This window comes from Maylandia zebra, linkage group LG20, assembly GCF_041146795.1.
Source record: "Maylandia zebra isolate NMK-2024a linkage group LG20, Mzebra_GT3a, whole genome shotgun sequence".
NCBI classification, from domain to species: domain Eukaryota; kingdom Metazoa; phylum Chordata; class Actinopteri; order Cichliformes; family Cichlidae; genus Maylandia; species Maylandia zebra.
Window position 1 is genome coordinate 11722344 of NC_135186.1, and position 124044 is coordinate 11846387.

General features: G+C 41.4%; 7 protein-coding genes across 17 annotated transcripts; 3 read left to right on the forward strand and 4 right to left on the reverse strand.

Annotated features, from left to right (window-relative positions):
• The first annotated feature begins 12906 nt into the window (after positions 1–12906).
• mapk13 (mitogen-activated protein kinase 13) lies at positions 12907–31566 on the forward strand. Its single transcript, XM_076878462.1, has 12 exons — positions 12907–13129; positions 14994–15123; positions 15274–15332; positions 17350–17455; positions 26392–26421; positions 27479–27526; positions 27837–27951; positions 28565–28636; positions 29160–29239; positions 30070–30148; positions 30393–30566; positions 31119–31566. Exons 1-12 carry the CDS (start codon positions 13017–13019, stop codon positions 31202–31204), a joined length of 1092 nt encoding a protein of 363 aa, XP_076734577.1. The 5' UTR covers positions 12907–13016; the 3' UTR covers positions 31205–31566.
• Positions 31552–43284, forward strand: brpf3b (bromodomain and PHD finger containing, 3b). 3 transcript variants are annotated; one of them, XM_076878460.1, is made up of 13 exons: positions 31552–31642; positions 33726–35281; positions 35526–35682; positions 35818–35949; positions 36469–36597; positions 36865–37177; positions 39044–39337; positions 40021–40623; positions 40970–41051; positions 41138–41226; positions 41336–41430; positions 41523–41677; positions 41955–43284. In XM_076878460.1, the coding sequence occupies exons 2-13, from the start codon at positions 33750–33752 to the stop codon at positions 42136–42138; spliced, it is 3765 nt and encodes a 1254-aa protein (XP_076734575.1). In that variant the 5' UTR covers positions 31552–31642; positions 33726–33749; the 3' UTR covers positions 42139–43284. The 3 variants fall into 3 exon arrangements, with proteins under 3 accessions (XP_076734575.1, XP_004575450.1, XP_012771548.1); XM_004575393.3 differs by lacking the exon at positions 31552–31642 and adding an exon at positions 32344–32703; XM_012916094.3 differs by lacking the exon at positions 31552–31642 and adding an exon at positions 32344–32583.
• Positions 43285–43851: 567 nt separating this feature from the next.
• Positions 43852–69008, reverse strand: nr1h5 (nuclear receptor subfamily 1, group H, member 5). 3 transcript variants are annotated; one of them, XM_076878461.1, is made up of 12 exons: positions 68925–68979; positions 65691–65891; positions 60039–60135; positions 52676–53077; positions 52455–52595; positions 52198–52322; positions 49212–49310; positions 49037–49133; positions 45384–45500; positions 45201–45290; positions 44933–45046; positions 43852–44829 (listed from the first exon to the last, which is right to left on the reverse strand). In XM_076878461.1, the coding sequence occupies exons 3-12, from the start codon at positions 60133–60135 to the stop codon at positions 44627–44629; spliced, it is 1485 nt and encodes a 494-aa protein (XP_076734576.1). In that variant the 5' UTR covers positions 65691–65891; positions 68925–68979; the 3' UTR covers positions 43852–44626. The 3 variants fall into 3 exon arrangements, with proteins under 3 accessions (XP_076734576.1, XP_004575451.3, XP_004575452.3); XM_004575394.6 differs by lacking the exon at positions 65691–65891 and having other exon boundaries at positions 68925–69008; XM_004575395.6 differs by lacking the exons at positions 65691–65891; positions 68925–68979 and adding an exon at positions 60229–61327.
• Positions 69009–69980: 972 nt separating this feature from the next.
• slc66a1 (solute carrier family 66 member 1) lies at positions 69981–75887 on the reverse strand. Of its 2 annotated transcripts, none has more exons than XM_004575398.5 (8): positions 75763–75887; positions 74548–74762; positions 74286–74415; positions 73389–73476; positions 73033–73187; positions 72851–72943; positions 72018–72203; positions 69981–71275 (listed from the first exon to the last, which is right to left on the reverse strand). In XM_004575398.5, the coding sequence occupies exons 2-8, from the start codon at positions 74736–74738 to the stop codon at positions 71189–71191; spliced, it is 930 nt and encodes a 309-aa protein (XP_004575455.1). In that variant the 5' UTR covers positions 74739–74762; positions 75763–75887; the 3' UTR covers positions 69981–71188. The 2 variants fall into 2 exon arrangements, with proteins under 2 accessions (XP_004575455.1, XP_004575453.1); XM_004575396.4 differs by lacking the exon at positions 75763–75887 and adding an exon at positions 75111–75265.
• A 637-nt stretch (positions 75888–76524) lies between these two features.
• On the reverse strand, positions 76525–110915 carry trim33 (tripartite motif containing 33). 4 transcript variants are annotated; one of them, XM_004575399.5, is made up of 21 exons: positions 110252–110915; positions 100317–100435; positions 96135–96288; positions 95638–95770; positions 94325–94441; positions 94095–94209; positions 93392–93538; positions 92706–92823; positions 92228–92499; positions 91641–91835; positions 88630–88686; positions 88232–88432; positions 85785–85914; positions 85449–85512; positions 83875–84028; positions 83262–83692; positions 82807–82918; positions 82655–82729; positions 80172–80324; positions 78035–78085; positions 76525–77291 (listed from the first exon to the last, which is right to left on the reverse strand). In XM_004575399.5, the coding sequence occupies exons 1-21, from the start codon at positions 110898–110900 to the stop codon at positions 77070–77072; spliced, it is 3669 nt and encodes a 1222-aa protein (XP_004575456.1). In that variant the 5' UTR covers positions 110901–110915; the 3' UTR covers positions 76525–77069. The 4 variants fall into 4 exon arrangements, with proteins under 4 accessions (XP_004575456.1, XP_004575458.1, XP_004575457.1 ...); XM_004575401.5 differs by lacking the exon at positions 88630–88686; XM_004575400.5 differs by lacking the exon at positions 78035–78085.
• LOC112429801 (uncharacterized) lies at positions 110768–114456 on the forward strand. Of its 2 annotated transcripts, XM_024800918.2 has the most exons (5): positions 110768–111326; positions 111595–111691; positions 112065–112175; positions 112625–112791; positions 113124–114456. In XM_024800918.2, exons 1-5 carry the CDS (start codon positions 110935–110937, stop codon positions 114169–114171), a joined length of 1815 nt encoding a protein of 604 aa, XP_024656686.2. In that variant the 5' UTR covers positions 110768–110934; the 3' UTR covers positions 114172–114456. The 2 variants fall into 2 exon arrangements, with proteins under 2 accessions (XP_024656686.2, XP_024656687.2); XM_024800919.2 differs by having other exon boundaries at positions 110807–111691.
• Positions 114457–115583: 1127 nt separating this feature from the next.
• LOC106675023 (uncharacterized) lies at positions 115584–119052 on the reverse strand. 2 transcript variants are annotated; one of them, XM_076878511.1, is made up of 8 exons: positions 118549–119050; positions 118352–118440; positions 118137–118239; positions 117685–117787; positions 117553–117605; positions 117365–117443; positions 116278–116471; positions 115584–116169 (listed from the first exon to the last, which is right to left on the reverse strand). In XM_076878511.1, the coding sequence occupies exons 1-7, from the start codon at positions 118603–118605 to the stop codon at positions 116464–116466; spliced, it is 492 nt and encodes a 163-aa protein (XP_076734626.1). In that variant the 5' UTR covers positions 118606–119050; the 3' UTR covers positions 115584–116169; positions 116278–116463. The 2 variants fall into 2 exon arrangements, with proteins under 2 accessions (XP_076734626.1, XP_076734627.1); XM_076878512.1 differs by lacking the exons at positions 118137–118239; positions 118352–118440 and having other exon boundaries at positions 118549–119052.
• Positions 119053–124044: the final 4992 nt, after the last annotated feature.

Below are 124044 nucleotides of genomic sequence, written 5' to 3' on the forward strand. Positions count from 1 at the left end.
CAAGTTTCTGAACTCTGCGTGAGGGTTTCTCCGGCGAAGTGAGGGCCGTGAGGCACAGCTCCCCGTCCCCCGGTGACCCTGCTAGGTCCACCTTCTTAGGGAAACCCTCTGCAGAGGAGCTGACAGAGCCAGGAACTTGTGAGTTGCGTGTGTCCACTCAGGCATCATTCATGCTTGTTCTGTAGGCAGTTCCTGTCAGAAGGAGGAGGCGCAGCAGGAGCGTCGGGGGGCGGAAGACGGTGCCTCAGTGCCTCTCTCCTTCTGACATTGTTAAAGAAAACACAACAAATTTATAATTATGTAGATAATTACATGTAGATAATGTCCTCAAGTTCTGTATAACCACTTTGTCCTCTCTCTGTGTTTGTTTCTCGTTCGTTGTTGTGTGTGTTTGTGTGCATTTGTCTCTTTCAAACAGGTGCCGGTCCTCACCTCTGCAGTGCTGCCGTCTCCTGTAGCGCTGCATGGTTCTAAGCTAAGTTTCCTTTCCTTTTTCTGTTCTCTCAGATTTGTCCTCAGGTTTGAAGTGTCTGTGTTGTGCAGCTGGTCTGGTCTGTCTCTAGACAGTTCAGGCTTCACCCACTAGTTAAATGGTGGAGGCTCACAGCGACATACTCAACACACAAGTTTCTGAACTCTGCGTGAGGGTTTCTCCGGCGAAGTGAGGGCCGTGAGGCACAGCTCCCCGTCCCCCGGTGACCCTGCTAGGTCCACCTTCTTAGGGAAACCCTCTGCAGAGGAGCTGACAGAGCCAGGAACTTGTGAGTTGCGTGTGTCCACTCAGGCATCATTCATGCTTGTTCTGTAGGCAGTTCCTGTCAGAAGGAGGAGGCGCAGCAGGAGAGTCGGGGGGCGGAAGACGGTGCCTCAGTGCCTCTCTCCTTCTGACATTGTTAAAGAAAACACAACAAATTTATAATTATGTAGATAATTACATGTAGATAATGTCCTCAAGTTCTGTATAACCACTTTGTCCTCTCTCTGTGTTTGTTTCTCGTTCGTTGTTGTGTGTGTTTGTGTGCATTTGTCTCTTTCAAACAGGTGCCGGTCCTCACCTCTGCAGTGCTGCCGTCTCCTGTAGCGCTGCATGGTTCTAAGCTAAGTTTCCTTTCCTTTTTCTGTTCTCTCAGATTTGTCCTCAGGTTTGAAGTGTCTGTGTTGTGCAGCTGGTCTGGTCTGTCTCTAGACAGTTCAGGCTTCACCCACTAGTTAAATGGTGGAGGCTCACAGCGACATACTCAACACACAAGTTTCTGAACTCTGCATGAGGGTTTCTCCGGCGAAGTGAGGGCCGTGAGGCACAGCTCCCCGTCCCCCGGTGACCCTGCTAGGTCCACCTTCTTAGGGAAACCCTCTGCAGAGGAGCTGACAGAGCCAGGAACTTGTGAGTTGCGTGTGTCCACTCAGGCATCATTCATGCTTGTTCTGTAGGCAGTTCCTGTCAGAAGGAGGCGGCGCAGCAGGAGCGTCGGGGGGCGGAAGACGGTGCCTCAGTGCTTCTCTCCTTCTGACATTGTTAAAGAAAACACAACAAATTTATAATTATGTAGATAATTACATGTAGATAATGTCCTCAAGTTCTGTATAACCACTTTGTCCTCTCTCTGTGTTTGTTTCTCGTTCGTTGTTGTGTGTGTTTGTGTGCATTTGTCTCTTTCAAACAGGTGCCGGTCCTCACCTCTGCAGTGCTGCCGTCTCCTGTAGCGCTGCATGGTTCTAAGCTAAGTTTCCTTTCCTTTTTCTGTTCTCTCAGATTTGTCCTCAGGTTTGAAGTGTCTGTGTTGTGCAGCTGGTCTGGTCTGTCTCTAGACAGTTCAGGCTTCACCCACTAGTTAAATGGTGGAGGCTCACAGCGACATACTCAACACACAAGTTTCTGAACTCTGCGTGAGGGTTTCTCCGGCGAAGTGAGGGCCGTGAGGCACAGCTCCCCGTCCCCCGGTGACCCTGCTAGGTCCACCTTCTTAGGGAAACCCTCTGCAGAGGAGCTGACAGAGCCAGGAACTTGTGAGTTGCGTGTGTCCACTCAGGCATCATTCATGCTTGTTCTGTAGGCAGTTCCTGTCAGAAGGAGGAGGCGCAGCAGGAGAGTCGGGGGGCGGAAGACGGTGCCTCAGTGCCTCTCTCCTTCTGACATTGTTAAAGAAAACACAACAAATTTATAATTATGTAGATAATTACATGTAGATAATGTCCTCAAGTTCTGTATAACCACTTTGTCCTCTCTCTGTGTTTGTTTCTCGTTCGTTGTTGTGTGTGTTTGTGTGCATTTGTCTCTTTCAAACAGGTGCCGGTCCTCACCTCTGCAGTGCTGCCGTCTCCTGTAGCGCTGCATGGTTCTAAGCTAAGTTTCCTTTCCTTTTTCTGTTCTCTCAGATTTGTCCTCAGGTTTGAAGTGTCTGTGTTGTGCAGCTGGTCTGGTCTGTCTCTAGACAGTTCAGGCTTCACCCACTAGTTAAATGGTGGAGGCTCACAGCGACATACTCAACACACAAGTTTCTGAACTCTGCATGAGGGTTTCTCCGGCGAAGTGAGGGCCGTGAGGCACAGCTCCCCGTCCCCCGGTGACCCTGCTAGGTCCACCTTCTTAGGGAAACCCTCTGCAGAGGAGCTGACAGAGCCAGGAACTTGTGAGTTGCGTGTGTCCACTCAGGCATCATTCATGCTTGTTCTGTAGGCAGTTCCTGTCAGAAGGAGGCGGCGCAGCAGGAGCGTCGGGGGGCGGAAGACGGTGCCTCAGTGCTTCTCTCCTTCTGACATTGTTAAAGAAAACACAACAAATTTATAATTATGTAGATAATTACATGTAGATAATGTCCTCAAGTTCTGTATAACCACTTTGTCCTCTCTCTGTGTTTGTTTCTCGTTCGTTGTTGTGTGTGTTTGTGTGCATTTGTCTCTTTCAAACAGGTGCCGGTCCTCACCTCTGCAGTGCTGCCGTCTCCTGTAGCGCTGCATGGTTCTAAGCTAAGTTTCCTTTCCTTTTTCTGTTCTCTCAGATTTGTCCTCAGGTTTGAAGTGTCTGTGTTGTGCAGCTGGTCTGGTCTGTCTCTAGACAGTTCAGGCTTCACCCACTAGTTAAATGGTGGAGGCTCACAGCGACATACTCAACACACAAGTTTCTGAACTCTGCATGAGGGTTTCTCCGGCGAAGTGAGGGCCGTGAGGCACAGCTCCCCGTCCCCCGGTGACCCTGCTAGGTCCACCTTCTTAGGGAAACCCTCTGCAGAGGAGCTGACAGAGCCAGGAACTTGTGAGTTGCGTGTGTCCACTCAGGCATCATTCATGCTTGTTCTGTAGGCAGTTCCTGTCAGAAGGAGGAGGCGCAGCAGGAGCGTCGGGGGGCGGAAGACGGTGCCTCAGTGCCTCTCTCCTTCTGACATTGTTAAAGAAAACACAACAAATTTATAATTATGTAGATAATTACATGTAGATAATGTCCTCAAGTTCTGTATAACCACTTTGTCCTCTCTCTGTGTTTGTTTCTCGTTCGTTGTTGTGTGTGTTTGTGTGCATTTGTCTCTTTCAAACAGGTGCCGGTCCTCACCTCTGCAGTGCTGCCGTCTCCTGTAGCGCTGCATGGTTCTAAGCTAAGTTTCCTTTCCTTTTTCTGTTCTCTCAGATTTGTCCTCAGGTTTGAAGTGTCTGTGTTGTGCAGCTGGTCTGGTCTGTCTCTAGACAGTTCAGGCTTCACCCACTAGTTAAATGGTGGAGGCTCACAGCGACATACTCAACACACAAGTTTCTGAACTCTGCATGAGGGTTTCTCCGGCGAAGTGAGGGCCGTGAGGCACAGCTCCCCGTCCCCCGGTGACCCTGCTAGGTCCACCTTCTTAGGGAAACCCTCTGCAGAGGAGCTGACAGAGCCAGGAACTTGTGAGTTGCGTGTGTCCACTCAGGCATCATTCATGCTTGTTCTGTAGGCAGTTCCTGTCAGAAGGAGGAGGCGCAGCAGGAGCGTCGGGGGGCGGAAGACGGTGCCTCAGTGCCTCTCTCCTTCTGACATTGTTAAAGAAAACACAACAAATTTATAATTATGTAGATAATTACATGTAGATAATGTCCTCAAGTTCTGTATAACCACTTTGTCCTCTCTCTGTGTTTGTTTCTCGTTCGTTGTTGTGTGTGTTTGTGTGCATTTGTCTCTTTCAAACAGGTGCCGGTCCTCACCTCTGCAGTGCTGCCGTCTCCTGTAGCGCTGCATGGTTCTAAGCTAAGTTTCCTTTCCTTTTTCTGTTCTCTCAGATTTGTCCTCAGGTTTGAAGTGTCTGTGTTGTGCAGCTGGTCTGGTCTGTCTCTAGACAGTTCAGGCTTCACCCACTAGTTAAATGGTGGAGGCTCACAGCGACATACTCAACACACAAGTTTCTGAACTCTGCGTGAGGGTTTCTCCGGCGAAGTGAGGGCCGTGAGGCACAGCTCCCCGTCCCCCGGTGACCCTGCTAGGTCCACCTTCTTAGGGAAACCCTCTGCAGAGGAGCTGACAGAGCCAGGAACTTGTGAGTTGCGTGTGTCCACTCAGGCATCATTCATGCTTGTTCTGTAGGCAGTTCCTGTCAGAAGGAGGAGGCGCAGCAGGAGCGTCGGGGGGCGGAAGACGGTGCCTCAGTGCCTCTCTCCTTCTGACATTGTTAAAGAAAACACAACAAATTTATAATTATGTAGATAATTACATGTAGATAATGTCCTCAAGTTCTGTATAACCACTTTGTCCTCTCTCTGTGTTTGTTTCTCGTTCGTTGTTGTGTGTGTTTGTGTGCATTTGTCTCTTTCAAACAGGTGCCGGTCCTCACCTCTGCAGTGCTGCCGTCTCCTGTAGCGCTGCATGGTTCTAAGCTAAGTTTCCTTTCCTTTTTCTGTTCTCTCAGATTTGTCCTCAGGTTTGAAGTGTCTGTGTTGTGCAGCTGGTCTGGTCTGTCTCTAGACAGTTCAGGCTTCACCCACTAGTTAAATGGTGGAGGCTCACAGCGACATACTCAACACACAAGTTTCTGAACTCTGCATGAGGGTTTCTCCGGCGAAGTGAGGGCCGTGAGGCACAGCTCCCCGTCCCCCGGTGACCCTGCTAGGTCCACCTTCTTAGGGAAACCCTCTGCAGAGGAGCTGACAGAGCCAGGAACTTGTGAGTTGCGTGTGTCCACTCAGGCATCATTCATGCTTGTTCTGTAGGCAGTTCCTGTCAGAAGGAGGAGGCGCAGCAGGAGCGTCGGGGGGCGGAAGACGGTGCCTCAGTGCCTCTCTCCTTCTGACATTGTTAAAGAAAACACAACAAATTTATAATTATGTAGATAATTACATGTAGATAATGTCCTCAAGTTCTGTATAACCACTTTGTCCTCTCTCTGTGTTTGTTTCTCGTTCGTTGTTGTGTGTGTTTGTGTGCATTTGTCTCTTTCAAACAGGTGCCGGTCCTCACCTCTGCAGTGCTGCCGTCTCCTGTAGCGCTGCATGGTTCTAAGCTAAGTTTCCTTTCCTTTTTCTGTTCTCTCAGATTTGTCCTCAGGTTTGAAGTGTCTGTGTTGTGCAGCTGGTCTGGTCTGTCTCTAGACAGTTCAGGCTTCACCCACTAGTTAAATGGTGGAGGCTCACAGCGACATACTCAACACACAAGTTTCTGAACTCTGCGTGAGGGTTTCTCCGGCGAAGTGAGGGCCGTGAGGCACAGCTCCCCGTCCCCCGGTGACCCTGCTAGGTCCACCTTCTTAGGGAAACCCTCTGCAGAGGAGCTGACAGAGCCAGGAACTTGTGAGTTGCGTGTGTCCACTCAGGCATCATTCATGCTTGTTCTGTAGGCAGTTCCTGTCAGAAGGAGGAGGCGCAGCAGGAGCGTCGGGGGGCGGAAGACGGTGCCTCAGTGCCTCTCTCCTTCTGACATTGTTAAAGAAAACACAACAAATTTATAATTATGTAGATAATTACATGTAGATAATGTCCTCAAGTTCTGTATAACCACTTTGTCCTCTCTCTGTGTTTGTTTCTCGTTCGTTGTTGTGTGTGTTTGTGTGCATTTGTCTCTTTCAAACAGGTGCCGGTCCTCACCTCTGCAGTGCTGCCGTCTCCTGTAGCGCTGCATGGTTCTAAGCTAAGTTTCCTTTCCTTTTTCTGTTCTCTCAGATTTGTCCTCAGGTTTGAAGTGTCTGTGTTGTGCAGCTGGTCTGGTCTGTCTCTAGACAGTTCAGGCTTCACCCACTAGTTAAATGGTGGAGGCTCACAGCGACATACTCAACACACAAGTTTCTGAACTCTGCATGAGGGTTTCTCCGACGAAGTGAGGGCCGTGAGGCACAGCTCCCCGTCCCCCGGTGACCCTGCTAGGTCCACCTTCTTAGGGAAACCCTCTGCAGAGGAGCTGACAGAGCCAGGAACTTGTGAGTTGCGTGTGTCCACTCAGGCATCATTCATGCTTGTTCTGTAGGCAGTTCCTGTCAGAAGGAGGAGGCGCAGCAGGAGAGTCGGGGGGCGGAAGACGGTGCCTCAGTGCCTCTCTCCTTCTGACATTGTTAAAGAAAACACAACAAATTTATAATTATGTAGATAATTACATGTAGATAATGTCCTCAAGTTCTGTATAACCACTTTGTCCTCTCTCTGTGTTTGTTTCTCGTTCGTTGTTGTGTGTGTTTGTGTGCATTTGTCTCTTTCAAACAGGTGCCGGTCCTCACCTCTGCAGTGCTGCCGTCTCCTGTAGCGCTGCATGGTTCTAAGCTAAGTTTCCTTTCCTTTTTCTGTTCTCTCAGATTTGTCCTCAGGTTTGAAGTGTCTGTGTTGTGCAGCTGGTCTGGTCTGTCTCTAGACAGTTCAGGCTTCACCCACTAGTTAAATGGTGGAGGCTCACAGCGACATACTCAACACACAAGTTTCTGAACTCTGCGTGAGGGTTTCTCCGGCGAAGTGAGGGCCGTGAGGCACAGCTCCCCGTCCCCCGGTGACCCTGCTAGGTCCACCTTCTTAGGGAAACCCTCTGCAGAGGAGCTGACAGAGCCAGGAACTTGTGAGTTGCGTGTGTCCACTCAGGCATCATTCATGCTTGTTCTGTAGGCAGTTCCTGTCAGAAGGAGGAGGCGCAGCAGGAGCGTCGGGGGGCGGAAGACGGTGCCTCAGTGCCTCTCTCCTTCTGACATTGTTAAAGAAAACACAACAAATTTATAATTATGTAGATAATTACATGTAGATAATGTCCTCAAGTTCTGTATAACCACTTTGTCCTCTCTCTGTGTTTGTTTCTCGTTCGTTGTTGTGTGTGTTTGTGTGCATTTGTCTCTTTCAAACAGGTGCCGGTCCTCACCTCTGCAGTGCTGCCGTCTCCTGTAGCGCTGCATGGTTCTAAGCTAAGTTTCCTTTCCTTTTTCTGTTCTCTCAGATTTGTCCTCAGGTTTGAAGTGTCTGTGTTGTGCAGCTGGTCTGGTCTGTCTCTAGACAGTTCAGGCTTCACCCACTAGTTAAATGGTGGAGGCTCACAGCGACATACTCAACACACAAGTTTCTGAACTCTGCATGAGGGTTTCTCCGGCGAAGTGAGGGCCGTGAGGCACAGCTCCCCGTCCCCCGGTGACCCTGCTAGGTCCACCTTCTTAGGGAAACCCTCTGCAGAGGAGCTGACAGAGCCAGGAACTTGTGAGTTGCGTGTGTCCACTCAGGCATCATTCATGCTTGTTCTGTAGGCAGTTCCTGTCAGAAGGAGGAGGCGCAGCAGGAGCGTCGGGGGGCGGAAGACGGTGCCTCAGTGCCTCTCTCCTTCTGACATTGTTAAAGAAAACACAACAAATTTATAATTATGTAGATAATTACATGTAGATAATGTCCTCAAGTTCTGTATAACCACTTTGTCCTCTCTCTGTGTTTGTTTCTCGTTCGCTGTTGTGTGTGTTTGTGTGCATTTGTCTCTTTCAAACAGGTGCCGGTCCTCACCTCTGCAGTGCTGCCGTCTCCTGTAGCGCTGCATGGTTCTAAGCTAAGTTTCCTTTCCTTTTTCTGTTCTCTCAGATTTGTCCTCAGGTTTGAAGTGTCTGTGTTGTGCAGCTGGTCTGGTCTGTCTCTAGACAGTTCAGGCTTCACCCACTAGTTAAATGGTGGAGGCTCACAGCGACATACTCAACACACAAGTTTCTGAACTCTGCATGAGGGTTTCTCCGGCGAAGTGAGGGCCGTGAGGCACAGCTCCCCGTCCCCCGGTGACCCTGCTAGGTCCACCTTCTTAGGGAAACCCTCTGCAGAGGAGCTGACAGAGCCAGGAACTTGTGAGTTGTGTGTGTCCACTCAGGCATCATTCATGCTTGTTCTGTAGGCAGTTCCTGTCAGAAGGAGGAGGCGCAGCAGGAGCGTCGGGGGGCGGAAGACGGTGCCTCAGTGCCTCTCTCCTTCTGACATTGTTAAAGAAAACACAACAAATTTATAATTATGTAGATAATTACATGTAGATAATGTCCTCAAGTTCTGTATAACCACTTTGTCCTCTCTCTGTGTTTGTTTCTCGTTCGTTGTTGTGTGTGTTTGTGTGCATTTGTCTCTTTCAAACAGGTGCCGGTCCTCACCTCTGCAGTGCTGCCGTCTCCTGTAGCGCTGCATGGTTCTAAGCTAAGTTTCCTTTCCTTTTTCTGTTCTCTCAGATTTGTCCTCAGGTTTGAAGTGTCTGTGTTGTGCAGCTGGTCTGGTCTGTCTCTAGACAGTTCAGGCTTCACCCACTAGTTAAATGGTGGAGGCTCACAGCGACATACTCAACACACAAGTTTCTGAACTCTGCATGAGGGTTTCTCCGGCGAAGTGAGGGCCGTGAGGCACAGCTCCCCGTCCCCCGGTGACCCTGCTAGGTCCACCTTCTTAGGGAAACCCTCTGCAGAGGAGCTGACAGAGCCAGGAACTTGTGAGTTGTGTGTGTCCACTCAGGCATCATTCATGCTTGTTCTGTAGGCAGTTCCTGTCAGAAGGAGGCGGCGCAGCAGGAGCGTCGGGGGGCGGAAGACGGTGCCTCAGTGCCTCTCTCCTTCTGACATTGTTAAAGAAAACACAACAAATTTATAATTATGTAGATAATTACATGTAGATAATGTCCTCAAGTTCTGTATAACCACTTTTTCCTCTCTCTGTGTTTGTTTCTCGTTCGCTGTTGTGTGTGTTTGTGTGCATTTGTCTCTTTCAAACAGGTGCCGGTCCTCACCTCTGCAGTGCTGCCGTCTCCTGTAGCGCTGCATGGTTCTAAGCTAAGTTTCCTTTCCTTTTTCTGTTCTCTCAGATTTGTCCTCAGGTTTGAAGTGTCTGTGTTGTGCAGCTGGTCTGGTCTGTCTCTAGACAGTTCAGGCTTCACCCACTTGTTAAATGGTGGAGGCTCACAGCGACATACTCAACACACAAGTTTCTGAACTCTGCATGAGGGTTTCTCCGGCGAAGTGAGGGCCGTGAGGCACAGCTCCCCGTCCCCCGGTGACCCTGCTAGGTCCACCTTCTTAGGGAAACCCTCTGCAGAGGAGCTGACAGAGCCAGGAACTTGTGAGTTGCGTGTGTCCACTCAGGCATCATTCATGCTTGTTCTGTAGGCAGTTCCTGTCAGAAGGAGGCGGCGCAGCAGGAGCGTCGGGGGGCGGAAGACGGTGCCTCAGTGCCTCTCTCCTTCTGACATTGTTAAAGAAAACACAACAAATTTATAATTATGTAGATAATTACATGTAGATAATGTCCTCAAGTTCTGTATAACCACTTTGTCCTCTCTCTGTGTTTGTTTCTCGTTCGTTGTTGTGTGTGTTTGTGTGCATTTGTCTCTTTCAAACAGGTGCCGGTCCTCACCTCTGCAGTGCTGCCGTCTCCTGTAGCGCTGCATGGTTCTAAGCTAAGTTTCCTTTCCTTTTTCTGTTCTCTCAGATTTGTCCTCAGGTTTGAAGTGTCTGTGTTGTGCAGCTGGTCTGGTCTGTCTCTAGACAGTTCAGGCTTCACCCACTAGTTAAATGGTGGAGGCTCACAGCGACATACTCAACACACAAGTTTCTGAACTCTGCATGAGGGTTTCTCCGGCGAAGTGAGGGCCGTGAGGCACAGCTCCCCGTCCCCCGGTGACCCTGCTAGGTCCACCTTCTTAGGGAAACCCTCTGCAGAGGAGCTGACAGAGCCAGGAACTTGTGAGTTGTGTGTGTCCACTCAGGCATCATTCATGCTTGTTCTGTAGGCAGTTCCTGTCAGAAGGAGGAGGCGCAGCAGGAGCGTCGGGGGGCGGAAGACGGTGCCTCAGTGCCTCTCTCCTTCTGACATTGTTAAAGAAAACACAACAAATTTATAATTATGTAGATAATTACATGTAGATAATGTCCTCAAGTTCTGTATAACCACTTTGTCCTCTCTCTGTGTTTGTTTCTCGTTCGTTGTTGTGTGTGTTTGTGTGCATTTGTCTCTTTCAAACAGGTGCCGGTCCTCACCTCTGCAGTGCTGCCATCTCCTGTAGCGCTGCATGGTTCTAAGCTAAGTTTCCTTTCCTTTTTCTGTTCTCTTAGATTTGTCCTCAGGTTTGAAATACAAGGCAAAAAAAAAGGCTGCAGGGTAGCTTTTGAAAGCAAGAAAGTTTAACAGCTGGCCAAATGGCTGAGTCATCGGCATTGATTCATGACCCTTTCAGCACTCACAGGTACATTATGATCAATTTGTGCTCTGCAGCAGAAACACTTAAAAACAGTCACATCATCCCTTTTGACTAGCCAAAACAGAAGGGCTTCACTGACTCATCCTGAACAGGTAATACAGGTCAAAAAATAAATAAATAATAATAATTATATATATATGTCACACAGTGGAAATTTGTATTTATCTTGTATATTGTTTTTATTCTGATTTTTAGTGTTTATTTATGAGTGTCGTTTTATTTGCATGGTTTTATTCTGTTTCTATTGCATGGTTTTTAGTGTTTTATGTGACATGGTTTTTATCCACTGTGGACTGGCTGCACATGGGACAAATTAGCTGATAGGGACCACCTGCTGAGGCAGGGGTGTGTCCAGAGGTGCCCTATCAGCTGTGTAAAGATCTTTTAAAAACAGGCTAGCTGAGCACTGAAGGAGAGAGGCCCCAGACTGGAAGGTTAATGCGAGATGGCCAGCGTGATGCGGCGGCCTAGTCCTGACCTCATGGAATGGCAACAGTAAGAGAACGTGTGTGATTGGCAGCAGGGCAGAGGTTGTGAGTAGGGTCTGTACTGTTGTTTACTGGGTGCAGCTGGATTGGGAGAGGGTCGCCATGGCCATGAGCCAGGGCCGCTTCTGGGACCATTGTTCTGGCCCCTATTTGTTATTTTACAGGACACCGATGCAATGGGAGCTGTGGCGGTGGTCGCATGATGGATTTGGGAGCAGAACGCAAGCCGGGCTGGGAAGTGATGGGCCAGCGGAAGGACAAGAAGATGGGAGGCTCTTTCTTGTCTGCCGAAGACGAGGCTGGCGTGGACTCTGCTCTAAAGAAGGAATTCCTGGCCTGCTGATGGACCCATAATGAACATGTGGCATAATTATAGCAGGGTGGGTTTTAGTGAATGTAGAAAATGGTAGTTTTATGGGTTTTAGAATTGTTTTATTTAGTTTTAGTAGATTGACAACCTTTTATTACTTACACTTTAAGGGTGTTTTTATTTGTGCTCCCTGACCTAGTAATAAACTGTTTCTGATCAGACCTGCTTCCTCTCTGTGCCCGTGGTATCTGACTCGCTTGCTCCCCCTTGTATTTTATAGAATCTTTCTTTTTAGCGTGACATTCTGGCGCGACCGCTTTAGTGTTGCCGTGTTATATCTATCTATCTCACTCATTTGGTTATTCCTGCGATTGTAAAACTGTAGTTTTAATAACACTTTATTAATAATTTTTTATTAATACTTTGTCTCTCAGTATATCTTTCCCTCATCAGTTCTTTTAAAAAAATTTGATTTATTGAAATTTTCTTTATTGATTTAGAGGTCAAATGCTGATAGTAATATGCAATCAATACTTAAGGAAACTCTAATTTTGTTGGCTAAGTTGTGAAAACTAACACATGTCACTGTAACACATAATTCCCACTCAGAAAGGGAAAACACAGCAGATCCAGGGGTGTAGGGTGCTTTGATGACACCCTACATTTGCAGACTTTAACAGCTCTAATACACAGGTGCTGAAAATCGGGCACAAAGATTTTTATTTTTTAAGTTAAAATGTACATATAGCAGTAACAGGTTATGAATTTTTAAAGCTACAAAACCAACATATTGTATAGAAAGTCAAAATCTCCAGGCTTCGTGTTTTCGTCGATTCCTGTATGTGTGAATGGGGCCTGCTGTAGGCTGTCATGATTCACAAACTTCTGGCAACGTACAGTAATTATTCATGACAAATGACACCTACTGTGCGTGGGTGAGAGTACATCGAGTCATGTCGACATGTTTCAGCACGCAAGCCGTCCGCTCGTCTGATTCTTTACACTGCTAATTTCGTGGTTTTTTAGCAGGTTTTTCAGTTATGTTTCCACACATGGATGGAGGTTTCATTTTTTTCTGATCAAACAGTCTTCTACAAAGCAACGCCTACATCAGGTTATGCTTGTACAGATTAACTAGTTGCTTGCAAACAGATGCCTCATACTGGTACTGAGGGCGCAGTGTAAAGGGCGTCAGAGGATTACACCGGAAGTTGGTTTTTGCTTTCAAAGTAAAGCTTCATTATAAACTATGATCAGATATAATAGTGTAAGATAAAAGTTGAGTCTTAAAAAGAACATTTAACAGTCTGGTTTATCGAGTAGATTGCTTGTATCACAATTAGCAGCCCTGCTGAATTCTTTCTGTTTTTTTTAATGAGCTCTATATAATATATTCAGTCCAGCTGCCTGTTTTATTCTTGCATCCCTCCCACGCAGCGACGGTTGGAAATTATTTTGAAAACTGTTAACGGAAGTGGGATGTGAGGCGTAATAGCTGGTACTTGAACAGTGAGTGTTTTGCTTTACCTTCTGAGCAAGTGACAGGCATACGGGAGGAGGGAGAAGTTTTTTGTAGCTTCGCTTGCTCCTCTTCATCATGGAGACTCGGGCACATTTCACCCGTGAGGAAATTAACAGCACGGTGTGGGAAGTCCAGGAGAAATACACGCACCTGAAACAGATAGGGACCGGGGCTTACGGCTCGGTATGGTGAGTGATTTATCATTTACTGTGCACTGCAAGAAGTGTGTGTCGCATTTGGGGCTCATTCACGTTAGCTACACTGGCTGCACACAGTGTGTAGTGGGCCTGCGTTATATCCTGTACAGTCTAACATAGAGTGGTCGCACAATCAGTCAACTCATGTAGCAAGTAAGCACCTAGTGTCATATTATAGCACGACGACCACACAGCCCGTTATGTGGACCTTACAGTCTTATGTTTACCTGCAGTAGGAGTAGGAGTTATGATTGAAAGTCTGTATTAAAGATGGCCACTTTCCATTTTCATGGCATAATACAGTTACATACAGGACACAGTTAAACACCAGAATAACTGTTTACGTAAAAACGTGCAGCAATTTAAATGTTTTGTTTTCTCTTTTTTTGTTTTGGGTTCTTTTTTTGTTGTTGTTGATTTTTTTTTAGCAATACAATTATTTTTTCAGGCTTACATAAAAATGGGGGATCGGGTGTCAAACCATTAAGGAAACTAGATACAGCCAACATCACTTATCATTGCATTTTTACAACCTCCCTGGTTTTTATTTGGCTAACTGGATACATACAATCCCTGATTAGGGTTTCTAAAATAATTTCTGTTTGCACAGTTAGAATGCTTCAAGTTTAGTCATGTAGCTGCCTTCATAAAATGTTAATAACTGTAAAGAACCATTTGAGAAGAGCTATTCAGAAAGCTCTAAAGCCTATTATTATATTAATATGTCATGAGGGATAAAATGGCAAATGCTGGAACAGTGGCAGCTGTCAAACACACAAGGCCATTGCTACGTTTCATATTGCTGTCACGTAAGTGCTCTTAAGAATAACCAAAGGTCAATATATTTGAAGAAAAAAGCCAGCCTTTTGCCTTTTATCCATTATTGTGTACATTAACCCTTACATTATTGTTGAAATCACTGATTTTCTTCACTGTCAAATGTGCCTTCCTAATGAACTTTACCACACAGTTGTTCTAACTTATTTTGACTAAAAATATAAACTCATAAATTATGACAGCACTTAGTTTAAATTAGACTAAATTTAAAGGGCCTTGAGGTGACAGTTGTTGTGATTTGGCACTATATACATACAATTGAAATGAACTGAATTAACGGATAAAGCTTAGTAGGTAAAATTTTGAGAACCTAGATAAACGGCGAAAAAACTCTTTACTGACCTCAAAGCTCCTGTTGTCACAGCAGCAGTGTTCAGGCATGCTGACTAGGCTTTAAGCATAATAGTGTGGGAGTTATGATCTGTTAAAAAGCTCAGACTGGTCGACCTTTAAAAGAAGCAGCATCTCATGAACACCGTGAACATTATCTGAACCTACCTGTAAATGGAGGAGGGAAAGGAAATAACAAACAGAAGCACAGCCTGCAGTTTCGTGTTTTTTTTATTTTTTTTTATTGTAGCTATTTGCTTGGCATGCATTAGCTGTTTCATGTAAAGCCGGCTGCAATATTTGACATTACTGCATCAGTGTTGTTCACAGCACACAGTGAAGTGTGCAGTGTGTGTTGGTGGATGCGGCTCCAAATAGCCTAACAAGCCTGTCCTCCTACGATTTGGTGCCCTGTAAACATGCACGTCAAGAGCTGCCAAACATTCACATATTGATAACTCTGTAAACCACAGACCACCACACATTTAGAGAACGAGTCCCACATACAGTATCTCTGTCTCACATCATCTATGCTTTTGCTTTGTGTTTCATGCACAGCCTCTAAGTGTGACTGAAACCCCAAAAATAGACTATTCAGTCGTTTTCAAATGGTGAACATTATAGTGAGACTAAAAGGTCCAAGCAACAGCAGCCAGCTAATGACTTGTTACATTATCATTCCCAACAGCTCAGCACTAAATGAGAAGAATAAAGAAAAGGTGGCCATTAAAAAGCTCCACAGGCCTTTCCAGTCAGAGATCTTTGCTAAGAGGGCCTACCGAGAGCTCCGACTGCTCAAACACATGAAACATGAAAATGTGAGTAGACTATACACTATGCATACTCAGTCGCTTTTAGGAAGTTGTGTTTTTTGCATTGTAACAGCACTGTGATGCAGTAATATTCTGTAAATGAGCCATTGCTTGTATGTTTTAGTATTTGTCACCTGCTTCTTTCATTCCAACTAGGTGATAGGACTTATCGATGTGTTTACACCTGCCCTAAGCCTGGATGACTTCCAGGACTTGTGAGTATTCTTCATCTTATTAGCAAACCGCTCGGGGAAAGGCAGACAACACTTTAAATGATCTGCAGGTTCAAATGGTCTGGTGCTTATACAGCACTTTTCTAGTCTAATTAAGAATTCAAAGCACTTTTTACTACTAAAGCCTCAGTCACACACACACACACACACACACACACACACACACACACACACACACACACACACACACACACACATTTATAAAAGCACTTTTTTCTATCCCTGAGCTCTTTTCTTTTTTATCATCAACAATTTTTATTTATTTCATTTTAAACTTCAATAACAGAACTTAAGGATAAATACATAAATAAATAGTTTAAACAACAACAACAACAACAACAAAAACCAAAACAAAGGGAAGTTATCCTATTCTTTCTTCACACACCAATCCCCACACCACCACTCTGTCATTACTCCTCTGTTCTTCAAGTTACAGAAAGCCAGCTTGTAAAGGGGGACCAAATACAATCATATTGATGCAATTTGTCTAATAAACCATAAGTCACTTTTTCGTAAGACGCCAACTTAGCCATTGTCATTAGCCACTCTTCATAGGGAGGGGGGGTTCTTTTTCCGCCAATGCCTTAGCAGGACCCGTTTGGCCGTAGTAAGAGCCAAAATAATCCATCTTTTTGTATAACTGCGAAAATCTCCATCAGAAAGTTCTGTGGTTATACCAAGTATGGACAGTTTTGGTGAGATACCAAATCTCCTTACCCTACCAAATTAGTTGTATTAAGATGATAACTGCACCCATGATATTTTATATTTTATCTAATATTCCATTACACATTCCAGATAAGTATTTCAAAGATCTAGACTTTTTGATCTGGCAGTTTCTTTGGGGTAGCTCACTGCATCGTTTAAGTATTAAGAAACTTCAAGCGAGTGCAAAACAAGGAGGTTTTTCATTGCCTAATTTCCAATGGTAATATTGGGTGATGAACGTGAAACAACTTAGAGCTTGGTTACCTACTGCACCAGTTAAACCCATCTGGTCCCACATAGAGACGGAAGTTGATGGCGGTATTTCTCCTTGGATGGAGCTGTTTGATACCAGTCATATCCCTAAGCTCTTTTCTAACATTTCCGCACACACTCAAATTGCAGTGGCTCCATCAGGGGTAATTGGGGGTTCAGTATCTTGCCCAAGGATACATCAACATACAGACTGGAGAAGGCGGGAATCAAAACACCAACCTTCTAATTGGTGGATGCTCTACTCTGCCTCCTGCCACAGTCGCCACATTAACATGGTGCACATGCTGTCAGAGATCTGTTTTTTCTCTTTAAGCACTCGACACTAAAACTCTTGGAGGAATGCAGTACTTGCAGAAAAAATCTGTGGGGTTTTCTAGTTTAGAGTGATTAGGGAAAGATTTTATAGTCAGGATCATATAAGATTACTCTGTGAGACATGTTGCGACATCTACTTGTAACGTTAAAGAAAAATATGACAACTTAATTTTTCTTTCACTTTCCAGGAAACATGTGAGCATGCCTGTGAAAGAGCCTTTCCCACACTGAAAGCACACTTTCTGTCTACCTTAAAGAGGACATATTGTCCTTTAATTGTCATGTATTATTCAGTGGGGGGTAATAATCATTTGATTCCCTGCTGAATTTGTAAGTTTGCTCATTTACCAAGAAATGAACAACCTATAATTGTTATGGTAGTTTAATTTTAATGGAGACATTTGCTTTCTCACATGCACAGCTAAGATTTAAGCTGCTGCTGCATCACATGAGGAGACTCTAAAAAAGGTGGAAGAATATTTTATTTGGAAGTTATGTAAACATACGCAAGTCCACCAAGCTCCTTGGTCAAAGGGAGACAGGACAGATTACAGCACAGACAGGGTGTGGAAGTTAAGAGTAGGATGACTTGCTAAGGCAGTGTCGTATATCATGTTTGGACTGTTAGGCTGAGGTAATTACTTTACTCTCTGCCTCAGGGTTGTCTCACTGCACCTCTCTTCCTCTTTTTTCCCCCCCCCAGCTACCTGGTAATGCCTTACATGTTTACTGACCTGTCAAAGGTGCGGGGTCAACTCTCAGAAGACAAAGTCCAGTTTCTTGTCTACCAGATGCTTTGTGGACTCAGGGTGAGCCAAAGATGATCTCTACCAAACTTCAGAAATGAACTATATTTATATTCCAATGTAACTGTTTAACAGAGTCATGTCAGAATAATACTGTTGTATATGTTGTTCCAAAATTTATTGGACAAAGACGCGTTTTTTTGTAGTTAGCCTATGTACAACACCACTATGGCACCACCACCTCACCTTCATCTTCAGTTGCTAATTGGTTTATGGGGTCTTCCTATTTATATTCAATAACTTTAAAAAAAGCCTGCTGTGTTGGGTTGATATTAGGTGACTGAGTTAGATGTCTACATTCTTTGCCTTAAGAAACTCCCATTTGTCTGATTAGTTCAGCAGAGTTTGGCTGAATCAGAGCAGAGAACATAGCCCTGTACACTTCAGAATTCATCCTGTTGTTTCTATAAACAGCCACATCATCAATAATCACTAATGGTCCAGTTTCAGTGGCAGACAGACAGAAGGACAGACAGATTGATGCATACTCTGTCAATTTCACAAGGGAAATTGCTATGATACAGCTGCAGGATGAAGACTAAAAATATTATATTCTACAATTAAAAAAAACAACATTGTTAAAAATAAAAGTACCACAGGCCCAGAGTGAATACCCTATAATTTGAGGTAGTGCCAAAAATATATATTTACAACAGTAATTTAAAAAAGGGAAATAAAAAGTTAAGATAAAGCAAAGTTAAATGACAAAAGATTGGGATTGTGCAAAAGTGGAAATGGCATTAATAATTCAGTTCAGTTCATTTTTATTTCAAACATTTCAAACATGTGCCTTCACAATCATTACAAAATATCATTCCATTATTGTTTGAAAAGGAGTAGGCAGAAGTATTTACTTATTTGTCCCTACCCCCTCAAGTTTTACCTCTCATTCATTTAATTTTTTTAAATTTTTTTTATTTTAGTCTTAAATTAAACAGACAACATGTGAAACAAAAGTAAAGCAAAACAAAACAAAACATACATAAATCAAAAACAAGAAAATTAGCAAGCCCCACCACAGTATAGTTTCTTTCATATGAAAAATACAGAATGTGTATATTTGCAGATACACAAGTTATGGAAAAACAAAAAAACCAAAACTAAAAAACTAAAAAACAACCACAACACCATTTACCAGCAACATTACCGTCCTGGGTTAACCCCGTTTTCTTCATTCTTATACTTATTTAAAATTAGGTTTTTATATTTTACTTTAAACTGTTTTATGTTTTTACTGTCTTTTATTTCTTCTGTTAGACTGTTCCATAATTTAACTCCTGCAATTGAGATAGACATAGTTCTTAAAGTTGTTCTAGCACTTTGTATTTTTAAATTCCATTTCCCTCTTAAGTTATACCCACCTTCTCTTTCTATGAACAATTTGCAGATTTCTTTTGGAAGCAATTTATTTCTTACTTTATACATTATTTGCGCTGTTTTAAGCTTCACCAAGTCTTGGAATTTAATAGCTTGCATTTTGACAAAGAGTGCATTTGTATGGTCCCTGTACCCCACATTATTTATTAATCTAATGGCCCTTTTCTGTATTATAGTTATTGTTTGTGTGTTACTTTTGTATGTGTTTCCCCAGACCTCTACACAGTAGCTCATATATGGCAGTAGTAAAGCACAGTATAAAATGTGCAGTGCTTTTTGATCCAACATATGCTTTGCTTTCCCCAGGACGGCAATGCCCCATGCCAATTTCCCCCGAACATAAGTAATGTGTGGCTTCCAACAGAGCTTGTGGTCAATGATCACCCCAAGAAATTTTATTTCATTTAATCTTTCTAAATATACATTGTCAACACATATTTCTACTTTGATGTTTTTCTTTTGGTTTCCAAACAACATAAATTTGGATTTATCTAGATTCAATGATAATTTATTTATATCAAACCACTTCTTTAATATCGTTAATTCCTGTGTGATCATCTCCAAAACCTGTGGCAATTCCACACCTGAACACAGTATATTTGTGTCATCTGCAAATATTACAAACTTTAAAATCTCCGATACTCTGCAGTTCCCTTTCAGTCGATTCACTCGGTACAACACATAAGTATGGGATATCACGCCCTCGCGTGTCCTGGCTGAAGAAACCTTTATTCACGCCTTTACGGCAGATGACGTGTGATGACACGCGCAAGGCCCCGCCCGCACATATAGCCGCTGCCATCACCGTCATCCCTCAGTTCTTACGCTCTTCACCTCGCTGAGAACACCTCTGCTGAGTTGGGCTAGCTAGCTACTGCTAGTTAGCTCCGTTGTCTGCCAACTTGAACCTAGCTTAACTGCCCCTGTTGGTGTTAGCCTCCACCGCCCAGCTGGTGCGTAGGCTGCCCGCGGAGCGCTATTTTCAAGTTTTTCTTGTGCAGCGTTTCGCTTTGCGTTTTGGGAATGGACTCCAAACCGAAGCGAGCAAAGCAGAAATCTTCTGTTCGCCCCTGTCCTCAGGGATGTGGTTTCTCTTTGCACGACAGCGACCAGCACGATGCCTGCCCTGTCTGCCTGGGGATCGTCCACGCTAGGAGAGCGTTGACGGAGCCCGAAGCTTGTGCGTTTTGTCGCCAGCTCCGACGCTCGACCCTGGAAAGACGGGTGACGTTTGTGGAAAGAGTGCTGGGACGCTCGGCTGTCGCACGGCATGACCCTCTTCTTTCCGAGTCTGGAGCCCCGGCTTCGTCCGAGTCCGAAGACGAAAATTTTCAGGTCGATGTCCCCGCGATTAGCTGGGCTGACCACATGGAATACGTTGACGGGTTAGCCGATGACGGACCGGAACCATGCAGGAGCGCTGACGGGCTTCAGCCTGGGTTGAAGCCCGCCAGCGCTCCCCAGGAAGACGATGACGTGCTGGACATCGGCCTGGACATCCATGGTTTGTCGGAGGATGAGCAGGAGAGCTCATTGTCGACCCAATATGCCGCCGCTGCTGCGCCGGTCGGCCACGATGACACCTCTCTTTTCTCCCTGTTTCGCCGTGCCGCTGAGAAGCTGCAGGTGGACTGGCCCTCTCCTCCACCAGCTCGGAAGCCGTCGCGGTTTGCGGGTTTTTTCCTTCCACCGGAGCCCGCAACGGCCAAAAACTGCCTCCCCATGTTCCCAGACTTTCTCTGCGAGCTAACAGCGTCATGGGACAAACCTCTGTCTACCCGCGTCACTGTGCCCGGCTATGGACAGTACATGGAATTGGACGGCGCCGAGGGAGCTGGTTTAGCTAACCCACCCCCTATGGAGCCGTCTCTGGCTGCTTATCTGGCCCCGTCCCATAACCATGGTGTCGGTGGCCCCGCAACTCTGCCGTCCAAGCACTGCAGATTCTCGGCCTCGCAGCTGGAGAAGATTTATCGGGCTCAGGCCGGCACCGCTCGAGCCATGAGCTCCGTCACCATGCTCCAGACGTACCAAGCAATGTGCCTGGCGGAGCTTGGATCGCTGGTTCCGGAGGACAGCCCGCTGTCACCTCTTCTTAACGAGGTTAGAGTCACCACGGATTACATCCTCCGTGCGTCTCGCTGTGCAGCGCTCTCCCTGGGCAGAGGGATGGCTTCGACAGTGGTGGCGCAGAGGCACCTGTGGCTGACCCTCTCCGACGTCCCTGATAGAGACAGAGCTGTGTATCTGGACGCACCAGTGTCTGCGGCTGGGTTATTCGGACATTCACTTGAAGCCATTCAGGCTAGATTCGATCTGAGGAAGAAGCAGACGGAAGCTCTGCGCGACATCATCCCCAGACGCCAGCCCCAGCCCACTGCTAGCTCTCACAGGCCCGCCGCTCCTCTGACAGCTGGCAAGAGACCGGCGCCCACTGCTGGAGTGGGAGGGCCGCCGGCGAGAGCACGTACTCCGGCCCGAGCTCCACGCCAGTCGGCCTGGGGCAAAGGCCCTCCCCCGGGCCCCCGACGGGACCCGACGCCCAGGAGGAAGAAGCCTCAGCCCTCCTAGCTGTGATTGCGAGTGGGGAAGGGATCCGGCAGCAGGGAGACGCTGCTCTTACCCCTCTGTTGCCGCACAAGAGGTGCCGCTTAAGTTCTGTTCAGGTTGTCAGCCCCAGAAGGCGCTGCACTTCCCTATCGCGGTCTCCCAAGCACATAACCCCTGCACACGGTTCGGATGTGTTGAATGTTCAAGCGACCACATCGAGTGTTCCCGCTGTTTTTCATTGTTATGCCCCGGAAAAGGTGCACCCAACAAAATGTATAAATGTACATGTTCCCATGTTGCAATCAATAAAGAGTGTTGTTTACTCTCAAACAATCTCAAATGCTCAACCTGCAGGCGAAATGAGCCAGGTCAGGCAGGGGATGCAGTCCCCTGCAGACACACTGGGGGGCGACGGCGCCCCGCCGTCAGTGCTGCAGGCCAGCCGGCTGGCTGCTCACTTCCCTCAGTGGCGCGCTTGCGCCCCCTCTCCGTGGGTGCTGCAAACCGTTGCCATGGGTTACCGGTTGCAGTTCCGGGTCAAGCCGCCTCGTTTCCAAAGAGTCGTGGACACGATTGTCAACCCCGAGGCAGCCTTGGTACTCAGAGAGGAAATACAGGCGCTATTACAGAAGAGAGCAATACGGGTGGTCCCCGCTTCGGAGACGGACAAAGGTTGGTACAGCCGTTATTTTGTCATTCCGAAGAAAGGGGGAGGGCTTCGTCCCATCCTCGACCTGCGAGTCTTGAACACGTACCTGCGAACGTACAGGTTCAAGATGCTAACACTCAGACAGCTCCTGAGTGCAGTCGGCCCGGGAGATTGGTTTGCGACAATCGATCTAACAGATGCTTATTTTCATGTCGCTATACACCCGAAACACAGGCAGTTTCTGAGGTTTGCATTCGAGGGCGTAGCCTACGAATACCTAGTGCTGCCGTTCGGGCTGTCGCTCGCTCCCCGCACCTTTACGAAATGTGCCGAGGCAGCGCTAGCGCCCCTCAGGAAGAGGGGCATCCGCATCTTGGCCTACCTGGACGACTGGGCTCTCGTGGCTTGCTCCAGAGAACAGGCGGAGACGCAGCTGTCGCGGGTTCTGTCACACATTCAGACACTGGGGTTCTCTGTGAACTTTCAGAAGAGCTCGCTAATCCCAGGTCAACAGATCGCTTTTCTCGGTCTGGAAATATGCTCTCTTTCCAGCCGCGCACGGTTGTCAGAGCACAGAGTGGCCGCGTTTCATCGCTGCCTCGCTCAATTTCAGCTGGGACGCAGACTGCGTTTCCAGACGATATTGCGCTTGTTGGGCATGATGGCATCTATGATCGCCGTAGTGCCGCTTGGGCTGTTGAAAATGAGAGCGTTTCAACGCTGGACTCTCTCTCACCGTTTGTGTGCTTCGCGTCACCTCCGGAGGAGGCTGCCGGTAACTGCGTCTTGCATGCTAGCTCTCCGTCCTTGGAGGGAGCCCGGACTACTGCACCAGGGCTCTCGGATTGGGAGGGTGTTGTTTCGCAAGGTGGTGTCCACAGATGCTTCCCTAAGTGGGTGGGGAGCGCTGTGCGAGGGTGCGTCAGTGAGAGGGATCTGGTCCGCAGCTCAGCGCCAGCTGCACATCAACCACTTAGAGCTGTTAGCAGTGTTCTTAGCTCTAAAGCGTTTCCGTCCAGTCCTGCAGGGCCAGCATGTCTTAGTCAGGACGGACAATTCAACAGTGGTGTCTTATATAAACAGGCAGGGAGGAACACGCTCTCTTCCCCTGTTGCAGCTGTCTCGCTCTCTGCTGTTATGGTGCAGTGTTCATTTTCTGACTCTAAGAGCCACCCATGTCCCGGGCCACCTGAACCTGGGGCCGGACCTTCTCTCCAGGGGGGGTCCTCTGGTGAGAGAATGGAGGTTACACCCTTCAATAGTGGCTCAGATTTGGGATCTATTTGGCGAGGCGCAAATAGATCTTTTTGCTTCCAGGGTGAATGCTCACTGCCCCCTGTACTTCTCCATAATCGACCACGATGCACCCTTGGGCTTGGACGCGCTAGCGCACCAATGGCCAGACGTGCTCCTGTATGCATTTCCCCCAGTGGAAATGATATCTCCAATTCTGGAGAGGGTGCGTCGGCATTCCCTCTCTCTGATCCTGGTGGCCCCTTGGTGGCCCGCGAAGTCGTGGTATGCAGAAATAATCAGCCTGCTTGCAGCAAGTCCTTGGCAGCTTCCTCTCCGCAGGGATCTCCTCTCTCAGGCGGGGGGGGAAGTGTTTCATCCGCGCCCGGATCTGTGGCACCTTCATGCTTACCTGCTGAGAGGTTAAACTTGGTTGCTAAGGGTCTGCCACCTAGTGTGGTAGCGACGATTCAGAGCGCCAGGGCCTCGTCTACTAGAGGCTTGTACGCTTACAAATGGCGAGCCTTCGAGCGATGGTGCCGGGACCGCCACACTCTCCCATTTCAGTGCTCTATTGTGGATGTTTTGACATTCCTGCAGGAGCTGTTGGATAAAGGCCTTTCGTTTTCGACGATCAAGGTTTATTTAGCGGCTATATCTGCTTGTCATATCGGTTTTGACGGGGTGACACCAGGTGCGCATCCCCTCGCCGTGCGTTTTCTGAAAGGGGTTCGCCGGCTGAGGCCCGTGCTTAAGTCCAGTGTCCCTGCTTGGGACTTGTCTTTGGTGCTGGAGGCCCTTTGTGGCCCTCCGTTTGAACCCGTTGAGTCGGTAGATATGAAACTTCTTTCGTATAAGACCGCATTACTTCTCGCTTTGGCCTCGGCGAAGCGAGTGGGGGACCTTCATGCGCTGTCTGTGCATCCTGCCTGCACACAGTTTTCTCCTGATGGCCGCAAGGTCGTATTGCGTCCGAATGCCGCCTATCTTCCCAAGGTCATGCCTGCATCTTATAGTTCAATGGAGTTTGAGTTGCTGAGCTTTTGCTCCCCTCCTTTTGAATCTGAGGAGCAGAGGAGGGTGCATTCTCTTTGTCCGGTGCGTGCGCTACGCACCTACATTGAGCGCACTCGGGATGTGCGTTTGTGTGACCAGTTGTTTGTCTGCTTCGCTAATCCGAATAGAGGTAGAGCTCTGTCCAGACGGAGGCTGTCCCACTGGATTGTAGAAGCTATCTCGCTGGCATACAGCACCGGAGGTTTTGCGTTGCCCCACGGGGTGGGAGCTCATTCCACCAGGGGGATGGCGACCTCATGGGCTCTTTTTAGAGGGGTGCCTGTGGCTGATATTTGTGCAGCGGCTAATTGGGCGTCGCCGCACACTTTTGTGCGGTTTTATCGGTTGGACGTTACAGCCCCTTCGGTGGCTCATGCTGTCCTTTCTGCTGGGTCTACCACTCACTAAGGATGTGGTGGTCCCGTTCCGGTTCGGTGGCTGCTCTGCGGGGCGTGTATATAGGTCCCATACTTATGTGTTGTACCGAGTGAATCGACTGAAAGGGAACGGTTAGTTATGTCTATAACTTCTGTTCCCTGAAGGAGAGGAACGAGGTACAACACAGGGTGGCCCCACTGAGCGGTTGGCTCGGTGAAGAGCGGCTATCGAACTGAGGGATGACGGTGATGGCAGCGGCTATATGTGCGGGCGGGGCCTTGCGCGTGTCATCACACGTCATCTGCCGTAAAGGCGTGAATAAAGGTTTCTTCAGCCAGGACACGCGAGGGCGTGATATCCCATACTTATGTGTTGTACCTCGTTCCTCTCCTTCAGGGAACAGAAGTTATAGACATAACTAACCGATATCATTTAAGTACATAATAAACATTTTTGGACCCAGTACTGAACCTTGAGGTACTCCACAAGCTATATCCATCAAATTAGATTTATATTCATTTATTTGTACATATTGTTGCCTATTCCCTACATAGCTTTTTAACCAGTCCAAAACCACTCCCCTAAACCCGTACTTTTCCATTTTTTTTTAATAGAATTTCATGATTAACAGTATCAAATGCCTCTTATTATCCATACATTCCGTTATCTTTTCCATTAAATCTATCAGTGCCAAAGCTGTTGATCGGTTGCTTCTGAACCCATACTGACTATCTGTCATTAATTCATATTTTTCCACAAAACTGTCAAATCTTTTTATGAAGAGTTTTTCCAGTATCTTAGAGAACTGTAGTGTATACAATACAGAAATGTATGAGTGGAATCTGTCCTGATAGGTGTGTCATTCTGACCCAAAAAATGTTTGTCCAGAATTTTTACAGGCTCTAGATGTTTTCTGGCAAAGTCTAACCTGACACACATGTTCTTAAGTCTAGTGGCGTACAATTTGTTGCAAAATCTCTGTATTTCCAATCATGAGGGATTTTCTTGATTATCCACTTTTAAAAAATGATACAGCTGATTTCTCACAAGTTTTCTTGACTTGGCTCAATGTTGTGAAGCTGTTTTCAGCCTCATGTTGGCCTCTGTCACTTGGGCTATCGTGTTTAAAATGAGAGTGAAAAGCTGTGAAATACAAATTCAACTAAATCAATGTCACATGTTATTTCAAGCCTCACCTGGGATAAAGTTGCTTATGATTCAACTGTCAATTTGGTTTGAGCCTCAGAATATGGAGGACTGTGTATAAACAATGCTTTAATTCCTAAACAGTTAATGCAACACTTCTTTCAAACCCTTTGGATTAAAGCTGAAAGACTGCAATCACATGTTTTGCTATTTATTAATAATAAAAGATATAATAACAGATTATTAATAATTATCATAAATATTTCATGATTAGGATTTACATGACTGTATGTATCATGTAGCACACAACTTACAGAGAAATTACAGGAGAGTTAGCCTTTTTTGCTTTAAATGAGTCAATGAAACACACAATGCAATGGATATAATTATTAACAAGCCTAGTTATTATTTAAAAGGTATTTGCTGTGTGGCCAAACAGTTATTCATCAAACTCCTCTAATAAAACTTTACTTTGAATTTAGCCTAACTAGGCCTGGTAAAAACTGACAACGTAAACTAAAGTGTTCCTGCTCTGTTTATTCCTTTGCAGTACATTCATAAGGCTGGGATTATCCACAGGGTAAGTACAACTCATTGTCCCATTACAGGAAGCTGAGCTGTTTTGGGAGTACCTTTTTTCCTGTTTTATGATAAGTTGACTTTTTCAGGTTATTATCAATAATAATAATGATAACTTTATCTATATAGCACTTTTAAAAATCTGTATCACAATGTGCTTCACCAGTGTAACACAATAAACAAAGCACTGCACAAAATAAAAAAATGAAAAATTTCCGATCAATAATCTGTAGCGAGAAATAGGCGACTTCCTCAGGTCGGAGGAAGTGACTCACTTCTCCGACCTGATTTCCTCAGACTCAGACTGTAATCTGTGCAGGATTTTGTACCGCACAATGTTGTGACTCAGATTGCAGATTTGGTATTCCTCATGTTCTTTGGAAATATATTTTGTAATTCATTTGTTAAGCAGTCAGATGAAAGCGTGCCCAAACAAGTAGGATGACTTAACTCCTCTAATGCGTGTGCATGTCTGGAGCTGTTAGGTCACACCCTTTAACTCCAGTTCCAAGACGTCAAAGACCTGTCGGTAAAGTAAGAGCCACTTTTGGCTTCCTTATTCAGACTGGGTTGCTACAGTAAGTAGCTCCCCATGTTTGGTGCGGCAGATTTTTATGTTCTTCGTGACACAGCCCCAGAGGGATGTGTGTCCACTCCTGAGTTCAAACCAGGGATCTTTGGCTTGTTAGACAAATGTGCAAATCACTACACTGTGAAGTGTTACCCTGCTGTTACTCCTATAACGCTTAAAGCAGATAAATTTTTATCAACACCTACTGACAGTGATACACTTCTCACACCTTATGTTGCAGCACTAACTGCAGAGTTGAGGCAGTGTGTCTTATAGTCATCTTGTAGTTGAGTCACGATATTGAAGTCCTTGTTTTAAGTCCCCACAACATTCTTGTGTTTGAGTTCAGCTGAGCCATGTGAGACCACAGGAAGCACGTGCACTAAAGCTCTTACTGGCTCTAAGCGCCTGTGGTCCAATCACTGTAATTTCTTCTTAATTACCATTTGGACTAAGTAACCGTCATTCGACTCATTTTCTCTAACAGGATCTTAAGCCTGGAAACTTGGCTGTTAATCAAGACTGTGAACTAAAGGTATGTACTTTCTGCATTACTGCATATGAGAAGCAGTGAGATGATAGGGCAGCACAGGCAGCAGACACAGTAGGACTCAGCAGTCGATGTAATTAACAATATACAGGAGGTAGAAGAAGAAGTTCATTTACATACAGTTGTGCAAACCTACTTGAAATAATCCTGAAACGATAGAATCATTTGTTATTGTTTATATGAGATTGCCATATATATGTATGCAATATTTTATGTGTTTCATTAAAAGTAAACAGCCTGTGAGACACTAAGTACATGTTTGAGATTGTCATCCGTTTCATTGCTGCTGATACAGATCCTGGACTTTGGGCTGGCTCGCAGTACTGATGCTGAAATGACAGGCTACGTGGTGACCCGTTGGTACCGGGCGCCTGAGGTCATTCTGAACTGGATGCACTACACTCAGACTGGCAAGACAATTGTAGCTGTTACATATTCTTTCCCACCGTTCTCTCTGTCGTCTAGAGTTGGCCTCTTGGTGCTGTGACCATTTGTTGTTTGTTACGTGAAAACGTCTCGACACTCCAGCTTTCATTGTTGCATGTATGGTTCTTCAAGGGTCAGCAACTTTTGTAATCCTGTTCCTAGTTCCTGACAAATATTTGAAGTTGCATGGATGTCATCTTGAGAAAAGAAATGTTTGGGGGTTTTTTTTCTCCTCTTAATCTGTTGACACAGATGGTCTGACAGTGCTGAGACTCAATGACAGAACTGTCACTGCAAACCCAGGATTTATGTTCCTTTAGGAGATAGTGGTTTTTCATTTTGTACATAGCATCCACAGAGTGGAGTGTAGCTGCGAAAGCAGCTCTGACAAGTTTAGGATAGTATTACTCACTGAATATTCCCCCTTTCAAAGCACACAACATATTCAGCTCTCTGCTGTGAATAGGAACTGTGCTCTGGCATATAAATGCCACCTTCCTCATTCCTGCTGCACTCAGCTAAACTTATAACCCTCTTGGTGTTATGTATTCTTCATGATTTCTCACTAATGTTACTTTCCTTTGGTGTTTCTTGTAGTGGACATCTGGTCTGTGGGCTGCATAATGGCAGAAATGATCAATGGAAAGACCCTCTTCAAAGGAAAAGATTGTATCTTTTCTTCAGCTTGGTCCATTTACTAAACTTTACCAGCCTGTGTGATAAATAATAAGTTGAATAATGAATGTCAGTATGCAAAGAGAAAGGTATCAAGCACACTTTGTGAAATCCCTTTAAAGCTTTAATATCGCTTTATTAAACCACTGTAATAATATAGGAGATGGAAAGGTGCTTGATGACAAGCTCTATAAAGACACAAAATCAAGCACAAGAGGCAGTTACAGTATATTAATACAGAGCAAAAGCGGCATATTTCCCGAGTCAATTTTTTTCCCCCTACCTTGTTATAAATGCTCCTGCGTTTGTTATATTTCTCTTTTATGTTCTTATTTTGCTTCTGATGCAGCGAACTGATTTATAGCTCTGCTAGGAAATAAAGACATCACAGGTCTTTCTGTGATGTCTTTTTCCTTTATTATTCTGTTTTGCATGCCTGCTTCATATCTCTATGTTCTGCTCACTGAACCACGAATGTAAGAGTAAAAATCCTTGATTCTAATCTGTTTGCTATAAGACATGGACCAGCTGACTCAGATCATGAAAGTAACTGGTGTGCCCGGGCCAGAGTTCATCCAAAAGCTGGACACTCCAGAGGTAGGAAGAACAGTCATAAATATGCAGTTATGCACTAGGAGTACTATCTGCACAGAAAATTTTTACAAATGTCCATTGCCTTTAATGTTAAACATTTTTTTATAAGTGATTTCTCTCAGAGTGAGCATTAAAAAAGCATCATATCTCAGAAAGCATTTGAGCTGTGGTGCACTAGATCCTAAACTGAAACCCATGAAATTAGCATACAAAGTGAAAGTTCCACCGACAGCCCTCTGAGGTAGAAATGTACAGCATACTGCAACCTACAGTGACATACGGGAAATTTTGCCAGACTCTCATGTCCTTTTTTTCTTTACCAGATGTGAGTAGTTAAAATCTAGAAATTGTCCTGAGGGTGGCACTAGAGGAACAGTCAGGGCATTAATAAAAGCCTGTAGTAGGATGCATTAATAGGAAGGAAGTTAAGGCTTTTGGAAAGTCCTGTTTTGCAACTCTATAGGATTTTATAAATGGCCTTAGACTTGTTTCAGCACAATGCTAACAAGATGGCTCACATGCACAAGTGACGAATTGAATATACAGTTCCATCTTTGGAAGTCATATTTGCACAAGGACTATGTAGCTGTATATGAGTATGAAATCAAATATAGTTCTATCTTTGGATTTATTTCATTTTTGCAAGGTGAATAACAAACTATTCAGTTTTACAAAATAACAACATGAAACAATCAGCCTGTCTTTGATAAATGAAGACCTTTTTTATTATTTCATTTTGTAATCACAGTTAAACTAAATCATTGTTGCCATACTTAAAGATTGAATAAAAAATATTCTGTGTCTGGGTATTTGTGTTTGATATCTTAAAACAGGCCAGAAATTATGTCAAGGGCCTTCCTCGATATCCCCGAAAAGACTTCTCAATGTTGTTTCCCAGAGCTAGTGCACATGGTGAGATGCACCTTTTTTTCCCCACATTTTTATTCTTTTTTTAAATCACACTTTTTGTTTCTTTCTTTGGTGTTTTTCTTCTTTGTATGGCTATAATTCGAAAAGTCATTCATGATACCCTGTTAATGAAAGCTTTTCCATTTTCTGGCCTGCTAAGTGATAAATATTCACTCACTTTTTCAGTTTCATGGTTTTTGTATCGTAGTAAACTGGTGCATTATTCCACACTGCTGACCTTTTGTAGGCGTTGATCTGCTGGAGAAGATGCTTGTTCTGGATGGAGATGAGAGGCCCACAGCGGAACTAGCTCTAGAGCACCCATATTTTGACAACTTGCGGGACCCCGATGATTTCCCCAAACCACTGCCATATGATGACAGTCATGACAACGACACATTGTCCCTAGATGAATGGAAGCGTAAGTGGAAATCTTACTATGATAATCATGTCTCTATGTCTTCTCCCTAACTCCTCCTACATGTGTTAAACAATCTGAATGAAACTTACTGTGTAGACTGCCTTGGGTACCAGGATTATCAACATCTATATAAAACTTTTGGGAATTATTTTCATAACACTCAAATCTTTACAAATCCGTGTGCTGATCTCAAAACGAATGGTGATATTACGTCTATGTTACGTATGTGTTTTTGTTTGTAACTCATTTTTGCTAACCAATTTTTAATGCAGTGGCTCTTGGGGGCCACAGGAATATAGTGCCTGGCAAAATAGTGCCTGTTGTTGGTTTTTGTCTTATACAATGAATACATGGCTTGCAAAGAATAATAATAATAAATATATGTATACATTATGGATTGGGGTTTTTTTGTTTTCTAACTATACGCGGTGATAATAAAGATAAAAAGATTAATATTAATAAATGAACATAATGCCATCATATATTTTAAATAATGTACTTGATTTAAGTTGACACCCCGTTCCCTCTTTTTATTTTTCTATTTTTACACAGGATTGTGTTTCAGGGAGGTGAAAAGCTTTGTGCCATTCCCACGGCGGGACTCCAAGAGGAAAAACACTCTGACCATGTCTCCATGATCTGATGAATGTCATGTAATTACTGATGCCCCAAACAACAAGCATACAACCAATTGTGCCCTTGTATATTCTAAGCCTGGATTCATCATATATCTTTTACTCAGTTATATAAATATAAAGCGCTATATAAATCCAATCCATTATTATTATTAGTTAATATCCTGAATCAGTGTTCAAAAGAGTAAAACTGTATCATCCCCTTTTTTTACGTAATGTGCAACTGTTTCCTAAATGTAGCTTGTTCATAGTGTTACACATTTCCTGTCAGTGGATTTTGGTGTGGATTTATTGTAACTAAATGCTACAAGGTTTCTTGTAAGATTTACTGCAATGTTGTTTTCCAATTAAAAAATTCAACATGATGTGGCCTTTCTCATTTGCACAGGAGGCAGCTGAGTTGAATCATCTGTGACATTGCTTGAATATACACTGGACAGGGTTGGTACATTAAGAGACTGTATGTGTATTCATGTATTATGAATATTGTTTCACAATGCAAGATAAATATGTATTTTAATACACGTTCTTGACAGTAATTAATGATGGTGCACCTCTGTGCACATGCTTTGTATATCCAAAGTGACTGGACACATGTACGTTAGTAAATCGTCCAAATATTGTTGATACTCGGGTTTAAATGAAAAACTACACTTTTCACTGACCCTGTGATCTCGCGCGCGAAAATCGTGGTCTAGTGACGTCAGGGGGGATGGCTAAACTTGTCTCGTTTGACTGTTGTCAAGGTAGCCCACAGGTTGCTCGAAAAAGGAAGTGAGACAGTTCTCTCTCAAAATAAATGAATGTAATCGCGTTGGAATGCGATATTCCGACTTTTATATCAGACAAGCTCTACAAATGGCATGTGGTACATCTAAATCAGATAACACATAAATAAAGCAATAAGCATTGTAAGTACAAGCATGAGAAAGAGTATCCCAACCCCAGATACTACTATTTTTCCTTAGATTGCAATGCAGTGAAATACTCTTAAAAGGACATGTTAGATGGGGAAAAGGGTAGATGACATAAGTAGGTGTTATTCAGAGTCGTGTTTGTGGCAGAAGAAAATGCACTCGTTCAATCTTGGACATTATTTTGAAATCTAACCGGAAGTCTTATTATGTTGGGTGATGTCGTTTAGCTTACTCTGGGCTCCAAATTGCTAGCCAACTAGCCGAAGGAGGCTAGTATTCCTCCTTCTCTTAAAATTGGGCCGACAGTAGGGCTTTCTCATATTTTAATGTAGATATATTACTTTTGTTCTCAGTGAGCCGTTGGGATTGACTGCGTGCCTTCCAAGTGCCGTGCTGTGAAGAAACGGAAGCGCTGAAAAATAGCGAAATATACCGGCTATACCAGCAAACTGTGGATTGCTAACGGTAGCTATTAGCTTGGAGAGTATAGCAAGTAAGCCGCCTGGCTAGGCAACCATTACAGCAAAAGCGGCTTCAACCCACCGGGGCTGTCGAGTTACTCCTGTCAGTCAGTTGCCATAATTGGTAAGATGGCATACATTTGCCATTTTACTACCCTTTTGTGATCATTGACAGGCTTAAAAGTTTTAGCTAGTAAGGATTTTTTGTGTCATGCACCTTGTCAATGTTTAAAAATATCAGACAAGCTAACGTTAGTACTACCCAGCTTATAAAGTTAGCAGGCTAGCCTGCTTATAGACTCTCGGCACTTTCATGTTAGTGCCGTTACACTGTTGTTCTTATACCGACACGATGAAATGAAACCCACTGCATCAATCGTACAAAATCAACAACTGTTAAAAATTAAACAGTAGAAAATCTTTGGACAGTGTTTTTAAAACTGTAAATATGGCTGACATTTTTACTCCTGAAATAAGGACACCGCTCTGTTGAGGCTCTAGGATCCTTGAATCTGATTGGCTCTGAGTCGGATCATTTAAGCTTTCCCGAAAGCTGATTGGATTTGACCGCTGTGTTGGGTCAAGCCGTGATAGCAGATGCCAGCAGTTATTAACATATAGTCGAGAATAATCTACACAAGATTTTACTGGCCATGTGTGTTTTGTCAGTAAAGTCTGCTGCTCGGCAGCTAACGTAGTCATTACAGTGGTTTGTTCTGTTAGCTTTTGTTAGCTTTTGTAGGTGACTAAGAGTTTTGAGTTTAGATATGACGGACTGTTTTTACCACAGGTGCTACAGCCTAATATCACCACAGTATTATGTAATGTACGTCGAAGGACTATTTCAATGAGTTAATATGGAAAGAACTTTAGCCACTTGGGCATTAGTGAAGTATTGAGACAGCAGAACAGAAGTATAGGTAGAAAATAAATGGGTAATGACAGCTAGTACAGCATAGACTCATAATAATAAGAAATGTTATGATTGGGATTGGCATTGGGAATTGAGCTTATGATATATATTTCTTCTGAGTGAGAACGCTGGTGTCGTATTTGAATGTTGCATCCCTAAATGCTAATAGAAATTTGTTTTTATGTTTATTATATTATTAATATTTTTATTTTATTTCCTTTTCTAACCAACAGGAGGAAAAGTGTGATTGGTGGCCTATGAGGAAGCCACGTCGAAAAGGCCAAGTGGCCGGAGGAGGTGGAGATGTGAGAAAGTCAAATGGGACATTTGGCGGGCGTGGGGGGGCCCGTCAACGATCACCATCCCCCTACAGCCTAAAAGCTTCTCCAAGCAGAGAAACGTTGACATATGCCCAGGCCCAGAAGGTGGTTGAAGTGGAACTAGAAGGTAGGCTTCACCGAATTTCTATTCTGGAGCCTTTGGAAGTCATTACTGAAGATGAGATGATGGCTCAGGACATTAGTGAGTGTAACAGCAACAAGGAGAACAGTGAGCAGTCATCGCCTCCCACCAGCAGTGCCCAAACAGCCCGCAAACCTGTCACACCACGAAGCCGCAGGAAAGACCCCAAATGTTCCTCTAATAAGTCGCCACCATCCTCCAAGAACAGTTGCCCCAATTCTCATCCGCCATCACCGGAAAAGCTAAACAAATCACAGTATCATCACATGACCCTTCCTGAACCTAAGTTTCGAGTGCTGGAAACCTTTACGCCAGTTGAGGCCCCTCCTCTGCCAGCAGCATATTATCGTTATATTGAAACCTCAGCTGAGGAGGAAACTGAGGCAGAATATGACATGGACGAAGAGGACACTGCCTGGCTGGAGATGGTCAACGCTGATCGGACATCAGAGGGTTGCTCAACTGTCTCAGCAGAAACGTTTGAGCGGCTGGTGGACCGATTGGAGGAGGAGGCATATCTGGAAGCCCGAAGCCGAGCGCCTTCTCAAAGCACTATTGATGATGATGCCTTCTGCTGCGTGTGCCTGGATGACGAGTGCCTCAACAGCAACGTCATCCTCTTCTGTGACTCCTGCAACCTGGCTGTGCACCAGGAATGTTACGGAGTGCCCTACATCCCTGAGGGTCAGTGGCTATGCCGCTGCTGCCTTCAGTCCCCTCAGAAACCTGTTGACTGTGTTCTGTGTCCAAACCGTGGCGGCGCATTCAAGCAAACGAGTGATGGCCGCTGGGCACATGTAGTCTGTGCTATATGGATCCCCGAGGTCTGCTTTGCTAACACAGTATTTCTGGAACCAGTGGAAGGAGTTAATAACATTCCCCCAGCACGATGGAAACTGACTTGCTGCCTGTGTAAGCAGAAGGGTCGTGGTGCATCTATTCAGTGTCATAAAGCCAACTGTTACACTGCATTTCATGTTACATGCGCTCAGCGTGCTGGGCTCTTTATGAAGATAGAACCTGTGCGAGAAACAAACATTAACGGGACTATGTTCTCGGTTAAGAAGACTGCTTTCTGTGAGGCCCATTCTCCGCCAGGACAAGAGACTGGGTCAGATGATGAGAGTGAGGGACGAGTGGTGGGCAGCAGAGGGAGGGCGAGCAGAGGACGGAGTGCCTACACTGAGGGTCCGACAACACCGAAAAAAGGCAGAAAGTCTGACGATGATGCCAAGACAGATAAAAAGAAGGGGAAAAAGAATTCAGACTCAACATCCCAACACACAGCATCACCACAAGTGACAGTGCCTCAGATACCCACGAGCAGGTTAGGTTGTTTGTTTTTTTTGTTGTTGTTTTTTTTCCTTTTTTCCCCAAAATAAGATTGTCTTCTGCAGTTAGCTTGAACATCTGATAAAACAAAGTTTATCAAAAGCAGCAAATTGTTGGAGATTTTTTGATCTAGTTGATATTTCAAATAACCATAATTCACACGTTCTACAGTGAGAAGCCTGAATTGATGTTTGCCATATTGATAGTAACATAATACTGCATTTCCTTCTGTTATATAGGCTGAATATCATCTGTAAAGGAATTATTCTGCAGAAGAAAAATCAGTTCATGCAGAGGCTTTATAAATACTGGTTATTAAAGCGACAGTCGAGGAACGGTGTGCCGCTGGTTCGGCGTTTGCACTCTAACATCCAGTCCCAAAGGAATACTGAACAGGTAAGAGCACAGAAATGAAGCCTTAACACTCTGTAGCTGTTTTTCTAAAATCATTGTTTGCCTTTAAATATGTTTTGATGTTTAATATGTTTAACTATAGTTTGTAGAAGCTTTAAAATGAATTGTACTTTATAGCCTGAAGTGGATGAGAAGATTTCTGCAGCAAGAGACGCACTGAGATATTGGCAGAAGCTTCGCCACGACCTTGAAAAAGCCAGACTTCTAGTGGAGCTCATCCGCAAGAGAGAGAAACTCAAACGAGAGCAGGTAACTTACAAAGATGAACCACCCTCACTGGTTTACATGCTTCATATTTAACGCTGTGAGTTCATCGTGTAAATTTTGAATTAAAAAAAAAAATGTTGGCAAAATGAAGATCTGAAGTACCTTCAAAATGCAGTTACCTAAATAGTTCTCCAGTGTAATCTTTAGTTCTGTTATGTTTGGGTAATCTGCTTTTTCTTGGCCTGTCCTATAGCGTGTATATTGTATGTTGGCATGTCTTTGCCACATGATAATAAACAGGTGGCTGCTATAAACTGATAGGGAGGCAGAGCCGAAAGGAAAGCTATTCATATGAGATACTGGTCACCCAGTTTTGTATGGATCATGAATTGATTGTTGGAAGATTTCTGTTTTGAAAAAAGGTTTATAATGTTTTTATATATAAAAACATTTTCTTGGTTGGTTAACATTAAATCAGATCACTCTGTTTGTCTAGCCTAACCTTTTTTAGATTTGCAATTTCTGCGTAAATATCACATACATGTCTTCTGTCAACTGCAGGTCAAAGTTCACCAGGCAGCTCTGGAAATGCAGTTGACCCCAGTGTTGGCTCTGCTACGCTCCACTCTGGACCAACTACAGGAGAAGGACACAGCCCAGATTTTTACACAGCCTGTGGACATCAAGGAGGTCAGACATTAATTATAACAGATGCGCATGCACACAGTTTACATTGTGTCAGAAAGTGAGAGGAAGTGTGTTCCTCATTCCCCATATAGTTCAATTCCTTGTATCATATTGTCTGAGAATTTAGTAGAATTATACAAAACAGTAACAGTACAGTTTACAAGAATTTACATGTTTTTGTTTGTTTGTTTTTTTGCACAGTGCAGATGTTGTTGTAGTTTAAAACATGCATCCATTCTGATGATAACGTTCGTGCTGTCTTGTCCTCAGGTCCCCGATTACCTTGAGTTTATTAGCCACCCTATGGACTTTTCCACTATGCGCTCTAAACTAGAAAGTCATTCCTACCGCTCAGTGGCTGACCTGGAGGCCGACTTCAACCTGATGGTGTCAAACTGCCTTCTTTACAATGCCAAGGACACTGTCTTTCACCGAGCAGCACTACGTCTTCGAGACCTTGGAGGGGCCATACTACGACATGCACAGCGACAAGCCACCAACACTGGGCTAGACCTAGATACTGGCATGCACTTTCCAGAGTCACCCCAGAAAAGAAACTTTTACAGTTGCACCTGGGAGGATGGTGAGTCAGAGGATCATACTGTGTCTGTCTCTAGTGATTTGGAAGCTGTTGTGTGTGTTCAGTCTGTTATTTCTTCTGTGCCAAAGGATTAGGTTGTTTTTTTGTCAGTATATTCAGATTTTCTAGTTTTGTAACATGTTAATGCTTAAATACCAGTAACACCTTACTAAGAGAACACTGTGTAGAGAGTACACACTATTCTGTGTATACAGTGTACACACTGTGGCTGTTAACCATTATATAACAGTAAATGCTACTGCTACAACAGCAATATTAATACGTACTGCATCTAAGTAATGAAGGTGTAGTTGACAACAGAAATGAGGAGTTATCAGGGTTTTAACCAAAGATTTTGTAATGCCCGAGAGCTGAAAACATCCCGGGTACAAATATATCTTTAGAGTCCGTTAGTTGTTGTTTTTTCTCCTGCATTTTATAATAGGAAAATAAGTTAGTCAGAAAAGTATCCAATCAAAGTCGACTTTGATCACGTTGAAGATATGAATGGTTCAATCTACTTTAATACATGAAAAGTGGACAGATAACTGGCTAAACAACTGAAAGCAAAAAGGTTCGGTAATTGTTTTTTGTTTATTTTTTTTGTAAACATCTTTATAGTGTTATTAAATCTTGAACTGTTTTTATGTGCTAACTGGAATAGTAGGCTAATAAGATTCATTTGCTAAACTTATTGACTGAACTTTATTTCTTCCTAGGCTTAGTAAGTTGCTGGGCTTAAAATACATTTGCTGAAAACCTGGAAATATATTCGCAAAGCTTCATAGTACTTATAATTGCTGAGTAGTTGATGAAGTTCCAGGAAAATAGAGAGCTCTTGGGTTGAGTTTCTTAGAGAGAAAATGGCAGAAAGATGATTTTTTTATTTTTTATTTTTTATTCCTATTTATTCTATTTATCCCCTTTGTATATTTTATTTATATTTGTTTCTGTATTTATATATGTGTGTGTGTGTGTGTGTGTGTGTGTGTGTGTGTGTGTGTGTGTATGTATGTGTGTGTGTGTATATATATATATATATATATATATATATATATATATATATATATATATATATATATATATATATATATATATATATATATATATATATATAAAAACAATTCTGTAACTGTAACTTCGGTCGTTGCTGTGCTTTTTTTGGAAATCGAATTTCCCAGAGGAACCCACCCGAGGGATTAATAAAGTTCTATCTTATCTTATCTCTTATCTTAAGTGTAGTGCTGGCAGTGGAAACTGAAACAACTCTTCATAGTAGGATATTTTGTATTTTTTACATTCTGGTTAGTTGGTCTGATTTTTAAGCTTTTGGACGTTTAATAATCCAGTCAATACTAAAATATATGACATGCAAGTGAGCCAAACACAAACTAAATGGTGTGTTTATTAATTTACATTATCAAATAATGGGTTTAGTAACATGCAGGAAAATATTTTCCTTTAAAAGCTGCCGGTACAGTCAGTTTATTCATTTTTTTCAACAGTTTATACATTGACTGATAGAGATGGATATGAGTTTGGAGGAAGAGATGGTTTAATTAGTATTTCTCACATTTTATACTCAGTTGTAGTTGACTCATGTTTAAGCAAATCATAGACCAGGGACTACAGATGAAAAGGAGTTTTGTATTCATTCTATCATGTACAATATATGTGGTGTCCATGCTATATAATTATTCAGAATAAAATAGAAATAGCACTGCAAAGAGGGGAAATTTTTAACCTTTGAGATCTCTGAGAAAACAAGCCTGGCTGGTCATCTTTGTGAAATGTCAGCATTGAAGTATTATTATCATGTTGTACCTAAGTGTCTGTTTGGGCGCTAACCAAACTCCCTGCTGTGTTCAGTTGACAGCGTGTTGGATCCAGAGAACCGGCTGCATATGACAGTGGAAGAACAACTGAAGGAGCTGCTGGAAAAGCTGGACTTTGTCACATCGATGCGATGCAGCGGTGCTCGAACTCGACGAATCCGCCTGCTTCGTCGCGAAATCAACAGCATCAGGACGGGCAGGCAGGGCCAGTCCCACCGCCACATCCTACACAATGGACATCTCAAAGAAGAGGATGATGATGAGCAAGATGAGGAGGACAACGACAAAGACGCCAAGGCAGATAACGGCCTCACATCTTCAGACAAAGGTGGGCACTGAGAGAGACTTACAGCAATATTAAATTGCCAATTCATGAACCTTTAAAAAGCCACTTTTTTTCAATGAGACCAGTTGTGAACATGAGCTAACGGAACATTGTCCTCAGGTAATTGAGCCAGGGTCCCCCCCACGCACCAACCCCAACCACCCCACTGTCTCCAGTCTAGTAAGTAGGGGCCCACAGAGTCTCGTTAGCCATGGTTGCCTCACAAATCCTCTCTCCCAGTGAACTCTATGTCTGCACCTCTTCTATACATCACTCTCATGGACTCACCACTCTCCATGGCCACATGCAGTCATGCCATATCATCCCACTTTTGACTAAAGGCTAGTCTAGTCAAACAGTCTTGTGTCACCATAGAAGATGGCAGGAGAACTCCTGCTATTTGAGTAAAGAACGAAAGATACTACCATGTTACCATGTTGATGGTGTACAGTTGTGAGAGCAAAGTACTTTTTCACTTGTCTTGATAAGGTCCTCCATATCTAGAGAATCTGTCAATTCCCTCTGGACTGTGGTTAGAGTGTTGGAATGAAGTGTAAATCATTACAGAGTGACACCATTTTCCTGTGTGAATACTGCACCACCGCATCACACTACATACTAAATGGAGATTCATTTAAAACCAATGCTGAGTGAATTGGAATATCATTCGTTTCCTCTCCTTTCAGAGGACCTCAAACCCGCTTCGCCCCCGACACTGGAACCTACAGGGCCGGCTCCTCCTCCACGTCAGGGGGACACACCTCTTGAGCCTCCCACTCTGCGGCCAATCACAGGGGAGCCCCAGTCCCCCAGCTACTCCTGCAAACGCCTTAAGATGGACGGTGACCTCTCAAACGGCACCACAGAGAACATTCATTGCATTAGCGCACAAGAGCGGTCAACTTTGCCACGTCCCAGTTTGCACAGTGAAGGACAGACAGTGACCAACGGTCTGGCAGAGCTAGGCATCACCTCACGGCCCCCGACGGGGGGAGTCGGGCGACGGACCTCCGTGCTGTTTAAGAAGGCAAAAAATGGAGCTAAGTTGTTCAAAGTGCGAGACAATCCTGTGCTGAATGGGAATGGACCACAAGACGAGAATACAAGTAACAACTCTTCAGCACTCAATTCCATAGCCAGCACCCCATCTTCCACACCTTTGACCACTCCAAGCAGAACCCCACAGAAGAGCCCAGGACCCCCCAACCTTAATGAACTATGGACCTCCAGTCGAGACATGTGTTCAGATAGTGAGCCAGAGAAGACACCAAATCACACGCTGGAAAGTGGTGAGAAACTTTGCTTGATTACTGACGTTAAGTTTAAAGTGTTCTGCTCAGAGAGGAGAAGTGACACCTAAAGACTCGCTTGGAAGGGATCACATTTTCTGGATTGGGCTGACTGTACATTTGTTATTAGCTACTAATGCACTGATCACAGCATAGGAATATGTTTTTTTTTCCTAGGTCTACCTGATTGATCAGACAGTTAGCCCTGTATTGTCTAATGGATTTCAATATAACTGAGACAAGAGCAGACATAAGTGCTCCTTATATGTCATCTTTTCTGACTTCCCCTCCTGCTCCTTTGGCTCTTATCTGCTGCTGTTCTGATTGCTCTCGCTCTTACTTTCAGGATTGACCAACGGCTTTAACACGCACAAAGATAGCAGATCCGACTTGGAGTTTAGGTCTTGCCCAGTTCTCCACAAAGAAATGTAAGACATTGTGTGTCTGGTGTTCTTTGTGGTTTGTTTTGCTAACAACTGATAATAAAATTACAATATAATGTATTGTATTACAGCAACTCACCACCCAAACGCAGCCTTGGGAAACCGGCTCTTTCTAAAGTCCCCTTTCTGGAGATCATCAACGGAGACTCGGATTACACCGGTACTTTTTTCCCTCCTGTATCCCAAGTTCTCTTGAAGCTAAGTTGCATTTATGTCCTGATTATTTATTTAGTCGCTGAACTAATTTGAGTGTCACTGTTGTTTGACAGGCAATAGTAGTCAAACATCAGAGGATGAGATGGAGCTGGAACCACTGGACCTGGTTTGGGCCAAGTGTCGGGGATATCCCTCATATCCTGCTCTGGTAATTGCTGATCTGACTTAATATCACTATTTAATATGAGCGTTCAGCTCAGGGTGTAGCTTAAATTCCCTGTTGGGCTGTGTTTGTTTCAGATCATTGACCCCGAGATGCCTGAGGAGGGCCTGCTGCACAATGGGGTGCCGATCCCCGTCCCACCCAAAGATGTCCTGTGTCTGGGGGAGCAGCGGCAGGAGGAGATGAATGAGAAACTTTACCTGGTGCTTTTTTTTGACAACAAGCGGACATGGTGAGTTTAACATAAACATTGCTGTTATGCAATGCTCCATTTATCACATGGAGGTCAGAAGTGTTTGGTTAGTGAAACCTGATACATTTTCCACAGGTGTATCATGTGATGAAAAGACAAATGGTGGAAAGTTTGTTTGTCTTTACAAATAATTTGAAAATTGTTTGTAGATAATTCTTTAGATTTGAATTTTATTTTTAAGATTAAGATTTAAGATTTTATCACTCTTGATAAAAGGCTGTAATAATAATCCTAACCTCTGTCATGGGTGTTGTAGGCAGTGGCTTCCGCGTGACAAGGTGACACCCTTGGGCGTAGATGACACAGCTGACAAGCTGCGCATTATGGAAGGTCGCAAGTCCAGCATCCGCAAATCTGTCCAAGTGGCATACGACCGCGCCATGATTCACCAGAGCCGGGTGAGCCACAGCCACGGCTTTGTGGCTTCCGGGTACCTGTAGGGGGCCTCTGTGAGCACTGTGTACACCCACAGTTGGCCGATATGCATTTTCTCTTTGGTCTTAAAGCAGCAGGTGGAGCTGTTCCTGTTGCCGGTCGAATTCATATTCACACTGTGGTCCGAAAAGAGGTTGCCGTGGCACCGAGTCCTGGACTGTAGTTTATTACCAAACCACTAGTGTCTGACACACAGAGGACTGGTGTTTGCCTCTGTGTCATTGTTGAGGAGGTGGAACTCCTGACGTGAATGAAGTTACCTTTAGGTCCCGTGTTGCTGCAGTAAATTCCCCATTCAGGGTTGTATTGAGGTGTTGCTTACTCCTCCTGGATGTGCTGATGTAAAAGAATTCCCGTCTATTTTGTATAATGCTACTGCTGCCAAGGAATCAAGTAGTCAGAAGAGATTTGATATATTTATATGAGCTGCAGAAGACTAATGAATGCATCACTGCCATCTTTTATACAATAGCTTTTTACATTTAAATCTTTTACAGAGACAATTGTATATTATAAAGGCACACTTTGTGTACATATGTAAGTGTATTATCAAACTGAATTTAATTTAATGTTGCCGTTTTAAAATGCGTATTTCAATCAACCCACAAGGGACAAAGCCAGGCTGTGTATATTTGTGGAGATTTAATAATTCCTGACTTGCTGCAGTTTATTTAGCTTGTCTTTGATGTAATTTCAACTGTGTTGTGTGCGTGTATGTGTGCGTACGTTCTGGGCATACAACACAATGAGCCGTTGTTCTTTATACTTGTATTCTCTTTTTGATACAGAGAGAAATAATTTATTTATGGAAGACAGAACTATAGAAATAAAGCTATATTGGTTAAAGTTGACAAAAATCTTATTTAATGGCGTGAGGATTTAAAACCATGCAGCCAACATTTTTAAATGGATGACATCACATGTTTAGTTTCAGGATTTTACTTTAGACCAACATTTGCTGTCCCCACCTCCCAGAGGATTCTATTTATTACAGAGTTCCCTATTTTATCAAATGGACAAATACACCTTCATAAGCTTGTACTACCTGCATATTTTACCTGCTCACCAAATATTTTGTCTGTAACCAGTATTTCCTTATTTGGGGAAATAAATTCTATATTAAAAAAAGAAAAAAGCTTTTGGGATACTTACCTGGAGTTTTGTGTTCTTCTTATTTAATACTGATCGATAAAGCATTCATTGTTATGTACACCTGTTCAACTGCTTGTTATTGACACTATCTCATTGACCAATCACATGGCAGCCTGCTGAAGTTCAACCATCTCTAGGGTTTACAAAGAATGGCCCTCCAAAAAAAAGAAATCCTCTAGTTCTCTGCAAAAGAACTATAAATCAGAGGAGAAGGGTCAGATTGCTTCGTGCTGATTAGAAGGCAGCAGTTACTCAGATAACCACTTCTAGTGACCTGATATGCAAAAGAGCATCTCTGAACACACAACACGCCAAACTTTGAAGCCGTACAGCAGTAGAAGACCATACTTGGTCCCACTTGTGTCAGTTAAGTACAGAAAACAGAGGCTACAGTTCTCGCCCGGTGGCGCCAGTGTCCGGCAGCCTCGCCTCTGTCAGTGCGCCCCAGGGCGGCTGTGGCTACACTGTAGCTTGCCATCACCAGTGTGTGGATGTGTGTGTGAATGGGTGGATGATTGTGTATAGTGTAAAGCACTTTGGGGTCCTTAGGGCCAAGTAAAGCGCTATACAAATACAGACCATTTTATTTACCATTTACACAGGCTCACCAAAATTAAGAAAAGACCTGAAAAGCACCCCTTCTGATTTGGTGTAAACCCCACAAAAGCATGGATCCATCCTTTCTCCTCAACATGACAGTGAGGTCACTGTACTCGAATAATCTCCAGAGTCACCAGATCTCAGTCCAATAAGGCACCTTTGGGATGTGGTGGAACAGAAGATTCACATCATGGATGTATAGATAAGAAATCTACATGTATGCTGCTTATCATGTTAATACAGACAAGAAATCTCTGAGGAATGTTTCCAGCACCTTCCTAAATCTTTGATACAAGAAATTAAGGCCGTTCTGAAAGTTGCAGCCTAGTACTAGTAATGTGTGCCTAATAAAGTGACCAGTGAGTGTACGTTCATTACAACTGCATTATCATTACAGCTTTCCTTTTATGCTTTATTTTAACATTGTTCAGCAAAGTGAAAAGTACTGTAAGTGTGAATGTTAAATGTATACAAATATAAAAAAACACCTATAAAAGTTTCTTTGATGAAACAAACTGCAGCAGCTCACAAGTGCATCTCAGTCCTGTTATAGAGGCTAAAATTCCTAAATGACTCAGGACTGGGGAGAAAACAAAGACAGCTGAGTAACTGTCTCCTACACTGTCCCATTTATACCCAATTAGAACCATTCTAAGACAGTGTTTGTACAAATAAGTCTTTGAATTGAAGTGAAGACATAAAAGACTGAAGATTTTCAGAATTTCTTGCACATCTTCACTGTCAGTGTCCAGACTGCTGTCTTGTCAGGAGGAGGTAGTTGTGGCGGAGGGTTCGCAGCTCCGTCAGTCTGCCCAGCAGGCGGCCAAACCTCTGAGCTCCTCCTCGCGCTGCTCCAGCTTGGGCCCCGCACAACCTGGACAGCAGGTCCAGGATCAGTTCCTGCATTTTCTCAACACAGCTGGCTGCCTGCAGGGATGCGCGGTCTGCAGACAGGGACAGAAAGACAGAGACAGCTTTACAACAGCATCCCAGAAGCTTTGCTTTGCCAATTCTTAACTTGACAGCTGATTTTATTCCTGGTCTGACCTGAGCAGAGCAGCGCTGTGGCTGTAAGTAAGGTGTACTCAGCCTCCGTCACCCGCAGCGCAACCATGCTGTGGAAGAAGTTGAGCACTGGTGCAAAGAGATCCTCACTGCTCTCTGTTCACGCCAGCAAATGTGGAAAAAAAACATCTAATTCATTCATTGTCTGAGCAATTTTTCCACAGCTTGTCAGACTAAGGAGTGTGTGTGTGTGTGTGTGTGTGTATGTGTGTGTGTGTGTGTGTGTGTGTGTGTGTGTGCGCGCACCCACCTGAACCAATGAGTCCCCTGCTGTGGATGTTTTCCTTTGATTCTACGTCTCTGAGAAAGCTGTGTGTTGACATACTGAAAAGCTGCAGTGCTGATTAATGGAGAGAAAAAAAGAAAGAATGGTTATTTCATACAGTTATCTACTTGTGTCTCATCATCTTCCTCTCTCCTGGTGTTTTTTCACCTGGACTGGGGCTTGTTGGGTTGTGGGAAAACTGCTGGGCAGAGAGCAGGAACATGACGTCCAATGAAGAGATGGATAGCAGAGAAATCTGGTCTGAGAAATCCAGGAGGTCAAAACCTGTGAGAAGATAATTCTTTGTTGCTATTGTTGTTTTAATTCTTTAAATACAGAATCATTTTATATAACTTTGAACTGATATCAAAGTTCCTCCCTGGAGACACTGGCTATAATAATTCAGTAAAAGGACTAGATGTTGTAGTCCCTGATAATGCATTGCTTTAAATGGCGAGAATCTTGAGGGATGGCTGTTATGAGGAAAGGCAGCCCAGAAACTTTACCAGCAGCACACATCGTTGTGTGCCTCAACTTTCAGTCTTTTACCCAAGCTAATCTGCCATTTTTTGGGATTAGAGATTTGATCTAGATTATCATATTAAGATTTGGGACACATCATCAGTAGTGGACCTTGGATTCATCGGGTGTTTCAGCCATTATCACTAGACACCCTCATCCAAGGAGGCCCTGCCAGGGTTGATCAGGCCCCGGAGTGTGTCACTGGTTTATGCTAAATTGTTATTTCTCTTCTTCTTTCTTCTGTTTAGTTTTCTACAGTTTATTTTCTCCTATCTATTCACTGCAACTGAGAAATAATACTTACCTCTTTAGGTAAGTATTATTTATGGAGCCTAACTTCTTCAAAGGGATAGAAAAGGTGATAGAGAGAAGTAAGACAAAAGGGACAAGATAGGAGAGAGCAGAGAGGAGAGCCGGAAGGGGGGCGCCCGATCTGGCTTCCCGCACCTTCCCGCCTGTACGCTCTACCTCCCCACTGCCTCCCAGAAAAGGGAAGAAGAGCAGAGGGGAGAAGAGCGGAATATTTTATTTTCTCTCGCGGTTAGCTGACTGCCTTAGCTGCCCAAGTGATGTCAGCTCTTTTTAACCATAGCCAGTGACTGGTCCTCTCAGCAGTGTTAGCTAGTTCTCTTATAACCTGCTGTTGCGCCTGTCCTCTGATCCCAATCTCTCTAAGTAGTTTTGCTGTTGTACTGGCAACAAAGCCCCTGCACCCCACTTCCACTGACGCATCTTGATCTTCCAGCCTCTGTCCTCTGCCTCAAGTTGGCATACTGCAGCTTCTTACGCTCAAATGCTTCCTCAATTGCTTCCTCCCATGGTACCGTCAGCTCAATGACGTACGCAAGTTTTTGGGAGTTCGACCAAAGGACGAGGTCTGGTCGCAGAGTAGTTGTTACGATCTCTGTGGGAAAAATTAGCCTCTGATCCAAGTCCACTTGCATCTGCCAATCCGTGGCAACCTTTAGTGGGCCCAGGTCCGGGGTTGAGGGGCTTGTCCTCGACTTGGCTCCCGGACAAATGTTGATGACAGCTGACACTCCTCTTGGTTCGTTAAAGGTTGAGCGTTGATGGATTTTCTTTTGCACTCAACTTTCTCGGCTAGACACCTGAGGACCTGGTTGTGTCTCCATGTGTCTGCCCTGAGTAAGGCTAGTCCTAGAACCAACCAAGATGTACTTCAGTGTGGCTGGGACTGTACACAGGGGTCAGGATGGGTCCTTTCCAAACCACAGCTGCAGATTTATTGGGGAAGGTAACACATCATATCGGATGATGAAACTTAGTCTATTAGACTCCATTCCCCAGAATTCACTCCATGAGAGTTTCCTCTTTTCCACACTCTACCAATTCATCCAGCGACCCTGCTTGGCCAGCGCTACGGCTGTGGCATGTCTGGCTGTTTCCTCCTGTCGGCGCACCTCTTCCACCACCATTTTTTGATGTTCGGTTACAGATGCCTGTTGCCACCGAGGTGTTACTGCTCTAAGTCCAAATCCTCCTCTGCCCTGTTGGACATGACCCTCCACGTCACGATGCTGAAGAGCAGATTTGGCCTGTAGCACAGATGTGGCTGGGGTCCACTTCCTCCCCTTCGCTAGTGGGAGCAGTGCTTCTCACTATTGGGTCCCGGGAGTCCGTGAGTGACATCATAAGCCTCACTTTTGCACATTTTAACTCCTCTATCAGACTAGGCATAGGCAATGACAGTATCCCGTCGCGTAGAGTCCAACGCTGCTTAGGCATTTGGGAAGTCCGAGCCACTTCTTAACGTAGAAGCTCACTAGCCTCTCTAGTCGATTGGCATGATTGAGTGAGACCTCGTACATTGTCAAAAGCCACAGTAGTCTGGGTAATAACCCAAACTGGGTTCAGAGCTTCAGTTTCCCTGGGAGTGCAGTGTTGTTAATCCGCTTGAGGTCATTAGCCAAGTTCTGCCTTAGTTGTTCTAGTTGCCACGTATCATTGAGGTCTGCGTTATACTACCGTCCCAGGCTCTTTATGGGCTTCTCTAGGATGGTTGGAATTTGTTCTCCACTGATATAGAATTGCTCGGCTGTTTCCCTGGAGCTTCTGTAGCAATCGCCTAGTACATGGTTTTGTTGTTGTAATGATGGTCATGTCATCCATGTAGGCTCTAATGGGAGGAAGACAAAGGCCACTCATGAGTGTCTCACCTCCCACTACCCACTGAGATGCCCGCATGACCAGCTCCATTGCCATGATAAATGCCAGAGGGGAAAAAATGCAGCCTGCCATCGACTCCAATTTCCAGGTGCTGCCAGGCTGTGGTGGTGTTCTCAGCTGTCACACAAAACTGAAAGTAGGTCTTGACCAGTCCTGTGATGTGGTTCGGTATGCTGAAATAGTTGAAGGTCATCGACAAGATCTCATGCAGAACTGACCCAAAGGCATTGGCAAGGTCTAAAAAGACCACGTGATGGTCTCTTTGTTCTTTCTTGGCAGTTTGAATCTGGTGCCAGATGACGCTGGCATGCTCCAGGCACCCCGAGAAGCCCTGGATGCCGGCCTTCTGCACTGATGTGTCAATGTAGTTGTTTCTTTGCAGGAAAGTAGATATTTTTGGGGCAAAGACACTGAAGAAGATCTTTCCCTCTACGTTCAGCAGGCTGATCTGGCGAAATTGGCTGATGGATGAGGAGTTCTTCTCCTTAGGGATCAGAATACCTCCTGCTCTTCGCCAAGCCTTTGGAATAACTCCTTTCTGCCACACTACCTTCATCAGCTTCCACAGGTATTTTAGGACTCATGGGGTGTTTTTATAGAGCCTATATGAGATGCAATTAGGTCGTGGAGCAAGCATGTAGATGCAAACAATAATCCCCATCCTTCTTTCAACTGAGCTGTGAGATTAGCGCGCTATGGGTTTCGTTTGGTTGGCGGATGTAGATAGTATAAAGAAAATAGATCCAACACGAAACCACTAACAATAAGCTCTATGGATTTTTATTTATTTATTTTTTTAAGAAACTGGATCATGATTTCTGGAAAGCCATACTGCTGCAAAGCACCAGCCGGAAAGTTTCATTTACTTCTATTATATTCAAGAGAAAGCAGAGATTTCTTCAACCAGTATCTCTTGTGCCAGCAGAAACATACTGATTCAATTTTGAGGACTGAGAAGAGACTGTAGGTAATAAGATTCTGGAAACTTTCTTGAAGCTTGTATTTTTTTTGTCTCATTTGAATGGGAGAACATCTCCCCTCTGATCCTCTTATCCTGCTTCTTTTTCAAGCAAATACATTATAAAGCTGAAACCTTCCCTCTTTCATCTCACCTGGCACTGTCCTGGCAAACTGCAGCAGCCTTTGTAGGCGGGGTGATACTACATCACACAGCCCTTCCACTTCTTCTGGACACAGCCACTCAAATGCCTGAAGGCACACACAACAAAAGCAAGATGAGAACAAGAAAACTATTTTTGCACTGTATGTTTCTGGACTGGAACCTACCCTAAAATTGTTACTGTCCTGACCTCTGTAGAGCCTATGGGCCTCCACCATCCTGTCCACGATGTATTTCTGTTCTCGGGTTAAACTGGCAGACAAAGCCTGGTGCAGATGGAAATGAGCACAGCACACAGATTTGCAAAGAAGCACTCATGATTACAGAGTGAGAGACTAGACACGGTTTAGATTAATAATGAGGGGAGCCTAAGACTTTTAAAGCTGATACTGAGAGCTGTGTGAATAGCTGGAACACGTTTTATTTCAGTCCGTCTAATGCCTGTTTGAACCTCCTGGTGGCAGCAGAGGAAGAGTCTGTGATATTTCAGCCTTTCTGGGTTTGAAAAAAATATTGAAATAGCAATGCAACCAGAAATCATTGACTAAATAACCGAATAAATACAAGTAAATGCGATTATATTTATTATATCCTATATATACTATTTCAGTATGAACCAAAGTGGTGCGACTGACCATCAGGCTGATGCTTGAACACCAGCAGTTGCCATGGCAACAGTTGGCTATGATTCGTTCATTAGAAGGCCTTCGGCAGCTGCTGGGCTGGTGGTGGTTGAATTTGAGGATCATGTTTTAAGTCACCTAAATATAAAGGCAGCACTTTATAATGTGGCCTGTGACTAAGGGTGTAATTACCAAAGAATTCAGGAGAGTTTCAATGTGTTTTACCTGAAATTACAATGTAACAATGTGTATCTACAAATGCTTCCCAGTAGATACATCAGAATGAGGAGGTAACAATTCAAGTTTTCACAAGAAAGAAGAACATTTTAACTCTCAGGGAACTGCACCCTTAGTCGCTGGCTGTATTATAAAGTGTTACCAATACCAAAAAATCCAGCGCTAGTCCCCCCAAAATTATGCTTTGTTAATGAGCACCATGTTAATGCTTTACTGAAAAGGTCCAGCAAATCATCTTTTTCCACTAAGCATAGTGAAATCTGAGCAGGTTTATTTCACTGAGACAGTGCCTCTTTTTTTAGTTTCACATGACCATTTTGCATTGCTGCTTGTTTCAGAAGCTTTAAAAACATCAGGTGGACTTGGAAGTCTTGTCAGAACAGCCAGTAAGATGTTCAACAGGAATCAGAGCAACCTTTTTGTTATTTACAAAAAGGCTGGATGGCCTTTTTGTAAATAGCAACCGGTTCACTCCCATTGGCTCCTTGGCGGGGTCTGGTGCCCTGGGAGCCCCTTCCAGGGGGTTGGGGGCCCTCAGGCCTCTGGCATCTGGGCCTGTGGCTCGGTTAACTCTGGCGCAGCTGGGTGCCGGCAGAGCCCGCAGGCACATCACTGCAGCCCCCTCTGGCTTCTGCTCCGTGGCTGCTTCACCCAATCACACACTTTCTCTAAACTGAGTGCATCCTAACTACATTCATACACATTCACATTCACACTCTTGACATGCAGACTGGAGGAGCCAGGGATAGAGGGACCACTAACCTTCCGATCAGCAGGTGGCCTGCTCTACCTCCTGAGCTACAGCCACCCACTGGCAAAGATGAGTAAACCGTCACTAGGTTTTGGATAAAGTGTACACTCACAAACCTGTCAAACATGCATTTGAAACATTAGCTACCATAGCAGTATAGTATTGCAACATGGCATTTGGGTCTTCTAACTAAAATAGGAAAATAGAAACATAAATAGTGCCATCATTGCCAGACCTGGCCCACATCTGGTTGACATACACCCTGCCATGACACCGGTCAATCAGAAGTGCCAGCTTGATGCCGGATCCAGGGAAGACCTATTTTCTATGGGCCTTTTTTTTTCTTTTTTCTTCTCTCAACAGGTGATCCAGGAGATTTTTTCTTTTTAAGTGCCCTTTCTCACACTCCCTCTTCCCCTCTGTTTTTCTTTCCTTCCCTCTCTTTCTTTCTTTCTCCTTTTCCTATCCCCCATGTCTGTCCCATGTGTAACAACTGAAAATAAAATGAAATAAAATAAATAATAATAATAACAAAAGTCGATCAAATGGACCAATACGGCAAGGCCGTGATGATCCACTTGGTAAAGTAAATCCATTGGGTATTTTTCTTGGCCTTCAGACAATAATTCTGATGGCTAAAGGACAAACGGGACAGGCAGAAAAAAAAAAGGCTAGCAGGTCCTCAGGAGAGCTAATGGCATAGAAAGTTGAGTTAGCATAGAAGGACACCGAAGGATTGCACCACTACACAATCTGAGCCTTAGCAAAATTAACTTATGGTTTAATTCTGGGTTTTCAGGTCTTGTACTACATGCAGGAGGTTAGAATAGCTGGGGAGAATAGTGTCACCCTTCCTGGGTGATCCCTCAGATCTCAGGATGCAGATAGCAAGACATACTATAGATTTAGAGACTGTGCCTGGTGAGCAAAAGTAAGAATTATAGATTCTTAGGAGCAATTTTAGGTTGTTCTTTGTTTTGTTTTGTTTACCACTGGCAGCATGCAATTTCAAGGCAATTTGATGCTTCTATAAGCCTTAATCGAGCAATATATTCCTAGAACAAGTCTCCTTACAGATCTAAATTATGTTTTTAATTTGGTCTGTTTTGTTCTTGGGCACTTAAACAGCACTGGGGTAGCAGGAGAAAGAATAAGACATTTTCCAACGAGCATAAGAGCACCTACTCTGCAATTCATGGGTTTAACAAAATGCTGTAGTTGGAGTCTGAGCTAGTGCCTTAATCAGGAGACAGTTATGCTGATAAGTCTATTAAGATTTTGCCAGCTTTCCTTCCAGGCTTTAAATAAACTTTATTATCACTGTGCACTACTCTGGCACTTTCATTTCCTTATGAATTAGCATACCATGTAATCATTTGTATAATTCACCCATATTGGTGCTGTTAAAGTTGTTCCTGTATATTGTGTTTTATGTGAACTCTTGCTGCTATGCTGAATTTGTTTAGCCCATGTGGCACAATAATCTTGAACCTCGAACTCTGAAGTTAGGAAAGTATCCAATCGAGCACAGGTGTGCCGCACCTGTCCGGGTAGCCTGCTGGTAGAGCTGACTCTCCTGGTGTCTGTGTTCTCCTCTTCCTCTTGCCCTCTGCTTTTACCTCCTTTCCTCAGGCGTTTGGATTGGCACTGCACCTCAGTCAACAGACCTGAAGAGAGGGTAAAAAGTATTATTTTCTGCACAACCACAAAGTGACATATTTGTTTTTTGGAATCTCACTAATCATTTCTCTGATTACATTACAACCTCAGTCAATCAGTTTCTTGTATTTGAGCCTTACATTCAGCCAGCATTCCCACAGCTCGGCACTTCCTCAGACGGCAGTCTTGACACTTCCTCCTCATGTACATATCCATCTCACAGCTACCGCCACTCTTACAGTGATACACAGCTTTCTTGGTGACACTGCGTCTGAAGAATCCTGTAGCGAAAGGTAAAACATGACGCGCTGATGCTAAGAAGTAGAAAAATATGAAGATCAGAAAGCAATCAAATAAATACCTTTGCATCCCTCGCAGGTAAGAGCATTGTAGTGGTATCCTGATGCTTTATCACCACACACCACACACAGCTCATCCTGACCTCTGCTCTTTCCACCCGAGCCCATCCGGGACCTCCGCCCCATTGGCAGTCCTACAGATCCGAGGCCCTGAGCAAAGAGGCCCCCACAGTGGGGCTCGGGGCTCGGATCGCAAGGGGCCTCCAGGCAGTGAGGGCTGTAATGGTATGGTGGGTTGCAGAGCTGAGAGGAAGAGGAGGAGGAGGAGGGAGAGGGGGCAGAGGAGGGTGGAGAACCATAGTGGGAGAAGGGCAGGTTGGCAGGACTATACTGTTGTTGGCTGTATGGGAGGAGCTGGAGGTCAGGGTCCTGCAGGGGATAGCCCAGGGGGTCAGCCAGCATATCTGAAATCAAAGTCCAGGGTCAAAAGTTTTAACTGGCTCTGTATGTTGATGAGAGATGACACTGATGTAGGATCACATAAGTCATAGGTCCACGTGTGAACAGAGCAGCTCTGCTTTCTGTTTGTCAAGGTTGGCCAGTTAGAAGAAAGCTGACTGGAGGAAGGGTGGCTTGTTTCAGACAGTATAAGTAAGTATAAGGCAAGTGTGATTCAAAGCTTCTCTAATAGAGTCCAATAACGGAAATATGGAGCTTGAAATGAACACAATGAGGTTTCCTTGAAATACATTACTCGGACAGCTGACTTTTTGATGTGGCCTTGCAGTTTAAACCCACCCTGTCTCCATACATACAAAATTTGTATTCAGATTTTCATTCCCTTGGTTGTGCTAAACTGTGAGAAACGATTCAAGTATAAAACATGACATTTAATGGAAATGGTAACTGGAGTAAAACCTCTATTAATCCACAGTTAAAGAATTATCCACCAGGAGATGAACCATTTATTCCAGTTGGAGTAGCATTTGCTAAAAGCTGCAGTGCTCAGCAGCTGTGACAAATCACTGAACCTTTTGTAAGAATCCCAAATCCAATAAAAGTTGGACACTGTGTAAAATGGAGATAAAAACAGAATGCATTGATCTGCAAAACTCATACACTACTGTTGTATTCACAGCAGAACACAGAAAACATCAAAAGTAAAGAAAAGAATAAAATCTTTTTGAATGGCACCAACACGTCTTAAAACAAGTTGGGACAGAGCCTCATTTACGCCTATGTTGTTGTGTTTTTTTTTTCATTATGCAAATTTCCAGAAAAGGAGTTTTGCTCTTTGCCTCAGTTCACTTTAAACGAGCTTCAACCCAAAGAAGACGGCAGACTCTCTGAATCCCGTTCACATGTTGCTTCTGCTTCGCATCACAGAGCTTTAACCTCCATTTGTGGATGGCACAGTAAGTTTTCTTCACAGGCATTGCGCCTGTTATGGCCGAAGACCATATCCACCCAACGCTGACTGTCCCTTGTGCTCAGAGATTTCTCCAAATTCTGTGAATCCTTTGATGATAACATGTACTGAAGATGATTAGATATTCAGAGTTTTTACCAGTTTTATGTTGCTGGTACATATAGATTTATAGATGCAGTTTTTTGTACAACTCTCCCACTCTGAGATTCACGTTTTATACGCAGTCATGTTACTGACTTGTTGCCAGTTAACCAAATTAGCCTCCAGCCGTTTCATTTTAGTACCACATACTAGGGCTGTTCGATATAACGATATATATCGGATGACGATATAAAAACGTCTATCGTTTCATTTTACGCTATCTTTTGTTTCGTGGTGTCGCAAATTAAACTCTTTACGGCAATATTTTTTCATCGTATTGATGGTCACTGTAGTGCCTACATTAATTTATTAAAGTTCTCTCTTTCTCTTATATTTAATATAACCACGCCGGTTTTTATGCATTTGGTTTTATGCGTTTTGGTTAGCAACAACCACGGTAACACCATCGCGTGTCCGCTTGTTTATGTTCCACATAAACTTTTCACATTAAAGCTCAAGATCCTGTTGTGACTTTTCAAAATAAACTGAATCACGTGAAAGAGCAGATTATTTACGGATGAGAATTAAAAAAGAGCCACCAGGTGCTAAAAAATAAACCTTAGACTCAAACGTTAGAACAGGCTTTTCCTGTATTTATTACACGCCGTGTAATAAATACTCACAAAGAAAACGGCGGCTGTTACAACTTATGTCTAAAAATGTATCGTTTCATGCATCGGTTAAAACACTCGACTCAAGACGAGCTGCCCAAGATTCACAGAATTTACAGAAAATGTTACATTTTTGTGATTTATATCGTTATCGGGACGATACAATTCTTATATCGGGATATGAAATTTTGGTCATATGGCACAGCCCTACCACATACTTTTGTTGACCCAATCCCACTGACACATGTTGCTGCCATCATTTTCAAAATGAGATCATATTTTCCCTAAAATGGTTATTTTTCTCAGTTTAAACTTTGAATATGTTTTCTGTGTTCTACTGTAAATAGAATAACAGTTTATGAGATTTTCAAAGGATTGCATTCCATTTTTATTGATTTCTAACTTTTTTGGAATTGGCGTTATACAAACTGAGCTAACATAGATCACCCATTTTAAAGATCGCTATCTTTAACCAGGAGCAAATGAACTTTTATCTGGAGTCACGATGATGAAATGATGAGAGACAAACAGCTGGTTTTAAGTGAAATACAGGATCATGCTTAAGGTAATCTTATAGTATCACACACCTGTGCTGCAACCTGTCCTCACAATTCATAACACTCCATCATTTTTTTTCCTTCTTCTTCTTCTTTCCTTCCTGCATCACCACATTGGACCATCCCTAGCATCTCCTTATGTCACTACAGCCTCCTGACTGTATGTAGGATATTGTTATGATTACATCAGGCTGTGATCCACTTAAATAGCGCTCAAGTGCCATGGTGTAAGATTTATGACTTTAGGTGTAGCAAATATTCTTTCCAAATTGAAAATCTTGTCAGTATTGTAAATCTTTCACACACATACAGCATCTAACCTACAGGGAATAAGTGATTACACTAGCGTGACTGAAACATGAATGAACGTTTAAGGAAACTCTGTGACGCTGGTCGAAGTCAAAAAGCGTTCAGAGGAATGTGAATTTACGTGAGTCGTGACTGCTTTAATGGCTCTTATGGGATACAATAAAAAGCTGAGAGTGAGACCCTGTGAACTTGTTCAGACTGCTGAAACAGGATGCAGCTGAGAACTCCCAGTGCCATTTAGGATTTTTCTTTTTATTATTATTTTTCTTTTATTTTTTTATCCCCTTTTTCTGGATTCTTCATTTAGTCCATCATTCATTCAGTTCGTTGTTGGGATGACCTAAAACATGTCAGAGTGTGGGTCAGCTGCTTGTGTTTTGCAAGCACTGACTCCACTGAGAAAACATGTGTGACCACTGGCAGCCTCTTAAAGTACAGCTGGACTGTTCGACTGGGACTGCTGTGGGATCTGTTATGCACTGATTAAACAGAGAGCCCACCCAACCTTCAGGAGTTTCAGGAAATGGGAACTTTCGGGCTAAAACATGTTGGATGAAGATTAGGAAGGACTAGTTCATTGATTTTAATGTGTGTAAACCGTGTATATGTACACATGATAGTAAAATGAGTATATGTATATATAGTAATTTTACTACTATATGAACATATGTCTGTGAAGGTTCTCAGTCATCCAGGTCATCGTAGTCTAAGGAGCTTGGAAAGAAAAGCGTCTGGACTTCTTTAAGTTGCTTGAAGACCATTTTACCTCTCATCTGAGAAGCTTCTTCAGTTCTAAGATCAAATAGTGAAGAGCCCTGTGGGAGTGTCCCCCTAAGAGGGACAATGGACCCCCCTAATGATCCTCTACCTAATCACGTGAGCCAAGGTGTGAAAACAGGTGTAGGTCACATTCAGCCAAAGTTTTGGGTGAACTCATTGTGAAACCTAGCCCCACCCTATCATGTGATTTCCTGAGGTCAGAAGGCCCAGGATGTGAGTGGGCGTTAAGGCGTCTGAAGAAGCTTCTCGGATGAGAGGTGAAACGTCTTCAAGCAACTTAAAGAAGTCCAGACGCTTTTCTTTCCAAGCTCCTTAGACTACGATGACCTAGATGACTGAGAACCTTCACAGAAATGTGTATACAGTATATAGTAGTAAAATGTGTATCACTATATACAGTACTGTGCAGAAGTCTTGAGCCACACCTCATTTCTCTACATTTTGCTTGTAATTGTATTAAAGTGGCCTTAGCCAATAGCTCTAAAGGCTTTCTAAGTCTTTCAAAGTGCTTTGGATATTGGCTGCTTTTTCACTCATTTTCAGTCCAGTAACTGCATTGTTTTTTCTTCAATTGCAAAGCCAAATACACTGACTTATAAACCATTCAAGCATAAAAAAGCACCTTCCTCAAGGAATGAACCAGACTTGTTTCTACACATAACAGACAATTTAGCAAATAACCGATTTTTAAGAGCAGCCTTTCACAAAAATCTACAAAATCTACAATAACTGTCCAACAAGGTGATTCCCAAAGAGCTGTTAGCTGAAAAAGTAGCATATTATGGCATGATGCATGCAGGGTGCCCTTAAAAATATGGAACTGGCCAAGTGGAGCAGAAAAAAAAAGAGTATACCTCAGAGGTCAGAAGGGAGGTACAACAGTGAGTATGTACAGCCATCTGTGAAACATGGTGGAGGCTGGGTCATGGTTTGGGGTGGCATTTCAGCCAGTTGTGTTGGATATCTTCTCAAAATGAATGGAATTATGAAAGCAAAAATGATCGTCAGACTTTCGTCCAAATCAAGTAAATGCATATTGGGGATTTTTTTTTTAAACATAAAATGGGACATTATAAGTCACGGTGTCCCCAAAGTCCGGACATCTCTATTATTGAAGCAGTGTGGGAATCACCTTAACAGAGAACAGAACAAAAGGCAGCTAACATCCAACAAAGCACTTTGAACGTCCCCAAAGAAGCTTGGAGAACTATTACTGACGTCTACTTAAAGAAAGCTGCCTAAGAGAGTTCAGGCTGCATCAAAGAACAAAAGATGATCATACTAAATATTAACTTTAGAGGTACGCAAAATTGTACAAACTCTATTTTTGCCTTATATACTGCATTACATACTGTATTTAAATGTGTCTGCAAATGTTTTCTTCCCCTTTTCTGACCAAAATATAAACAAATGAAGAATGGCTTGAGACTTGCACAGTACTGTGCAGAGAGTGAGGTACGTCTTCGAGCTCTGACAGAAAATCGGGCATCCTGCAGTGGTGCTGTAGCACATGCACATAAAGAGGAATTTCCAGGAGACAATATTCAAAAAATAAATAAATAAATCAAAGCAGCAAAGGTCGCCATATCCTGCCTTTTAACACTCAGTGTGGTTTGACAAGTGTTAAACCCTTTCACAATGCATGGAGTGAGCAACAGATTAAGTTAGTTTAGAACAAAGACAGGATGAAAGGAAACAGAGAGTGACTGTAGAGCCGCATGAATGAGAGCCTTTTCTGTGCGTGTCAGATAACAACCGAGCAGTCCCAACCATGCTGGCGACTCCACTTGAGTCACATTTTCAGAGTTGACTTCCCATTTTGAGTAAATTGATCATCACACATAAAATTGTTAGAGCTACCTTTGTTTCAGGAAGTAATTCAACTTATATCTTTGGCAAATAGACAAATCTGAATAGTTATATCATGGTTATGTGAAATCCATTCCTATTCCCAACTCTCTCTTTTAGTAACCTCAAAAATAAGCAACATAAAAACGCCACCCTGCGTGTGGTCAGTTTCTCCTCAGAGACCCATGCGTGTCATCAATCATCAGTTGTGACTGAGGCTTCCTCAAAAGCATCCCGAGGAGTTCTGAGCCTAAATTACAAGCGTGTTTGATGATAAATGACAGAACATGTTGAGAGCTGCTGCAGCTCACATTTAGTGGACTAATGTCCCTGCTCTGATCAGCTGAAAGCCTACTAATGAACTCTTCTCTGTGCTTAATTTCCCCTCCTCGCTTTCATTCTCCCTGCAGATGTTTCCTGTCTTTACCCGACTAGGCGATGGGTTGGCTTGGTGGGGGGTGGAGGGGGAACTGGGGAGTTGGTGGGGGGGTGGTCCTTGCTTTCTCACTGTGTGACTGAGCTGCTGTTTGCAGTGTTTGTAAACCATTTGAACGCTGTCTAAACACTCCTCAGCCTCCCTTCCATCCCACGCACGCTAGGGAGCCAAACAACACCAGCAAAGCACCTCCCGCAGCTCCCCCTCCTCCTCCCTTTCTCCTCCTTCTTCTTCTCCAAAGGGCAGGAGGGGAGACAACAGGGAGACTTTGTTGATGATACATGTCAGTATAAATAGATCCTCCGATGCACGCTCAGCCTCTCTGCATGTCGCGAACGCGGTGAGCCGGCTGATCCCCCTCAAGAACTGTTTTTTCCATGTCACTGAGTTCTCAAACGCCGTAAATAAAGGCTTAGCGTTCATTCATCAGCTGTCAGAGTGAATGAGGCTGCACTGCACACAGAAGGCAGTCGTATATCAGCGTGTAACAATATAAGCTATTTATGACCCACTTACTTAATGTCAATCTGTGTGACCAGTACACAGTGTCAAATCTGTAGACATAATAAAGCAGCAGAAGAGTCATCAAGTCTCGAGTGTCTTATGCAGCATGGATGCTCATTTTGCTGCCTAGAAATTGTGAAATTCTGCTCTCTCTTTGATTTAAATGTTCATTTCAAGCCAGCGAGGTTTAGATCAGCAGATTGAAAAATGCTAAAGTGTCCAAAACCTTCAAGGAAGTTCAGAACCTCTCAAAGTACAAATGGAAATTTATACAAAGGGGGATTTGGTTAGAGCAGAAGTGACAGCAGAAACCACATTTTCTTTCTTAATACTTGTCGCACTAAATTTTGTACTTTGTTTGGATTTCATCTGCTCAGGTGAGAAGAAAATCCTGTGAACAGTGTCCATAGTAACTGCTTTCTCCTGAAGAAATAATCCCATTTATTCTGTGGATTACAGGTTGATATGGAGACTGGCTCTGAAAAACGATGTCTCCCATTGAGCTCTTTACAGTAGCACTGACTGATCATTTAGAGAGTTTTTTGTAAAGCAAATGTCTGCACACATTCAAGTTGCATAAGGTATTAAATGCTTAAAGTCAGTTTTTCCTTTTTCCAGTGTCAATTTAGATATATTAATGCCCCACGAATGAGATTTAGCTTAGAATAAGAATCAAAAATCCCATCAGGCAGTGTTTAATATTTCAATTTCGTGGTTCTTTTAAGAGAAGCTGGAGAGAAAACAGAAGTAAAAGTAGATGAAGACACCAAAGAGAAAGAAGCAGGAGCACGAGCATGACTGTGGACTCACCGTAGTACTGGAGCTGCTCAGCGGAGCAGTAACCATCTGAGGTGCTGAGAAACCCCCCTGCCGTGAAGCTCATCTCCAGCTCGGTCCACTCTCTCATCTGGACAGAAAATCCTCTCTCTTTAACTAGTAATACAGGATCTATCTTCATACACACACACACATACACCCAGAAACACACAGAGACAATTACTCAGAGAATTCTCGCAGATATCAAGGCTCTGGGAAGTGTGGAGACATTCCTCAATCCCCAGGATGCGTCCAGGTCTCTTAGCTGATATCCCAGCCTATTTTTAAAAAGCAGAGAGCAGCAGTGCAGCTGATCCTCTTGGTCGGTGGTGGATGATGTGCTGGAGGAGGGATTACACATCCCAGGGGGATAGACAAAAGGGAAAGTGGGGGGACACCGAGGAGGGACAGGGATGGGACTGTGTGTCCAAACAGCTGGACCTGACTGGGACGTCATAGATCAGAAAACGCTGGGGAAAGATGATGGCTTTATTCCTTGCATGTTGAGGTTTGTGTAACAAGAGTGCAACAGCTGGACTGGGCGAAAGAAACATTTTCCATTAATCTCACGTTTCAAATAAAAGAAATCTTCCTTAAAGTTTCCCTTCAGAATAAACAAACCTTGCTTCTTTTATTTAAGTTGTACCTAACTGTGCGCTGTGAACGTAACTGTCCATATTTGTCCTAAAGGCCTTGGGGAGTGTGTTTACTCTTCCTTTTGTTTACCACTGTTCTGTTTGTGCTGTGGTTAATATTGGACAACAGATTAGATTTAAGGCTCTCGGGGTCCTCCGCCTCCCCACAAATAGTTAACCAGACCAGGGCAGAGCAAAAGAAGTCGAGGCCTGCACCACCCGGAGAAGACGGAAGAGTGACCCCCATTACAGGCCTGTAAATCTCCAAGCAGGGCCGGTTGACACGCAACATGCTTACTGAGGATTAATAGTGTCCTCCCACCCGCCTATCATCTCTTTCGCTGGCTCATTATGGGAATCAGGACTGACTTATGCACAGCAGAGGGCTAAGGGAGAGCCAATCATTCTCAATGAAACTGTAGCCTTCACTGGTGCAATCACGATCAGTCTCACTGACAAATGAAACAGGAATGTAGCTGCTGGCTACACAGTGTGGTTTTTTTGTAAGTGGATGTATAAAGGGTAAATTGATACATATGTGGTCACAACACTGTGGAAAAGTACAAACTAAGGCCTAAAGAAAAAGTACATAAAACAAAAGATGTGTCACACTTTTGAAAACTCTGACTTACCCTGATTAACTATAAATAAGGACAAACCGATTAACCCGCTGTGAGATTTGTCACAAAACTTTCCAGGGGGTCAAAGTGTGTTTCAACAGGGCAAGGGATTTTCATTGGAGCATTTCTAAGCATATTAGTTTTCTTTAGAAAGCAGCCTGGAGATTTTTGTTTAGAAACAAAAATGACCAGGATCAATAAAAAAACTGACCTTTATACCGAGCCATTGCACAAACCGCTGCTGTGCAATGTGTTATAACGCTGTGATGCTCAAAGTTTGTAAAATCAAATTAAAACTGAGGGTTATCTTCTAATTTACACACAGTATAATAACTTCAGCGAGTGCTTGAGCCGTCGCTTGAGAAATCAAGTGCCAAAAACGAAAGAAATCGCTTTAGACTTGAGAAAAAGAATCGCTGTTGCTCACAGAGCAGGAGATGGATATACAAAGTTACCCAAGCATTTCCAAAGTGTCAAGAACTGGAGAGAGAAGTATCATCAAGAAATTCAAAGACAGCCACAAAACACAGAACAAACCTGGGAAGGTAGGAAGAGAAAGAAGGGAAAGACTCTAGAAATAAAACTACCGGGAGATGTTTCTAAAAACTAACAGTAATAATTACATTCAAATTGACTTTTTCCGATAGATTTAAACAAGCAAGTAGCTGTTTAAAGCTGTTGGAGAAGTGTTTACTCACATAAATACACGTGTCAGTGATTCGCTCTTGCTTACAGGAAGTCTTGTTTTTTAACTCTCTGATATCCAGGGTCTGGTGTCATTCAACCAGGATCTAAAGAGCTCTACAAGGGCTTCAGAGTAAAGTTTGTGAATGCCTATGAGGCTGGTAATGGATTTTAAAAACTGTCAAAATATCCTAGAATTCATACTAGTACTTGAAAAAAAAAATCCACAATTTATGTAAAAGATTTGCATGTGTACTTTGTGAAAAGAAAAATCTATAAGGCACCAAATTTCATAACAGGATCTCCGGGTAACTCAACCCCCTGCTGCTATCAAAGTGCAAGAAACAGAGGCTACACAAATCTGACCATGCTTGGCCAAAGGCTTTTCCTATGAAAATGATGATCCGAGCAAACCAGCTTTTCAGGAAAAGAACCTGATACCAGCTGTGAAACTTGGTGGTTGAAATGTTACACTGTGGTTTTGTTGTACCTCTTCTCAAGGACTAGGTAGCCTCATCTATGAATCCCATATCACAGTAGAGAGCGCAAAAAAAGAAAAAGGCCAGTTGAAGAGCCATACCTGAACCTACGCACGTTAGCAAATCCTCGGTGGAATGACTCAGTCAAAGTCTGAGAGATTTGAAATGGACATCATGAAAAGCCACAAACATCTTGCAGTAGAAGAGTGCACGTTGATGTCTAGTGAGTCTGTGGACACTTTTTTCACACTTTCTATTTTTCTTCCTTAAATTTCCTTGTGTTGTTGTTAATGTATATGACTTTTATCGGCATTGTTCCAAATTAAATCCAGTGTGATTTAATCAATATTGTTATTTTGGTTCATTTAAAAATCAGACTTACACAGAGCGCAAAAGGTAGTTCTGTGACCATGCTAGCTGTTCTCTGAAAATGTACTTCACAGTGTAAATATCGTGTCGCCAATCGCTGTTTAGAATCAAAGTTTACATGATGCCGATGAGGATTGTTTTGCAGGGTTTCGGCTGTATACAGAAGAAATGTATAAACTAAAAGGTGGAGACGATGAATCATGGAGGGAACATGAATGTCTGCAACCGATGTAACTTGCACATGGTGTTAAAACTATCCATTAAAAAGCCAGACAACTCCCAGGGTCAATGGGCTTCAATTATATCTTGATGTCATACATGCAGTGCTGTGCAAAAGTCTCATTACTTTGGAACTGAGTGGGCTTACATCGATCAGAGAGTTAGAAGTAAAAGGAACTTAGATTAACCTGAAAGGAACTAATACGGGCTAACTGGTAGTCGATACAATTCAGGAATTAAAACCAAAACTGACCTGGGGAAAAAAAAAGAAATATATTTTCGTTTTATTTTTTTATTTGTCTTATTCTTTTTCCTTCAGGGATTTGGATACAACAAGTATAGCATGCATATTATACACAAAAACACACTATTACCCGTTTCTTTTTTTATCATTAAGATGAATTATTCTTGAATGAAGACATTGATCTGACACGTCAAATGTAGCCAATTGTGTTTATTGTTCCACCCCCATCTCTCTACCATGTGTTCTCAAAAGTGAACACAAGGTCAGGAGATGATGGAGGAAATCAAAGGTGGGGGGGAGTTGTAAAGAAGTGATTAAAGGACAGGTAGAAGGGGGAAAAGAAGGAATAGATAGAAAGGAGGAAAGAGACAGGGCAGAGAAAACCCCAGCAATCCCCTCTGAGCAAGCACCAGTGGGAAGGAAGAACTGCCTTTAAACGGGCAAAAACCTGCAGAACCAGGCTCAGGAGGCGGCAGTCAACCGCTGGGACTGGTAGGGGGGTGAGGAAGGGAGAGAGGGGAGAAAGAGGGCAGAGGAGAGGTGAAAATTAAGATGGAACAGAGGTGGAGGAAGAAGGTGTTACGACCTGGCTCAAAGGCCGCAACATAAAAAAGGAGACGAACACCAGGGCCCGTATCCCTAAAGAATCTTTGTGCAAAAAGTGGCTCCTAGCGGCCAAATTCTAAGAAAATTCTCAGAGTCATGACGTTTTCTTAGAATTTCCCCTAAAAGTGACACGACAATCCCAGTTAATATAAAAGCTATTCCTCAAGATTCCTAACGCTTAAAAGGGCTCCTAAGGCGAGATCTGCTAAGAGCAGGGAAGAGGACTTTTAGTGGCTTAGGAGTTCCCCTAAGCAGCTGCACAAAATGGCCAACAGAAGAGGCAGGAGAGATTAGGGCAAATGAAAAGATCTGGATGACAGGGAATTATTGAGATGCTACAGATTGGATCGTGCAGGAATCATGTTTGTGGTGGATCTCCTTAGAGATGCAATTACTTCACCAACTCGACGCCACAACGCTATTACACCGGAGACGAAAGTAATCACAACCCCGAGGTATTTGGCAACCGGGAAAATGCAACAATGCAGCAGTGATGACTTGGGTCTGCAATCACAGACATTGCTAAAAGCTGAGCCGTGTTACCCTCGTTAAGACCACACTGGACTTGTAACGTTGTGATTTCTACTTCATTAAGGACAGCCTCTTGAGATAGGCCATCTTGTTTTCAACGGGGTCCATATGGGAGTGAAAGTACAAAATATGCCAGCTAAGATATTAATATGAGCAAATAAGACACAAATCATTATTTGAACAGGGTGTAATGAGTTTAAGTTTTCACATATTTTAGATTCTAATGGCTATAACCCCTACAGCTTACTATTCATTTTCCAGATATTTTCTTGAATGTGAAATATTATTTACAATTACCGTCAGCATAAGATTAGAGTATATAATATGTTTATTGATTTGAGGGTACATCCTTTGCTCATTATCACCAAAAGCTCATTTCCATCAAACTTGTAGGATCAACCAATCACGGCTTTTGAAATGATGACTCATACCTAGCAACGGGGTCAACCACACCTCCTCACTAACATAGGATTTTCCATCCATTCCTTGCTCAGAGTTCACTGAAAATGTTCTGGAATCACTTCTAAGCTAAAACTCCTGGCAAGGAATTTTTAGGTTAAGTTAGGAGCTCTCTGAGAGGATTCTCAGAATCTTTAGGGATACGGGCCCAGATTGTTAGTGAGAAGAGGTTTTATCTTAAAATGGAATACCAGGTTGGCTAAAATAGCTAGTGCCACCAAGGCAAAGACAAGTGAGCCTCAGGTATGCTTTTATCCACACCTGACTAGGTGTGGCCAATTAGCACCAGCTGAACACATTGAGATGATTAGGGGCTGCAGAGGGACGTAACACAAGGCTACAGCAGGTGGGGAAGCATGCCTTCCAACTGCTCATTTCTTCTCTGGATTTCTTGAAGCGTATGCTGCAGGTCTTCATGTATTTTCTCTTGTTGTTGCTTTTGCGCCTGCATTTCAGTGTTTTCGTGCTTCAAGTTGCTGAAGTTCAACATAATCCCCTTAATGAGCTCTGAGTTGTTTTTCGCCATTCCATTGATCCTATGCTGCATCTCCGAGCTTCGCTTTTCCACTTTTTCCTTTTCTCATTCTAGTTCGGTTGTTTTGTCCTTCAAAGTCACCGTTCCATCCATTCATGATGATGAATGGAGGGAACATGAATGTCTGCTAAAATAAAGAACACACTGTTTCTTTAAGAACAAAAAAGACAGCATAAACCGAATACTGTCAGTGTAGAGCACAGGTGTCCTGCAGGTTTTAGATGTGTCCTTGAACCAACACAGCTGATGTAAATGGCTAAATTACCTCCTCAACATGTCTTGAAGTTCTCCAGAGGCTGGTAATGAACTGATCATTGATTCAGGTGTGTTGACGCCCTCGAGGCCTGGAGTTCAACACCCCTGGTGTAGAGGATCGACATAAAGGACAACTCATGGCCATCTGCTGACATCTTCTTGAATTCAGTTGTGTACATCCACACAGAGCAGCAGGTCAGCTGATCACAGCCTGCACATTAATAAAATCTACTGAGTTCTCAATAGAAATTATTTTTGCGTTGTCATTCTTTTCCCCACGCTGAGCCATTGCAACCCATTTTAGGATTTCCCCACCTGCTCCATCCTACTTTAGCCCCTGACTGTGCACATTTTCCCGTTTAGAGGCAAACTCACTCTATGCAATGTAGGCAACAGAAAATAAAGAGATTGTTTTTCATTTTCATTTTTCTTTAGATTCAAGCTAAGTATAATCAGAATAATAAAATACTATACTAAAGTTTGTATTCCCATCTGCTGATTTTATTTTATCATTAGGTAATATAGCACAAGGTTCAGTTAGCTCTGGACAAAAATAGAAACGTCCTTCAAAGAGCTATTTTCACTTTCTTACTTTAAGTATATTTCACTGTACTTTTTTTTTTTAAATTTGAGTAGAGAAGTAGACTATTACTGGAGTATTTTTTAACAGTAGTATCTGTTCTTGTACCTAAGTACCAAATGTTTGCCATCTCTCTGACCAGAATCAACTTTTTGGGATTTCTTTACCTGGATGATTGAGCATGCATCGGGACAGCGTTTCACAGTGTTTTTCTATCTACAGTGGAACACTGCTGTGGAGGATGCTTTTACTGCATTGGCAGTGTCTTTGCAATCACCCTCATAATGAAAAATAAAGCTGTTGCCAATCAACATAAAACATGTTGCTGCTGATTTTTGGTCCAGTTCTTGTGTAACTTGGCATCTTTCATCCTTTGCTCCTTGTTTTCTGTTCTTACGAATGGCTTCTTGACAGCTGTCCTTCCACTGAGACCATTTCCGTAGAGGCTTCAGTGAACAGTGGATGGATCAACTGAAGGCCAGATGCATATCTCAGGTCCTGTATTGGATCTTTCCTGTTTCTTAAGGACACAACTTTAAGATGCTGTTCATTTGCTGTAAATATTTTATGCAGCCCTGTCACTTTTTCCTTTGTCTTCCACTTAGCCAGTTTCCAAACACTTTTGTTACTTTTCATATATTCAGCTAAAGAAATGAGAGTAAGTGATGTTTTTTTCTGCCTTTTCAAAATACTTTTTAGCCAGTTTGCAATTTGCACTAAAACAACTAAAAAGCATCTCAGTGGTGGGTTGCTGATGGATTCTGGCGTGAGAAGAAGTGAGTTACAGCTATTTCATTGTCAAAGGCAGTGTGTCGCATCTCAACATGCTAGTGTATGTCGAAATAAAAACCATGATAACAAACCATCCCTCTGACTCCCTCTGACCCCTGAAGAACGGAAGAGGAACAGGGAGCAGGCAGCGGCACTGAGAGTGACTCTAAATGATGGGGACAATATCTGAGAGCGTGTAAATGTCACCATGGATCTTCTGGAGGTGTCAGACTGTTGAACACAGGCCCCCACGGGAGTATCATAAAAAAATAAAATGAAAATAGGAAAATGGCAGGGTAAGGAGGGAAAGAGTTTTAGGTCACATTCACATCAAGTGTGGTTAGTTCAGTTGGATTCTGGAGTGAACTTTTTTGGGGGGATTTTGTGCAGCAACATGGCTCCAACCACATGAGAAGGGAGTAAACGGTTGTCTGGCATGTCTAAATAAGCACGAGCACAGCAAACTACAATTAACGCAGCGTTCCCTCCAGACCAACAACTCATTAGTCCTGAATCACTCACACAGTATAAGCCCAGAGATAAATTCAGCACATAATAAATCGTGTTCGGCACGTACTCTCCGTGCGATCGGCTCCCGTCTCTATCAGACAGCTGCTGGCTGGTAGCTGCAGCTCGATAACAGCCCGGACTGTTTACTGATCCTCGCAGGAAGCTGACACTCATACAAGAGTGGCCTCTGGATTTTGTGAGTAAAGTCCATAGCTTACGCCTCAGCATATGTAAGTGAGAGTGGCTGGGGGAGATTTAGCTATCACAAGGAGGAATGTAAATTGTCAAACATTAGTTATGTCTGCTCGGAGCATTTGTTTGAAACCGTATTCTCTACTCTGTGAAAGCTGCTGGTCCTCTAGTGTGTTCTATTTGCATTATTTTTCAATTCAGTTCACTTTTAATTTTTTATGGCGAAAATTCCCAACAGCAGTCGCCTCAAGGTGCTTTATATTGTCAAGTCAAACGACCCCATTTGAGCAAGCATTTGGTGACAGTGGGAAGGAAAAACACAAGGGTCAGGGAGGGGCAGCCATCTGCCTCAACCGGTTAGGGGTCCCCATTATAATTTTTCCTTATGTTCCACCTCTGAAATAAAAAACCACTAAAACAGTCAAAGTTTTCTATCCATCCTCTTCTTCTCTTCGGGGGGTGATGGAGCCGATCCTAGCCACAAACAAAATTTTATTTAAAAAAAGAAAAAAAAAAAAATAGGCCAGTATCCATAAAAGTCAAAAGATCGGGGTACAGACTGCCCGAAATGGTCCGCTTTACATTGTTGTTTTTTCCCTCCTGACTCTGTCTGACGTCAGTGAGAGTAGAAACGAGGCCCCCCTCGCCCACTGCTCAAACCTATTGCCAAACCTGCTTAAAGGGAGAGTGCAGTGAGCTGAAACGTCTTGTTTTAGACAGTGGATGAACTGAGAGGGTACACCCGGGTGCTAACTAAGGTAAATAGCTTAATAGTGAAGCATGCAAAACCATTTTAGCAGAGCCCAAGAATAAAAATGCAGCTAGAATTGCACATGATAGCTCACCTTTTCATGCAGCACTTTAAAATATAGTTGCTGGATACAGGCAATGAGCAATAATCTGTTGCAGCAACTCGTAGCCCTACACTTGGAAAAATGTTTTTCCTTTTGTTTCCAGATTTTTACAAGATCCAAAAGACAATTTAGTGCACGACAGCATCCACATTTGATCACTTATTTCATTGTTCAAGTTTCCTCTTTTACACGAACCCACAAAATCCATATTGGCTCTAATGAAACAATGAGGTATGAAATCTAGATTTGCTACATGAAAACACTGCTGTAGTTGGGAAGCTCTTTGTTAGGGTTTAGTTTGGTTACTTTTGCAGATAGTTAGAGGTTGGGGACTCACCACTGAGTTTTCCTGCTGTGCCAACTGTTTCACCGTCCTGTCACTTTGTCCAGCTTTTCCCATTTGTAATGTTGACAGCAGCCCAGCCTCTCTCTCCCTCACACACAGAGTAAACAGAACCTTTCACGTGAGATGTTTTTTCTGCACATGCTGATCAAAGATCTTTAGTGTCAAGCAGGATTCATAAGCTTTATTTTTTTCTTCGAGGAACACCAGGATAAATAAATGCATTTTTAAAAAGGGGCAACGTTTCAATTTAAACCTAATGTTTTAGTTATTGTAGTGTGACAGATGAAAAAAAACTAACTTTGCTTAATATTTCCCATAAGTGGCCTTTTTTTTGGTTGCACTCGGGACTTGAACTGGAAACAAAAAGCCACAAAGCTCCCTCCCCACTCGTCTCCCCTGCTCATACGAACTGGAATCGTCTCATTAAGAAATTCCCAGTATGTCGTGTTTATAAACAGCCTCTTGTTCGTGTCTGGTGATGGATGGATGCGCCCTATCACTGACTCTTCCTGCTAACTCCCCAACATGTTTAACAATCTCTCCGCCACTGTTTCACAATCGCACACTATTCACCCCCCCCCCCCCCCCACACACACACACACACACACACTTACTGAACCCTTGATATGTTTTGTTCTGACCTTACTTCCTCTGTGGGTGGGCCCTTAGTGTTTTCAGTGGATTATATATGTTTAATAGTAAGAGAAAATGTGTGGGTACGCGTGGGTGTGCAACTCAGGGGTCAGTGTGAATCTGCTAATGAAGAAAAACAACAAAGCTGTCGAGGCCTCCCAGAAGCAGGTCAAACGCGGTTGCACTGGGGGTTCAGGTCAGCAGAGGCAAAGGCCGAAAGGTCATAATTAAAGCCAAGTGCAGACCTTGCCCTCTACTGGGTGGAAAAAAAAGAAAGAAAAAAGAAAATGTGCGTTGTCAAGAAAGTAAACTGTTAGAGACGGAGAACCCCAGAGTTTTTTTTTTCTCCTTTCTCATCCTAAATGACTCAATAAAAAACAGAGACTTTACTCAAAGTGAAAGCAGCAGAGCAAATATGGTCTGGATGAGTTTAATCTTTTCAGTACTCTATCCCAAAGTTACATTTACCAGACCTGCAGGTACATACTTTTGTGCAAAACACTGAAGATGAAAATGTAAAACATGAAGGTACTGAAAATCTGTGCTAAGCGATGTGACTTCATCACCAGTGCAATAAAAACTGATCCAGACAAACAAATAAGCATGGCACTTGGTGCGACCACCAATTAAAACTGACCAAATACAAGTGACTCTTTTGTTCAGTTAGACATCACTACAGTCATGTGTACCCTCCCCGGAAAACACCGGATTCAAGTTACAGGAGGTATCAATTACAGAGATCAGGGCTTCATGCAGTGGTTAGCTAGCTGACAAATGGTTTGGCAACTTAAAGCACCAGAATAAAAGAGAAACCTCTCAGTGACATCATCACTCCAGGCAGCAAGTTTATAATATCACATGAGCGTTGGCATCATATTGAGAGCTCAGGGGCCATGTTCACCTAACTTCTTAGTAAACAAGTGGCTCCTGCTGACAAAAGACATCTGGGCTTGTTATAATCCTTAGATTTATCACGTTTTAAAAATTTAAAGTGACTGAAGTTCTTTCCACGGTATCGTTATGAAAGCACCGGGGCACACAAAGGCTCACAAAAGGCCATTAGTAAAACAGGCGTCCCTGCTGTTGTTGGGAAGCCAATTACAGGAAGTTGAAAAATGTCCCCCCCGTTATAATAAAACTGATTAAACAGTAAAATTGTCATAATGGTAATCAAAGCAAATACAGGCTGATCACCTTTTCTGAAAGGATGTGTTATACTTTGCTACAGGTCCACCAAGCCTGCTTGATAGGAGATGGGTTTCAGTCCCTTGCTTGCTCACATGCAGCCGAGATGTTTTTACTAGAAATTTCAAGTCTGAGCTTGGAGACTTCAGTCTCAGGATGACGGGGATATTTTCATCCACGTCTGACACCCGAAACCTTTAACCGTCCCTTTAACGCTAAAAGTAAAACTCACTAAAAGTGAAGAACTTCAATTGCTGCTGTACTAATCACATACAAAACTTGATTGTAAACATTAAAGAGGCTGACAGCATAATAAATACATCTATAACACCAAGTCTCCAGTTCAGATCCTGATGGCGTCAGAAAGATGATTGTAAGGATCCGACTGACAGCGAGCATTCGGTCGATCGCCACCGATGAGCTCTGGCTGTTCTGGTTTAGCTCCTGATAAGAGGTGCTGTCTCATCGTGGTTGACTTCCACCCGTGGCCGAGCGTTACGGTACATCAGGAACTGGACAGAGATCTGGATCACAGCGTTAAAGAACATAAAAATGTTTCGGTTTTGTTTGTTTTTAAATGCAAAAGCAGACAGTACCAGAGGATTTCACTCAGAAGAGTACAGACTCCAGCTGCTTCCTTAATTACTCATTTCAGTGAATATTTGACCGCAAAGTAATGAAAGACAAACACCATAATTCATAGTACAAAAAATACAGTCTACTATTCAGCAAACACTGACTCCAAACTGGGCTGAAGCGATCAACCAGCGTTCACAGAAACACGTCCACTATACCTTCCCATGTCCCAGTGCCGATTATGGGCTAGCTTTAAATAAGCTGCATAAGACAGTGACAGCAGAGATGTACCCCAAGATAAATATTTACACGCACTACCCACAATTAGGGAACCACACTGATCTGATGTTTGCTAAATGTCAGTCATCATCAGGCTGCTCCCTTCTGCACTGTCACTGTTAACTAAAAACAAAACAGCTTGTGGCTTCATTTCAACGCAGTGCAAAGAAAGAAGTAGCCTACAGGCTTCACTGAGGCAGCTTTAACTGACTTGTTTCTTTCCTAACCATGAACCCGTTTCCCTGCAACTATTAATATGCCATATTGTGTTCAATACACAATCAACTAATCCCCACTAAAGAGCTCTGCTGCCCTTCCGGTCAGAATTTCATAAATATGTGCCACATACATGCAGCAGAGGCATGAGGCCCAGCCTCCCCGTACATGTTTTCGCTTCTCTTAAAAGGATACAATAAGGTCTAAACTGAGGGTGCCGAGGCTGCCGATGAGCCAGGGCACGTGGTGGATCATGTAGCTGCTCTCACCCTGGCCCAGGTCAGGGTTCTTCAAAAGGACGCTTAGACCATATGTAGTGTTTCCCAGGATGACCAGCGCGAACAGGAAGTAAGAAACTCCCTGTGTCGACTTCCTCTTGAACTGCAGGGGAAAACGAGACAGCAGAAAAAGGAAGTGAGGAAAATGTTGTGTTAATTTATTCACTTTTATTTACAAAGGAATGGATGACATTTCAACAGCCAATAAGTACACGGTTAGATGGATAAAGTCGAAACACTTATAGATTTTCTTTTTAGTTTTTGAGCTATCTACCAAAACATGCAAGTTACAGTCTCAGTTTAAGTGGGTGAGCAAGACTATGTGGGTTTACCAACTAAAATGCAACTGAATCGGGCTGACATCAGGTAAGAGACGAAGCAGTAGTAGTATAGCGCTTTTTAGTTTCGTTTTTAGCAAGGGAAACGGGCCGTTTCACTTGCTTTTTCTCTTGTTCAGGTACAGCAAATTTCTTCTTTCACTTTAGTAAACATTTGCGAGCATGCTTTAGCTTACATATTGAACTTAACTGGATAATATTCTTTATTTAAAAGATAATTTAAAACTTGGAGCAGTACGTGGTCATGGAAATACTACTCTTGCTTGCCACTAGGACTTAAATAACCTTGAGACAAATTAAAGTAATTTTTCCCTCTTTATAACATTGGATTACTGACTACTGCCTACACTTTGCAGGATGTCGGGCAGAATCCTTTACACATTTATACCAGACCGTACTTTGTCATACTCACATTAGTGTATATCTGTGGACCTCTGGAACAGAGGTAGAGGACTGATGACACTGACCCAATGCAGAAACCAATAATCTCTTTAGTGGTAAAAGGCTGAAGAAACAGAGGGGGAGATGCTACTTTACACACACATACAAAAAAAAGTTTTCTTCAAATCAGTTTAGCAAATAAACAGGACTCACTGTGATAGAGCTAGTGCTAGAGGTTGAGAGCAAGGAGCGACTTCTGAACCCAGAAGAAATGATTTCCTTGTGGGGGCCTACATCTGGGAGTTGGGTGAGGCTTGTGGCAAAGCATAAGAAGCAGGATACGCCAACCACGAGCAAACGTGTCCTGCCTGGTGAAAGGACAACATATAAGTTACTCAATCAATTGACCAGACGACACCTCATCAGATAAATACAGGGTACACAGATTAACCTCTCGTCACGTCGATAGCACACAGGTCTAAAGAGGCTACAACATTCTAGGAGAGGTATTGGTTCTTCTATTGAAAACTGCTGGCAAAACACCCCCCCCCCCCCAAAAAAAAGCTCACCTTGAGAAGCTTTGTTCTTCAGCTTGTAGTACGTGTACATACTCAGCATGATCAAGTCAGCTGCAACGTAATAAATAGCTGTGTATTGCTGAATGAAAAGAAGAGAGACAAACAAAACGACACAGATCAATGGAAAAAAACGACTTTCTTAACACAGATTTAGCTGTTGTCATGGAATTTGCTTTAAAAAAAACAAAACAACAACAACCAAAAAGCAGTCTACAAATGCTGTATGGATCAGTATTTCTATGCAGCCCATTGCGAAACTAAAACAACATGACACAAATTTTACTGATCAAGAAATAGTTAGCTGACATAAACTTGAAAAGATAAGATAACCTTTATTAGTCCCACACGTGGGAAATTTGTTTTGTCACAGCAGGAAGTGGACAGTGCAAACGTTATGAAGCAAAAATTAGAATACTATAAGAATAAAATACTGTACACAGCTGTACAGAATAGAATAAAATACTATATACAGTAGAATAAACAGAATAAAATATACAATAGGATAAAAATAGAATACAAATGCTTAATACAACTGAGTAAAAGTACAACTTTGTCAGATAAAGAGTATCGCACTTAGTGTTATTGCACATGTGTGGATGTGTGTGTTTGATCAGTTTGAGTCTTTGTTGTGGAGTCTGACAGCAGTGGGGAGGAAAGAACTGCGAAATCTCTCCATCAATGACACAAAAATGACACATTTTCGACATTACACTGCAAACCACACAAAGTTGTTTTTTTTTTTTTTTTTTGGGGGGGGGGGGATTAAATAAAAGAAAAAACCAGTGACACATAATTTCTGATGTTTTACAAACACCACTGAGCATCCACCACTGCTTTTGATATTTTCTACATTAAACTCCACTTAAGGATCACATCCCTACAACTTACCTGAAGCGGAAGCTGATCTGCCAAAAATGACCCAATCAGATTACAAGAGTCACCTCCCAACCACAACAGCAAAAACCAAATGGAGAGCGCTTGATCCATATTCCCACTTTTCCACGAGTTGTAATACTGCCTGTAATCAGAGGCAGTATTACAATCAGCATTACTGATCTGACTATTCAGAGAGAGATGAGATGGAAATATACAGGTCACTTAGTTCAGTTAAGGTTTGCTCAGAGTCACAGACACCAACATAAAAACTTACGGAAATGAAGACACCAGGAAGCAGAGGATGGACAGGAGGCCCAGGTAGACGCTGGCCATATCTCTGGCATCTTGGGCACATTCCCCAAGGCCCTCCCAAACCCATTTGGACCCATTAGGACACAGAGAAGTGAAGTTTTCTGAAGTAGTCCATCCAAGGGTGGCGCGTGTGAGGACTCCGTCTGTGGACATTGTTCTTCAAGCTGACCGACGCCTCTGTAACAACAACACCTTCAGCTTATGAAACCAGATCTTCACTACACAGTCACTATGATAGCACAAGCGCGGAGGACACTACCGACAACATCACATAAGGACCTCAAACTACATGCCGTTCGAAACAAAAATGAAAACAGCCGCTTCACTTCCACATTCAGCTAGCATCGCCCTAAAACTATTTTCAGACGTAATACAAAAACAGATAACAAGAAACGGTCTGTTAGCTTAAGCTGCTAAGCGGCAGCTACCTGATAACCGTTTACTGGATCACGTGCGCGGCTTTTACGTGGATAACATCACCAAACGACCCCACTCATAGTAAACAAAGTGCTAAATTTATCTTGCCTGGGAGGTGTCGGCGGAGTCCTCAGAAGAACAAGTCAGAAATGGCAGGTAAAAACGAAGCAAGCGAGAAACAAACAGGTTCAGTGTGAGCTGATTGGTGGAGCGTCAGAGCCGTGAGTCACGAGTCACGTGATTACATACTCGTCATATGACCTGCGGTGCGTTAACGCATTGATTTTAAACCAATATAATTTATCTGTATTTTGGTTATTTATAATGTCGACAAATTATTATATAATAAATAATTTTCTGATTCACACAATTTAGTTGTGAAAAGTGTATTTAGACGAAGGGACATGCTTACAGTACGTTTTCCCGTTATTGTCACATACCTGCAGAAGTGAGGCTCACACATTTCACATACTCCCATCACATATTGCCAAGTCCTGTTAAAGTGGTTCATTTGCTTACATTAGTTATTCTAGCCTTTGTAGTAGACCACGTCACCAATATTTACTGTATTTGAGTAAGCAGCATACACACGATAATTACATCAATACAAGTTAATCCTGCTGTATGTTAGAAAATAAAATAAAAGGAACTTTAAACTTCGACAGGACAACTAAGGCAATTTTATTAGAGGTGGCAAAATAACCTAATATTATAATAAAAATATTTCTGATCATTTGCATATTCCGCAACTAAATCCTACCTGAAAAGCACGATGAACTCCAACGTCAGATGTTGAACGGGAAAGCAGAGAGAGGACTCATTTCCTATTTTTTTTTTTTTAAACACTCCACGATAGCGTCAGCTGACTGTCAGATTGGCGACTCAGCATCTAAAGTCTCTGTTGTCAGCTCGCGTGGCTTTTATTAACAGGCTTCCTAAGTTTCCGATGTCACGTGGTCCTCGGAGACCAGTTTAAGCCATGAGGAGACGCTCAAGTTTTATGTGTCAGAGTCATTACAACACGAAGAAACGCTGAGGTCGGTGTCGGACTTCCTCTAAAGGAACACTGCATCAACTCAAAAGAATCTAAGAGGAAATTATTCCTTTTTACTGACTGAAGTCTGTTTAATGCCTTTCAGATACTTTAATGTAGACCTGGAATGATGAAGGTTTTAGGTTAATAGAATAGTTACTCACTCCTTTAGTTAATGAGCCTGCAGCTTTAGTAAGCCTGATGATGTGCCAGAGTAAATTATTGACTGCTGATGTTACAAATGTATCAGATATTGTCTGTATAGTCGCTATTGTTGCCGGTAAACGTCAGGCTTTCCTTGTGACAGGTGTGTAACTGGACTGGAGGCTTTCTATAAAGAAATGTAGCTGTGACTGCTGTGAGCGGCACCATTCTGGACAAAGGAATATCCTGAAATCCAACCCGTAACAGGTCTAAACTAGAATTATCCGTCATCATAATGACAATACAGCAAACTCTGATAACCTCAAATCTATTCCACACAACACATTCTCTTTGTTATATTTCAAGAACAGGTTTTATTGATGACGCACCCAAACATTAATACGGCAGGAACACCTTCAGTGAGCTAGATTCTCTTATTTACACAACGTTTCCACAAAGTCATACAAATACTTGGTAGGCTTCTTGTCAAAGTATATATTTAATACATTAAACAGAACAGGGGGTTTCTTTGTTTTTATAAAGCAATTGTCACAACAAATCTACATATGAAAACGGATGATAGAAAAGAAACAACCTTTTCCTAACTACTGCAAAACAAGTTCTACTTCAAAATCTTTCCAAGCGAATCTGAATGTCCATGAAATAATAAGGGAATGCAGCTCTTCCATCTTTCAGTCCGTAAAGAGTTCTCAGAAAAGCAGATGTCTAGTGTAGTTGAGAGTAATTCTTTCAAAAGCCAAGGATGAAATAAACCAAGCTTCTTTTACAGAATCTCTCATCTGTTTTTTGTGTTTCCTTTCTCCAAAGAGAAGTGTGGGATATGAGGAAGGCAGTTTTTCACTTCTCTCATTTCCTTCGTGATGAGGGTCTCACTTGATGTGGACCACTTTCTCATCCGTTTTCAACCGTTTGCGTCGGGGCTGTATGAAGTCATCCTCGGAGTCGTCTGTATTGTCGTCCTCCTTTTCTTTTTCTTGCGGAGATTCGGGTTCAGCTGTTTCAGGAAAGCTTTGGCCTGGGAAGATCTCCTGCAACTTCTCCTCAAAGTACAGGCTCACTGCCTTGCCGGATATCGCCATCTCTGATCCCACCTGTCAGAGGAGGAAGAGGAGGAGGTGGGAAAAGGAGTGACATGAAGGAAGATTGTGTGAGAATGCCATTGGGCAGAAAGAATGAATAGGTTGAAGCGGGAAGGGGAAGAGGAGAATGAGGAGACAAATTAGATCTGGTTAAGACTCCTGATGGCGGGGTAACCCCGGCTCAACCTTGATGTACAGAGCAAGGATTTCCTGCCTCCCTGTCCCACTGTGGCTCCCTGAAGCATTTCCACAATAAATGGAAGTTGCAAAGTTTTAGTGATCTAATCAGCCAGTAGGGTCAAATATAGTATCTGACTATTTAAAGGTTGTTGAAATCCTCAGACGCTCACTATATGCACAAGGCACACACGTGCATGTCAAATAGAAACAAAAAAGCCGAAATGTAACAGCCTCCACCCTTTCCAAACAAACAAACAAACAAACAAACAAACAAACAAACAAACAATAAAAAAAGTAGTAGATAGGCACTGGATGCTCTATGGCTTACACGATAAAACTAAACAGACTTAAAGCCATCAACAGTCAAACAGAAACACTTTTAAACAGATTTATTTTGATTCTCCAAACACCCTCTCATCTGACATACTTTTCTAAACAGTGCGCAGTCAAAATGACACTTTAATCTTCATACATCATCTAAGGAAATTCTCTTCTCTTTAATAAAGGGGTACAACTTTTCTTGGAGCCTCAGTGGGAGGGGGCAGGAGATCTGCACTCCATTTGAAACGGCTTACCTGTGTATTAATCTGTTTCTCCTCATCATAAACCTGGATTATTCGAGACATCTAAAAAGGGGCAATAACATTACAACAAAGACAGTGAAGCAGCAGGGGGAAAGAAAAGAGTTCACAGCATAGGCAGGTAACATAATAACAGATCAGAAATCTGTTCGGGCCTTCTGTGCTCGAATACAAAAGTGCGTATCCCCATTACTGCAGAAATTAACAGCAGGTAAAGATCGCACAGGATACAGGAAGCCACACGCAGCTAGTGATAACTTTAGTGAATACAAGTTTAGCTCTCTGGCATCTTTTTTCCTGTATCAACAACAGTCACATTTCTTGTTTTAAAGCCCCAATTTCAATGTAAGTTTACATTAAAATGTAAATCGTACAGAATGCAATGAAAGTTATTTGTAAATCTCATAAACACAAACAGTGAAACACAGAAAACATCAAATGTTCAAACTGAGGCATTTTACTGTTCCACAAAACAATATTAGCTCAATTTGAATTTGATGGTAGCAACACATCTTTTTTTTTTTTAAAAAAGAAAAAAAGAAAGTTAGGACAGGACCATGTTTACCACTGTCTAGCATCCCCTCGTGTTTCAACAATAATCTGCAAACATATGAGAACTGAGGAGAGCTGCTGCTGGATGTTGGGGAGAGGAATGGGAGAGGAATAAGCAGTCCCATTCTTATCTCATGGAGGACTGTAGCCTGCTCAACAGTTCTCGAATTTCATTGTCATTTTCATTTCCACTTTGTCTCACTCCATTTTAAATGAGCGTTGGCCCTGAGGAGACAGTTTCTGGATCACGTTCATATGATTTTTTTTTCCATATGTGTCAATTTCAATGTCATCACCATTTTTAGTACCACTTTCTCTTCCAGACCTTTATTGGCCCCATCCAAGCTGTTTTGAGACCTGTTGCTGACACCAAATTGAAAATGAGAAAATAAGTCCCAGTTTAAACATTTTATGTTTTCTATGTTCCATTGTGAATGAAACATGGGTTTATGAGATTTACAAATAAATGCATTTTGTTTTGGTTTTTTGTTACACAGCATCCCATACATTTTTTAAACTGGTGTTCTTTCTCTAACAGAAGCGCATCTCTGATGTCTCAACCACTGGTATGTAATAAATGTATCTTTGGAAGCGACCACAGCATTTAACATGGGCACATATGCCATCAAGCAGCAGTGAATTCCTAGCTGGTCACACCTTTACCATTTTCCTCTTTCCTGACTCTCCCCGTTTCCCAGCTATACTCACTTCTATCCAAATGAAGACAAAAAAAAAATGCCAAAAACGATAAACTATAAATGAATGACCTAACTTTATATTTTGCGACTATCATAATCACTGGAATGACTCACTGATATTTGGCAACTCTCACTGAAAACCAGAAAGTATTACATTCCAGCTAATCACATGATGTTTTGACCAACATCCTTCACAGATGAGAACCATACTTGCTGTTAATTTCAGTCACATTATATTACACTGCATCTATATAGTGAAGCCATGCTACAAGGCTCAGTGTTCACAGTCAATATTAGCCAGAACTGTAGTCCAGACTTCCTGATAAACCACCAGCATTTCAGTGCCACGAAACAACAAAAATAAATACATCCATGTGTAAAAATGCATTATTTCTCCTAAGGAGAATGTAGATGAACATTATGTGAACTGTATTAAAAATAAACAGGTAATCACAGCCATCCATTAAAAAACAAAAATGTGGGGTTTCATTATAACGCAGACGGTGTTAACAGTCACACGGTGTTCTTGCAGCCAGTGTAAAAAGAGCACAGTGACACTCACTCCATCCTTCAACAGCCAGTGTAAAAAGAGCACAGTGACACTCACTCCATCCTTCAACAGCCAGTGTTAGTGTACGAAACTGAACACACTCTACCTAAACACCCAATTTCCCCTCGAAATACCAGGCAGTGTTCATAATCAGGTTAGACAAATATGACGGTTTGCCTTTTATTGTTTGACCATGAAAATGGTCAAATAATTCAATTTTTTGAATCGGCAGGCAATTCAAATATCAAACCATATCAGTCTAACCCACGTCTGCATGCACACACAAGCAGATGCCATTCCCTGAAGCAGTCTCAAGACTCATGCTGCTCACCTCGTTGTATTTCGCACAGTTTTTGAAGACCAGGCGCATATTGGACACAAACTCCTGGACAGACTGGTAGTACTGGGAATTCCGCAGCTGCAGCTTCTTCTTCACCTTCTTTAGGTCCATGGGCTGCTTGATTATCTTGTAATAGTTGGGTACCTAAAAAAGCAGGTCAGATAACATCTCAAATTATTTCACATGACTCCAAATATTTTTCTTTTGGTGAGACGTAAACAACGTTTTTAGATTGTAAAGCTTTTAGAATTTAGAGATTTCCCCAAACCCCAACAGCAGATCAGACGTTTAGAAACAAAGATGCATTTAAACACTGTCATAACCCACAACTGTGGTAGCAGTAAATTGCAGCCATGCTATAGTGCAGTCCAATATAAATGGGCATACAGCAAAATGAAACCCATTATTAGCACAGCATGTTTGAGTAACTTATACCGAATACATGCCAAAGAACATGTGAAATAACACGGTACAAATACATTACTTTACACAAACTTGTGTGGATTTTGATATCTGTCGCAGGAGATCCTACCCTTTGGACCTAGTGTCGTAACTTCTAAATTTCTAAAATTCTAAGGACAAGAAAGAGCAATGAGAGGACAACCTCAGTTTTTAGATGGCCTCTGGCCATGAAAATCAAAATACCACTTCACTTTTAAAATGTTAAACTTTTTCTTTCAGCATTTCTGCCTGTATTTGCAGCTTGACAGTAAGGACAGGTAAGAAATGTGAGGCGAAAGCAAAGAGGAAGACCTGCAAAAGGCAGGTGGCTGGGACATATAAATGCTGTGGTCACATTGGCATGTGCTGCAAACCACCAGAACACAGGAAGATCCCTCCCGAAGAATCAGTTAAAAATATAAAAGGTGGTTCTATATGTGGTAATAAGAGCCTGACAAGAACAGAAATTTTTCAATACATCAGAAAAAAATTGTAAGAAAAAAAATTTTAAGCAAAAAAGTGGGGTAAGTGTATCCACTGAGACCACAAGCTACCGTCAGTTCTACAGTAATCGTATGGGCTCAAAATGTGGTCATAAATATTTTGTACTTGTAAAAAAGATTTGTATGTGTAAAAAAAAAAAAAAATTGTGCGTGCGTAAAAAAAGATTTGTATTTGTAAAAAAAATTTGTGCGTGCGTAAAAAAGATTTGTGTGCGTAAAAAAGATTTGTATGTGTAAAAAAGATTTGTGTGTGGACTTAGCCCAAAAAAACCCCCTGCAAGTTACAACTACGAATTTTGACCCTATTTTTCTTCCTTTAAGCTGATTGGTCAATGTCATGTCAATCACAAATTAAACAATCCAATCAGAGAACAGATGGGTTTGGCTGTCGGAGGGGCACTTTTTTGAACTGCAGGTCCTTGAAGGGTAATCTCTATATAAATATCCGATAGCAGTTAGGTCCCCTTACTTTCAGCAGCTGTTGAAAGGAAAAAGTTGTGGTATATCAGTGGTTAGAAATACATTATTACTTTAGGATTAGTTTAACACAACGCCAGGGCTGACCCGGGACCATTGCTGTGAGTCACAGCGCGCAGCATAAAAGTCCTTTCACATCGGACGCAGGATGTGCTGCTAATGCTAACTGCTAACTAAAAGCAAAGGATCCAGAATTTGCTGCTGAGCTCTGTGAGTTTTTGCAGCAGCTCTACCTGTGCTAGATGCACCTGCTCCTTGTCGTTTTTATCTCTGACTTTATGTGAACTACAATAGTTTGTGGTGTTTTTTTGCTAGTTCTTTAAATGTTCAATAAAAACATGTATGCTAATTCATAACGAAGAAAGCTTTGTAATGAAGACTGTCATTTCCAAAACACTGCCCGCCCCCACCCCGCGGTCCGCAGCGCTGTTGAAAAGGCTGTGGAAGTCCCTGTATTAAACACGTAGTCCTGTGACACAAAAATCACCAAACTCGGACGACCACACTTTTTTCCTTCGTGGTGATGAAGGAAAACGCTGGGTTGGCATGTAAAAGGGCATTTATTCCCTTCAAAGACCTGCAGTTCAAAAAAAGCGCCCCTCCGACAGCCAAACCCATCTGTTCTCTGATTGGATTGTTACATTTGTGATTGACATGACATTCACCAATCAGATGAAAGGAAGAAAAATAGGGTCAAAATTCGTAGTTGTAACTTGCAGGGTTTTTTTGGCTAAGTCCACACACAAATCTTTTTTACACATACAAATCTTTTTTACACATACAAATCTTTTTTACACACGCACAAATTTTTTTTTCACATACAAATCTTTTTTACAAGTACAAAACCGATTTAAAAGTACAAAATATTTATGACCACATTTTGAGCCCATATAATCGGACATTTATTAATTTTGGAAGAAAAACAGAAAATACAGGAGTTAATGTCAAACAACACACGAAATGAGGAACAATTAAATTTTGCTAACAACACAAGGAAGTAGAATCTTCACAGCAGCAATGGTGGTGCAGCACAGCTGACACAGTGCTACTTACAGAGCTAGGAACAGGTTCCCTAAAGCCCACGCTGAGCTCATGACAGAAGATGTACAGCAGGAGGCGTTCACATTTCTGAGGACGTAAGAAGAGAGAATTAGTTGCCTTGTATCAGTCACATCAATGTGGATTACTGTGGTTGTTTTACTGACCCTTTGGTCCTCAGCACTCAGGCCCGGCTCTCCTTTGCCCTTCCTGCTATCATCACAGTACTCTATTTCAGGGTTGGTTATACTCCGACAAAACGTGCAGAGAAAGTCGCCCCTGTGACACACAAATAACACACAGCACATTCAGAATCGCATGGAAGTGTGTTTGGGGGTTTAAAGAGATCAACGCGTCTGCTGGTATCACAGCCTGTGACTATTATTCGGCTATTATATTACTAATGTCTTTCTTTTTTCTGTTGCATCTGTGACTTCCTGAAATCCACCCAACTACTTTTTATTTTAATTTATTGTGCTTTTGAAGTTTTATTGCATCTATGTTTCACAGAGTGACCTTGTAAAATTAAGATTTTAATCTAAAGCATTTGGGAGATCTGTAATCTTTTTTTAGGGGACGTCCAATCAATAAAATAAAATAAAACTCCATTGTAATCACTTACTTTGGAAATATTTTTATGGTGGGTACATGGCATTTCATGTGAAACACTTTGGGGCACCGGTCACAGCACAGCAGATCACCGCCATTGATACAAACAGCACACCAGTCTTCATTTGGGTCATCCTCTTTCCCTTCAACATTCCCGGTTCCAGTAGAAGCCTCACTCCTTTTGGTTTCTCCCCCCTTATTTGAGTTTCCATTAGTGAGTGGAGCGACTGTCGTGGTGCTGCTGCTCTCTGTGGCTGACGAGGTAGTGGAGGTCATTGTGGTTGTGGAAGAAGATGACGCGGCTGTACTGGAGTCATTGAGTCCAGAACAAGGTGTCTCAGACTGAGGTTCCGTTTTGATGCGCTCGCCTAGAGCCTTGAGAGCGTCTTGGCCTGCAGATACAGCTCCCACTACAGGATGGGGGCTGTTCTCTGGACTGCTCATCTTCAGGGGAAAAGCACACACAAAGCAGTGTTTTAATGCAAAACGACAATATTTGACAAAATAAAGACACTACTCTAACTAAATACAGCTTTGTCAACAGTGTTATCATATCACTTTTCTGTTGAATTTGCAGTGCTGTACTGCAATATGATATTATCACATTACAACTGTATATATCATACCATGCAGGCACTCCTTCCAGCATCTTTCCCCCGCTCTGTCTTCAGAGAAGAAGCTGGACAGCTATAGCTGTCATCTGTACCAGGCTCCTGCTTCACCGTCACCTGCTCCACTGCTGCTCCACCTCCTGGCCCTCCCCTTCCTGCAGAACTACAGCTGAAACAGATAAAAACAAACCAAATTTTATCATGCTTCCTCATTTATATATAATTGACTTATTATGAATAAACCTGCATAACTGGAAAAGAACATGAATTTTGTTCTGACCCAGTCGTTTTTGTAAAGCATTATTTTTAAATAGATAGGCTAGAGAGGGTTATTTCATTTGAAATAACTTTTATTTGTTCTGCACTCTTATTTTCTCTGTCCAAACAAACCTTTTTATTAATAAATGCAGAACAAAAACGCACGATTTCTGAATCAGAAGAATGGAGATACAAGAAGGAAAATGCAAAGTTGTCTGACTCCCGTTCCAGACCACATACAGTTCTCATGTTAAGATGTAAATAACATAGCAAAGATTAAAATTACAGTTGCCAAATTTAACATCACATTTAACAGTGAAAACACTGTGAAATAGAGCACCTTTAATACATCTTGCCTAGGAGAAGCAAAGACTTCCTGAAACCCTGGATCTACAGAGGAGACACTATTTGTTTTCTGGTGATGCTCTGATAGGAGCATCATCTTATATCAAGTTGAGTGCAGCTCAGACTTTCAACAGGTGACTAAATCAGCCAGTAAGATGTATTTGTTTTAATGTGGTTGTGTTGTCAGCATTTCAAAGATGCTAAAGAGTCCTTCAATTAGTTTTAATACATTTGTCTGAATCTCAGCACACAGCAGACTCCTGTACACTCATCCTGTGCATTCATCCTGTTGCCTCCATCGGCACTAAAATCATCAGTGTGCGAGCATTTCCACTGATTGCCCAAACTATAACAGAAACACCGCTTATCTTGAAAGATGAGATGGTACAAAGAGTAGTTGCTATTTATCCTCCACAGTTTTCTTTGTCCATCATTTTTACAGAGGTAGCTTTTTTATTGCATCAGCCAAAATCCACAATTCTACTTCACATCTTTGTACAAACAACAACTCATCAAGCATTGTTGACTGTTCTGTTCAGTCATTTTCTTTACAAAGCAATTTATCACACCCATTTATCAGGACATTTTCTCCTGAGTGAATGATGTTGCCATAAAACAGAAACAATAGTCAATACATCCACAGCAGATTTTTACTTAAGCTCCTCACAGCATCAGGATTCAATCTTAATCTAAACGACCCCTTTTTGTACCTAAGCTGGACCGGTTTAGTGTCGATTAGTCCAATTACTTTTGAGCTGATTACTGCACATATAAAAAGCATTTTCCCACACAGTTCTTTCAATATTAAAATAATACCACAATATATTCATATTGTAGATCTTATATGATTATATTATCGCTACAGATGTAAATGATATAAATGAAAAATTTTACATTATTATGGACCCAACACTATGCTAAAGGTCATGGAAACACTTGTAAATCCTTTCTCCTTGCTAATAAAATTTTGACTTATGTTGTCTTACCTGCCCCTGCTGCCTGTGCTGGAGTTGCTGGAAGGCCGTGCTGGCGTATGGGAATTAGACACACCTGCAGACATAAATGAAACAAGGAACAAAACATCCATGATCACCTCTTTCTCTGGGTACACATTAAAGCTCTTCAACATGTACACAGCACTTAAGCAGGGAAAGAAAAGAAAGAAGAAGAAGAAAAAAAAAAATCAGTGTCATTTAGATCAAAGGCTAAAAATCCAAAGCTATTAATGCCGCCCGAATATCCCATAGACTGTATGTGATTTAAAACTGCAACAACGTTACAAATAAAACATTAAATGATATTTTAAAAAGACATGCGGATACCTGAAGATCCAGGAGAGTGTGTGGATAGTCCGGGTGAGGGGTTCATGTCCACTGAACCCAGCTGAAGCTTGCTGGCTGTGATCCCGCGATACATAAGGTCTCCAAGGTAGTTGGTACCTGCATCCTCCAACTACAAAAAAAGTAGAGCGATAGAGAAAAGTTAGTGAAGAGGCCAAAAATAAAAATAAACAAATAATGAAATAGTGATATCCAACCAAGGTAAACACCACCAGCTACAGACACATGTAATCGCAACTAACTTTACCATTCCTGGTCACATGACACATTTTATGTAACTATACAAATTCACACATTGCTCATCATGTTTTCAAATATCTAATTTATGAGTTTTTTTAATCTAAGCTTCACAGATATTAAACATCTTTCAGTGCTAGTGATTATTGTTGGGTCTGTGTTTCCACAAGCCCCGCTGGTTTAGAGACTTATTCATCATGAAGAAAACAAAACAGTCAGCGATCGATCGATGTACTTGCAAGGGAGGCCTCGTTGGCGTCTACCACAAAATGACCCCAACGATGGCCTCCGCTTGCTGCCTTTTATTGGGAAAACAGTTCACACAATACACATCACAGCAAAAGCACCACCCACGTAAAACCCCCAAATGGTTACAAAGACAAGGCACTATGCGTGTGTATGTGTAAACATCTGTGTGCGTGTGTGTGTGTGTGATACCTCCTGCTGACCAAAAGGGTCATAAAAGCAGGAAGCAACATCACAAGAAACAGATCTTCCAGATAGGATGTGCCTGTGATAAAACACTACAGCCCCCGCCCAGAACCTCGAGAATCTGGGTGAATGAATTCCTTTCATCACAGAGTTAAAACAATGTAGAGATGGTAAGCATAAAAATGACAACATTTAACAATTCACTCTAACAATTATACAACCAGAAAACAACATATACAAACTTTATACATTTTAATATTTATTGCGCAACTATTTGCGTTTTTTTTAGTGCTGCGATACACAATTTCCTAACAAAGAGTTAACACACACTCCTCAGCCTCCCTGGGAAAGTCTATGCCAGGGTGCTGGAAAGGAGAGTTCGTCCGTTAGTCGAACCTCGGATACAGGAGGAACAATGCGGTTTTCGTCCTGGTCGTGGAACACTGGACCAGCTCTTTATCCTCTCGAGGATACTCGAGGGTGCATGGGAGTTTGCCCAACCAGTCTACATGTGTTTTGTGGGCTTGGAGAAGGCATTCGACCGTGTCCCTCGGGGTGTCCTGTGGGAGGTGTTGCGGGAGTATGGGGTGTCTGGCCCATTGCTACGGGCCATTCGATCCCTATACGACCGTTGCAAGAGCTTGGTTCGCATTGCCGGCAATAAGTCGGACTCGTTCCCGTTCCTGGGCTCCGCCAGGGTTGCCCTTTGTCTCCGGTTCTGTTCATAATTTTTATGGACAGGATTTCTAGGCGCAGCCAAGTGGCGGAGGGCTTTCGCTTCGGTGGCCTCAGAATCTCATCTCTGATTTTTGCGGATGATGTGGTTCTGTTGGCTTCATCAGGTGAGGGCCTCCAGCTCGCACTGGAACGGTTCGCAGCAGAGTGTGAAGCAGCGGGAATGAGGATCAGCACCTCCAAATCTGAGGCCATGGTTCTCAGCCGGAAAAGGGTGGAGTGCCCACTCCGGGTCGGGGATGAGTTCCTGCCCCAAGTGGAGGAGTTCAAGTATCTCGGGGTCTTGTTCACGAGTGATGGGAGAAGGGAGCCGGAGATCGACAGACGGATTGGGGCTGCAGCTGCAGTAATGCGGATGCTGCACCGGTCCATCGTGGTGAAGAGGGAGCTGAGTGTAAAAGCGAAGCTCTCAATTTACCGGTCGATCTACGTCCCTACCCTCACCTATGGCCACGAGCTGTGGGTAGTGACCGAAAGAACGAGATCGCGGATACAAGCGGCAGAAATGAGCTTCCTCCGAAGGGTGGCTGGCCTCTCCCTTAGAGATAGGGTGAGAAGTTCGGCCATCCGGGAGGGGCTCAGAGTAGAGCAGCTGCTGCTCCACATTGAAAGGAGCCAGCTGAGGTGGTTCGGGCATCTGACAAGGATGCCCCCTGGGCGCCTCCTGGGTGAGGTGTTCCAGGCATGTCCCACCGGGAGGAGGCCCCGGGGCAGACCCAGGACACGCTGGAGAGATTATATCTCTCGGCTGGCCTGGGAACGCCTTGGTATTCCCCTGGATAAGCTGGAGGAGGTGGCTGGGGAGAGAGCGGTCTGGGCCTCTTTGCTTAGGCTGCTGCCCCCGCGACCCGGCCTCGGATAAAGCGGATGAAGATGGATGGATGGATGGATGGATGGAGTTAACACATTTTATATAATTTATACTGATTAAAAAAAAAAAACAATGCAATGAAATGTAATGTAAAGAAATGTTGATTGTTAATCAACTTTATTTTGAAAACTGAACAACAATAAAATGTGCTTACCTGAATGGGAGGGATCTCAGGTACGCAGGGCAGGTTCTCGGGATTGGTGACGGATGGGATGAGCTCAATAGGACCCATGGCAGGGTTTACAGGGCTACGGTGTGCGTGGGCGCCGGCCATACTAGCACTGGTGGGACTCGTGGGATTGGCATTATGCAGGGATGCAACCGGAAAAGGTCCTGCATGCCCTGGATTAGAATGCTACATGGAAAAAGAGAAGGGAAAGTATAGAGGAAAAGGAGGGAGGAGAGGAGGGAAGCAGGTCACTCACTGAGGTTTAAATAAGAAAAAAAGAAATCTTTGTTGTACAAACAACATTGCTGCATCATCATGCATTTGAATGACCACACATGCTGCACAAGACAAATTAATGACAAAGTAAGAAAAAAGTGCCAAACCCCTGATTGTAGTAAGAAACGAAACCTTTGGTGGCTCATCTCAGATTCTATAGACATCTGGACACAAAGAAAAAGGGGCTGGATATAGTGGAGCTTCTCTTACCTAGTCGTGCATGCAGGCAGCAAATGTACATTTTTATATTGTAAATGGTATTTTATACAGTAAATGGTATTCAAGAAAATTAATGTGTACAGATACACTGGAGAGGTAGTGTTAAGCAGAGCTGAGGAAGTCCTTTGCAGCCTTCTCTGGAACAACAGTTTCAGATTTCCTTTTCAAGGAATCATTAATGGTGTGTTTGGATGTTATACTTCATCAAATTTAATTATCATTTGTGTGTAGAAAATTGAATTTAAAAATTCATTTTTCCATAATAGCACAGCTAAATTTGAAATTAAAACCTGAATGACAAACAGTTTTAAATGGACTTTATATAATAACCCTGGCTTAATTATTCTAAAAATCAATTAACTGCATTCATTTCAGGACAAAAAAAATGTTTCGCTGCTTTTCTGAATGAATAAGACTGTTAAATTTACGAGAAAAGGTTTTTACATGTGTATCTGTTAAAAATCTAACGTGTTCCTTTCCTTTAACAGTGGCTTTTCAACCTTCTCTAAAAACCCAGTTATACCCTGCAATGCATGCATCATATAGAATTCAATTTACAGGCTTTGAGTTTTATTATTTATATTTTTATATTCAATTTTATTTTCAGTTCAAGGAAATCTACTGTTAAAGAGCAGTTCATTGCTCATTGTTCATTGCAGGGAGGCTGCAGGTAGAGAGGCAGGGTACACGCTGGACAGGTCTGTGACAAGCTAATACAGAGGGACAGGTGATCTTTTACTCACATCACACCTACTGCAATTTAGAATCGCCAATTAACCTAATATGCATGTGGGAGGAAGCATGAGTGCGCAGAGGAAACCCAAATTGACACAAGGAGAACATGAAAACTCAAAGTGCTAACCACAATGCTACACTAGTAGCATCTCTTAAAGCCAAAGTCAAAGAAGAGACTCAATAATTGCCTTACTTATTCATGGTCTTAACATCGACCACAATAACCACGATTTTGGTCACAATCCAGCAGCTCTACTCACAACTAAATAAGTATTTATGTAGGGCTTTATATCCAACATCATCCAACAGCAGATTTCTTATTTTTAGGAGACAATAATCTTTTAATGAACGAAAATTGACGAAAATAAATGTCAATTTTCTCCTGAAGGTGAATTCCTTGTGCTTCTATAAAATACGTTATGCATTTTAGCAAAAAAAGAAAATAAATATTACATTTAATAGTGCACACATATATACACAACACTTGCTTTTGAATTTTGCTAAAACCTTAACATTTACAGAGTTTACATTTCTTAAATTAACGCCACTATTCACCCAGATAAGCTTTAGTGATTCTGTTACAGTCATACATGAAAGCAGATGGCAGAAAATACACATCTAACAGCCCGTTTCCCTCACAGGAACCTTTGTTGAGACTTCAATCTTGTTTCCAGTGTTAACTGCATGACTAAAAGGTGTCATCACATCACAAATCGGCCAAGTACACAATATATCAAGTCTGGTGTCTGAAACCATTGAAGTAAGAATGCAAGAAAGGGATGAAGTGAATTTGGATTCAAAAAGAGAAAAGGAAAAAGTGGTCCGCTCTCTTTGGGCTCATCTGGTTAAATGATGATTATACAAAAAATAAAAATAAAAATCTGACATTCACAGATATTATCCTTATTTTCTATATGGCTTGCATATAATTTGATAGATTACAGAAACTTTTGTTTGCCCCACAATAAAAAAAAAGAAGTAGCATCTGTGAAATTATGTCCATTTTTATATTAGTGGGTGACATAAAAATGAAGAGATTTCTATGTAATGTGATCAGTGGATATTGCAGTGTAATTAGATTATTAATATTTTATATTCTTACATGAAAATGGTAGTTACATTTTTCTAATTCAGTTTCTTCTTGCACATACTGCAAATTGAACTTCAGCTTTGATTAAATGATGTAATTTAACCATGCTACTATTAGAAGAGTGAAGATAGACGGCTGCACCATCGGCTGTTAATTTAAAATGAATATCCATCTATGAATCAATGACTTTTACAAAAATACTGGCGGTTGCCAGTGGTACCCCTCAGACTTCTATGAACTTCAAAATCTTACGTCAGCTTGTTCTCAAGTTATTGCATTCATGAGATTTGGTGACTCGCTGATCTAGAGGCCCAGGTCAATGATATTCAAACTAGTCAGAGATTTTTAGTAGATACACCTTTGGCATCAATTTGAAACTCATGTCATTTCGTTCTGGAGTTATCACATTAACTAACTTGGGAGTTCATGAGGCAGACCCGCCAGGGTGACAACAATAACCCATTAGCTTAACGAATCAGAGGTACAAAGACACCCATCAAGATCAGTCTAAACTCAGACTGATAAAGGTGGGGCTGATGTTTTCTTTGGTAAAGGTTGAATCTGGACAAACACCCATAATTGTATTGTTTAGGAAGTCCTGATAGTGTCTTATAGAAAAAACGGTGAGGTTAATAATGTTTGAGAATATTAAAAATTATTAACCTCAAAAATGCCTTTATTTCTTTAATACTAGACTTTCTTACTTACACTCCTACACTACATACACACACTCCAATTTATTAGATGCTCAGGCAAGCAGACCTGACCACCTGGTAGATAGGTTGCAACAGCAGAGCACACTGGATGCCACTCCTGTCATGTCCTTGCAGGGGCTCCCCCCCAAATAATATACTGGATATTGTTCAAACTACTTTCTTAAGTCAGCTATCAGGCTGCTTAATATCAGCCTTGCTCTGTCTATCTATACACGAACGGTATTAAGAATGGCATTTTTGGTCAAACAGCTGTTTACCAGTCACATTTAATAAATTAATCTAAATGTGCCTTACATAATAAAATTACACCTGTTCAGCTATTTCCATGTAGTGAAACTAGAGTGTGTTTTGTACTGACCTGTCTCTGTAGCTGCGGCTGCATCATCGTAGGATACTGCTGTCCATTATGTCTCGGCTGACTGGTGGGCATTCGACCCGGCGATGGGCCAGGTAGACGCATATGGTGTGAGGAAGGGTACAATGGGGGGCCCGGCCCCCCATTCATACCCCCAGGCCCTCGTGGTATCTGCTGCATGCTGATGAGTCTTGGGGGCTGGTGGAAAACAAAAACAAACCTTACAGACATATTCGACTCCTGTTCTAGCAAACATGGTCGCCAGAGACATGTCAATGATGATGATTAATGCTCATATGGCAATCACTTCAATCATTTATTCTACGGAGACACTTCAACTACTACAGCTTCTCAAACTTCTAGAATTCTACTTATTCCCAACAGGAAACATGTTTTTAAATTAAGTCTCACTGAACTTTTTTGTCTAAGTAAATGTTTTTTGCCAGATTTGAAGCCAATAAAAGTATTTAAGAGGTATTGCAGCATCCATCCACACTGCTGACACAGAGGTTTAGTAACACATTATTTTTTGCTACACTAGATTTACAGTTTATTCCAAAATGGCCCCTTAGCTGGGAATGATTTCATACCTGCTGCTGAACCATGGATGGGCCTGCCTGCCTGGATGCAATGCGCATCTGTTGCTGTATTTGCTGCTGGTGTTGCTGCTGTTGTTGTTGGTGCTGCTGCTTCTGGTGTGCATAAGCTGCCTGCTGCATGTGTTGCAGTCTGAGTTGTGCCAGGTTGATCTGTCCTGGGTGTTTGCTGGGGAGACCTTGAACTGGGGATATAGGTGGTCCGCTTACCATCACGGCGCCGGGCGGCTGTGCAGGTGGAGGTGGTTTCTCAATAACCAAATTACCTAAAACAAGAGGATGGAGGCCAGTGAGCTGAATTTAAAGAAGCACACGGAATAAACGATCCCTTTATTTACTTAGAGCAGTGTCTGTCACGTAGAAATAAACAGCTTGTAAGAACATTAGACGAAATATTCACTAGAACAAATCAATACTTAATGCACTGACATGGTAGTTGATGAGGTATAATTTGGGTATACATTTCTCTCACCTAGATTAACCACATTTTTGGCCCAGAAGGTGGGGTCACAGAAGAAGCGCACAACTCCGTTGGCCTGGGGTGCTGGCTCCAGTCTAACTTTGAAGAGCTGGCGTAGCTGATACAGGATCTGCATGCATTCATGCACACACAGAGAATAATGTTCTTCAGTTACAGAGCCTGGCTAAGCAAGCAACAAATATTATGTTTATCAGCAGGCCCTTTGGGAGCATTACTCAACAATCCCACAACAAATTTATCTCAATTATCACATTTGCTGGCTATCTTGTGCTAGGCGGTTAAATTCACATGGCAGAGCCATCCATCCACATACAAGGGGATTAATTTTGCAACTATATCAATACAGCTTGGCCAGCAGGGTACAACAGGGACAAAAATACTCTTCTTAAATTGCTCCATTACATAGAACCACAGGCAATAAAAACACTAACATACAAGCTACCCTACCTCCTTATATTAATTGCAATTCACACGTGATCACGATCATTAGGTCATGTGACTAAAATATTCATTAAAAGAAGATCAAACACTTTATATAGTATGATTCTTTGGATGTACGGGGCTTTGGCATCCGCTTAAAGCCAAATCCAATGCTTTTTCAAGTCTGCTTTGTTCAGGCCATACAGTTAGCTCCACCATCTCCACTGCTGATCATCTGGAGCTCTTGAGAAACATACCAGCCTCTTGCTGTAGAGCAGTGCTGTGCTGCTGCCAGTAGTGATGGCCCAGTGGCAGAAGTTGAGCACATGATGAATCTGTTGTGCCAGTTGGGTAGTGTCTTTATGCTGAGCCACAAGCCTCATACTGCGTTCTTTGGTCACACTCTAAGACAAAAAGAGAGATTATATTGGTTAAGAAATTGCTACTCAAAGAGTCTAAACACTCCAGCTGAATGAATAAGTCATGATCAAGCCAAATCTCCCTCAAGGCAAAAATAAAGCACATGCATGGAAAAGGATTAGATCCTTAGATTTGATTAGATTAAAATCTAACAATCCCTGCAGGTTGCCTGGGTTACTGCGGTAGAGTTTAACAGAAAATAGCAAAGAAAAAAAATAAGAAAATAGGCACAATACATGAAGTGTAGAAACACAATGTGAAAAAGGTTCGGCTAACAAAATGCTTGCATCTATGAGCCGGGCTCCAGACATAAAAACTCTCGAAAAGCCTTTTGCCAACCACACGTCTTTAACTGTGCAATTTCAGTGAAATTACTATGTTTCAACGCTGTTACAGTGAGTCGCCTGGCACAGCCTGAGCTCTCATAAATTCGTTCAAGTACTGCTGCTGTAATTTCAATCCATTCCACCAAACCAATTATGAATTTGCAGCAAATTATTAAGTTCTGATCCAGACTAGCTTCCACTAATATTCTCTTACCTCCAACTGCTGCAGCAGAGACTTGCCCTTTTTGTTGATTTCATTTATAAGAGTAAAAACTGCAATTTTGATCTCATGCTCCACCTTCCTGTGTGTCTCATTAAGTTCTTTTAACCTGGGTTAAGGTAAGCAAAAAGAGGACACAAATGATTTACATAGAAATACCAGCCAGAAGTATATACATCCCCCAACTGTGTCAACAGGTAGCACTGGTTATGAAAAAGTCGCACCTGCTTTGCACCTGAGAGACAGAATAATGGACAAAGTTCTTCTTTTCCTGTAATTTGGCCATAGTGGTGTCAATGATGCTTTTATGGTTCTGGAAAGCCTCTTCCAGAAACTGGTACCTGGGAGTTGAAAGATAACATCAGGAAAAAAAATATAAGAACAAATGACACAGTACTCAAAGAACACCAAATCATACACGCACAAAATAAGGGTTCATGGCAGGTTGAATCACCATGAACCATGTTTACTTGTCGTTCTTCTTGGCTTATTGCACCCTTAAAGTGAATTAGCAAGACATGTGCTCAGAGCTCATCAGAAGAAGCCAGAGACGCTGACTGTTTTATATTGTGGATTGTCATTTATGCTTAGAAATATATACTCATACATGCTTAGTTATATAATCAATTGCATATTGATAGGATGTCTGATCCTTAGTAGTCTGCAAAGACTGTGTGTGCCTTCCACAGGGTTCTGGCATGCACACACATCCTAAGGTCATGAGAGAGGTCGTACCTTCTCTTACTGATTTATGGTATAGGAGGGACACCTACTCTGTATATGTTTAAGTATAAGAGCCCTTTGTTTAGGTGGACCGCTGGACTCCTGGCACCAGCTTTGGGGAGCATGCTACACATGCTTGGATTTCCCCTTGTGGGGAAAATTAATTTATTAATTAAGTTATTCTATTCCTGTTTTCATGTCCTGTTTTATGACCACTGACATTAAAAGTATCGCTCCTCATTCATTTTCACAGTTGCTTCAAAATAAGTGTGTAGATAAATACCTGGGGGGTTGCTAAGATAGCTGCTGAGTGGGAACGGTTGTTCTAGATAGACTTTGATACCATCAAGTTGCAAACAACTTTCAATTAGAGGGCAGACGATTTATTAGTTTTGTGCAGATAATGGAAAAAAGGGTTGATGTTCCTAAAGGTGAGTCTCTCTTTGGAATAATTGAAACTGATAAGCATAATTTGATACAAAAACAATATTCTCATTATATTACTACTGAATCCTAACCTGCTAACCTGTAAACAAAACATTTTAAAGCCTCATGGCAGTATGTACATTAAATTTGGTGTGTCAATATGAAAGAGGTGCAAAATGCCCAGACACCAGTGGCTGCCAGCAAAGTAGGCAATCATTCTTAAACCTTAGTGTGCTGGGTTACTGCAGTAGCCCAATGTTAGGATTATTGGGGTAAAAACAAAAACACACTGTGCAATTAGTCACACAAGATAGAGACACTTTACCACATAAGAAAGCTGAAAGACAAGCAGCTGACAGATGAAAAAGGCATGTGCATGCTGAGCTACCTGTGCTCCTTGTGCTCCAGCAGCTGGCAGTCCCTACAGGTTAAAGTGTCACATGTCTCACAGAAAAGCTTCAGTGGCTCCTGCTTGTGGATGGGGCAAAAAACGGGCCTCTGTTCTGAGGTGCTGACAGACTCTGTAAATACACACCAGAAGAAGACATCATGAACACTCAGGAAAATAGTGATACTGGCAAGGAGTGAAAATGACCACAAGGAAAAAAAACAAACAAAACAACACAAGTCAATGGAAGATCAAACAAGACTGCAAAGAAAGAGAAAATAAGACAGAAGCTATAAGAAAACTAGAGATTGGATCCTCTCTCCAGCCTGAGGGGTTCCATCGAATCCATGAGATCTGCAGCACTATTACCATGGCAACAACCAATCAGCTTTACCACAGACACTGCATGTCAACTACTGTTTGCCTCATTCAGTCTTTTGTAATGTTAGCCTCACTAAGTAGCAGCCAAAACTTCACTGTAAGAGTCGGAGTCTTACCAGACGCAGCATCAGCATCCTCCTTTGTACGAATTTTGTGGTCCTTTGTGATTTTCACCCTCTGGTGGGCCTCCACACAGGTTTTACACAGCCACTCTCCACACTCCACACAAAACCCTATAGTTCCTGCATTGTCCTCACAACTTGTGCACACCTTGGAAAGACAACACCAATTAGCACCTAAAACAAAGTATCAAAATGTGGTGATATCATACCAACATCATAATCTAGTCTTCTTTTTTTTTTTTTTAAACACCATTTTTGGGACAATGTAACATTTTGTGCTACCAAAAAAAAAAAAAAAAAAAAAGTAATAATCCACCATTATAAAACATATTTTGACAAAGCATGAACTATCAAATTCTCGCTCTATGGCGCAAATACACCAAAGATATATTAATACAGAATTATTCTCACAGTAACTCTGTTTTGTAGGTAACTTGTTAAAACTGACAATAGTTTACAATTTATTTTTCTAACACTAACATTAAAAATAAGTGAAGGTTTAATCTTGGAAAAGTGTGAATTATACACAACTCTAAAAGGTGTTGGGGTATTTAATTCTGAAATGTTGTGGGTCATTTTAGTGGGTCACGAGGTGCAGGAGTGTGGTTTTACTTGCAGCAGTAAAAGAAAACCAATGAATTCAAACAATATTCAGCTTCTTCACTGCAACATAAATCTGCATTTTTAAGTTTTAAGGATGATCTGGTAGTCAATATTGTGTCATCACTGAAAGATACTCATTTGTTTTGACAAATAACTGAAAATTAAAATAATATGATTGCAACTAACTAAGTCTTCCACATTAAGATACTGGCAAAATTCCTGTTTGAAGAATCTAAATGACTCTTCAAGACTTGTTTTGGGAGACTGAACTAATGCCATTTTCATATGTTTTTAACGGCACGAGGATGGAAAGCCGGAGTGAAATTAGAACCTGAAAAGGTATAATCCAGATAAAAATTACCTCGTTTTGGTAAGCTGTTTGCACTTCCACAGATCATGTAATGCACCTCAGTTTTGTCACTTGCCAGTTTTAAACAAGAACTAAATAGGATCATTCTGATTCATGTACGGACTTTTAAATATTACCAAACCCAGATTACAAGTACTTTAACTTGAACGCATCTACTTTGAATTATTGTATTTATATCATGACAAGTTGAAAATATTGAGGAGAACAACATGTAGCATGGTGTAATATTGCTAAAAGAAATTTTATGTAAAAAAAAAATTATTTTTTTTTGGGGGGGGGGGGGCTGTGTAGGTGTCCTTTAAATTTTGCATTTAAAGGACATGTATCAGTTTGACAGTCTTGTAACACTGTTTAAGAGTTCTAGTTTTCTTTCTTGACAACCTTTTGATTTTGACTTTGGTTTATTTTTTCCATTGTAATCCAGTCTGAATCAGGGATTATGGTAATCCTTGATATTCTGGATCACAATAATCATTATCCTGTTCAAACTAGAGATTTGATATGGATTAAAAAAAATTAGCTGGGTCACCTGATCCTATCTGATTACATGATCCTGTTGTTCCTTTGAACTAGATTTCAGGATTTGATCCTGTCTGATTGGATTAATACTACCAGATTACTTTTGAAAAACTGGACCCTGGTAGGGGAAATTTAAAATCCAGCTGATATTTACAACTTCCCTAACATCTAAAGATAAAGCTTCTGAAAGGAGCCTTGGTGTTTTTACTTGGCTTTTATCATGTCACAGGTCACAGTGTGGAGTTTGCATGTTCTCCCTGTGCCTGCTTGGCTTTCCTCGAATTTCTTGCCACCGTCCAAAAACACGTGTGTTAAGTTAACTGGAGATTCTGAAATGGTTGCAAGTGTGAATGTGAGCATGGATGATTGAATGATCTCTCTCTATTAGTGATGTGATAGACTGATAACCTCTCTAGGGTAAATCCCGCCTCACACCCAGTGCCAGCTGGGACAAGTTCAAGCTCCCCCACTTACAACCCCAAATTGGATAAGTGCTAAAGCAGATGAACATTCACAAAGGATTTAAAATAAAAGCATACTAGAAGGTACCATCGCAGCCCACAGTTCTTCAGGAACAGGTTTACTGTCTCACAAAAACTGGTTTGAAAAACAAAAAAAAAAAAGAAAAGAAAAAAAAAAAATCACCATAGTGGGTAACAGACGGTTGAACATTAACTAGAACCAGAAGAACAGGTGTCAATTAGGGCTGTGCAATATGACCAAAATCTCATATCCCCATATAAACATTTCTTATCCCGATAATGATATATATCATAAAGATTTCACATTTTCTGTAAATTCAGTGAATCTTCGGCATCTTGACTTGTGTTTTCAGCTGGGTGTCATGTTCCTGGAGTTGAGTGTTTTAACCGATGCATGAAACTATATATTTTTAGACGTAAGTTCTAACGGCCGCCATTTTCTTTGTGAGAATTTATTACACGGCGTGTTGCGGGGAAAAGCTTGTTCTAACATTTGAGTCTAAGGTTTATTTTTTTACCACCTGATAGCTCTTTTTTGCTTCTCATTCGTAAACTCTCTCCATGCTCTTTCAACTGATACTTTCGTAGGTGGTTGAAGAAGTTTGCCGTGTTTGAGTCTGTGGTGGGGACCGGTTTGTGGCATCATTTGCATAGTACAGTTTTCTGGTCCGTGTCAGACTTTTCATTACCAAACCATGTCCATGCTACAGAGGTAGCCCCTCATTTGGAAATAAGGTTCTCGATTTGTTTTGACTGGTCCTTCTGTTTGGAGCTACCCGGTTCTTCCTCATCATTACTGGCCATGCTGGTATTCTCATGGTGACTATAAGTGCCATTTATAGTTACTTCATGTTTTTATTTGAGGTAATTTGTCCTGAAATTTGATGTTTGAGAATATTGTATTTTGTCATCATTTCAGTTTATTTGGAAAAATCTCAACAGGATCATGAGCTTTATTGTGAAAACAGACGCATAAAACAGTCACGTATCTGTCCATAGTGTGGTTATTTTAAATATAAGAGAAAGAGAGAACTTTGATAAATTAATATAGCCACTACAGTGACCATCAAAATGATGAAAAAATATTGCTGTAAACAGTGAATTTTGCGACACCACAAAATAAACAATAGCGTATAATATGAAACAATAGATGTTTAATATTGTCATATCGAACAGCCCTAGTGTCAATGTATACAACTTGAATGAACCTTAACTATCCTTCTAGTCACAAGAATTTTTTAAAGCCATGCCATTTACTGCACAACAGCAATCAGATGAACTCATCTGATTTTGGTAAATGACAGCAACCTGAAGTGGATATGCTAGCCTGGAGATTTAAAGTTGCAACTCTTAAACAGTGCACGTCTTGATCTGTGTGACTGTTGCTTGGCAGCCACCTCAGGACTGTTTACAGCTACTTATGTGACATTTCCAACTATTTATTGATAAACATCAATGAGCAACTGTGTTTAGAAACTGCAGCTTAGAAAAAGATCGAACATTTTCATACACGAAAAACTGAATATGTGCATCCAGTATAGTGCGTGAAGGAGGACTGTACTTGGGACAGTGAGGGGCATGACGTGCGACTGTGACAACATGGGTAATAGGTCGGATAGGAGGGACCTGCAAAAGGAAGAAATCTGTAACTAGTTGGCCCAAATTATTGCTGCAGTGGCAAATGGCTGCCTATGGATAACTTTTGAATCACGATTCATAGGCAATGGGACAGTGGAACCTGTGGTGGATGTGAAAATGGTTGAACGATACTGAGTTATTTCTGTTATTTTGTTTATCCAAATGCAGACAACAGGAATGAGTTGGTGTAACAAAGGCAACTCTGCATAATCAGATGAAAGTTTTTAACTAGTTGTTGAATATGTATTCTTACTCAGACAAACTTGTGGCACAGAATGAGCAAAATATAACATGTTGAATATGGGTCTGAGATACAACCCATTAATGAGTAATGTGTAATGAGTCTATATTATCCATGTTTACCAACTCACTTGAGTTAGTGTTACTGTATGTGCGTGATGTAATTTTCAGTTTTTATATGTTCACAACAAAAAGGACTGGATCCTTTTTGAGATTATTTTAAAGAAATTAAAAATTTCAACCTCAGTTGAGATCTTGCCAAACAGCAGACAAAAGTCTTCAAGCACTGGTCCAAATACAAACAAACCAACCATGTCTACATACCTGTGCAGCTTTTTCATCTGATGTGCTGGTGGCCTCTGTAGTATCTTTGACAAAGTAGTTGTCAATAATATCACTTTGCTTGTAGTCCTGGTGGCAAACCGAACACCGCATGACATTAACTAAAGACAGAAGAGAGAAAACAAGGAGAGACTGGGGTCAAAGAAAGTCAAACGTTCAAACACTGGACTGCAGATCAGGTCTTAAGCAAAACAAGTGATACTGGCTGATATTTAGGAAAAAAAAATGGAAACAAGCCAAAGCAGCAGTCACCATCAAGGACAGGCCCATATCCAATTTATGACCTGGCTTATTAAGCTAAGAAAAGTCCTGTTTCAAATAAAAGGGAATAATAACCGTCCTTCAGCAGACTGTCTTATAATTTCTTTTAGGTGAATTCTTGTTGTTATTATGAATTCTTGGCACACTGGAACATCCATGCCTATTCATGGAAGCTAATTGATTTAGTGCTTGTCTGCAGAAGATTCAATCTCATCATTCTTGGCATTTTATTAGCATATTAAATCACATGGCCAGAAAACAACGACTGTTCCACTTAATCATTTTATCTGGTTTTGTTAATGGAATTACTGCTATAATCAGATGCCAACAAATAATTAGTTCAGCACTTTCCCACACAATTTCTAAATCTAATATTAGTCACAAAATGAAACTTAAAATTAATTGGTGTAACAGAATACCCCTCCTCTACCTCATAAACCTATAAATCCCCCCACCCTCCCTCAAGCCAGCTGAGGTATAACCAGTGTAAACCGGTTTGAGCTGGTCTACACTGACTTGAACAGCATACGGCCGGTTTGTGTGAGCTCCAGCTGCATGAGTTGTTGTGTGATTGGTTGTGAGAACAGATGGACTAGAACTGTGTTGAGAAACCCACACAACCATACACAAAAGTACACACACAAAAACAAATGCACCACACTGATGTCACTTTGAACTGGACCTCAGCTCCACAACTCTATATATGCATAAACAAGTAGAAGCTTATTTTAAACTGGACAGGGCTCTCTGCCAAAAAAAAAAAAAAGAAAAGAAAATGCGAGGGGAAAATAAAGCTACAGCATGCTAAAACACACACAGGTTGATTCAACTAATTAAATTAATTATCCAAATCCAAAATTATCCTGCAGAAGTAACTTGCATTAGTAGACAACAACAGGTTAACCACAAGTGATCCAGGCAAAACAGATCCATACCAAGAAGATTAAGTCTGGGTATGAAGCAAAGCTGAGCTTAAAAGTCCACATCTAACTTTGTACATCAGATAAAGCATTACTCAGTAACACCGTCAGCTAGGGCTGCTCAATTAATCGAATTTTAATCACGATTACGATCTGGGCTTTCAACGATCATTAAAAATGACTGAGCCGATTATTAGCCCCTCCCTCATTTATCCGCGACACCTTAAAGGCCGGTCCGTGAAAATATTGTCGGGCATAAACCGGTCCGTGGCGCAAAAAAGGTTGGAGACCGCTGATTAAGAGGACCCGAGGGAAGCTCGGAAAGCTAAGCAGAAGTTATTTGGAGAGTGACTGCCGTTGGTTGAAAAGAGAGTTTAAAAAAAAAAAAAACTTCAGTGGTGTTGCACACTATTTTATATTATTTTTTTAAAGTCATTGTTAACCCTTTAAAGCCGGTCAGAGCAGCACGCTCCGTTTTGCGTAACTATTGTTAAATCCCTGTAGAACCTGAACCGTGTAAGCTAGCGCAATAATTTGTTTTGCATATGAAACCGGAGGAGTTGTACTTACATCTGATGCCATCAGCTTGTCCTCGGTCACGGTTTCGTTCCACATATAGCTTTGCAAAAATTGCATAAAAAGCGCTTGCAGGAACAAAAACATAATATTCCAGAAACACGTTTTGCCGTTCCTATCAGCTGTTCGTAACACTTCCCACAGTGAAATGATGCACATGCTGTTTTCTTTGCAAATTTGCATCATAGGATTGTTTTTTGTTTTTCCTGCAGTATATAAAAATTGCTGTATCTCCAAAATAAAACTATGAAGACACTCAAAATAAATTTCCTGTTGTTGTAAACTATTTTTTGCAACTTTATTGTATTTAAAGTTTTGAGGGATAAACCTCTTAAATTTCTCCAAGTAGAAATATATGTAAACAAAACAAAAGCGATTTTCAATTTTTTTTGTAGTTTATTGCATTTTTTTGCAATTTATGTAATTACTATGGACTTAATGCATACATATTATTAAAATATGGGCTATAACAGTTGTATTGATGTATAGCAACTTGAAATGCTCCCACAAATGGCACTACAGCATGTAAAAAAATAATATAAGCTCTGGTGGACTTGGTTCTATAGTAGGTCTTAAAGGATTAAATAAATATCGTCAAATAATCGTGATCTCAATTTCAGTGAAAATAATCGTGATTATCATTTTTGCCATAATCGAGCAGCCCTACCGTCAGCTACTTTTGGATATTTCAGTAATTACATCTGCAAGAACCACTACAGCACAGTTCACAACTGTACTGCAGCCCTGACCCTCTGTCAGACTGCAGGTGCTAGCATGTTTTGGCAATGGTGCCATGCAGAGAGCATCGTCTACATGTGCACTGTCAGCAGGGGGCAGTGTTAAAAAAATATTTTGGAACAACTTTTAATGTTGGCTCGTCTTGTGGTTTTGCTCAGAAGAGCAACAGAGAAGTCATAATGCACCAAGAACTTCTTTGCAGTGAAATGAAACCGAGCAAGAAAAAACACAGTCCACTGTAACCACTTTCTGATATGTGACTTTTGGCATTTTGGACCTCTTTAATATGAACTTTGCCATCATCGTTTTTCCTGGTTGTTTATTTTGTGTTATTTATTTTGAAGACTGCACTCAAGCACATTTGCATTGGCTGCATCCATCACTCTGGAGAGCCAAACACCTACAGACACAAATATAGTTCAGGTCAATTTACCCAACAAGGGTCTGAAATGCAAATGTCTGAAATTATTGGGTCTCATTACTGGGTTTGCCAGCTAACTAGTACATAGTCTGTATTGATATGAGACAACACTCCAGCACAGCCACCACCAGACCAACACAGAGAGACTGAGGAGGAGCTTCTTCCCGCAGGCGATACGGTCTCTCAATCACACCACCACACAGTACTGACCCACATATACAGTTCTTACACACACACTGGACTTTCTGGACTTTGGTTTTGCACAACACTGGTCACTATATTCTTCATTTCCGGTTAATACTTGTACAGCTGCTGTTATTGTGTATATATTTATTTATATTTAGATTTCTTCATACATTCTTATATAGTTCTATATTGTGTATTTTGTTGTACAGTTATTTTATTTTCAACTTTAATTTATATATTTTATCTTATTCTTCCCAGTTAAATTTACCCTTCATTCTAATTTGTGTTGTACAGTTATTTCATTTTTAACCTTAATTTATATTTTATTCCTTCCTAGTTAAATTTACCCTTTTTAATTTTTCATATTTATTTCCTATCTTATTCATAGCCTTTTCCTTTTTTGTTTTCTTTAGGTCACGAGCAGTTGTCCAAGCATTTCACTACATATCGTACTGTGTATGACTGTGTACGTGACAAATAAAAATTTGAATTTGAATTTGAATTCCTGTGTCCTGCCTCTTTAAAGCTGTATCCAGGCAGCTCACTCACCTAAACCGAGTATTTCCAGTAATGTGTGACCACATTTGAAACAGACCAGACTTTCTTGCTTTGTGCTGGATATGAGAGAGGAAAACTGTGGATACTATCCCAATCTGATTCTCCCAAACTTGTCTTATGTTCATGTGTGAAAAAAATTCATAATAAATTACAACAGCTATTACAGCCAACATTATAAATAAGAAGTATAAAGGTTCAGACACAAGAATGAATGAATGAATTCATCAGCATACTTATCTATTAACTTTCCCCACATTAGTGAATGTGACTTCGGAAATAAAATAAGAAGAAGACATGCCAAACCAATTACTCTTTTCTTTTACCCATTGCTTTGAATGAAACCAACCTCACCATTAAGCAAACTGGTGTTGACACTTATTACTATTGTTATTATAATAACAAATTCATAATAGATTTTGAAACTTTATGTTTAGGTTAACTGTATCAGACTGGAAGCATCTGTTTTCTTCCTGTATGCGTAATTTACTACAGCTACAGTTAAACTTGTAAAAACAAGGTGATCTGTTTTAAGCAAGTTTTGACATTTAACAATATCTTGTACCACCGATTCTGAACTTTTAAAATCTCTACCCCTGCATATACTGTAACCTCTACATACAAGAGTGTTTGGACAGCATAACTACCCCTAAAAAGCAATGCCTAAATTAAAACTTTGATGTTTTATGACGTTTTTATAACAACACGCTTTTATTACAATACACTGATGTCAGCCTGCTAAATGTAAAAATAGTCATATTCATGAATCAGGCCCTATGGGTAACCCTGCGCACAAAAAGAGCAGATCTTAACAAATCACTGTGATAACAATAGACAACTGATTCATACAGATTCTGCATGACCTTTCATATGAGATAGTTTACTGATTACTTAATATGGTTTCTTGAAATTTTCTTTCAAGTTCAACTTTGACCTTCTGCGCAGACAATTAAGGTCCTTAGCTAACCTAGATACTCATGTCCCCCAAGGCTTAGTATATTCTTGTGAAGTTTGAAGGCGATCCATCAAGAACACTGGGTAAGAAATTTAACCAATTTTCACATTTGGTGTGATCTTGACCCAATTTAAATTAGCTCACGCTCTTATTGGCATCTACCGTCAGACAAAATTTGAAAGTGAGTGGAAAAAAGAGGAAAACTGTATTCTTGACGGACTCACAGATGAACACTAAAAAAATAAAAATAAAACTAAAAATCAATAAAAATCAATAAATAAAAAAAAACCACTACAACAACAAAAAACCCTCTTCAGCTTAGATCTCTTTAAAAAACTGTTTTGATGCAATGTAATAACCTCAAAGTTTATAAAATATTTGGTTGTAGTAGTAAGAATTTTCCCTGTAACCACTGAGAGCAGAGAGTTTATTATCCATCACTGAACCTGGCTCAGTGCTGTAACTGGGGCTGAGGGGACATTTGTAATGTTTTATATATTAATATCTAGAGATGGCACGATACCACTTTTTTATGTCCGATACCGATACCGATATCATAAATTTGGATATCTGCCGATACCGATATGAATCCGATATAGTGTTTTTTAATCAACAAAACTGTTTTTTAAATATCTTGCTGCATTTTGTATAAGTTCATACTCAAGTTTAAAACAACAACTACACTAAAGCTATTCTGTTATACCTGTATGCAAAAAAAATGTTTCATAGTTCAGCAATACTGATCAATCTAATAAACTTAAACCTACACCATCCTCCCTATTCTGGTATTTTAAAAAGAGTACTTAGCATAAATATTAAGCAACCTAACTAATAGGGTTCCAACTCCCAGCAACAACAAAAATAAATAAATAAAAAATAGGGAACCACCCCTCACGCTCCACCTCATGATGCTTAATCGACGTAATCAACCTTAATTTGATGCAGTGTGAAAAAAATGCACAGAAATCAATTATTTTTCAAGAAATATTAAATAGATTCAACATCTTTCTTCAACAAAATTGCAGACTGCACATATGGTACCTTCCCAAAGGAAAAAGTACTATAGCTTACTAGGGTATATATATTAGACTTAATAGTTACTATATACAGTAATGGACTTCTATTCATTTTGCATCAAATTAAAACTTTGGCTGTCAGATAATTATTTATTAAAAGCTAGACATTTTAAATGAGAATAAGAAAGAAAAGTATGTCTTTGTGCCCCCTTTTCCCTGTTAATGCCCTATCGGCCCCCCTGGCTAAACTTTGCTAGATCCGCCCCTGCACAGTTACCAGCCGTCAGCTACGTAGAAAAAGATCCTCGAGTAGAAAGTAATATTAAATACATTCTAACAACAGCTGATCAAGCTTAAACGTGCTTCTGTTGTTCAGCCGCTGGTTTCCTCTTTCTGGTGCAAAGTGGGCCAAAAGCAAACTAGAGACTCACGACAGAAAAGCTGATCAGCTGATCGTTAAGCAGTTTCATGATTGAAGTAGCAGCAGGAGAGGCAGTCGCTTGTTAAGCTTAACGCAGGAATGCTTTACAAACATTCAGAGATGGACTTACACACTTGCTTTACTTCTCTCGGGATAACTTTGTCGGAGATGAAATGCCGGGTTGCTAGCGAAGCGCAAATGCTATCCAGACCACCGACAGGTCCCGCATGCCACAGCCGCTCTATCACGTGATGCATACTGCTCCAACGTGCTAACGTTCTGAGGTGAGTTACGGCGTATTGCAAGTTTTGTGAGGTGCTTTCGTGATATTTAATGGATCGGATTACATTTTTTATTTTTCTCCGATATCCGATCCAGTAATTTAGGTCAGTATCGGACCGATACCGATACGTAATATCGGATCGGTCCATCTCTATTAATATCACATGAATCAATGATTAAAATCTGGTTACTAAGAAACTTTTTACAGGATGCACCTGTAAACAACAGTATATTCCCTGATGAGTGAGAGGCCATGTGATACAGAAGGCAATATTAGGGTCACTCCTAAAAACAGAACTTAGACAATGTGATATTAAAAATGACTCAAGAAAAAAAAAAAAAAAAAAAAAAAAAAAGAGCTTGGTGACAGGTATTGTAAGAGATAAAACTGTGCTCACATAGCTAAAGATAAATGAAGAATTATATGAGTATAACTTGTAAGGTCTTTTGGATGAAGCAAGAAATACAACACTTGTCTAGCGTAGACTGACAGGAAAGTGATTGGTTTAGTTATACACTCTATGGACAAAGGTATTGGACAACACTGTCGCCATAGGTTTGAATTTAGGTGTTTCAATCCCATTACCATGTATGTGTAAACTCATGGACCTAGCCAAGCAGTCTGGCTTTACAAGCATTTGTAAAAGAATGGGTCATTAAAAACATCACAGTGAGTTAAAGTGTGGTACTGTGTAGGGCTGCCACGATTAGTCGACTAGTCACGATTACGTCGACTATCAAAATCGTGACGACTGATTTAATAGTCGACGCGTCGTTTGAAGCTTTGTAAGATCACAAAAGACGCAGGAATGAGTAGTAGGATTTAAGAGTGTAATAACGGACTGAAACAGAAGAGGGCAGCACTGCATGTACAAGGATGCCAGCTGCCGTTAAACCCTGAAGAAGAAGAAGAAGAAGAAGCAGCTGTGTCCAAGAATTCATAGCGCAGCCCAGCTCAGTTTCCAACGACGGCGGCAACTAGTTAGTTTTAAAATTACTCTTATTATTCTTTCTGGGTCACAAAATAAACGTTGAACATATTTCCAGGCGAGAATGTAACTGTATAAACCTCAAATATCTGCTCAGTTTATCAAGACACCACATATTTTCAAAAACGCGCCGACGTTTTCGGAGACGTCAGTTACCCACTAGCTCGATAGCGAGCCGGGTGCTAGGCTCACTAGAGCCCGTGAGAACACCGGACTCCCGGCAAATCGTTTTCAAACCCACCGCCTCTTTCGCTACTGAGGTTAAACATACATAAGTCACTTAGATAACTTAAACATGTTATTGTTTGGCTTTTTTTTGTATTTTATTTGTTCCTGAGTAAATCGGTTTGGCTGAGATTAAAGTTATAGTTTTTACACAGCTGAATAAACATCAAGCAGACAACTGATTATCAGAAGTGTGAGATGTTCGAGAATATACTCCAGTGTCCCATTATATTTTAGATAACAAGGAGTTTATTAAACTTCATCGAAACAATCTGTAAATTTCATTAAAATTTAATAAACTATCATCTTGTCTTTATTTTTAGTTAAGACATACCTTAAACACATAAAGCTGTAAGCTAATGATAGTTATATAAGAGCAGATGCTGCTGGTGCAATATGCTGTACGTTTTACGTCCAATGGATGCATGATCTGATTAGTCGACTAATCGCAAAAATAATCGGTGACTAGTAGACTATCAAAATAATCGTTTGTGGCAGCCCTAGTACTGTGTGTTGATACTACCACTGCAACAGGTCAGTTTGTGACATTTCTTCCCTCCTAGACATTCCACAATCAGCTGTAAATGATATTATTGCAGAGTGGCAGGTTTTAGGAACCATGTTAACTTAACCAAAAAGAGAAAGGGGAAGACTGTAAAGTTACAGAGCAGGGTCATACAGTGCTGTGGTGCAAAGAAATCGCTACTCCTAAAGATTTGAACTGGCAGACTTTTAAACCTTGTCAGGCATTAACATCAGTACAAAAACTCTGCACTGGAGCTTCACAGCAAGGGCTTCCATGGCTGAGCAGCACTGTGGGTGGCTCAATATTTTTTTTCCACACAGTGTATTTTGTTGCACAGTAAACTTCGGTAATTAGAGTAACTCATGGATGACCTTCAAATTCATATAAAAATCAGTCCAATCCAATAGGGTACCAGATAATCCATCCAACAAAATGTCATACAATGACAGAAAAGTCACACAGTTGTTAAATTCTTGACAGCCTGTGTATAGTTTGCTGTAGTAGCATGTTTACAGCTGTATACCAGCATATGGTGAGTTGTTAAAGTGTTAGTCTGGGAAGACCAGCCAACCCAGAGCCCTTGACAAGCTATAACATTTTTGCACCAAGGAAACTGTGTCTGAAGATTATTTCACTGCCATCCTCACATGCTGATTCGTGATTTTGGATAAAACCCAGCAGATGAAAAGCGAGTCTTGTCCATCAAGGTATCATTAGCCAGAGTCTACCAACACAAAGCCTGGTCTGCTTTCCTGTTTTCACTAAGCAGACATGGCACAGCTGCAGTTTTGATCAAAAGTCTAACTCTGCTCTCAGGATAAAGCTTTTGGTACACCAGCTGAAACGATCAGCCCAGGGGTGCTCTTGCTAAGCATCTGACAATCAGGCTTACCAAAAATCTATCAGAACCCAGGAGCCTACATTAGTCAGACTTTAGGATGTGTCCACTCTTACAGCTACAAAGGTAGCAAATATGGTGACAAGAAACACCTTCACTGCATCATTATGTTGCACCGCATTTACAGGACCTTATCTTGGAATTATGATTTTTACATCACATACTAAGTGAGCTAATCAGGGAAGATAAGGGAAAATAGCATTATCAAGAGAGCTAAATACATGAAAAGATAAATTCCACTTTGTAGCAGTCCCTGCAGTTGCATTTCAATGACAACTTAGCACACATGTCTATTAAGTGCTGTACACACGACAAACATTTGGGTTTCTAGAAATCAGAATACACGCGTATAAACATTTTCAACTCAATCTCTCTGGAGATGAATGCTTCTTTGTTACAAGTTGTAACCGAAGCCTCGATTATACTCGGATGCGGACACAGACACGGACATATGAAGACACCACGGTAGAGTAGTCATTCCTGTTATGCTTCTTATGCACAGAGTATGCAGTGGTGCATGAGAAGCAGCAGCCCACAGTATTGTGATCAGCATCCATCCTATGTTTTAGCTGCTGTCTACTGATAAGTATAGAAAGGAGCCTGCTGAAAGGGAGCGAGACCCCTGCATAGCCGCCGCCTTCTTGTAATTCAAGCGGTTTTAATTCGTGTTGCTTACTGCTGTTTCCCATGTTTGTTACGGTGGACATTATTAATTCGTGGCACTTAGGATTCTCACCACGGACAGACTGACTACCTACCCAACAACAAGCTCGTCGTTTTGAAAGGTCAAGAGTCAAAATAAGCAAACAGGTGCCACATGGTCCACTTCAATCGCGATCGTTTACCCTTCCAGGTGCTGAATCCCAAACTTCCGATGAACAGCGTTAACTGAGAACAGATGAGCGACCCAAAAAGCGGCGAGGCCTGCTTACTTGGGGATAAACTCACCTATGTGCGTGTCCGTTTGTCCGTGTGGTCCAGGAACCTGTACGCTTATCTGTCTGTCTGGTTGCGGGATACATTTCAGGCAAAAGGAATGCAGACAAGGAAGAAGTTTTGGTTCACAGTCTCGGCTCTGAAGACTTTGTTTACACACTGCGCACGTATCCAGTAAATTAATAGGAGTGGATACCGGCGTGGCCGCAGAAGCCGCGGGAGGGGGGGACATTTTAGCGGCGAGTCCACCGACAGGAGCATCCCCGACAGCTTCAGCCGCAGTCGGCTCTGCATTAGTGCTACTGGTCCCAGCCGGGCTAGCGCTACCGTTGGTTTCTCCTCCCGCACCAGCAGCCCCGCTGCTGCCGCTGCTACTGCTGCTGCTGCTAACGTCTCCACCTTCACTGCTGGGCGTAGGAGCCTCGTTTGCGTTCTCACGGGGCTCGCCTTCTTCGTCCCCCTTTGTATTTGTTTCTATGACTATTACTGCATTATCGGTTTTCGTCTCTGGCGGCTCAGTATCTTGAAGTGAAGGCACGGAGTCCGACTTAGCAGACGTTTCCATATCCTCTTCGCCTTTGTTATCCGCCATCTTCCTTCCTCTTAGAACCGCTGCACATCCTGCGTAACTTCTCGAATCAGGAGTACGTGTGGACGTCATGACGTCGACGCCCCTTTGATTTTCTGCACACGTGATGCAATCTGGGATCTGTGCATGGGCTGAAACACTTTTGATGAGGAAGAAGCACTTTAACTGTGGAGACAGTCAAAGTGTACATACCTTACTTAATGGAAAACATCAAGAACATGTTCTCTTCTATCAACCATACACATCTGACCAAGAACTAATGATTGTTTTGCAGACACCTGTAATGAAATCAAACATGGAGAACTATGCAAAACAGTTAGTATTTGTTGACACCACGCACTGCGTTAACCAGTATTCATTTCCCTTATTCACACTTGTTGTAAGAGATGATCATGGGCATGGAGTCCCTGTGGCCTATGCTATTGTCAGCAACGAAAGTCAGAAAACCCTGGAAACTGTTCTTGGAATAGTTTGTGAGCATTTCCCAACTTCCCCGAGGTAAATAATACATTGACAGCTATTGATTTTGAAATAATTCCTTTTCAAAAAAGTTATAACATGCCAGAATCTAATGCTATAGCTGCAGCATGGGCTGCAAAAAACTTTCCTTTCCAGTTGTTAAAGTTATTCCTATAGGCTGTATGCAGTATTTTATATATCTACTTGTGAGTTGAAATGTTTAATTTGGCATTGAAGTGGTGCTTTGAGATAGCAAAAACATTTTCATACTGTTTAATCTCATTTAGTGTTTTCTTTTTTTCTGTAGAGCATTTATGGTTGACAAAGACTTTGCGGAAATAAATGCTTTGCAGAAGGTTTTTCCAGAGTCAGCTATCCTTCTATGCTGGTACCATGTCTTGCAGGTAAACCACATTGTTTTCTTTTCACGTTGTCTAAGATGCACCTGAAACACATTTTTACAACAGGGTCCTGTTGTCATGATTTGCCTCATTGTGATATTCACCTACTCAGGTTAATGAATATAAAGGGATAAAATGTTGAGTGACTATGTCCATCCATTTAAGACCACAGTGCACTCATCTTCTGGTGGCTGCTTCCCAAAGCTCTTTTTGACATTTAAAAATATGTTTGCCTGGTTGATTTCTGTAATGCACAGGTCCTCTTGTCCAGTGAGTGACAAAGTTATTTTTGGACGTCAGCTTTCTTTTATGCTTTTTGTACAGCTGCTCCTCTGTCTCTCTCTCCAGATTAACTTTTTTTCTCTTACATTCACAGGCTGTTAATCGATGGCTTTCAAAATCAGAGTCCGGGGTCCATGGGCTTTCTAACACCCAAAAGAGAAATGAAATCATTTCTTTCTTTTGTAAGCTGAAAGCTTGCACATCTGTAAGTGTAATTTGTCTATTTCACATTTTGATTTCTTGATTACACTAAGAGCATAATAACTTTCAGTTGCTAAAAAAAAGTTACAGAGAGATACAAAATAGATTTTTGAAACAATTTCTAAAACTGGCTTCTTATCTTGCTTATCAAAACAAGTACTTAAGCTGTGCAGAACATCATTGTGTCACCCACTGTGCAGTAGAACTTGTGAGTGGGATTCTTTCACAGACAGATGCTGAAACCAAATATGCTTATAGGTTTAGTGTTCCTTCTTAGCCATTGTAAGGGAAGAAATAATTGCTTCTTAATACAAAAACACGACATATTATTAATAACTTAAAATTCTTAATGTTATTCAATAAAAGGAAAAGGGCTTCAATACATAATATTAAAGATTTCAATAGGTCTGTTAAATGGATTGAAATATATTCTGTTGCATCCAATTCTCTTAGGAGGACGACTTTAAAGCCACATCAGCAGAGTTCTGCCAGACATTTAAGCAATACCCTTTGGTGTGCCAGTATTTTCAGAAGCACTGGGAAGGCATTGGCCACATGTGGTGTGACTACGGCCGTCGCTTCAGTCACGCTCGTTCTGAAACAAACAATGTGATTGAAAGGTATGATTTATTATTTTGACCTCATTCAATTGTATTGCTGAAAAAAAGATATTATGCTTTAATCCAAGAGGCTAAACTGAGTAGGTTCGTCATGTCATTGCCAGAACAGGTTTTAGGCAAATCCTTTAAATTCTAGCAGCGTTTTTTATGTTATCACAACAAAAAACAGAGTAGGTGGATTTGCCTAAATCAGCTAAACCAGCACAGAGCATTCCTTTATAAAAGACGTGTGCAATAGGTATTCCAATTTTTAAAAAAATAATACAGTCTTGATTAAAACTTTAAATTCCTTCAATTACAGTTACTAATCATTTCAAATAACTGTTTTTCAGATTTTTCCACCGCCTGAAATACCAGTTTTTATCTGGCTACAAGAATAGGCGTCTGGATGATCTGATTGAAGTGCTCCTAGGGAAGGCCGACGACTACTTGTCAGTCATAAAAACCCTGCAAGATGTGGGCCGCATGAAAAACAGGTTTGCTGACACCTTGTCTCAAGTTTCAGACTCTGCTTCAAGACTGATGGAAAGTGGTTGGGCTCTTAAAATTACAGTCAAGAACAGCCATGGAGTTAATGCATATCAAGTCCCATCTGAGTCAAGAGAAGACATGGTGTATGATGTCTGCCCTGTTGAGTCCTACTGCAACTGTACATATGGCTTACGAGGACTTCTTTGCAAGCATCTAGTGTTACTTGCAAAATTAGCAGAGGCTGACAATGACATCTATCCAAACATGGAAACAGACATTTCTACCTTGGCAAGAATTGCAGTGAAAGAAAGGCATTACTTTGTACACTGTGAGGACTTGAAAGTGATAAAAATGCCAAGTTTGTTTGGAAATCTGTGTTTTTTTGCATCGGCTGAAACACTTCAGTGCACTTGTTGTACGTTCTCTCACTATAACACATGTGCTTGCCTGAAGGTGGCTTGTAGCCATTTTAAAAAAATGAAAAACTCTCTGAAAAGTCCTCTATCAACTTTGAATGACACTCCTGTAGTTGAAAGCACAGACAAAAAATGCACAGAAGATGCAGTTGGAAAACTAAATGCTGTTTTAGACACAGTTAAACAGTGGGCATTCATTCCAGAGGGTATTACTCCAATGATAGATGAACTGCATACAAATGTCTTAAAAACAAAACAAGTAGGCAAAAGTATATGCCAGTACGAAATAAAGACGACAGATAATGCACGCAAAATTAGGCCATTGTATTCTAGCAAGAAACGTTCGGCCAGCATCGACATTCCAACAGTCTGTGAAAATGAATGTGAACGGTCGATAACCACTGAAAGAGAGACATCCTCTGGAGAAAATGAAAACCTTTTGGAATACAAAACAAAAAAGAGAAGAGTTAAAGCTAAGTATATGCACAAGTAGACTTTTGTGTGACATTTCAAAGGGACTGCATCCATTACTTCTGTTTATTGAAACCTAAAGCTGAATAGCTGTCTTAACTTTCTGCCAAGGAACAGTTGAAAAGAAATTGTTTGGTCTCTCAAGCAGTTGTTATTTATGTGTGTTATTCATTACTTTGGCTTGGTTGCTGTTTTTGATACAAATTCATCTGTGCCCATTGTAATATTTTCATATGTTACTATTTTTATATTGCTATGCATTATAAATAAAGGATTACTTATTACTATTAAAGGTCTGCATTTGTAATTGTTGGTATTATTTATAAAATATGCGCTCTTAAGTTTTTTGCTCCATAAAACGATACCTGTCACTTTTTGGACATAGAGTATCAGCTGTTGAGAATCCTGGCTCATACAAAATAGAAGTAAAAGGTTTCAACATCCAGCCTTTTTATGATTAAATACAAAGTGTAATAACAGAGTTATTGGGGTGTGATTTTGTTAATAGTTAGTCTTAAGTATAAGTTTAATAGTAATGAGTAAGAAAATATAGCCAGAATAATGGAATGAGACTAACACCTGACCTCACACTGAGATTTGGTATGAAGTGGCATGTTTGTGCTAATGCTGACATTGGGGCTCAGAGTTCCTCTGTGTGTATATATTTGTGAACGTTAACTTGGCTAATGTCCAAGGGTTTGACTGCTTTCCTGTTGGATTGTATCACAAAGAACAGGGATAAGAGCACCAGTGGCCGTGCACACCCTCATCTCTCTCCTTCACCCGATCATTAGTGTTGGAAACCGGCATTAGCTCAGAGTAGATTAGACTTCAGTATAGTGCAAGTGATTTGATTTTATGATTATTTGATTCAGTTTTTTCTGTGTTCAAGCTCAATTACTTTAATAAAATATGTTGAATTCAAACAAATAAATAAACAAATAAACTGTGGACATTACCCTTTTAAACCTTTCTGAAACAAGACAGGTAAAAACCAGTGTATAAAAGTTTACATAGGTATAAATAGCTCTAACACTTTACTCCAGCCTGGCGTCCACACATGTGGACATCACATTTTGGGTTATTTAGACCAAAATACTAAATCTTGATCAACAAGTGCCTGATATACAGTTATGAGGACATTATACTGCAACTGTTCTATCGAAATTTCAAATTAATGTCCTCATATGTGGCTCTCATTTTTCTCAGAAACAAAAATTAGGTAAAAAAAAACAAAACCTGGTAATTCTTTCTTTTTACATTCATCGGGTTCCAATCGGCCCAAATATCAAAGAGAAATTAAAAATGCATGCCATGGAAGATTTCGGGTCTTAGGGGGTTAAAATGACCAGACCCCTCCGGCCTGTTTTCCAGGCCACTAAATTAAACCCAGTCAATTACCAATTGAACAGAATAAAAACCTACGAGGTCCACTAATAGTCCAAAAGTCCAAATCTTTAATAGAAAAGACAGGCAGAACTCAAACAAACAATAATCCAAACGAGGAGCATATATACACACTGGAAAGTAAATAATTATAAGTTATTAAATCAGACTAATTAAATACAGTAAAACTAATAAGGGAAGACGAACACACGGGAAATAAAAATAACAGTGTAAACATACCAAAACTCAAAATAAAACAGGAAAGCTACTACAAACCGAGTGTGACACAATTACATTCATATTGAAACATATGTGATAATTTTCTTTCTTTGTAGCATTTTTAAGATATGTGTTAGAACAGTCATTATGCTGTTTGGATTAGGAACCAATCATTTTTGCCAAATAGTTAACACAAACTTAGAACAACAATGAACAATTTTCAAGATTCTGATTTACAGAACAAACAAAAGTCACAAAAGGTTTCATTATTTAAGAAACAAGATCAAGTTTTTCACACAGGAATGAAATGACAGAATCCAGTGCAGCGGGGCCAAAGGTGTGTGTCAGCAAACTGAAGGTTGAGGAATCAGTCAGCTCATGTTTAAGATTGTGTTGGATTTTGAGAAGAGTCTGTCTGTTATTAGAAAGTAAGATTAACAATATTACACCAATAACCCAAATACGGGGAAATGACAAATAATACCAAAAAAGATACAACTTTCATATTGTTTTACTAACTTACTTTGTCATATCAGCACTTGAATGGTCGATGCCTTTACAGACCATGTCTGTTGTGACATCGCAGGCCAATCTTCCGGCAAACCCGAGGGCTAGCTCCCCAGCCTCCTCTTCACTCAGAACACTAAACACTGTTACTTTAGTTTTGGCCTTCTTAGGCCTGTCAAGAATCATTGCGGGCAGTTTGGCTTTACGGCCCTAAAAAAGAAAAAGTGCAAACACCAAAAGAGCAGAGAGAGACACACACACGCGCACAAAGTTAAATGCTTTTGTTTACATGGTGTAATTGTGTATGTGTTGCAGCAAATGCACAATTTCCAGCCACATTGTCACTTCATTGATACGAGTAACCCGGATTTATTTCAGGTGACATCAAAATCACGAAATGTATACCTACCCCAATCAAACCTCTGAAAACATGAACTGACATGTTCTCTGCGTTGATTCTGCGCTTGATCTCGTCTTCTGTTATTGTGTAGGTTTTCTTTTTTGAGCTTGGTACAGATAAGCGACCATGCACTCTGTAAACTGTACTAGTTCCTTCTGAATCAGTTTGGAATTCTGTATCTGCATCGATCCTGTCAACATCATCAGCAGCAGCATTATCTGTACTCAGACTTGTGCCGTATACTTCTGTTTCTTTTTCTTTGTCTTCAGTCTGTGTACCTTCATCTCTGACTGTCAGTCTTCCTATCTCACTGTTACTTGTCGATTTGCTGCAGATGTTCTCTCCCTTAGGAACTTTTCCTTTGTCATTCGCTGCCTGATGCTTTCCCTGATGACATTCTTCACTGGCTACTTCTATTGCTCCTCTTGTATAGCCACCCACTATGCTGCACAACTCCTTTCCCTCTGCTGTGCTGCACTGTGCTGTTACATAAAGAAGAATGATATAAACAGCACTATATCAATTTAATTGTGAAGAGAAATCCCCACAATACGACACAGTTATGTCTAAAATAGTTTTGTGTAAAAACTGGATCTTGAAACGTCCACTTTAATTACACAGTCCTGGTGTGCAAAGGCAAAATTACGAAAAAAAAATTCACTTTAAACATTTTTGGACGTTGTTTAGTTATATTGTGACTTACTCTCACAGAAGATACAGATGCCACAAACAGACTTTGAACAACGCATGTGCTTGTATGCACCACATTTCTGGCACTGCACCTGTGAATTAAAAAAAAAAAAGAAGAAGAAGAAATAAACAAACAAAAAACAAATGAACAAAGTCCATTAAATAAACAATCTATATGGCTAAGGACATGTCATAGTGTACCCGGTCTTTGGCTGCAATCACACACCAGCACTGACTGCACTTCCTAGTTCGATCTGCAAAATATAATTTGTTTAAGTACAAGTTACATTTTCCAATGTTAGAGAAAAAGAAGGCAGCTAATTTTATCTTTACCTATTGAGGAAAATAAGTAGTGGCAAAGTCGGGACCTGAGCTTTGTGATTTCAGTGTTGTACTCCTCCACTTGTGTTTTACCGTCAATGAGAGATTGGGCAAACTAATAATTGACGAAGAAAAAAAAAAAAAAAAGAACAAAAAGAATTAGATTAACAAAGAAATGTTTGTTTGTTTTTAACCCCCCCCCCCCCCCCAGAGAAAAAAAAAAAAAAAAAAGAACAAAAAGAATTAGATTAACAAAGAAATGTTTGTTTGTTTTTAACCCCCCCCCCCCCCCCCCCCCCCGAGAAAAAAAAAAAACAGAGCAACCAAAGCAAAGCATTACTGCTGAAATGGTTCAATCTACAAAAAAAATTGAGATTTTACCATCCTGCCTCTAAGGCTTTAAAAACTGAATAGGCAAAAATGTAAACATTACTTATATAGGTTAAAGCTATAGTTTTCAGTACCATTATGACATGCACTCCACATGAGTTCCCATCCTGTTGATGTGGGTGGCTCACATGTGACAAGGTCCACTCTCCAGCGCAGCCTCTTGCTGAAGCAAATGAGCTGAGAGATCGCAGTTATTACAAATAAAAAGCATATAGAGAAATCAATAACCACGTTCGGTAATGCTTTCAATTAAATTAAATATGTTATGTTAAATATGTTAATTAATTACCTCCAGTTTTTCAACACCGCACTTTTTCTGACCTCCGACTCGCCAAATGAATTCATATAGACTATGGTCCTCTTGGGTATGTCACAAAACTGTTTTGTAAAAAGATGGATATGGTAGGCTTGGGCCTTGAGAATTCCTAATGAGGGACACTGAAAAGTATCATGCACTAGAGAGAGTGCAAAATCTGTGCAACTTACAAACAAGGTCCAGTGGCTGCCGTTTTCCAGACAGGCTCCAATCAATTTCTCATACATCTGAAAGATGTTTTTCTGGAAATAAAAATAATGTGACAAGTATGTTTTTCTGTCAAGAATGACACTGCAAAACTGCAAAAGCTTGTCAGGTGAGACTTGTAATTAATTCTGCAGATACACAAACATATAGAAAGTGTCATTTTTGGTTTACATTAATTAATTTCTATAGTGTGTACAAAACAAATCAAGACCACAGACTCAACACGCACCACTCAATTTTTGGTGTTCTTTATCAGTTGGCCAAGACAGAAATGTTTTAATCTGTGTGCATTGCTTTTGAACAAGTCTTTACACAGAAAAGGTTTCAGAAAGGTATTTTTCAGGTTCTTCTGACAAGGCTTCAATTTTGGAAAATGCTGTTTGTTTATAGTGGCAACTTATAAACCCTTTGTGATAAGAACATAGTTACCACAGTCCAAGTCATACCTTCAAAAAGAATGCACTTTGTGCTCTTGTGGACCCATCCAAAATTTTTCCAGTGATTTGGCTTGGTATTGGATAAATGTGAGGGAAATTCTATAAAAATAACATAAATACACCTATGTTTTCAAATACATTACAAAAAACGTAAACATGCTATGTCATTATGATCAAACAAGCTTTTCAACATACCTCACACTGCAAATAGATTAGGCCATCTATTACCTTATAAAACAAATAAATAAATACATATAAATAAAAACAGAACTAAGGAACACGATTCATTAAGTAAATTGTACAATAAAGTGTATTTAAAGCAGAATTTAACATTAGTTTTATGACAACATAAAAGGATTTTTATGTCAAGAGGTACCTCATCTGAAATGTTAGTCTGGTCAAACAGGGATTTCAAACTTGAAATACCAATAGAGTTTGGTCCAGCTACTCCCACAAGGTAATCTGTGAGAAAGCATATGCTGTAGTCAACAGATATCATTTTCTTTTTGCATGCTGCAACCATCATCCATTTCAGTCTTCTAGGAGCTTTGTCTGGTTGTAGTTCTTTTTTCTCCTCCTCTCCCCTCATCTATTAATTAAATTGTTTTCTGACCTTCCTAACTGTTTCCGACCTGTCTTCCCAATGTGATGTTTAAGCAATATATGTATGGTCAGAAGGGGGTGAAATTTTCATTGCAATTGTACGTGTAACATTGCATGTGATAATAAAAGGCTTGATTGGTTGATTATTCAACATGAGTTGACATTTACCTGACATTGTGAAGGAGTCACAGTTTCTGTAAGGGTGTAAGAACATAACATGTGGATTTGTTACACTTCTTTTTCACAAGTTAATAACAATCAATAATTTTCATTCCATTATTTACAAGCTATCACACGATGTCCCTGGGACAACATTTACACGATGTCCCAGGGACAACATCTACACGATGTCCCAGGGACAACATTTACACGATGTCCCAGGGACAACAATTACACGATGTCCCAGGGACAACATTTACACGATGTCCCAGGGACAACATCTACACGATGTCCCAGGGACAACATTTACACGATGTCCCAGGGACAACAATTACACGATGTCCCAGGGACAACATTTACACAATGTCCCAGGGACAACATTTACGCGATGTCCCTGGGACAACATTTACACGATGTACCAGGACAAATTTGTAAATTTCTGGATTACTGTTAATCTCCATAGAATCAAGAACTCATGTCCAGTTTCACAGCTATCAAATCAAATCAAATCAAATCAAATCACTTTTATTGTCACATCACATGTGCAGGCACACTGGCACAGCACATGCGAGTGAAATTCTTGTGTGCGAGCCCCACAAGCAACAGAGATGTGCAAACACAACAACACAAACGAGCAAAATACAAGAATGGCCAACCTGAAACTAATAAATATATGTACAATATATAATAGTGTATGCATTTCTGGATGTGTATACTAAATATTTTCCTACGTGTGTGTGTGTGTGTGTGTGTGTGTGTGTGTGTGTGTGTGTGTGTGTGTGTGTGTATACACATTTTTACAAATTAAATAGTTAAAAAAAAAAAAAAAATAATAATAATAAAATATATAAAATATACAGAGTTGAATATGTGCAAAACAAGTGGCATTTATATACATTATATACATTTATATACAGTGTGGAGTGCATAATGTTAACTGGTCCAGCTATGGACCAGTTAATTATGTTTCCAGGTGATAGTTTGATTCATAGATTCAGCACACACTTCTTCACTTGTATTTCGAAATAATCGAAGGCGGGTATTTCGAAGTCGCAAAGGAATGACGTCACAAGAAGGTGATTGGTCACTTGCAATGTTGAACCTGGAACAACATTAATTATGATGATGTGGGAACAATGCTGACACGAGGAAATCAGATCGTCCCTTTCCGAAAGAACTAAAAAGGCGTTAGTAGAGAAATACTATAAAGTAAATTAACAAACAAATGTAAGTTTGTTGACAGCCGATATATATATATATATATATATATATATATATATATATATATATATATATATATATATATATATATATATATATATATATATATATATATATGTATGTGTATATATATATATATATATATATATATATGTATATATGTATGTATATATATATATGTATGTATATATATATATGTATGTATATATATATATGTATATATATATGTATGTATATATATATATATGTATATATATATATATATGTATGTATATATATATATATATATATGTATGTATATGTATATATATATATATATATATGTGTGTGTGTGTGTGTGTGTGTGTGTGTGTGTGTGTGTGTGTGTGTGTGTGTGTGTGTGTGTATATAATATGTATACATCTTATTTGACTGTTGGAATACAGCTGAATGATTCAGCAATCACTGACACTGATGCTAAGGCTGGAGGGGTCTGATTTGTCTCCTCTCCTATGAATGTGTGAAATGAGACCTTTACACCAGATGTTAGGACAATATCCTGACTGGAGGATCTTACTGATCAGCTTCTGCATCAACTAGATGAATATCTGCAAACAAGACAGGAACATGACATCCTGCCATGTTCTGTGTTTCTGTGTTTCTGGATGTTTGCCTTTTCCATGTGCTTCCCTGCCTGTGCCTTCCTGTTTGTCAGTGTGAGTGAGTTCTGTCTCTCTTTTCAGTTACATCCTGTCTTATTGTGGAAGTCATTGCCTTTGTATCTCATCTTGTGTTTCTCTTCCTGTCTTTGTTCTTAACCCACCTTTGTTATTATTTGTCAGGGCCTAATTGTGTCTACCTATTCCTTGTTATCTTCCTTGCATGTCTGTGTGTTTTTCTGTCTTTTTTAAATTTGTTTTATTTGTTGTTAGTTTTGAACTTCCTCTTAACACTTGACACCATGACGTAACATTTAACTTAGCAGTGTGTTGTAATATTCTTCTTTTTAAAAATTGATTAACATAGCTTTGTTTTGAAAACCAAGTAACTTGGTTCATTTGTTGTCTTATTGTCTTATCTTTCTGTGACCTGACTTTAATATTGAACACAAAGTTCTGACAATCTCCAAAATCATAAATAATCTGCCTTTATCTTGCAGAGTCATTAATGTCAGTAAAAACACGTTTGACGTGGAGCTGGAGTATCTGCATTAGCAGGCTAATAGCACACCACAAATTTACACCTATCTTCATTAAATGACATTCTGTCTCCACCATCTTCTCCACCACTCATCCAGTTTCCTCACTGTGTCCAGTTTATGAGTCTGTAAGACTATTATGGCTTAAAGAACAATACACATTTAAACAATCCACGTGTACCACTGAGAAATTCTGCAGTACTATTATTTATGATGTGAATCCCAAATGAAAACACCATTCGCACTGGAGGACTAATGGGTCGCTTAGATTCCATCTCGAGATTTAATAAAAAAAAATCATGATTTCATAAATCCTCAGTCAGATGAAATTGCCTAAAAGAACAGAGTTATTTAGCTCCTTACTTTTGTCACCTAAGCTTCAAAGTAAATTATTTACTTCAAAGTCTTTATATTACCAATAACAAGGTGGGGTCTGCTCATGTGAGAAGGAGAATGAGGAAACAGGCGTTTTAAGAAAGTATGGTTTTATGAAGGGTTTTAAGGGGCTTAGGGGCAATAAATGTGTCATTTGTTTATTATAATAGAAACATTTATAGTTAAATTCTGGCCAATAGTGTGATACAGAAAGAATGATAACCAAACATTAATGATTAAGCCATGTTAGGTATCAAAGACTGGATGGAAGGCATTTCTTTAAGCAGACGACTTAAGCAAGTCTGAATAAGCAAAAAGTATGGAAGAAATTGTTTTTTGAAAATTAAACATCGCAAGGAATCTCTATTACTTGTCTCAATAATTTAAAAGGGAATGGGATGCAGTTTCTGCTTTGGTGGATGATAGGGCCCTTTGGATCAAACAAATACATTTTAAATTCAGTGTTAAGAAACTGCACTGGGGTAGAAGAACAGTCAGAATGATGTCTTTAAGTTTACCAAATTTAAGGGAACATGAGTGATAAAAGGAAAGCTATGATTAAAAATACAGGAGAAATAATAGACTAATTTACAGATTTGGACATACTGAACTAAATAGTATAATATTCAAAATGTGTTAAACTTTACAAATAGATGTGACCCACATGGACAAGAAACAGTAGAGAATGTTGCCTCACTGTCAGAAATATGAGGCATCTGATAGATATTTTACACTCAAGTACTCAAGAAATGAGTAATAGTAAGTCAGAATCTTAGACAAGCTAATTCGGCTAATAGAACATTGGGACTATTTCATAGAGCACCAGGAGGGTCACACACACAGAATTATAGCATTTCATGAATTAATAATTAACTGCCCAATAAAATATTCATCAGTAAATGAATTTTCAAATGAATTTTTAATGTATTCTATTTATTAAGACATCAATAAAACAATTAATTATTTGATAATTCAATGCTCAATAAAAAGAGGAGTTAAATCACTCTTTAAAATGTTAAAAACAGATTTTCAAAATGTCTTATGAAATAAAATTTAAAGATAGAAATAAATAAATGGATTCCTAAATTAAATTAGGAATCCAAACTTTTCTGAAATCTAAAATAATGCTTGTTTCCCTTTTCGATTCATTCTCGTTTCCCATTAGCTATTGGACTACCCGCTCCGATGAGGCGTCAAAGGTTTGGTAAAATAATATGAGCACTAACAAGTTGTGTAGGGTCATGTTAAGATTGCACAACTGGGATGTGACATTGTACCATGACTAATTTGCTTTGTTTTATTCACAAAGACCAAAAGAGTCATGGAAAGGTCACACGGAGAAGGTAATCAAATAGATAATCCTGTAATAATAAGATCATTGATTTATTGTTTAGACTCAACATACTGCTGAGGAGGTCAGGGTTTCCAAAATGGAGAATCCAATAGCTATGGAAAGGAAATTGAATTAAAAAGGAGGGATGGTATCA

Bases quoted from the DNA above. Each gene is read 5' to 3' on its own strand.
- LOC106675023 (XM_076878511.1), bottom strand. From the start codon at position 118,605: ATGTATGAGAAATTGATTGGAGCCTGTCTGGAAAACGGCAGCCACTGG. The intron at 118,441-118,548 runs GTAAGTTGCACA...TTTACAAAACAG, and splicing joins GCAGCCACTGGACCTTGTTT to TTTTGTGACATACCCAAGAG. The intron at 117,444-117,552 runs GTACACTATGAC...TTTAATTCACAG, and splicing joins TGATTGCAGCCAAAGACCGG to GTGCAGTGCCAGAAATGTGG.
- slc66a1 (XM_004575398.5), bottom strand. From the start codon at position 74,738: ATGTCCACAGACGGAGTCCTCACACGCGCCACCCTTGGATGGACTACT. The intron at 74,416-74,547 runs GTAAGTTTTTAT...CTCTGATTACAG, and splicing joins TTCCTGGTGTCTTCATTTCC to GCAGTATTACAACTCGTGGA. The intron at 71,276-72,017 runs GTATCCTTTTAA...GCTGTGATCCAG, and splicing joins CCCTCAGTTTAGACCTTATT to ATCTCTGTCCAGTTCCTGAT.
- LOC112429801 (XM_024800918.2), top strand. From the start codon at position 110,935: ATGCAATCTGGGATCTGTGCATGGGCTGAAACACTTTTGATGAGGAAG. The intron at 112,176-112,624 runs GTAAGTGTAATT...CAATTCTCTTAG, and splicing joins AGCTGAAAGCTTGCACATCT to GAGGACGACTTTAAAGCCAC. The intron at 112,792-113,123 runs GTATGATTTATT...ACTGTTTTTCAG, and splicing joins ACAAACAATGTGATTGAAAG to ATTTTTCCACCGCCTGAAAT.
- brpf3b (XM_076878460.1), top strand. From the start codon at position 33,750: ATGAGGAAGCCACGTCGAAAAGGCCAAGTGGCCGGAGGAGGTGGAGAT. The intron at 37,178-39,043 runs GTGAGTCAGAGG...TGCTGTGTTCAG, and splicing joins CAGTTGCACCTGGGAGGATG to TTGACAGCGTGTTGGATCCA. The intron at 41,052-41,137 runs GTAAGACATTGT...ATTGTATTACAG, and splicing joins CCAGTTCTCCACAAAGAAAT to CAACTCACCACCCAAACGCA.
- trim33 (XM_004575399.5), bottom strand. From the start codon at position 110,900: ATGACGTCCACACGTACTCCTGATTCGAGAAGTTACGCAGGATGTGCA. The intron at 84,029-85,448 runs GTAAGACAACAT...TATCTGTTTCAG, and splicing joins AGCACAGGCAGCAGGGGCAG to CTGTAGTTCTGCAGGAAGGG. The intron at 80,325-82,654 runs GTAAGTAGCACT...CTGCTTTTTTAG, and splicing joins GGGAACCTGTTCCTAGCTCT to GTACCCAACTATTACAAGAT.
- nr1h5 (XM_004575394.6), bottom strand. From the start codon at position 68,987: ATGGGAAAAGCTGGACAAAGTGACAGGACGGTGAAACAGTTGGCACAG. The intron at 53,078-60,038 runs GTGAGTCCACAG...CTTTGATTTCAG, and splicing joins TGAGCAGCTCCAGTACTACG to ATATGCTGGCTGACCCCCTG. The intron at 45,501-49,036 runs GTGAGATGAAAG...ATCTTCTCACAG, and splicing joins GTTTGCCAGGACAGTGCCAG to GTTTTGACCTCCTGGATTTC.
- mapk13 (XM_076878462.1), top strand. From the start codon at position 13,017: ATGGAGACTCGGGCACATTTCACCCGTGAGGAAATTAACAGCACGGTG. The intron at 15,333-17,349 runs GTGAGTATTCTT...TCCCCCCCCCAG, and splicing joins CTGGATGACTTCCAGGACTT to CTACCTGGTAATGCCTTACA. The intron at 17,456-26,391 runs GTGAGCCAAAGA...ATTCCTTTGCAG, and splicing joins AGATGCTTTGTGGACTCAGG to TACATTCATAAGGCTGGGAT.